At 42.4% G+C, this 144,179-nt stretch overlaps 3 protein-coding genes and 2 pseudogenes across 4 annotated transcripts; 3 read left to right on the top strand and 2 right to left on the bottom strand.

The window, feature by feature from the left end:
* Positions 1-60,961: 60,961 nt before the first annotated feature.
* LOC100615064 (A-kinase anchor protein 17B) lies at positions 60,962-88,090 on the top strand. Of its 2 annotated transcripts, XM_054676294.2 has the most exons (5): positions 61,210-61,371; positions 67,838-67,930; positions 79,767-79,892; positions 81,792-81,977; positions 83,677-88,090. In XM_054676294.2, the coding sequence occupies exon 5, from the start codon at positions 83,851-83,853 to the stop codon at positions 85,318-85,320; it is 1,470 nt and encodes a 489-aa protein (XP_054532269.1). In that variant the 5' UTR covers positions 61,210-61,371; positions 67,838-67,930; positions 79,767-79,892; positions 81,792-81,977; positions 83,677-83,850; the 3' UTR covers positions 85,321-88,090. The 2 variants fall into 2 exon arrangements, with proteins under 2 accessions (XP_024208910.1, XP_054532269.1); XM_024353142.3 differs by lacking the exon at positions 67,838-67,930 and having other exon boundaries at positions 60,962-61,371.
* On the top strand, positions 76,925-77,716 carry LOC112206851 (A-kinase anchor protein 17B-like). The gene has a single exon (XM_024353143.3). It carries the CDS (start codon positions 76,986-76,988, stop codon positions 77,631-77,633), a length of 648 nt encoding a protein of 215 aa, XP_024208911.1. The 5' UTR covers positions 76,925-76,985; the 3' UTR covers positions 77,634-77,716.
* A 2,065-nt stretch (positions 88,091-90,155) lies between the features above and the next one.
* PGRMC1 (progesterone receptor membrane component 1) lies at positions 90,156-98,453 on the bottom strand. Its single transcript, XM_016943859.3, has 3 exons — positions 97,934-98,453; positions 94,158-94,313; positions 90,156-91,474 (listed from the first exon to the last, which is right to left on the bottom strand). The coding sequence occupies exons 1-3, from the start codon at positions 98,259-98,261 to the stop codon at positions 91,371-91,373; spliced, it is 588 nt and encodes a 195-aa protein (XP_016799348.1). The 5' UTR covers positions 98,262-98,453; the 3' UTR covers positions 90,156-91,370.
* Positions 98,454-111,217: 12,764 nt separating this feature from the next.
* Positions 111,218-112,128, top strand: LOC107971001 (acyl-coenzyme A diphosphatase NUDT19-like; annotated as a pseudogene).
* Positions 112,129-112,663: 535 nt separating this feature from the next.
* Positions 112,664-113,828, bottom strand: LOC101058127 (heterogeneous nuclear ribonucleoprotein A1-like; annotated as a pseudogene).
* Positions 113,829-144,179: the final 30,351 nt, after the last annotated feature.

Raw genomic sequence — 144,179 nt, 5'->3', positions numbered from 1 at the left:
GTACAAATGTCAATGTGTCAATGTAGTGAAGAAGGCAAATATCCTTTAGTGTTATGAAAATGATTTTGACCTTGAGGACCCCTTGTAAAGGTTTTGGGGACTCCTCAGAGATCCACAGATCACATTTTTGAGAAAAGGTGCTATGCAGCATTATATTGTCAGAATATACTACAATCTATTGATTTTTACTATTGTCAGACATTTGGAATATTCTGTTTTGAGCTATTACAAATAGAAGTGATAAGAATATCTTTGGACACTTCTCTGAGTTATACATGTGCATGTATTTGTGTTGGATATGCTTAGAAGTAAATTTGCTGGCTCACAGTGTATATGTATGCTCAAGTTTAGTAAATCATGCCAAATGGTTTTCCAAAGTGGATGCATTATTTCACACTCCCACCAGCAGTGTCTGAGTTTTAGAGGATTTGAATTCAGATGCATCTGATTGCAAACTCAAGCTCTATACAGTGATAGATTTTGCTTTTTAAAATAAAATAGTTGCTCATGATAAAAATTCACAATATAGACGAATTTAAGTTGAAAAGTACCACAGAAATGAGAACACTACTATAAAAGGATATGTGTACAAGGATGTTAGTGATAGCTCAGTTTGCAGTGGCAAAAAAGGAAAACAGTTAATGCCCATCAGTATTTAATAATACATCAATAATATTGACTATTAGCCATTAAAAAAGGAAGAATTAGGGCTGGGTGTGGGCTCATGCCTATAATCCCAGTACTTTGGGAGGCCGAGGTGGGAGGATCTCTTAAGGCCAGGAATTCAAGACCAGTCTGGGCAATACAGTAAGACCCCATCTCTACAAATAAAAAGTAAAAAAAAAAATTATCTAGGTGTGGTGGCATACACCTTTAGTCCCAGCTACTTAGGAGGCTGAAATAGGAGAATTGCTTGAACCCAGGACTTCAAAGCTACAGTAGGCTATGATTGCACTACTGCACTCCAGCCTGTTCAACAGAGCAAGATCCTGTCTCTAAAAAACAACAACAAAAACAAAAAAGGAGGAATTAAGTCTATACCAGCAGACTTAGAGGAATTCCTCAAAATTTCATTAAGCAGCAAAGATACAATGCTGAGAAGCATATACAGTATGAACCCGTTTTGTTATTTGTAAAGCAAACAACAAGAACAGCCTATGCATGTATGAATAGGTTTGTATATGAATAACTGGACATGACTAAAGGTGCTAAAGGTCACATAACAGGCTGTTAATTATGTTTAGGGATGGGGCAAAAAAAAAAGTGTGAATAAACATGCCTGTGATAAAAACAGCATGTATGAGATCCCATCTTTGTAAAAGTGTGTGTGTGTGTGTGTGTGTGTGTGCACGCACGCGTATGAATAGGGAAAGGTAGGGAAGTATGGTCATTGTCTTAATCTGTTTCCTGTTGCTATAACTGAGTACCCGAGACTGGATAATTTACAAAGAAAAGAAATTTATTTCTTACAGTTCTGGAGGCTGGTTGTCCAAGGTTGAGGGACCACTTCTGGTAAGGGACTTCTTACCGCATCATAATATGGCAGAGGTCATCACATGGTGAGAGGACAAGAACTTGCCAAACTGGCTTTTATAACAGACCCAGTCCCATGATTACCCATGAATCCATGAATGGATTAATCCATTAATGAGGGCACAGCCCTCATGACCCAATCACCTCTTAAAAGCCTCACCTCTTAATACTGTTACATTGGGGAGTACGTTTCAATATGAGTTTCAGAGGGGTCAAATATTTAAACCAGAGAAGTCTACCAAAACATAATTTGCAGTTATCTCTGGGTAGGATTTGTTTGTGATTTTTTTCTTCCTTAAACTTGTATTTATCACCAGAATTTTTAAAGAATAAATATATGTTACTGGGACAAAGATTTGTAGAAGGTGCTGGGTATACTGACTAGTTACCTGGTAAAATATAAAATGAGGTCCAATCTGTACACCATACACAGGAATCAACTCTAAATGGATCAAGGATCCAAGTGTAATACATGAAACTATACAGATATTAAAAGAGGCTGGGCGCAGTGGCTCACTCCTGTAATCCCAACACTTTGGGAGGCTGAGATGGGTGGATTGCTTGAGCCAGGAGTTCAAGACCAACCTGGGCAGCATGGCAAAACCCTGCCTCTACTAAAAATACCCACACACAAAAATAGCCGGGAGTGGTGGTGTGTCCGGAATTGGTGGGTTCTTGGTCTCACTGACTTCAAGAATGAAGCCGCGGACCCTCGCGGTGACTATTACAGCTCTTAAGGTGGTGCGTCTGGAGTTTGTTCCTTCTGATGTTCGGATGTGTTCGGAGTTTCTTCCTTCTGGTGGGTTCGTGGTCTTGCTGGCTCAGGCAGGAGTGAAGCTGCAGACCTTCGTGGTGAGTGTTACAGCTCATAAAGTCAGTGTGGACCCAAAGAGTGAGCAGCAGCAGGATTTATTGCAAAGAGCGAAAGAACAAAGCTTTCACAGTGTGGAAGGGGACCTGAGCGGGTTGCCCTTGCTGGCTCGGGCAGCCTGCTTTTATTCTCTTATCTGGCCCCACCCACATCCTGCTGATTGGTAGAGCCGAGTGGTCTGTTTTGACAGGGCATTGATTGGTGCGTTTACAATCCCTGAGCTAGACACAAAGGTTCTCAACGTCCCCACCAGATTAGCTAGATACAAAGTGTGGACACAGAGATTCTCCAAGTCCCCACCAGAGTAGCTAGATACAGAGTGTTGATTGGTGCATTCACAAACCCTGAGCTAGACACAGGGTGCTGATTGGTGTGTTTACAAACCTTGAGCTAGACATAAAGGTTCTCCAAGGCCCCACCAGAGTAGCTAGATACAGAGTGTCAATGGGTGCAGTCACAAACCTGGAGCTAGACACAGGGTGCTGATTGGTGTTTACAAACCTTAAGCTGGATACAGAGTGCCGATTGGTGTATTTACAATCCCTGAGCTAGACATAAAGACTCTCCACGTCCCCACCAGACTCAGAAGCCCAGCTGGCTTCACCCAGTGGATCCCGCACCGGGACTGCAGGTGGAGCTGCATGCCAGTCCTGCGCCATGCGCCCACACTCCTCAGCCCTTGGGTGGTCAATGGGACTGGCCGCTGTGGAGCAGGGGACAGCACTCATCGGGGAGGCTTGGGCTGCACAGGAGCCCACGGAGGGGGTGGGAGGCTCAGGCATGGCGTGCTGCAGGTCCCAAGCCCTGCCCCCCGGGAAGGCAGCTAAGGCCCGGTGAGAAATTGAGCGCAGCGCCAGTGGGCTGGCACTGCTGGGGGACCCAGTACACCCTCCCCAGCCGCTGGCCCAGGTGCTAAGCCCCTCATTGCCCGGGGCCGGCAGGGCCGGCCGGCTGCTCCGAGTGCGGGACCCACCAAGCCCATGCCCACCCGGAACTCCAGCTGGCCTGCAAGCGCTGCGTGCAGCCCCGGTTCCCACTGGCGCCTCTCCCTCCACACCTCCTTGCAAGTTGGGGAGATGGCTCTGGCCTTGGCCAGCCCAGAAAGGGGATCCCACAGTGCAGTGGTGGGCTGAAGGGCTCCTCAAGTGCCGCCAAAGTGGGAGCCCAGGCAGAGGAGGCACCGAGAGCAAACGAGGGCTGTGAAGACTGCCAGCTCGCTGTCACCTCTCAGTGGTGCACACCTGTGGTCCCAGCTACTTGGGAGACTGAAGTGGGAAGATCATAATTGGTGGGTTTTTGGTCTCACTGACTTCAAGAATGAAGCCACAGACCCTCGTGGTGAGTGTTACAGCTCTTAAGGTGGCACCTCTGGAGTCTGTCCCTTCTGATGTTCAGATGTGTTGGGAGTTTCTTCCTTCTGGTGGGTTCGTGGTCTCGCTGGCTCAGAAGTGAAGCTGCAGACCTTCACAGTGAGTGTTACAGCTCTTAAGGTAGTGCGTCTGGAGTTGTTCATTTCTCCCGGTGGGCTCGTGGTCTTGCTGGGCTCAGAAGTGAAGCTGCAGATCTTCGCGGTGAGTGTTACAGCTCATAAAAGCAGCATGGACCCAAAAAGTGAGCAGTAGCAAGATTTATTGCAAAGAGCGAAAGAACAAAGCTCCCATAGTGTGGAAGGGGACCAGAGTGGGTTGCCACTGCTGGCTCAGGCAGCCTGCTTTTATTCTCTTATCTGGCCCCACCCACATCCTGCTGATTGGTAGAGCCGAGTGGCCTGTTTGGTCAGGGCGCTGATTGGTGCGTTTACAATCCCTGAGCTAGATACAAAGGTTCTCCACGTCCCCATCACATTAGTTAGATACAGAGTTTCGACACACAGGTTCTCCAAGGCCCCACCAGAGCAGCTAGATACAGAGTGTCGATTGGTGCGTTCACAAACCTTGAGCTAAACACAGGGTGCTGATTGGTGTGTTTACAAACCTTGAGCTAAATACAGAGTGCCGATTGGTGTATTTACAATCCCTGAGCTAGACATAAAGGTTCTCCACATCCCCACCAGAGCAGCTAGCTGCAGAGTGTCGATTGGTGCACTCACAAACCTTGAGCTAAACACAGGGTGCTGATTGGTGTATTTACAATCCCTCAGCTAGACATAAAGGTTCTCCAAGGCCCCACCAGAGCAGCTACATACAGTGTCGACTGGTGCACTCACAAACCTTGAGCTAGAGACAGGGTGCTGCTTGGTGTGTTTACAATCCCTGAGCTAGATAGACTCTCCACATCCCCACCAGACTCAGGAGCCCAGCTGGCTTCACCTAGTGGGTCCCACACCAGGGCTGCAGGTAGAGCTGCCCACGCCGTACGCTCGCATTCCTCAGCCCTTGAGTGGTCGATGGGACTGGGCGCTGTGGAGTAGGGGGTGGTGCTCCTTGGGGAGGCTCGGGCCACACAGGAGCCCATGGAGTGGGTGGGAGGCTCAGGCATGGTGGGCTGCAGGTTCCGAGCCCTGCCCTACGGGAAGGCAGTTAAGGCTCGATGAGCGCTGGTGGGCTGGCACTGCTGGGAGAACCAGTATACCCTCTACAGCCACTGGCCTGGGTGCTAAGTCCCTGATTGCCCAGGGCCAGCAGGACTGGCAGGCTGCTCCAAGTGCAGGGCCCACCAAGCCCACGCCCACCCGGAACTCCAGCTGGCCTGCAAGCGCCGGGTGCAGCCCTGGTTCCCGCTGGCGCCTCTCCCTCCATACCTCCTTGCAAGCTGAGGGAGCCGGTTCCGGCCTTGGTCAGCCCAGAAAGGGGCTCCCACAGTGCAGTGGTGGGCTGAAGGGCTCCTCAAGTGCTGCCAAAGTGGGAGGCCAGGCAGAGGAGGCACCAAGAGTGAACGAGGGCTGTGAGAACTGCCAGCACGCTGTCACCTCTCAGTGGCACACAGCAGGTAGCACCTACTGGGGAGGCTGAGGTGAGAAGATCATTTTGTGTCCGGAATTGGTGGGTTTTTGGTCTCACTGACTCCAACAATGAAGCCGCAGACCCTCGCGGTGAGTGTTACAGCTCTTAAGGTGGTGCGTCTGGAGTCTGTCCCTTCTGACTTTCAGATGTGTTCGGAGTTTCTTCCTTCTGGTGGGTTCGTGGTCTCGTTGGCTCAGGACTGAAGCTGCAGACCTTCGCGGTGAGTGTTACAGCTCTTAAAGTAGTGCATCTGGAGTTGTTCATTCCTCCCAGTGGGATCGTGGTCTTGCCAGGCTCAGGAGTGAAGCTGCAGATCTTTATGGTGAATGTTACAGCTCATAAAAGCAGCGTGGACCCAAAGAGTGAGGAGTAGCAAGATTTATTGCAAACAGCGAGAAAACAAAGCTTCCACAGTGTGGAAGAGGACCGGAGGGGCTCGCCACTGCTGGCTCGCCACTGCTGGCTCGCCACTGCTGGCTCGCCACTGCTGGCTCGCCACTGCTGGCTCGCCACTGCTGGCTCGCCACTGCTGGCTCGCCACTGCTGGCTCAGGCAGCCTGCTTTTATTCTCTTATCTGGCCCCACCCACATCCTGCTGATTGGTAGAGCCGAGTGGCCTGTTTTGTCAGGGCGCTGATTGGTGCGTTTACAATCCCTGAGCTAGATACAAAGGTTCTCCACGTCCCCATCACGTTAGTTAGATACAGAGTTTCGACACACAGGTTCTCCAAGGCCCCACCAGAGCAGCTAGATACAGAGTGTCGATTGGTGCACCCACAAACCTTGAGCTAGACACAGGGTGCTGATTGGTGTGTTTACAATCCCTAAGCTAGATATAAAGACTCCCCACGTCCCCACCAGACTCAGGAGCCCAGCTGGCTTCACCTAGTGGATCCCGCACCAGGGCTGCAGGTGGAGCTGCCTGCCAGTCCCGTGCCGTGCGCTCGCATTTCTCAGCCCTTGGGTGGTCGATGGGACTGGGCGCTGTGGAGCAGTGGGTGGGGCTTGTCGGGGAGGCTCGGGCCACACAGGAGCCCATGGAGTGGGTGGGAGGCTCAGGTATGGTGGGCTGCAGGTCCCGAGCCCTGCCCTGTGGGAAGGCAGCTAAGGCTCGGTGAGAAATCGAGCGCAGCACTGGTGGGCTGGCACTGCTGGGGGACTCAGTACACCCTCCACAGCCACTGGCCCGGGTGCTAAGTCCCTCATTGCCCGGGGCCAGCAGGGCTGGCCGGCTGCTCCGAGTGCAGGGCCCGCCAAGCCCACGCCCACCCGGAACTCCAGCTGGCCCGCAAGCGCCTCACGCAGCCCCCGTTCCTGCTCGCGCCTCCCCCTCCACACCTCCCTGCAAGCTGAGGGAGTTGGCTCCAGCCTTGGCCAGCCCAGAAAGGGGCTCCCACAGTGCAGCGGCAGGCCGAAGGTCTCCTCAAGTGCCGCCAAAGTGGGAGCCCAGGCAGAGGAGGCGCTGAAAGCAAGCGAGGGCTGTGAGCACTGCTAGCACGCTGTCACCTCTCAATTGGAGCCTAGGGGGGTGGAGGTTGCAGTGAACTGAGATCACGCCACTGCACTCGAGCCAGAGTGAGATCCTGTCTCAAAAAAAGAAAAAAGAAAAAGAAAATATGAACAAATTCCCTTTTACTCTTGGTGTAGGGAAAGGCTCTTTAATCATGACTCAAAATCTAGAAGCAATAATAGAAAAAAATGGATAAACTTGACTACATTTTAAAATTCCATGGCAAAAAGCCTCATCATAATCAACATCGAAAAACAACTGAGAAACTGGAAGCAAATATGTGCAATATGCATCACAGATAAAGGGGCTAAAATTGTGACTATACAAATAATGCTTCAAAATTGATGGGCATAGGTCCCCAAAACTGAATAGGAAAATGGAGAAATACGTGAACAGACAATTATCTATCATCAGTAAATAGCTCCTTAACCTTGTAACCTTACATATAATTAGGTAAATGCAATTAAACTAACACCAGGATATCATTTCCCCCTATCAGATCAGCAAAAATAAAAAGTACGGCAATACATTCTGTTGGCAAGTCCATAGTTACATAAATAAATAATTGAATTCATACATAGGGAGAAGGGAAAGCACTTTCTCACAGTAGAATGCCAATTAATAAATGTAGAAGGAATGACGGAAATAGAAAATCACCATTTGACAAATATCACAGTAATAATTATGTTAGGCAAGAATCATCAAAGGATTAGTGGGCAAAGTATGATGAGAAACAGGATATTCATATAGGCTCAAGCTATCTCTCCACAAGCTATAAACTAATTTGGAAAAGAAAAGGAGTAAATTTACAGTGAAGCAACCCAACAGACACCCCTTAACCAAGTGGTCAAAGTTAACATAACCAGTAATTAGACATATACATTGTGTGTCTCTTAATAGGAAGCAGCGAAAAGGGCCTTGCATTAATTCTGTGATTTTCTTTTCCCAAATGCATAACCTGTACTTAGTCATAAGAAAACATGAGACAAACCTAAATTGAGAGACATTCTGCAGAATAACTAGCCGTTACTTTTCAAAAGTGTCCAGGTCATGAGAAACAAAGACAGACCGAGAAGCTGTACCAGACTGCAGGAGACCGAGGAAATATAACAAGTAAATACAATGTGGGATCCTGGATTGGATCTTAGACCAGAAAAAGAGCAGCAGTGAGCCAAATGACAACTTCTGCATAAAGCCTCTAGATTAGTCAATAGTATCATATTGATGTTAATTTCCTGGGTTTGATTTATATAAGATGTTAACATTTGGGAAGCTGGTAGGGGGCAGATATTTGAATTCTTTGTACTGTTTTTCAAGTTTTTTATAAGTCTGAAATTATTTCCAAATCAAAAGTTAAAATATGAAAAAAAGAATAAACATATATTGCTTATATAATCAGAAAAAAAACCACAAAAAACTAGTTTTATTGTGAAAATAAGCCAAAATAAAAATAAACTCCCAAAATTCACGTGAAATCTCCTTTCCCTTTACCCTCATCCGCAGCTCCATTCCGCAGGGGTAACCACTGTTACCATTTTCTTGTTTATCGACCCAGGAGTTTTTGCTGGGTGGATAAACACCCTGTGTGTGTGTGTGTGTGTGTGTGTGTGTGTGTGTCTGTGTGTGTGTGTGTGTGTCTGTGTGTGTGTGTCTGAAAGGGATACACACACACACACAGACACACACACACACACACACCCCACAGATGAGATTGAGGCAGGAGAATAATGTCTGGAGGCAGGGAACCTAAGGCTGTTTCACGCTGACTTCCTAGAACTAAATTGAAAGGAAAACCCTAACTTTCCACGCCTAGGTAACAAAAGGACCAGAGGCTACTGCCTTTGCAAACCCCCACCTTTTCTGCACCACAGATGGGAAATTGAAAGTACCTCTGATTGGTTGCTTTTTGCATAGGAGGGCAACTTTGCAACTTCACTTCAGCCCCTAATTGGTTGCTGCAACCAATACTAATTGGGTGTAACTTTGTAACTTCACTTCAGCCTCTGATTGGAATCACACTGATTGCGGGCCACCACTTTATTTACATGAGGTGAGCACAAAGTGGCCAATGGGAAACTCTAGGGGGTACTTGGACCCCAGAAGATTCTGTATCCAGGGCTCTTGAGCCTCTACTCAGCCTGCTCCCACACTGTGGAGTGTACTTCCGTTTTCAATAAATCTCTGCTTTTGTTGCTTCATTCTTTCCTTGCTTTGTTTATGCGTTTTGTCCAATTCTTTGTTCAAAATGCCAAGAACCTGGATACCCTCCACTGGTAACAAGATGACATTTATTCATACTATTCTGCTTCTATTTTCTTCATGAAACAGTATATTTTGGCTACTTATCAGTGCACATCCACATACATGCACCTCTTTTTTTTTTTTTTTGGTTTAATCTTTATCAGTCGGCCAGTCCTTGTTAGTTGTAATTTCGATTGGCTCCTGTTTTTCACTATTACAAGAATTGCTGCAGTGAACACCCTTGTTGATGTATGTTTGTGCATATGTGCAAGGGTATTTCAAGAAGGAAATTCTTCTTCACTTGGGGTTGGAATCACCTTTCTGCTTTGTATTCTGGCTGGACGGGAAACAAATGTGCATTAGACCATGGTGGAGTCTGGTCCTCTGTGGGAAAATAAGCTTAACATGGAAAGCAGTGGAGCCCTGGCCCCCTGCTCCACATTGGAGTACACATTCTCGTGGCCAGAATACTTGTGTCTTTCCCCTGAAGAGGAAGATAAATTTTTACTGCCCAGCTCTGCATTTTCAATATATCATTTATCAGTCACTCCACACTTCTGTCAGTTGAACTTTAATTTTATTTAACAAACACTTCTAATATGGTTAACGTGTGCTGGTCACTGAAATATTTTGCAAATGTTAACTCATTTTATCCTCATAACAGTCTTATGTGCTAGGTACTATCATTATCCTCATTTTTCAGATGAGGAAACTGAGGCACCAGGATGTTAAGTAACACACCCAAAGATACACAATAGCTCCAATGTCATCTCGCTGTTCCTCCTTTACCAGTCATTTTCTTCTAGTATACATATCACAAAGTACAGGGTTAGGCCCACATCCCTCCCTGAGCCATTCATCTGGCGGCTACTCTTCTCTGCTGTTCCATGGACCAACACTCAATTTTCCGCTGATCTCCTCCAGAAATCCAGCACTCAAGTCCCCTTCTAAGAAGGATAAACAGACACTGGTGAGTGAATGAGGGGACACTGTACATTCCTATACTGTCCTCTCATTTATACTTCCCAACATCACCACCAGGGTTGTACAGATTTTGCAGAAGGCCTGTGAATAACTGAAAGGAATTTCAAGTATGGGGACTTTAAAAAAATAATCTACTGCCCATGTCCATGTCTGTAGACCAAGAGAAAATCACCAGAGAGGCCCATCACAGAGAGAACCCTCATGCCCTTCTTCCTTGAATTCAGCTTCACTTTTTTCCTCTTCTTTCAACCCATCAAATGAAGCTCCACCCACTACCTACTCACAGGGCTTGGTCTTGCCCCAGGTCCCACCTCTATCTTCCCTAGAAGCCCACTGGCCCACATCTTAGTTATTCAGCCTGGCATATGGCTCTGAGCCTTCCAAATGGACAGGTTAGGGTAGGCTCTGGCATTCCAGGTGTCATCGCTTTCCAAAGGTCCCCATCAGTAGGGGTCACAGAGAGATAAATGCTTTTTTGTTTTTCCTGATATCCCGTGGGTGATGGTTGGATGAAACACATACGCACGTCTATCTCTTCAGGCTAAACAACAGATTCTCAGAGAGAATGCCGTCTAAATCCAAATGGAAGAAAAGAAACCTTCTCCCAACTTTCCCAGCTCACAGGGGCGATGGTGCCTCACATGATTATGCAGAGCAGTGCCCCTTTCTCTTCTCATTTTCAAGGAATGAGAAATAGACTCAGAATGGAATAATAATCACTAAGATTTAGTAAACATTTACTGTAGGTGAGGTTGTGGATGGTCCCATGTAAGCCTCATAACAGTCCCGTGATGTTACAGGGAGTATAACTATCATCTCAGAGATGAGGAAACTGAGGCACTGTATATCATAAAGGCCACACAGCTGGTAAGTGGGGCAGCAGGGATTTACACTTGGCAGCCAAGTGTCCAGAGCCTGTGTACTTTCTGTAACACCATACAGCTTCCTTATAGTTCAAACTGTAAGTGGTAGAGGTGAGATTTGAAGCCAGATCATTTGACTCAGGACCCTGAGCTCCCAGCACCTTAAGCCTTCTGCAAGGGCAGCTACTTACATACACAAAGAACTAGCTTTGGGATGATTGAATGGTATTGCTTTAAGTTGCCAGATGAGGCCCTTCCCTCTCACTGTTCTGTCAGCAGAAAAAAGGCAATGTAAATGTTTATGCTCTTCTAGTACAAGCAAACCCCTAGGGATCTTTTCATGATGGACACACTTTTGAAATCATCTAGATTTAGAGCAGATGAAAGACTGCTGGGGTTTCTGTTGTTTGGCTTGGTTTGGTTTCAGCATTTCTTCCTGCAGCTCTAAGCAGAGGATCTGGAATTTGTCTTGGGTCAAACCTGCCCTTTCTCTGGGACAGACCACTTCATTGAGGCCTCTTAGTAAGTTACCTATCTGCCAGTGTTCCTCGATGGTGGTGGAAAAGGGGAAGGCAGATGCTGTAGACTGGGGTTTTATGTATTCTATTAAAAAACGGTAAAGGTGGTCTTCACTGGGTTTTGCTTCAGCTGGCTCAATCTGGGAATGAGGTACAAAGAACACAGTGTTTGGCCAAGGCAGAGGGATGTGAAGGCCCCTCTCAATAGAGGTTGGCCATCTATTTGGGGGTGACTTGATCAGCCTAAGAAAAAGCAGGATTGGACATGTCCCCTCCTGCCTTTCACTTCCTCCCTGCTAAATGGGGTGAGGTAAGATCAGTACTGGAGGTAGTGTCTTGCTCCAAAATTTCCCGTATTGTGTCTTTTGGGTTTCTTATTGTGCAACATTGGATCCTATGGGTATAAAGTACACAGTGAGGTGCTGGGTGGAGTTGAGGCCAGCTGAGTCTAGTGAGAAATGGTGAAAGATGAGGTGGGTATACATGAAAAAGGGGAAGCTGGAGGCAAAGGTGACAGGGTTCATAATCTCCAGATATGTAACTGGGCCCTGGGAGTGGTCCTTGGGTATGTAATAGCAGCAGGTGGAGCAGACACTGTAGTAGGAGAGCTTGATGAAATATTTGGAAAATGCAGATGTCCCTTTGGCCTTCCTGGGGGAATCTAGAATGCTTCCAGTTAGCGACAAGACTCTTATTGTTCAATCCCCATATGCCTGCTGGGTACAATTGTTCACTGTACAAGGGAATCTGGTTGAGAGGGTCAGTAAGGATTGAAATCCAGCCTTCGCTGTACTCACCAATTCATGCAACCTGGTGCAGAGGTGTGCATCTGGAGAGCCTTTTTCAAATTTTCACGCAGTCACCTCATGGCCTATGGGCAGCCATGACCCTCACATCCAGTACAGTGTCTGGTGCATAATAGATAATTGACATCTGTTGACCGAAAGCAAAAGATGGTGATGCAGCTGGTTGGTATGAGAAAGAAAGCTGCAATGACTATGAAAAAGGGTGCTTTAATAGATGGGTGCAGAGTATGGTAAGCAAATTTAGCATTTGGGAGGTGTGTGTCCCAGTTATCTTATTTGTTGAAGGTGAATGACAACCAGAAGTCTCCTCCAAAATCTATCTGGCTGTTGTTCAGTTTGATTGTTGTGGGCAATGGACAAGTGGATTTGGACATGGTGGATCAGAAGTGTGCTCTATAGAAACTTTGCACAAATTGGGCTCCCCAGTCAGATGTTACAGGGTAGGCTGTCTTAGAGGTAGAACAATTATGTCTCTGAAGAATAAGGTAGAGATAACTGGGGCAGAAAGTGGTCCAGCTGAAGAGAGAAAGTGGGTTGTTCTCATGAAGGTGTTGACTTCAATGATTATTGTGCTATGACCACAGTTGGCAGAGAGTTGGTGAGGAATGTAAGGAACGTCTCCTAGGAATGCTTGGTGATTGAGGGAGGATGGGGTAGCTCTGTTGAGCTTCTTTAGCCTTTTTTGTTTTCCTGTGGCCAAAAACATGCCTCAGTGTAGTACAGGATGTTGAGTAAGTCAAGGTGCTTCATGCTGTGTGTTTCAAAAGAGCATTGGTAACGAGCTACAATAGCATCGTAGCACAGACTTAGGACCTACATATAGGGCTTTGCTGTCAGGTATGAACAGGCAGTTCTGCCTATGTAGTGGGTCTCCCTTCACTATGCTTCTCTGGAGACCCCACCTTGAGATGAGCCTGGATCTCTTCCTGGTGCTGCTGGACACAGGTTAGGGAATCATAGGGAAAGAAAGTGGTACTTGAACATTTTCCAACAAGTCACTTTGCAGCACGTCTTCCTTGTGCTGGGAACAATCACTTGGAAATGCTCTCTGGGTAAATCTGAGGCAGGTAGGTAATTATTGCTTTGGGCTAAGGGTGTAACAAGATCTTTTGTGGTTTGACAAAGACTGCCTCTCCGCAAATTCCTTGGTTTGTTGAGCTGGTTGCTGGGGAGGAAGTATGTAAATTTGCATAGGGACCAGGGAGCCTCCTTGGAAGAAAGGGATTATGAAACCCTGTCTCTACTAAAAATACAAAAAAAATCAGCCAGGTGTGGTGGTGCATGCCTGTAATCCCAGCTACTCGGGAGGCTGAGGCAGGAGAATCGCTTGAACCCAGGAGGCGGAGGTTGTGGTGAGCCAAGACCGTGCCATTGCACTCTAGCCTGGGCAACAAGAGCGAAACTCTGTCTCAAAAAAAAAAAAAAAAGAAAAGAAATCCTATACGTTTCTCATATAAAAAAGTATTTTAGCTCAAATTTTACTTCTTCAGAGAGGCCTTCCCTGATCACCCAAGTTATTATCACTTTATTTTGTTTTATAATTTTCATTGCACTTAATATTTGTACCTATCTTTTTGGGGAAACAATTTACTTGTCTATTGTATACCTTTGCCCACTAGAATATGAGTTCCTTGAGGGCAGGAATATTCTCCGCCTTGTCTATCCTGTATCCCTGTGCTTCGAATCATGCCTGGTACAATAATAATGTTCTATAAGTATTTGCTGAAGGAATGAATGACTGAATGGAATAGCTATGTGGGAGGTTACAAAATTAAAAGTACAAAGATTCTTCCTGCTCTTACCCTCAGTCTTACTAATCAGAGTATCATTTGATACCTTTGAGCTTCTTTTGACCATTTCTGGGATTTTTTTTTTTCTGTTGGTTATTTCCATAATTCTTAATAAGATGCTTTTACTTTGAAATCTTGATTTATTTCCTTTAAGCAGTATTGACTTTCCTCTTTTTTGTTAGCTCCTCAATTGTTTACCATTAACACTTTGCATAATGTACTTAAGCTTCCATTTATACTTACTTCTTGAGGCTTACTGTGTCAAATGAAGAAATTACTCCCCACTTCTCCTGGTTATTTGAGTACTTTAACATTGTTAAAGTTTAAACCATTTTCATATTTACATTCCATTCTATAACTATATTTGTCTTTCATACTTTTTCTATAGGTTGATTCTGAAAGCCAATAAACATCACTTACAAAATTATAATTTTGTAAATGTTATTAGTTGCAGAAAACAGAATGTGTGATTTGATCACTGGAGGAGATGTAATCCTGTATCCCTATACCTAGGCCACTTGAAGGGAAATAGTACAAATTTCCAGTTCAAATGGTTTCTCTTTTCTTACACTCCAATTGCTGAGTTATGCCACATTTTAGATTGTTTGATATATGGATCATGACTTTTTGGGAAAGTTTTCCTTTCTTAAAATTTCTAATTATTTTTTGGCAGAAGATATAGGTGCCTTTGTCACCATATTACTGATACCTTCCAATTGTTCACATAGACGACTTGTTAAATGCTCTAACATATACCCACTCTTTCTATGCCTCACTCCTTCACAGCTACCATTTTAGGATTTTTTTTTTCATTGCATTCCTGGGTTATCATCTCTGTTTCTTACATCCTAGGTCTTTCTCTTTCTTGGCTCTCTTTTTTTTTTATTGTTAGAATACATCCTCAAGTAATTTTTTTCAGAGAAGAGGGCTGGGGGTAAAATTTCTGAGTTCTCTCATGCCTAAACATGTCTTTTTATTTTTATTCTCATATTTGACTAATATAGAATTCTAGGTTCAAGGTCATTTTCCCTCAAAATTCACAGGTATTATTGTCAGGCCTCTGAGCCCAAGCCAAGCCATTGCATCCCCTGTGACTTGCACGTATACGCCCAGATGGCCTGAAGTAACTGAAGAATCACAAAAGAAGTGAAAAGGCCCTGCCCCGCCTTAACTGATTACATTCCACCATTGTGATTTGTTCCTGCCCCATCTTAACTGATTAACCCTGTGAATTTCCTTCTCCTGGCTCAGAAGCTCCCCCACTGAGCACCTTGTGAACCCTGCCCCTGCCCACCAGAGAACAACCCCCTTTGACTGTAATTTTCCATTACCTTCCCAAATCCTATAAAACGGCCCCACCCCTATCTCCCTTTGCTGACTCTCTTTTCGGACTCAGCCTGCCTGCACCCAGGTGAAATAAACAGCCATGTTGCTCACACAAAGCCTGTTTGGTGGTCTCTTCACACGGACACGAGTGAAAATTATTTTGTTTGTTTTGCTTTGCTTTGTTTACATCTATTGCTGCTAATGAAGATTTCCATTTCTTTGTACATAATTTTTTCCCTTTTTCTAGAAGCCTTAAGTATCATCCCTTTATTCTTGATATTTTAGAGTTTCATGAGGCTGTGTTTAGGTGTGAGGCTTTTTCTTTCATCCTAATTCCCACTCAGTGATCTTTCAAACTGAGATCTTTCTTCAGTTATGAGACATTTTTTTCTGTTTTTAAAATTACCTCTTTCCCTCTCTTGTTTTTGCTTCCTTTCTGGAATTTCATATAAATGGATGTTAGGCCTCCTACATGGATATTTTATATATTTTGAAGCTTTTCTCTCAAATTTTGCTGTTATTGAGGCTGGATCCAGACACACTAGCATGGAAGGCATGCTTTGGAAAGGAAGACTCAAGGTGTGATTTTAAACACTGGAAGCTAAAGCCTGAGTTATGTGAACCCCAAATATCTGAGACAGGTCTCGGTTAATTTAGAAATTTTATTTTGCCAAGGTTGAGGACATGTGCCCATGACACAGCCTCAGGAGGTCCTGATGACATGTGCCCAAGGTGGTCAGAGCACAGTTTGGTTTTATACATTTTAGGGAGGCATGAGACATCAATCAACATATGTAGGATGAACATTGGTTTGGTCCAGAAAGGGGGGACGACAACTCGAAGCAAAAGTGGGACAACTTGAAGTGGTGAGGGGGCTTCCAGAACCTAGGTAGATAAGAGACAAATGGTTGCATTCTTTTGAGTTTCTGATGAGCCTCTCCAAAGGAGGCAATCAGATATGCATTCGTCTCAGTGAGCAGAAGGGTGACTTTGAATAGAATGGGAGGTAGGTTTGCCCTAAGCAGTTCCCAGCTTGACTTCTCCCTTTAGCTTAGTGATTTTGGGGTCCCAAGATTTATTTCCTTTCACATTCCCCCCCTTTTCTTTTTAAAAATCTTTTGGAGAAAGCATTTCAGAAGAAAATGAGTCTCTGGTCTCAGGTTTCGTCTGATCTCTTATGGCTCGGTTGGTTTATTTCTAGATGGTTAGGTCCTGAATGATTAGGAAAGTTCATTTTTAGCAGGTTGTGAAGTTTCACATCCTATGAAGTGAAAATAGGGAGAAAAACAACAACAGGCTGGGTGTGGTAGCTCACGCCTGTAATACCAGCACTTTGGGAGGCCGAGGCAGGCAGATCATCTGAGGTCAGGAGTTCAACACCAGCCTGGACAACATGGTGAAACCCTGTCTCTATTAAAAACACAAAAAATTAGCCGGGCATTAGTAGTTAGGACAACTAACTAGTAACTAGTAGTCCTAGTTACTCAGGAGGCTGAGGCAGGAGAATTGCTTGAACCCAGGAGCAGAGGCAGCAGTGAGCTGAGATTGCGCCACTGCACTCCAGTCTGGGCGGCAGAGTGAAACTCCGTCTCAAAAAAACAAAAAACAAACAAACAACAACAACAAACAAAAGAACAATCCTGGAAAATTGGTATAAGCCATATTACTCTGAAGTCCATAATCAGTAGGCAGGTTTGAAAGTGGTTTATATATGTAAATGGGTTGCTGTTATTTTCTTCTAAAGTTTAAGTTGTCTGACTTCAGTTCACAGGGCTTTATGAAAGCACGCTTAGTTTTCAATGACTCCTAATTAGGAAAAATGGGGGAAAAAAGAAGGAAAAAAATTGAAAACATTATCTTGAAGACTTGTAACCAAGAAAAAATAGAATTTGGTCCAGACTGTAGAAAATAATAAAAACTGAAAAGGCCAGGCGCAGTGGCTCATGCCTGTAATCCCAGCATTTTGGGAAGCCGAGGCGGGCAGATCACGAGGTCAGGAGATCGAGACCATCCTGTCTAACACGGTGAAACCCCGTCTCTACTAAAAATACAAAAAATTAGCTGGGCGTGGTGGTGGGTGCCTGTAGTCCCAGGTACTCAGGAGGCTAAGGCAGGAGAATGGCGTGAATCCAGGAGGCAGAGCTTGCAGTGAGCCGAGATCGCACCACTGCACTCCAGCCTGAGCGACAGAGCAAGACTCCATCTAAAAAAAAAACAAAAAAAAAAAAACTGAAAAACATTAGGCAAGACTGGAATCTAACAACAGGTGTATTATAGTTTTTGAAACATAATTTTTCTCTCTCCAGTTTTCCATCTTTACTAAAGACAAATCATGGTAGGACTGATTTGCTTTATTATACTTGGCCTGATTATTTGTATACAGTGCAGCAAGAATTATTATTTTTTACATAGGCTTTTAAATTGGCGTTGATGGAACTTTGTTCCATAGAAAGAATCTCAGATAAGACTTTTTTAAAGCCAAGCCCAGCCATAGATTTGTACCATCAAATATCTATGAGTTGGGTCCAGGCACAGTGGCTGATGCCTGTAATCCCAGCCATTTGGGGGGGCCAATGCAGGTGGATCACTTGAGGTCAGGAGTTCGAGACCAGCCTGGCCAACGTGGTGAAATCCTGTCTCTACAAAATACAAAAAAAATTAGCAGGGTGTTGTGGCACATGCCTGTAATTCCAGCTACTTGGGAAGCTGAGACAGGTGAATCACTTGGACCTGGGAAGCGGAGGTTGCAGTGAGCTGAGATCATACCACTGTACTCCAGCCTGGGCAACAGATCGAGACTATGCCAAAAAACAAACAAACAAAAAAACCACCCTATGAATTGGGTGAATTCCTCCCCTCTTGAGGTTCCAAGATAAACTTAGGGCTCCTGCACCTGTCAGAAAGTGGCATTCTTTACTTACCACAGGTCAGGAACCCTGTACAGGGACTGTGTAGACAAGGTATAAGGCCAGTTTTCCCATGGGGCTTTTATTGGCTCCATAAGTCAAGTTTGATTCCTTAAAGGAAAGCACACCATTCCAGTCAAAGCTTTGGTAAAATAACCAGTTTCTCAAATTGTGTCCTGTTATAAATGAAAACAGATTCTTATTGTACTTATGCATGTCAGTCCATGTAGTTAATTCCTGTTCTGCTTGATATTCATGAACATTTCAGTTCTCCATGAGTCCTGAAAAGTTTTCTTTTATTCTGATGTCACAATCTCAAAAATTTTCAGAAACTTGTATTCAAGAGCACCTGTTAGAATTTTATAGCTGATTATAAAACTACCTTCTAAAGAGGACGAAAACAAGACAAAAATTGTCCATGGATGAAAAAAGTTTTAGGGCAGCCATAGTCAAAGACACAATGGACAAGGAAATTTGTTGCCTCTGTGGCACACAATAATTTAAGAAAACAATTATGATTATTTCTGATTATGTACAGTAAGTCATATCAGAATTATAGGACTTTCCCATAATTTTGGAACACATACCAATAACATATTTATATAGATACAGCTCAAAGAAAACCAAACACCATTTCACACTTGACAATGTTTCCTGTATGATGTTTATATGAAATAGGCCAAATTATGTCATTTTTGGACTTTAGGGAACCTAATATCTTAAAGGATTAATTAGATCAGAAAAAGACATAATTTATAATTTGATTTTGGAAGGTGTCAAATATCAAAGGTTTAAAACACTTGATATCACAGATCATTGTAAAATAAGCCATTCATTTCACCAAACTGATAACTCAAGGATTTCAAAAAAAAGACCAAAACCTTCATTCTTTGAGAGAGGAGACATTATTTTCCAAACAATAAGCCCTAATAAAAACAGCATGACGCCAATTAAATTTGTTTTTCAAAATTTTATAAACAATCTATAAAATTTTAATCTTGAGCATAAGATATAACTTCAATAAGCCTTTTATAATCTTTATAACCTTTATTAAGGAGTTGGTTAATGCTTCAAGAAAAACTTATTAATCTGACACAGGGGCCCATATGCTGGTCTTGCATCAGTGTGCCTTCGACATTAATGATTAATTTATAGAGAAACTGAACTTATTTTATCTCTCAACATTGGCCCTTACAATCTCATGCCCACCTCTTCTGCAATAGTTCCTGGGCCTTGAGGAGTTAGATAGCTTTAATTTCTGGCCTGTGTCTCAGGAATGCAGTTTATTTTGATTGGCATCTCTACTGGGCCTGAAGATGAGGCTTTAATTGCTGTCAGTGTTTAAGATTTCGGAGGACTTGGTGTCCTTTTTAGATCCAGGCGCCAAAGCCCTGTAACTCTATGTCACAATGACTTTACAAGCCCATACAGAAAGATACATGAATATAATAACCTTAATTTAAAAATTTTTTTTGATTTCATTTTTTTTCCTAAGTAAACCAAAACTTAATAATAATAGCATAGGAATTGTTTCAATAAACCATAAAATCTGTTAGGCCAGTTACCAAAAGGCAAAAGAAAAGACCTTCGGCACTGCACGGAATATTATGTTGGAAGAAAGAATTTCCTTTAGACTTTTAAGTAAACATTGTTAGCATCCGGCCACAACAAACAAAACTCAAGGAGAAAAACTTATATGAGTTGAAAAATGAGTTGGAGAGCATTACTATTTCTTGCCCTTTAAAAGGGGAGAGAAAACCAAAAACGGCAAGATGCAATACAAATTGAACTTTGGGTTAAAAAACTAAAATCTCTCATAATTTATTAAGAGTAAATCAATCCCTTAAGAAAATTTCATTATTCTAACCAATTATTTAGTGTGTAAGTGGTTTTTTTTACATCAAGCCGAATCTCTAGAAAGACCATTATAATTTCCCTTTAATTAATAGACAACTTGATCATATGAAAGTTTTTTTTTTTTAATAAATCCTCTTTTCTTTTTTTTTTTTTTTTTTTGAGATAGGGTCTTGCTTTGTCGTCCAGGCTGGAGTGCAGTGATGCAATCTTGGCTTACTGCAACCTCTGCCTCCCAGGTTCGAGCAATTCTCCCACCTCGGCCTCCCAAGTAGCTGGGATTACAGGTGCATGAGTCCACACCTGGCTAATTTTTGTACTTTTAGTATTTTAAATATCTATTATTTAATTTAACTTTAGAGTCTAAATTATGATGAGTTTGTCTACAAGTATTCATCCCATTACGTTTACCTAATTATTTCATTTTAATTGTTTACCTAGATTATTTATGAAAACTGCGGTAGTCATCATTTAAAGTTATGGAACCGCCATTGCAAAATTATAACTGAGACAGTTGAAAAGATCTGACCTAACTGACTCCATCTTGCTTCTAACCTCCAAGCTGTCCTTGTTCATTCCTGAGTGCAGGCCAAACTAACTTTGGGAGGAATTCAATTTACAGTTTGACTTTGAGACAAAGATGGTAACAGTCCCTTCCGAAAACAAACCTTACTGCCTGTGGACTGGACTGCATAAAGCCAGAAGATTAGAAGTTATGGCAATCTTACTAAATTCAAGATGTTGCTATTTTCATTAAACTAATATCAATGTCTTATTTATTAAAGATTACATGACAAAGATCATTCTGTTTTGGGCTAGGTTTATGGTTTTGTAACCCCTATGCCAAATTTTCAGCGAGGCTGGGGGAGGGGCGCCCGCCATTGCCCAGGCTTGATTAGGTAAACAAAGCAGCCGGGAAGCTCGAACTGGGTGGAGCCCACCACAGCTCAAGGAGGCCTGCCTGCCTCTGTAGGCTCCACCTCTGGGGGCAGGGCACAGACAAACAAAAAGACAGCAGTAACCTCTGCAGACTTAAATGTCCCCGTCTGACAGCTTTGAAGAGAGCAGTGGTTCTCCCAGCACGCAGCTGGAGATCTGAGAACGGGCAGACTGCCTCCTCAAGTGGGTCCCTGACCCCTGACCCCCGAGCAGCCTAACTGGGAGGCACCCCCCAGCAGGGGCACACTGACACCTCACACGGCAGGGTATTCCAACAGACCTGCAGCTGAGGGTCCTGTCTGTTAGAAGGAAAACTAACAAACAGAAAGGACATCCACACCGAAAACCCATCTGTACATCACCATCATCAAAGACCAAAAGTAGATAAAACCACAAAGATGGGGAAAAAACAGAACAGAAAAACGGGAAACTCTAAAATGCAGAGCGCCTCTCCTCCTCCAAAGGAACGCAGTTCCTCACCAGCAACGGAACAAAGCTGGATGGAGAATGATTTTGACGAGCTGAGAGAAGAAGGCTTCAGACGATCAAATTACTCTGAGCTACGGGAGGACATTCAAACCAAAGGCAAAGAAGTTGAAAACTTTGAAAAAAATTTGGAAGAATGTATAACTAGAATAACCAATACAGAGAAGTGCTTAAAGGAGCTGATGGAGCTGAAAACCAAGGCTCGAGAACTACGTGAAGAATGCAGAAGCCTCAGGAGCCGATGCGATCAACTGGAAGAAAGGGTATCAGCAATGGAAGATGAAATGAATGAAACGAAGCGAGAAGGGAAGTCTAGAGAAAAAAGAATAAAAAGAAATGAGCAAAGCCTCCAAGAAATATGGGACTATGTGAAAAGACCAAATCTACGTCTGATTGGTGTACCTGAAAGTGATGCGGAGAATGAAACCAAGTTGGAAAACACTCTGCAGGATATTATCTAGGAGAACTTCCCCAACCTAGCAAGGCAGGCCAACGTTCAGATTCAGGAAATACAGAGAACGCCACAAAGATACTCCTCGAGAAGAGCAACTCCAAGACACATAATTGTCAGATTCACCAAAGTTGAAATGAAGGAAAAAATGTTAAGGGCAGCCAGACAGAAAGGTCGGGTTACCCTCAAAGGGAAGCCTATCAGACTAACAGCGGATCTCTCAGCAGAAACCCTACAAGCCAGAAGAGAGTGGGGGCCAATATTCAACATTCTTAAAGAAAAGAATTTTCAACCCAGAATTTCATATCCAGCCAAACTAAGCTTCATAAGTGAAGGAGAAATAAAATACTTTACAGACAAGCAAATGCTGACCGATTTTGTCCCCTATGCCAAATTTTGACACCTTGTAGTATTTGGCAGGGATAAGTATGAAATTGCTTGATTAATAAATGCAAACAAAAATGTATGCTGGCAATTCTTAAGACATTTTTAATATTACTTTACCAATAATTTTAAAGCTAGCTTATTTATTAAAGATTTTACTTAAGTTATGTAAACTTGAAAAAGCATTTGACTAGTCTTTTGTTTTTTCCTGATAAAGTATTTGATTCAAGTGCTTTTATTTTCTTAAGCCAATTAATTAGAGCTCTTGCACAAATTTTCAGTAGTGAAACATTGGGTACATAAATACGTAGACGTATTAGGCATGCTGATAGAATGTACATCTTATAGAGTCATAAAAACCTTTTATTTTTCCCTATCTTGGGCTTTCAAATTCTTCATAACCTTTTTCACTACCCTAGGCAGTTGTCAGCTAAATAGGCTTAAATTTGCATATTAAAGGAAACAAGTCAGGTGAAAATCAAATAGCAAGATATACATCATAAGGTATGGAGATAAATACTTTGGTGTGCTAGAGGGAAATTAAAACGGATTTAATTGCCAATTAAACATAAAATTATAAAAATTATAAAGGCCTTTAAAATACACACACACACACACACACACACACACACAGATCCTATCGCTTTTACTTCAGAACCTTAGCCATGAGGTAAATACAAATTCACCAGCTTGCAAAAAAAACCGTGTTGGATCCAAACAGTGGTTTTTATCTTAATAGAAAAATAACAGCTGATTTGACTGGGGGCCATGTGGGAATGTCTGGGGGATTGACCCCTCGAAACGTTCAGTGGCCCTACAGGGAAATCCCCAACAAAAATTAATTTTAAAAAAAGGCTTATCCAGGAAATACACCCTGGAGTGCCTTTTGGCTGGGAGGATCAAAATGCCCTTTCTCTTCAGAGCTGAGAAAACTCAGTCCCTCATTTATCTATGAAAACAACAGTTCAGTTCCTCACGCAAATGCGCACAGACAAGCTGAATCGAGATTAATTTTGGGAGAAAAAGCAATAGAGAAGACCCTTTAGAATACATCTCTGAACTAGAATTAAGATCCTTAAATAACAGTTTCCTAGGAGGGAAACAACAACAACAACAGTGAAGACCACTTCCTGTAAACTGTGCTCAGCCACCCCTAATTTTGTAGCTCTCATCTGCCATTACACATGCCGAGGTCAAGTTCTCTCATAGTACAAGGTTATTTCTGGTACTCCCAAAGCCAAAAAGGTCAGGTCATGCAATACAGGAAAATACAGCTTTAGACCTAAGAAAAATCTGTCCATGACTCTTGGAACTCCACAAGGAAAACAGAACACTCCAAAAGGGGTGAGTGGTATCTTTGTTCTGATTTCTTGAAAGGGGCTCAAGTCATTGGAAGCCTTCTCTAGATTTTTTGTACTGCAGATGGCATAGGGGGAAGGAGGTATAGAGTGGAAGAAAAGTAAACGAAAGAACATTTGTTTTTTAAGACAGGAAGCAAACACAAAATCCAAGCGCATGGCTTTTTTTGTTTTTTCCTCTTTTGCAGCTGCGAGGAATTTTTGCCAAATTAGAGAGGCTTTGTTATCCATAATTTGGAATTCTCACTCGGATTTGACCAAGTCAGGTGGAGTTGGTCAAATCTGATGGGAGAAAGACCAGGACAAACAACAATAAAAAACCCCAACAATATGATCACTGAGCACTCCAATGGTAAGGAGAAATTAAAACCAGCTGGTTGTTAACTTACCTAGGAATGGGTCTCAGGTTGAAGACTGCTTTCTACTATCCTTGAAGCAGGAAAAAAACTCAAACTCGTCTTTCTTGTTGGGAGTGAGCTCAAACTCCATAAAGGAGGTTCTTGCTTTCCATCGTCATGGAAGCAGGGAATCTTGCCTTCCGTGTTAGAAGCAAGTAAAACTCCAAAAAAAGGGAGTTGTACAGCAAAATAAACTTTAGATCTCTACCAAATTTAGGGATATCAGGGATTCTCTGGAGGGGGTGCTCCCAGACCTCAGCAAATTGTCCTATTGGTTTGAGCCACAAAGTTGCTCATGCTGGTACCAAGCACCAATATGAGATTTGTCAAAGTTCAGGGGTACCTCCACTCAGAATCCCTTTGTGGTTACCGAAATTTGAACACTGAATATCTGAGATAGGTCTCAGATAATTTAGAAAGTTTACTTTGGCAAGGTTGGGGTCATGTGCCCGTGACACAGCCTCAGGAGGACCTGATGACATGTGCACAAGGTAGTCAGAGCACAGTTTGATTTTATACATTTAGGGAGACATGAGACATCAATCAACATATGTAAGATGAACATTAGTTTGTGGTTTGGTCCAGAAAGGCGGGACAACTTGAAGTGGGGAGAGAGCTTCCAGGTCATAGGTAAATAAGAGACAAATGGTTGCATTCTTGTGAGTTTCTCATTAGCCTCTCCAAAGGAGACAATCAGATATGCATCTCTCTCAGTGAGCAGAGGGGTGACTTTGAATAGAATGGCAGGCAGATTTGCCCTAAGCAGTTCCCAGCTTGACTTTTTCCTTTAGCTTAGTGATTTTGGGGTCCCAAGATTTATTTTCCTTTCACAGGTGCATATGGAGATCTATCAGCAAAGTTGTCACTGAAGTCTTTTCTATACAATTGTACCACGGGGTAGTAAAAAATTTGTTGATGGGGAGTTTCTTTTCATAGGAGTATTCCAGTTAATGAGTGAAGAAAGAATGATAGAATATTGCCATTTTGAGAGACAGGACTAGCTGGATTTCCTAGGCCGACTAAGAATCCCTAAGCCTAGCTGGGAATGTGACTGCATCCACCTTTAAACATGGGGCTTGCAACTTAGCTCACACCCGACCAATCAGATAGTAAAGACAGCTCGCTAAAATGCTAATTAGGCAAAAACAGGAGGTAAAGAAATAGCCAATCATCTGTTGCCTGAGAGCACAGCGGGAAGGACAAGGATCAGGATATAATCCCAGGCATTTGAGCCGGCAACGGCTACCCTCTTTGGGTCCCCTCCCTTTGTATGGGAGCTCTGTCTTCACTCTATTAAATCTTGCAACTGCACTCTCTTTTGGTCCATGTTTGTTATGGCTACAGCTGAGCTTTCGCTCGCCATCCACCACTGGTGTTTGCCGCCGTTGCAGACCCGCCACTGACTTCCATCCCTCCGGATCCAGCAGGGTGTCCACTGTGCTCCTGATCCAGCAAGGTGCCCATTGCCGCTCCGAATCAGGCTAAAGGCTTGCCATTGTTCCTGCACGGCTAAGTGCCCGGGTTTCATCCTAATCGAGCTGAACACTAGTCACTGGGTTCCATGGTTCTCTTCCATGACCCACGGCTTCTAATAGAGCTATAACACTCACTGCATGGCCCAAGATTCCATTCCTTGGAATCCATGAGGTCAAGAACCCCAGGTCAGAGAACGCGAGGCTTGCCACCATCTTGAGAGCTCTGGGAGCAAGGACCCCCCGGTAACAATTTGACAATTCCTAATGAAATAGTGGACTAGGCAATGGTCATCAATGGCTGCCAGCATCATAAGAAGAGAGACAACCAGATATTATGTACCTCTGATGAAAGTACACAGCACCACTTATGAAACTGTCTTGCTAAAAAATCAAACCTGAATCTGAACAAGCCCCTAGATCTAACTACCAGTTTACTTGAAATATATTACTAGGATGCAATCAGCAAAATCCATAGACAGTGGGAAACTCTATAGGAAAAATTAACTAGTATCTTTACTAATCAATTCTAATGGAAAAAAAAAGAAATAGTGGAGGAACCTATAGATGAAAAGAGACTTAAAAGACGTATCAACCAATTGTAATATGTGGATCTTATTTGCATGCTGATATCACCAAAAAATGTATGAAACTCTCAGGAACTTTTTTTGTTTTTGTTTTTGTTTTTGAGACAGGGTCTCACTTGGTCACCCAGGCTGGCACTGGCAATGCTGTGAGCAATATGGGCTCAGATAGCCAACCATTCTGGTTTCCCAGGACTGATGGGGTTCCTGAAACAAGGCTTTTTCTGGAACGTTCCACTCAAAGCAGAATGAGTTGGTAGCTCTAAATGGTAAATGTAGGACCTAAGTACAATAGAACAATTTGAGGGTATGGTGTACAATACCCAAAGAAATTTTCCTTGGCTCCTCAGCCTGAAGACATCTCCGTAAGTATTTTCTGGGGAAGACTCAGAGAGGAACAGGGTTAGGACCAGTGGGGTAGGGGTTGAAGTAAGATAAACATTGACATTTCACATATGACAACTTGCCTTCCAACTGAAACTTAAAGTCCTTCGGAATAAGAGCTGGGTTTTGCCTTCTCTTTTATTTCTCATAACCCCTAGCACAGTGTTGAAAAGTCGTTCTTTATACAATGACCACATTTTGCATAGGTAACTCTGTACTCCTTTTCATCTACATACGCACAACAGCTATTGGGAGATGAGTGACTACTTCATTTATGCCTTTCCTTCTGTATTAGTCAGGCAGGGTTCTCTAGAGGGACAGGACTAATAGGATAGATGTATATATGAAGGGGAGCTTATTAGGAGAATTGACTCGCACGATCACGAGGTGAAGTCCCACGATAGGCCGTCTGCAAGCTGAAGAGCAAGGAAGCCAGTCGGAGTCTCAAAATCTTAAAAGTAGTGAAGCCTTCAGTCTGTGGCCAAAGGCCCAAGAGCCCCTGGCAAATCACTGGTATAAGTCCAAGAGCCCAAAAGCTGAAGTCCAAGAGCCCAAAAGCTGAGTCTGATGTTCGAGGGCAGAAAGCATCCAACACGGGAGAAAGATGAAGCCCAGAAGACTCAGCAAGTCTACTCTTCTGCCTTCTCCTGCCTGCTTTATTCTAGCCATGCTGGCAGCTGATTAGAAGGCGCCCACCCAGATTAAGAGTGGGTCTGCCTCTCCCTGTTCACTGACTCAAATATTCATCTCCTTTGGCAACACCCTCACAAACACACTCAGGAACAATATTTTGCATGCTTCAATCCAATCAAGTTGACGCTCAGTATTAACCATCACACCCTCCAAATGCAGGGATGATTTAACCATGATGGAGAAATGAGCATCAGATTTACCTTCTTGCTGTAAATAAATATAAATAAAATATATAGAACAAATATTTTTAGACATTAGATAAGTAATAGCCTGCCAGAAAAAAATTCAATGTCCCCCAAAAGCTCAACACTCTTTAAAGGAAGACAAAACATTCTAGAAAGATAAGACATAGTCAATTGTTATTATTCAAATTATTTATTTGCAAATTCACCTACTTGCTACAATTTATTTGTAACCCCAAATCAATTCTCATGGTACTTTCACCAGCTTTCAGGGACACATGGAGAGCAGCAAAAAATCTGAATTGCCTAAAGTGCATGTTCCCAGCTGAGGCCAAACAACGCAATGTTCTGCCTTCTTGCTTCAGTTCTCATACTGTAAAAAAGTGTCATTTCCATGGTCTATTTAGTGTCACATTTTCCACATTTTTATTAGTAATTTCACTATCTTAAACGGTCCCAAAATGTAGTACTGAAGTGATGTTTAGCATTCCTAAGTGCAACAAGGCTGTGATATGCCTAATGGAAAAAAAAAATGTGTTATTTAAGTTTTGTTCAAGCATAAATTAAAATACCATTGGCCATGAGTTAAATGTTAATGAATCAACAGTATCTAATATAGAAGATATCTTCAAACAGAAACACATATAACACACGGCTACATATTGATCAGTTGATGAAACTGTTGTGACCAGAGGCTTGTATGAACCTACTGTATTTCCCCTAGGATCAGTGGTTCAGTATTTCTTAACTCAGTGTGTGTGATGACTTTATAGATCCCCAAATAATGAGAATCAATTATAATTCATCCCAAGCTGACTTGCTCTATGAGAAACGTTAAAGGAAATTCTGCAGGCTTGAGGGAAATTATGCCAGCTGGAAATTCAAAGCTACATGTAGAAATGAAAATGGTAAACACTTGAGTAAATATTTAAAAACTTGTTTTTTGAATTTCTTAATGTACTAGAAAAGACAATGGACTATGTAAAGCAAAAAGACTAACAATGTATTATGGGATCTATAAACTATATAGAAGTAAATATGCATAAAAACTATAGTACACTGGAAAAGGGAGGAGTAAAAGGAAATATACTGTTATAAGGTTTTTACATTATATGTGTGAATTGGTACAACATTAATTCAAAGTACACTGCAATAAGTTATTGGCCAAGTGCAGTGGCTCATGCCTGTAATCTCAGAACTTTGGGAGGCCGAGATGCGTGGAGTGCTTGAGCCAGGAGTTAGAGACCAGCCTGGGGAACATGGCAAAACCTCGCATTTACCAATAATGCAAAAATTAGTCTGGCATGGTGGTTCAAACCTGAAGTCCCAGCTACTTGGGAGGCTGAGATGGGAGAATTGCTTGAGCCTAGGAGGCAGAGGTTGCAGTGAGCTGAGATAGCGCTGCTACACTCCAGCCTGCGTGACAGACAGAGACCCTATCTCAAAAAAAAAAGTACGCTGTAGTAAGTTATGGATGCATATTGTAATCCCCAGATTAGGACAAGTTGATTGATGGTGTCTTAATGACTATCAACTTGTATTGATTACTGAGAAAGGAGCGTTACTGTCTCCAAATATAATTGTGGATTTGTCTATTCCTCCTTTAAATGCTACCAGTTTTTGCTTCAAATGTTTTGCAGCTTTGTTATCAGGTACATACACTTTAAGAATTCTGTTTTCATATGAATTAACCCTTTAATTCATAAAATACTACTACTAAAAATAAAAAAATCAAATAAGAAATATGGCTAAAAAGCCAAAATAGACTACTAAAAATATTCAAGTAATGTCAAGGAAGGGAGAAGAGGAGGAAAAAAAGAACAAAGAAAATATGGGAAAAATGGAAAAAAAATACCAAGATGGAAGACTTAGAAACAGCCATATCAATGATTACATTAAACATAGGAAACACCCCAAATGAAGGCATAAGTTGTTCAGGCTGCCCATAAGAAACCTGCTGTAAATATAAAGACAGGTTAAAGTAAAAAGAAGGAAAAATATACTATGCACATACTAATCATAAGAAATCTACTGACAATATTATCATGAGATAAAGTAGACTTTAAGACATGAGGACTACCAGAGATACAGAGGGATATTTCATACTGATAAAATGGTTCATTCATAAGAAGACAAAATTCTAAGTGTGTGTACCTGGTAACAGAGCTGCAAAACTTTTGAAGCAAAGTCTGGTATAATTTAAAGGAGAAATAGACAAATTCACAATTATATTTGGAGACTTTAACACTCCTTGCTCAGTAATCAGTTGAACAAGTTAACAGTCATTAAGACACCATCAATCAACTTGTCCTAATTGACATTTATAGTTCACTCCTCCCCACTCTCCCAAAACAACAGAAGACATTCTTTTCAAGTGCATGAAAAACACTCACCATGAGAAACCATATGCTGGGCTGTAAAGGAAGTATCAAAAAATATAAAATGATAAAAATAATAAAAGATATGCTTACTAACCATAAAGGAATTAAAGTAGAAATTAATACTTAGAAAGATATCTGGGAAAAACAAAAATGAAACCAAAAAACCACAACAAAAAAGAAAGATATCTGGGAAAATCCCTAAATGTTTAAAAATTAATCAAATGCAGTGATAACTGTGCACATTTGATGGACTGAACTGGAATCCAGTCACTACTAAAGTATATAGTCTCTTCTTTCCTCCTGTTTCCTAAACACACATCAGTGTCTATTTGCATTCACTTATATATGTGGGGTCATTTGCTTTGTAACCATGAGATAAGACAAGAGCTTTTGGTGATGAGAAGGGCTAGAAGAGGATAAGAAGAGCTCCAAGGGGATAATATGGCATCAATTCCCTTTCCGGACCTTTAACTTCCATGATTAAATGAATGAACATAATAAATTGCTGGCCCTGCCTAAGGGAGATTTTAAGAGACTGAGCAAAAGCTGAGTTGTTTCAAAGCCTCAGTGACAGAGTATGGCACAGAGCTGGGGAGGACACCCTTCTAATCCAAAACCATTTGGGGATCTGAAAGATTGAAAGCTTTGGGAGAAGTGATAGAAAGCACTGTTAGCATGTACATTGGCATTTCATGACGGACACGAAGCAGTTAGATTTCTACAGGTAACCTTGCAGGTAGAAGACATGGAGAAGTTGAAACTGGAACAGCATAGGAGAAACATGGTGGGACTCCCAGAAATATGGTATGGGCCGGGTGCAGTGGCCCACACCTGTAATCCCAGCACTTTGGGAGGCCGAGGCGGGTGGATCACCTGAGGTCAGGAGTTCAAGACCAGCCTGACCAACATGGTGAAACTCCGTCTCTACTAAAAATACAAAATTAGTCGGGCGTGGTGGCTCATGCCCGTAATCCCAGCTACTCAGGAGGCTGAGGCAGGAGAATCGCTTGAACCCGGGAGGTGGAAGTTGCAGTGGGCCAAGATCACACTGTTGCACTCCAGCCTGGGCAACTCTGTCTCAAAAAAAAAAAAAAAAAAAAAAAAGAAAAGAGAAAAAGAAACTTTTAGTTCTTAGCGGGTTAAATTTGGAAAGGACCCCCACAAAACCAATAATAAATGCAGGAGACTGGTGTAGACCTGCATAAACAGTGTCCAGAAGGCTAAACACCAGATGTAGACCTGAGGCTTAAAAGAAATGATAAGAGCAACATAAAGAATTTTTACAAAGTTACATAAATAATTATTACAAAGTTGTGTTAAGAGCCAGAAGACAATTGAGAAAGGGGTCCAATTGATATTGACATACTGATGGATGATAAAGATAGAGCAGAACTCCTCTGTTCTCACTTTGCACCTATATTTTTTGTCAAGGAGAAATTTACATACTGAACAGTCTAGCCCAATGCTTTTCAAACTTTAACACACTTATACATCACTTAGGAATTTTGTTAAAATGAGATTGTGGTTTGGTAGGTCTGGGTGGGGCCCAATAATTTGCACTTCTAACAGGCTCCCAGGTAATGCTACTGTTGGTCCTCGAACCATACTTTGAATAACAATAGTTTAGACCAAATATTGATAAAAGAAGAAAAGTCCAGGGTATGTAAAATGGTTGTCAAAGAGTATTTCATTGCTTTAACCAAGTTCAGTTGTCTGGACAAATTATATCTCTCAGAATATTGGAAGAACTAGCTAGTGAGACCTCTAAACCACCCTTGGGGATAATTTTATTTTCATCAATTTGGAGCATATGCAGGGGGGTTGCTAGAAGCCTAAAGACAGGCAAATGTGATCATGGATTTCAAAAAGGAAATAATAGAGGAAGTGTAAATGGACAGAACAAGCTTGTTGTTGATTCCAGGAGACAATCTAAAGTGGATTATTTTAAAAGGATGGTTTATGTTCACTGGACCCAGTGTAATTTCACTGGGAATGAAACCTGTCAGACTAGTTTCATTATTATTTTTTATTATTTATTATTTATTTTTTTTTTGAGATGGAGTCTCGCTCTGTCACCCAGGTTGGAGTGCAATGGCTCGATCTCGGCTCACTGCAACCTCCGCCTCCCGGGTTCAAGCCATTCTCCTGCCTCAGCCTCCTGAGTAGCTGGGACTACAGGCACCTGCCACCACACCTGGCTAATTTTTTGTATTTTTAGTAGAGACGGAGTTTCACTGTGTTAGCCAGGATGGTCTCGATCTCCTGATCTCGTGATCCACCCTCCTTGGCCTCCCAAAGTGCTGGGATTACAGGCGTGAGCCACTGTGCCCGGCCTAGTTTCATGATCTTTAATAGGTTTACTAGAATGATCGGTCAGGGCAATGCAGCAGATAAAACAAGTGAAATTTGGCAAAGCACTACCTGAGGATTTTCATGATATTTGCAAAGCAGCACAATAAGGACTCGCTGTGAGAATAATAAGGGGGTTTAGTAGCTGGTTGACCAAGTCTGCCCCAAGGGTCCTGATAAATGATTAATAGCTTCTCAAGGACAGTCTCCAGGCCTGTTACAAGTCTTTATTATTGGCCTGATCTCCTTCAGAAATTTTATCAATGGCTTAAATCAGAGGTTCTCATACCTTGGGGGCAGGAGATGATTGTTAAAGTATAGGTTCCTAATCTCCAATCCTGGGCTCTAATTCAGCAGGTCTAGATCAGGACATGGTATTCTATGTCTTAAATTATTTCAAGATAATGCTGAGGAAGGTACTCTGCGGAGCTCACTTTGAAAAAAAAAAAACACTTGATGAATAAGAATGAACACAAGCAGCTCAAAACACAAGGGGCTCTTTTAAAAGTGCATAGTTTCCCTATTGCTTAAAGGATAGTAAAGCCAAGGGTAATATTTCCTTAGAGACAGAGCCCCATACCTTGAGGCTACCCATTTTCTTGAATTGAATGAGACTAAGAGTGTGAAAATATTTTTACCTTTGATCTCTATCCTTTGAATTAATTATTTTTTAAAGTCTAGGACTTCTGCTTTTGGGAAAGTGGAGTACACATAACTTTTGCTATTTTTTCACTAAGTATAACTAAAAACTCGTCATTGTATATAAAACAAACATAAGAAGACTCTGAAAGGTGAAGAGAAGGCAGACCGCCTAAGGATCTTGGGACCTAAGAAATGATAGGGTGGTGAGTTTCTTGGGTGGTTATTTTTATTTTTTTTGCCTCATATATCCTAGACTTGGGCTAAAGAAGGCAGCGACCCAGAACTGCAGAGGCTGGCAATTCAGAACTGCCAATGAGTAGAGATAAAAAAAGGCCCCAAGGAAAATGTTTTCTCTAGCCCAATAGACCATTGCAGCAACACCCTTATCCATGCCAGCAAAGGCCTAGACTTCCACCCACACGAGGTTATGTAAGAAGGCCTCCTAACCCTCCTGCCTGGTGCTCTCAGAGGAGGCTTGGAAGAGAGTCAGGACTTTAGCCATTTCCTGGGAGTAACAGAGCCTCCTTCACTTACGTCAGTAGAACCCACATGGAGAACACTAAGAAGCCTTCCTGTACCTCTCGGCCAGGAATCAGTGGACCCTGACTGGGGAGCTGGAACTCCTACCCCCACTCAACAGCCCCCTTCAGGTATGAAAGGAGGCCAAGGGTGTAACCTGGACTTTCACTACTGTGTCCAGAATTGGTGGGTTCTTGGTCTCACTGACTTCAAGAATGAAGCCGCGGACCCTGGCGGTGAGTGTTACAGCTCTTAAGGTGGTGCGTCTGGAGTCTGTCCCTTCTGATGTTCAGATGTGTTCGGAGTTTCTTCCTTTTGGTGGGTTCGTGGTCTCACTGGCTCAGGAGTGAAGCTGCAGACCTTTGCAGTGAGTGTTACAGCTCTTAAGGCAGAGCGTCTGGAGTTGTTCCTTCCTCCCGGTGGGCTCGTGATATCGCTGGGCTCAGGAGTGAAGCTGCAAACCTTCGCAGTGAGTGTTACAGCTCTTAAGGCAGAGCGTCTGCAGTCGTTCCTTCCTCCCGGTGGGCTCGTGATCTCGCTGGGCTCAGGAGTGAAGCTGCTGCAGATCTTCGAGGTGACTGTTATAGCTCATAAAAGCAGCGTGGACCCAAAACGTGAGCAGTAGCAAGATTTATTGAAAAGAGCAAAAGAACAAAGCTTCCACAGTGTGGAAGAGGACCCGAGTGGGTTGCCAATGCTGGCTAGGGCAGCCTGCTTTTATTCTCTTATCTGGCCCCACCCACATCCTGCTGATTGGTAGAGCCGAGTGGCCTGTTTGGTCAGGGCGCTGATTGGTGCGTTTACAATCCCTGAGCTAGATACAAAGGTTCTCCACGTCCCCATCACATTAGTTAGATACAGAGTTTCGACACACAGGTTCTCCAAGGCCCCACCAGAACAGCTAGATACAGAGTGTCGATTGGTGCATTCACAAACCTTGAGCTAAACACAGGGTGCTGATTGGTGTGTTTACAAACCTTGAGCTAGATACAGAGTGCCGATTGGTGTATTTACAATCCCTGAGCTAGACATAAAGGTTCTCCAAGGCCCCACCAGAGCAGCTACATACAGAGTGTCGATTGGTGCACTCACAAACCTTGAGCTAAACACAGGGTGCTGATTGGTGTATTTACAATCCCTGAGCTAGATATAAAGACTCTCCACGTCCCCACCAGACTCAGGAGCCCAGCTGGCTTCACCTAGTGGATCCCGCACCAGGGCTGCAGGTGGAGCTGCCTGCCAGTCCCGCGCCGTGTGCTCGCACTCCTCAGCCCTTGGGTGGTCGATGGGACTGGGCGCCCTGGAGCAGGGGGCGGTGCTCGTTGGGGAGGCTCGGGCCGCACAGGAGCCCATGGAGGGGGTGGGAGGCTCAGGCATGGCGGGCTGCAGGTCCGGAGCCCTGCCCCACGGGAAGGTAGCTAAGGCTCGATGAGAAATCGACCATTACCATGATCAGTGGGATTTATTCCAGGGATGCAAGGATAGTTCAACATACACAAACCTATAAATGTGGTACACTAAATTAACAGAATGAAGCGCAAAAACCATATGATATCTCAATAGATTCAGAAAAGCATTTAACAAAATTGCTTGAAAACATCCTTTCATGATAAAAAAAACTCTCGAAAAATTAGATATAGAAGAAATGTACTTCAACATAATAAAAGCCATGAATGACAAACCCACAGGTAACATCATACTCAATAGTGGCAAGTTAAAAGCTCTTCCACTAAGATTAGAAACAAGACAAGAATGACTACTTTTATCACTTCTATTCAGCATAGCACTGGACACCCTAGTTAGAGCAATTAGGCAAGAGAAAGAAAGACATCCAAATTAGAAAGGAAGAAGTTAAATGAAATTGTCCCTGTTTGTAGATGACATGATCTTATGTGTAGAAAACCCTAAAGATTCTGCCAAAAAATCCTGTTAGAACAAATAAGTTCAGCAAAGTTGTAGGATGCAAAATCAACATACAAAAATTCAGTAGTATTTCTATATACTAACAGCAAACTATCCAATAAAGAAATCAAGAAAATAATTCCAATTACAATAGCTACAAAAAATACTTAGGAATAAATCTAACTAAGGACATGAAAAACCTGTATACCAAAAACTATAAAATTTTAATAAAAGAAATGGAAAAAGACACAAATAAATGGAAAGATATTCCATGTTCACAGGTTGGAAAATTAATATTGTTAAAATATCTATACTACCCAAAGCAATCTATTGATTCAGTGAAATGTCTATCAAAATTTCGGACATTTTTCACTAAAATAGAAAAAGCAATCCTAAAATTTGTATGAAACCACAAGACCCCGAACTGCCAAAACAATCTTGAAAAAGAACAAACCTGGAGGCATCACACTACCTCACTTCAAAATCTACTATATAGCGATAGTAATCAAAACAGCATGATACTGGCATAGAAACAGACACATAGACCAATAGAACAGAATACGGAGCCCCAAAATAAATCCACCCATTTATGGTCAATTGATTTTGACAAAGGTGCTAAGAACATACAATGGGGGAAATGGGGAAAAGCATAATGGGGAAAGCAGGAAAGGAGAGTCTCTTTAATAATTGGTGTTTGAACAATTATGTATGTACAAAAGAATGAAATTAGATCCTTGTCTCACACTATATACAAAATCAACTCAGAATGGAGTAAAGTGTTAAATGTAAGAACTGATACTATGAAACTACTAGAAGAAAACAGGGGAAATATCCATGACATTGGTCTAGGCAATTATTTTTGCATATGACCTGAAAAACATAGGCAATAAAAGTGAAGATAGGCAAATGGGATTACATCAAACCGAAAAGCTCCTGTACAGCAAAGGAAACAATAAACAGAGTGAAAAGATAATGTATGTAATGAGAGAAAACATTTGCAAAGGGTATGTCCTATAAGGGGTTAATAGCCAAAATATATGAGAAACTAAAATAACTCAGCAGCAAGAATACAAATAACCTGATTAAAGAATACAAAAATACAGGAATACAAAAAACCTGGGCAAAGGACCTCAATAGATGTTTCTCAAAAGAAAACATGCAAATGATGAACAGGTATATGAAAAATGCTAAGCATCACTAATTGTCAGAGAAATGCAAATTAAAACCACAATGTGCTATTACCTCACACCTGTTAGAATGGCTATTATCAAAAAGACAAAACAAAAAACAAGTGTTTGTGAGGATGTGGAGAAAGGGAACCCGTGTACATTGTTAATGGGAATGTAAATTAGTACAGCTATTATTGAAAACAGTATGGAGATTTTTCGAAGAATTAAAAGTAAAATTTTTACCATATGATCTAGCCATCCCACTACTGGGTATATACCCAAAGAAAATACAATTAGTGTGTTGAAGAGATATCTGCACTCCTATGTTCATTGCAGCATTATTTACAATAGCCAAGATATGGAAATAATCTAAGAGTTCAACAACCGATGAATGGATAAAGAAAATGTGGTATACATACACAACGAAATACTATTCCGCCTTAAAAAGGAAGGAAATCGTGTCATTTGTGACAACATGGGTAAAACTGGAAAATATGTTAAGTGAAATAAGCCAGGCACAGAAAGACAAATACCATGTGATCTCACTTATATGTGGAATCTTAAACATTTGAACACATGGAAGTAGAGAATAAAATGGTGGTTACCAGGGACTGGGGGCAGTGAAGGGGTTGAGGAAGATGTTGGTCAAAGGATACAAAATTTCAGTTAGATAAGAGGAATAAATTCAAGAGATCTATTGCACAATGTGATGACTATAGTTAATAATGATATATTCTGTTTTTAACTTTTATTTTAGGTTTAGGGGTACATGTGAAGGTTTTTTACATAGGTAAACTTGTGTCATAGGGGTTTGTTGTAGAGATTATTTAATCACACAGGTATTAAATCCAGTACCCAATAGTTATCTCTTCTGTTCCTCTCCATCCTCCCAACCTCCACTCTCAAGGAGCCCCCAGTGTCTGTTGTTCCCTTCTTTGTTTTCATGAGTTCTCATCATTTAGCTCCCACTAATAAGTGGGAACATGTAGTATTTGGTTTTCTGTTCCTACGTTCGTTCGCTGAGAATAATAGCTTCCAGCTCCATCCATGTTCCCACAAAAGACATGATACTGTTCTTTTTTTATGGCTGCATAGTATTCCACGGTGTATATGTACCACATTTTCTTAATCCAGTCTGTCAATGATGGGCCTTTAGGTTGATTCCATGTCTTTGCTATTGTGAATAGTGCTGCAATGAACATTTGTGTGCATGTGTCTTTATGGTAGAATGATTTATATTCCTCTGGGTATATACCAGTAATGTGATTGCTGGATCAAATGGTAGTTCTGTTTTAGTTCTTTGAGAAGTCTCCAGGATACTTTTCACAATGGTTGAACTAGTTTACACTCCCACCAACAAATGTATGAGTGTTCCCTTTTCTCCACAACCTTGCCAGCACCTGTTATTTTTTGACTTTTTAGTAATAGCCATTTTGACTGGCATGAGATGGTATCTCATTGTGATTTTGATTTGCATTTCTCTAATGATCAGTGATATTGAGATTTTTTCATATTCTTGTTGGCCGCATGTATGTCTTCTTTTGTAAAGCATCTGTTCATGTCCTTTGCCCACTTTTCAATGAGGTTGTTTTTCTCTTGAAAATTTGTTTAACCCAGAAACAAATCCACACATCTACACTGAACTCATTTTTTACAAAGTTGCCAAGAACATACGCTAGGGAAAGGGCAGTCTCTTCAATAAATTGTGCTGAGAACACTGGATATCCATATGCAGAAGAATGAAACTAGAGTCCTATCTCTCACCATATGAAAAAACAAAAGGGATTAAAGGCTTAAATATAAGACCTCAAACTATGAAACTACTACAAGAAAACATCGGGGAAACTCTCCAGGACATTGGACTAGGCAAAGATTTCTTGAGTAATACCCCGCAAGCACAGGCAACCAAAGCAAAAATGGACAAATGGGATCACACCAAGTTAAAAGCTTCTGCCTGGCAAAGGAAACAACAAAGTGAAGAAATAACCCACAGAATGAGAATATATTTGCAAACTATTTATCTAAAAGGGATTAATAACCAGAATATACAAGGGGCTCAAACAACTCTATAGGAAAAAAAATCTAATAATCTGATTTTAAAACGGGCAAAAGATCTGAATAAACATCAAAAGAAGACATACAAATGGCAAGCAGGTACATGAAACAGTGCTGAACATCACTGATCATCAGAGAAATGCAAATCAAAACTGGGGTGAGATGATATACCATTCCAGTTAAAATGGCTTTTATTCAAAAGACAGGCAATAACAAATATTGGCAATGATGCGGAGAAAAGGGAACCATTGTACACTGTTGGTGGGAATGTGAATTAGCACGATCACTGTGGAGGTTCCTCGAAAAACTAAAAATAGAACTTCTATGTGATTCAACAGTCCCACTACTAGGTATATACCCAGAAGAAAGGAAATCAGTATATCAAAGAGATATCTGCACTCTCATGTTTATTGCAGCACTATTCACAATAAGCCAAGATTTGGAAACAACCTAGGTATCCATCAGTAGATGAATGGATACAGAAAATGTGGTGCTTATACACAATGGAGTAATATTCAGTCATAAGAAAGGATGAGATCCTGTCATTTGCAACAACAAGGATGGAACTGGAGGACATTATGTTAAGTGCAATAAGCCAGGTACACAGAGACAAACCTCACATGTTCTCACTTATGTGTGGGAGCTAAAAATTAAACCAATTGAACTCATGGAGATAGAGAGTAGAAGGATGATCACCAGAGGCTGGGAAGGGTAATGTTGGAGGGGAAGAGGGAATGGTTAATGGGTACAAAAAGATAATTAGATAGAATGAATGAGATCTAGTATTTGATAGCACAACAGGGTGACTACAGTCAACAATAATTGTATATTTTAAAATAACTAAAAGAGAATAATTGGGTTGTTTGTAAGACAAAGAAAGGATAAATGCTTGAGGGGATGGATGCTCCTTTTACCCTGGTGTGATTATTACACATGGCATGCCTGTATCACAATATCTCATGTACCCCATAAATATATAAACCTATTATATAACCACAAAATTAAAAATAATTTTTTTTAAAAAAGATATTAGCAAATAGAATTCAGAATGTATAAAAGGTATTATGCATAATGACAAAATAGTGCTTATTTCAGAGATGCAAAGCTAGTTCAATATTCAAAAATCAATCAATGTAATCTGTGATACTAAAAGGCCACTGAAGAAAACTTACATGATCACATAAATTGATGCAGAAAAGTGACTTGAGAAAATACAACACCCATTCAGAATAAAAAAATACTCAGTTTTCTAGGAATAGAGGGAACTTCCTCAACTTGATAAAAGGCAAGTACAAAAACCTATAGCTGACGACAAGAATGCCCTCTCTTGCCACTCTTTTATTTTATTTTATTTTTAAGACAAGGTCTCACTATGTTGCCCAGGATGGTCTCCAACTTCTGGCCTCAAGTGATCCTCATGCCTTGGCCTCCCAAAGTGTTGGGATTACAGGCATGAGCCACCACACCCAGCTGCCACTCTTATTCAACAAAGTGCTGGAAGTTTTAGTCAGTGCAATAAGATGAGAAAAGGAAATAAAAGGCATACAAAATAGAAAGGCATAAATAAAACTGCCTCTATTTGCAAATGACATAATTGTCTACATAGTAAATCTCAGGAATAATTTAAAAACCTTCTAGAACTAATAAATGCATTCAGCAAGGTTGTCAGATACTAGATCAACAATGAATGTGTGCACACTGAAATGAAAAATAGAATACATTTACAATAGCTAAAAAATTTAATACTTCAGTGCAAATCTAACAAAACATGTAAAGCACTTGTATGCTGAAGACTACAAAATTCTGATGAAGGAAATCAAAGATCTATATAAATGGAGAGACATACCATGGATGGAAAACTGAACACAGTAAAGACATCAATTCTCCCCAAATTGATATACAAGTTTAATGCAACAATTATCAGAATCATAGCAAGAACTTTTGTAGACAAAGACACGTTTATTTTAAAATTTATATGTAAAGCAACAGGCCCTAGAATAGTTAAATTGTAGTGAAAATAAGTTAATAAGATTAAAGTATATGGAATCACTTGTGTTATGACTTCATACGATGCTACGGTAGTCAAGATAGTGTGGTATTGGTGGAGGGATAAACACAGATTGGAGGGACAGGAGAGAGAATCCAGGACAGACTCTTAAAAACAAATATGGCAAACTGATTTTTGACAAATGCACAAAAGAATGTCAATGGAGGAAATATAGCTTTTTCAACAAATGATGCTAAAACAATTGGATATCCACAGGCAAAAAACAAACAAACCAACAAACACCTTGACCTATATATCACATCTTACACAAAAATTAACTCAAAATGGATTATGAACTTAAGTGTAAAACACAAAACTATAAAGGTTTTAGAAAAAAAAAACATAGGAGAAAATCTTTGGGATCTAGGGCTATGTGAATAGTTCTCATACCTGACACCAAAAGCATTAGCCATGAAAGGAAAAATTTATAAATTGGACTTAATCAAAATGAAAAACTTCTGCTTTGCGAAAGAGGATGAAAAGGCAAGCTATAAGCTTGGAGAAAATATTTGCAAACCACATATCCAACAAAGGACCTGTATACAGAATATTTAAAGAACTCCCCAAAACTTAACAGTTAAAAAATAAAACCAATCAATTCAATCAGAAAATGAACAAAAGTCATGAAGAGGCATTCCATGAATGAGGAGATATAGATAGCAAATAAGCATAGTTAATGATGTTCATTGTAAGGGAAATGCAAATTAAAACCACATTGAAGTATCACTATGTATTTGTCAGAATAAATAAAATTAATATTAGAGACAACATCAAATGCTAGTAAGGGTGTGGAGAGATGGAATCACTTATGTACATTGTTGTTTGGAATGTAAAATGATACAATCATACTGGAAGGGAGTATGGCAGTTTCTTTCCTCTTTCTTTCTCTTTCTTTCTTTCTTTCTTTCTTTCTTTCTTTCTTTCTTTCTTTCCTTCTTTCTTTCTTTTGGGGTCTCCCTCTGTCACCCAGGCTGGAGTGAAGTGGTATGATCATGGCTCACTGCGGCCTCAAACTCCTGGGCTCAATCGATTCTCCCACCTCAGCCTCCCAAGTAGCTGGGACCACAGGCATGGGCCACCATGCTGGCTAATGTTTTGTATTTTTTGTAGAGATGGGGTTTTGCCATATTGCCCAGGCTGGTTTCGAACTCCTGTCCTCAAGTGATCCACCTGCCTCGGTCTCCCGAAGTGCTGGGATTACAGGCATGAGCCACTGCACCTGACTGTGGTTTCTTAAAAAACTAAACATGCAACTACTATATGACCCAGCAATTTCACAGAATAGTTCCTCTTCCCAGAGTTGTTTTACAAGGCATAATTGACTGAAAAATACTGCCCATAAGACATTAAGTCACATGAGTGGACTATACATGGACATTGAGAATTACTAGGCCTGAAAATTATGGGTCCCCTATCTTCTTGGGCTTCTCTATTTCCATGGTGGCCAAGCTCTGTCTCTCCCCTTGGCTGGTCTTTGAAATTCAGGAGCTGATAGCTCCTCTGCTGCCATCTGTCTAGCTTGCCTGGCATTGTGCTGAAGAAGTTGACTTTGGCTCCCTCTGAAACCCCAAGTGGGTTATGTAGCTTTCTCCTCCAGATCTAACCAGCTACCTAATGCAAGAGTTACCAAACTCTTGAGGCAGGCAGGAAACATCCCTTTTGCATTCCTGCCAGTCAGACTGGCTAGGATAGGAGTGGGGGTCAGGATGCTGGATGGGACCCTCAGCTGGGATCCAACCTGCTCTACTTCCACGGGCCATGTAGTGATTTGTGGCTTCTCTCACTCCTGCATAGGCCTCCTGTCTTGCTTTCAAGATAAGAGTCAAAGGTTGTGAGCCTTCACCAATTTTTCCCGGGTAAGGAAAACTCATTTCCTTTCCTTGGCATTTGTCCCCTTTCCTCTCTTTCTCACTCAAAGTGTCTCTTTTACAGTCTCCTCTGGGAACTTCCTCTCTCCAATCTGTGACACCTTCTATAATTCCTGCCCTTCTATTTTCAGTTTATGTTGATGCCTGTAGGGTCATATGTGAAAGCCTTTTAGAAACTCCAGCTAAAATTATGCAATTGCAAAGCATCATTGCTGCTTGCCTGTTAGATGGGCAAGGTCCTGTGCTATATGCTAACTGAATCTGCCCACAAGTAGCGTACATCTAATGGGAAGATAACTAATATTAATACAGAGAAACATATGCCAAGAGCCACAAGAACAATAAAGAAAATATGCTATGAATTCGGATCTGTTTCACTCCCATCTTCCAGGAATCAACAGGCCAGACAGGAGGCTTTGCCAGAAAGCCTTTTCAAACCTCGCATTCTAAGTTTCCATCATGTCTGTATTAATTTCCTATTGCCACTCTAATAAACTAACACAAATTTAGTGGCTTAAAATAATGCAGACTTACTATCTGACAGTTCTAGAGGCCAAAAGTTTTACAATCAAGGTGTCAGTATGTATTAGTCCATTCTCACATTGCTATAAAAAAACTACCTGAGACTTTATAAAGAAAAGAGATTTAATTGACTCACAGTTCTGCAGGCTATACAGGAGCCATGGCTGGGTAGGCCTCAGGAAACTTATAATCATGGCAAAATATGAAGGGGAAGCAAGCACACCTTCACATGGTGACAGGAGAGAGAGTGAAGGGGGAGGTGCTACACAGTTTTAAACAACCAGATCTCATGAGAACTCACTACCATGAGAACAGCAAGGGGGGAATCCACCCCCATGATCCAATCACCTCCCACCAGGTCCCTCCCCCAACACTGGGGATTACAATTCAACATGAGATTTGAGTAGAGACACAGAGCCAAACCATATCACAGCAGGACTGTGTTCCTTCTAGAAGCCCTAAGGGAGAATTTGTTTTCTTGCCATTTCCAGAGGCCGTCTGAATTTCTTGCTTGTGACTGTATTCTCCATCTACAGAGCACATCACTGCAACCTTTGCTTCTGTCATCACATCTTCCCTGACTTTGATCCTCCTGCCTCCCTCTTACAGGGACCCCTGTGATTACGCTGGGCCCATCTGGATAATCCAGGATAATCTTCCCATCTCAGGATCCTTAACTAATCCCATCTGCAAAGTCCTTTTTGCCATGTAAGGTAACATATTCACAGCTTCCAGGGGTTTAAGACATAGACATCTTCGAGGATTCATTATTCTGTCTACCACAATTTCCTATCTCTCTACCTGGAGAAACCCTTTTTCTCAATCATCTACAGACTCCTTTCCCTGTGGCATCTCCCATAATGCATGGCTCTAGGCTTTCTGTTTATATTCACTGTGTGGTTATATAAGAAATTTTGGCTTTTCAATTTGTTGTATTTTTGTTTTGCTTTTAGTCAGAGGCCCCTCAGGATGAAAGAAACTGTCTCAGTCTTCAGTGGTATAGAGTTCTTTATCCTTGAATGTAAACTAGCAGACCCTGGGGGATTCCTTTCAGTCCTGATATGTCTCAGTTTCATTCACAGTAGAATTTCAGGAATGAAGCTGACTAAATGTGTTATCTCAGAGATGTCTGCTCTTAAAGAGGGACTCCAGCAGATCCAGTGCCTTAAGACATTCTCTCAAGGGTCAGTTATTCACAACTGACTAAAAGTTTTGCTATATCCCTTCAACCTCTTCTGTACTTTAGCTAACACTTTTCTTTTGTTTACATTTTAAAATTGCAATTATATCTGAAAAATCATGCATTAGGTGTACTAGTTACCTTCTTCTAATAAATGTTAAACACAAAGCTACTAAAATCCCCTCTTAAGTGGTACAAGTGGTACATAAAATGTGCCTGTTTTGCGGGAACACCTGAAAGTAATCTCATGCTGACACTCCAGGCAGTGTGGGAGAATGCAGGAGACACTTTCGGTTTGCCCTAAAAATCAGAGTATCAGAGGACAATTGCCACAGACCCTCAAAACACATCTACCCATCTGCCTGCATTTTTGCCTATATTCTGCCTTCCATCACATTTCTGTGGATGACCTATCTGTACAACCCTTCCACCTGTACTCTGGATCTCATTCTTTCTTACTACTTCAAGGTCATTGCTCCAGCAAGCCCTCTCCTCCATACACATAATCGAACTTTCCTTCTTATTGGGCAATTCCCATCGGCATATAGGCATGTTTTTCTTCCATAATAAAAAATTCTCTTGACCCCACTTTTTTTTTTTTGAGATGGAGTTTTGCTCTCGTTGCCCAGGCTGGAGTGCAGTGGCATGATCTCGGCTCACCACAACCTCCACCTCCCGGGATCAAGCGATTCTCCTGCCTCAGCCTCCCAAGTAGCTGGGATTACAGGCGTGCACCACCATGCCCAACTAATTTTGTATTTTTAGTAGAGACGGGGTTTCTCCATGTTGGTCAGGCTGGTCTTCAACTCCCGACCTCAGGTGATCTGCCCACCTCGGCCTCCCAAAATACTGGGATTACAGGTGTGAGCCACCACACCCGGCCTTGACCCCACTTTCTGTTCTAGCTAATGCACCCATTTCTCCACTCCTGTCTACAGCTAAGTTCTTTGAAAGAATTGTCTACACTTGCCAACTCCAATTTCTCTCTCCTCTTTCTCTCTTGAACAAATTCAAATGAGGCTATCACCCCAACCACTCCACGTAAGCTGCTTTTGTCAGGACCACCGTCATGTTACTAAATTCAATGGACTATCCTGTCATCATCTTACATGACCAAGCAGGAGCACTTGACATAGTTGATCACTCCCTCCTCCTTGAAACACCTTCTTCACCTGGCTTCCAGGACAAGATACTCTCCTGGTTTGCCTCCTACCTCACTAGCTCCTTCTTGTCTGTCTCCACTGTTGTTTCCTTTTCATCTTCCCAACCTCTAAACATTCGTGTTCTCCAGGGCTCATACCTCAGATCTCTTATCTATCAATATTACTTTTTTTGGAGGCTTTAAATCTCATACAATCTCATAGCTTTAAATACCATCTATGTGTTGATGACATCATAACGTACATCTCCAATTCAGACCTCAGCCCTGAGCTCCAGACTCATATATCCAACTGCCCAATTGACATCTGCTCCCGTGATTCCTGCCCCCTGGTGTACATGCCATGAATAATCCCCTTCCTTTGAGTGAGGGTGAAACCTGTGAATATGACGGATGTCACTCTGGTGATTAGATTGTTATGTGGTAAAGGTAAAGAAATTTTTGTAGATGTAATTAAGGTCCTTAGTTAGAAGTTAACTTTGAGTTAATCAAATGGAAAATTACCCAGGGCAAGCCTGACCTAATCAGGTGAGCTCTTTAAAACGAAGTCTAGAGATCACAGATCTACTCTCTCTTGTTAGCCTGAAAGAAGCAAATTTTCATGAATTCTACAGCTGCAAGGAAGCAAATTCCGTTAACAACTATGTGAACTTGAAAGGATATCCCTTTATAACACTATTCGCCATCTCATATATTATTTTCATATGTAATTTGTTTATTGTCTGCTTCAGCCCCCTCCCCCCATGTAAATTTCCAAGGGAAGGGATTTTTCTGTTTTATTCATTGATAAATCCTTCAATGCTTTAAACAGTACCTGTTACATAGTAAATGCTAATAAATATTTGTTAGATAAATGAATAAATGAATTTTAATTATTGAGTTTTTCATGTTCCCCACAACCCTTTTCCACTACTAACTATTCTCTCACCAAATTCCAGCATTACAAACTTCTATCCCTTTCATTGAGACGTGAATTCACTTTGCACTCTTAAAAATGACATCCTGAAAGATTAGTCCCACCTCTACTGAGGGAGTTTCAGGTACTCTAACCAGAAAGTTATCATCCTTGGCAGATATCTTGGTTTGGGGGACCAGATGGACCTGGATTGGAATGCTAGCTCTGCCATTTGGTAACTGTGTAAGACCTAAAGTACATTGCTTCATTTCTCTGAGCCCCAGTTTCCCCTCTGGAGAGTAAGAATATTGTCTGCAGTCATAGGGTTTCTGGGAGGACTGAAAGCAGGCATGCATTTTTTTATGTGAAGAACAGTTACTGGCATAAAGATGCTATCATACTACACACATGGCTCTGTAACTCGCTATTCCTATGGTTTTGTACATCTATTTTTACATTCTGGTATTTTAATTTCTATAGGATAAATTCCCAAAGTGGGGTTCCTGGCCCCAATTGTATGTGCTTTAAAAAAGTTAAATGGTGCTGGGTTATTTTCCAAAAAGGTTTTAACAATTCATAGTCTTTTTGTGTGTGTGTAGCAGGGTCTTACTCTGTTGCCCAGGCTGGAGTGCAGTTGTGCGATCTCAGCTCACTGCAACCTCCGCCTCCCAGGTTCAAGAGATTCTCCTGCCTCAGCCTTCCAAGTAGCCGGGATTATGGGCGTGTGCCACCATGCCTGGCTAATTTTTGTATTGTTGGTAGAGATGCGGTTTCACCATGTTGGCCAGGCTGGTCTCAAACTCCTGGCCTCAACTGATCTGTTCGCCTCGGCCTCCCAAAGTGCTGGGATTACAGGAATGAACCACTGTACCCGGCCAATACTCTTAACAACTATGTATGAGAACGCCTGTTTCCCTGATGCTTACCAGTAGTGGATGTTTCCAGTGTTTCTCATTTTTGCTGATGAAAATAGTAAATGGAAAAATGGTATCTCACTGTGTTTATTTCCATTTCCTTTATCACTTGTAAATATAAATATATTTTAATATTTATATTCATTTGCATGTCTCCTTCTGTGACTTACTTTCCTTTGTCCAATCTTCTTTTGGATCATTTGCATTTTTCTTATCAATTTATAGGTTGAGAGTGTGAGGAGTGACTGCTAAGGGGTACGAACACTCTTTTGGGGCGATAAAAATGTTCTGAAATTAGATTGTGGTGATAGTTTAATAACTCTGTAAATGTACTGAAAACCTTTGAATTTTACACTTTAAATTAGTGAATTTTATGGTATACAAATTATTATCTCAGAAAACTGTTACAAATGATAACAATTTTTGAAAAGATTTTTTTGAGATGGTGATTTTTCATGGCTGCATACAATTCCCTTTTATGGAGTTATTGTATTTTATTTAAGCACCCTCAATTGTTTTAAATTATTTCCAATGTTTTACTCTTATAAAAATTGTGATGGGGGCCAGGTGTGGTGGCTCATGCCTGTAATCCCAACACTTTGGGAGGCTGAGGTGGGAGGATTACTTAAGGCTTGGAGTTTGAGACCAGTGTGGGTAACATAGCAAGACCCTGTTGCTACCCCAAATTTTTTTTTAACTGGCTAGGCATGGTGACGTGTGCCTGTAGTTCCAGCTACTCAGGAGGCTGAGGCAGGAGGATCTGAGCCCAGGAGTTTGAGATCACAGCGATCACTCCACTGCACCACAGCCTGGGCGACAGAGTGGGACTTTGTCTCTAAAAAAAAAAAAAAAAAAGGAAAAAACAGTGATGAATTTCTTTGTACATGAATCTCTGCTTTTTCTTAGGATATATTCTTAGAATAGGAATTACTGGGGGTGGGGGAAGATGGTTTTTAAGGGGGAGATATGATTTCTTTCTTTCTTTCTCTCTTTTTTTTTTCTGGTGTTGTTCTCAAAAGGGAGGTAAGTTTTCTAATAAAAAATTTAAAAGTAGTTGATGGTGATTCCATGTCAATCTGAGTATTTTGGAGTTTTCTCATTAAGTTCAGAATGCCATATTCAGCATCTCAAAATTGTTGGCCTGGTCCCTCCTACTATGGTGACACCAAGTAACACTATAGTTGGTGACAAAGAGCATTTTTAGTTCTCATCACACAAATATATACAATTTATTTCTCTCTTTATCATCAGTTGTTTAACTTACAACTGTCTAGCAACTTACTGATTGCTAGAAAAACAAGATGAGAAGCTACATTGCTTTCCCTGGCTCAAATCCGTGGGGATTAGGGGCTAATTTTAGCACAGTTTTAGGCAAAAGCAGGAAGCGGTGCCTATGTGGTTTCTTGGCTACAGTTTCATACCACCTTCACATCTTGCTAACATACGCTGGAGAAAATACAATAATAATAAGAGTAATAATAATGATAGGTACTATTGACAGATAATCGTAAGATCCTTCTTTAGACAGAAAGGAACCTATCTTCTCCGTTAGTTGTCCTAAACACTAAGAAAGAAATTCATCCAGAAGGAACGTAAAGGAAAAGAGTTTATATCTCCTACCTGTTCTCTAGACCCACCCTCAAGCCAAGCCCTTTTTCCATCATCAAATCTTCAGATTTAGCCAGGCAAATTGATTAATGATGGTTGATTCACTGATTTCCAGGACATTAGCAATGCTTGAGAGAAGAGGCTCGGTGTTGTCATAGGGAGTTGATTGGGTTTGTAATAAGAATCCTGGGTTTGGCCGGTCTTGGTGGCTCACGCCTGTAATCCTGGCATTTTGGGAGGCCGGGGCAGGCAGATCGCTTGGGGTCAGGAGTTTGAGATGAGCCTGGCCAACATGGTGAAACCCCATCTCTACTAAAATTACAAAAATTAGCCGAGTGTGGTGGTGCGCGCCTATAATCCCAGCTACTCTGGAGGCTGAGGCAGGAGAATCGCTTGAACCCAGGAGGCAGAGGTTGCAGTGAGCAGAGATTGTACCACTGCACTCCATCCTGGGCGACAAAAAAAAAAATTCCTGGGTTTTAGTTCTGACTCTGCCATTAACCTGTTATATGTCTCTGGGCAAATCATATGTCCTATCTGGATCTAAGTTTCCTATCTGTAGTTGATTTCTAAGGGCCCTTCCAAGTCTCACATGCTATAGTTTTAAGGAAACAATATAATTAGGTGTCTTCCATTGAAAAGTAAGGCAGGGAACACACTTGAGAGATGAAGTCAGAGGAAAGAAACTGAGTATGTCAGAAACCTATTATAATCTAGGTTATTTTAAGTTAGATTCTTAAGATTATCATGAAAAAATATGCCTTTGAGGTTGCACAACTCTTTATATTTACTAAAAATCATAGAACTGTACATGTACAATGGTGGATTTTGTGGTATGTAAATTACACCTCAATAAAGCCATTAAAATATAAATTTGATTGTCATTTTATCACCAAATAATCATCGGCAGGGTATATGAAATTGTGGATTGAGAATCTGCTGATTTATACACATGCATGAAGATGAGTGAGAGCAAAGGGATATGTTAATAATCTTGGGGGGTTTGTTGGCTCAGAGAAGCTACTGGGCTCCAAGGAGATTGATGAAGCTAAAATGTCATTGTCACATGGGAGGTAACTATTGATTTCACTGACAAGCCCTGTAATTATAGAACACACTGCCTAGTTACATTAATTAGAAGCGAGTAAGAGAGTGGAGCTGGAGCCATGCTGGCAAGGAGAGAGGGAAAGTGGAGATCAATCTTCTCTAAGATGTGGCTGGAGCATGCAGCGAGTGAAGAGAGGGAAAGCTGAAAAGTAGGGTGGAGATTGGAACCAGTTTGAAGATCTCTATGAGAAAGGCATAATACTTACTACTTTGGATTGCATATATATTCAATAAAATTATATATTAAATAATATTTTAAAATTGTAAAGCACTATACAACTAAAATTATTTTTAATAGGCAATACAGGCCTTTGGCAAAAATGCAAATGGTACGAAAAAAATGATGTAAAGAGACAGTGAAAAGTATATTTCTTCCCCACCTTTGTCACCCATTTACTCTCTACAGAAGTATCCACTATTTCATTTTTTGTGTGTATTCCTCTGGAGAAATTCTATTATTCTATCCACATACAAATTCATGTATATATATATGTGTATATATGAATGTATTTTACAAATGACAGGATACTGTTCACACTGTTTTTTATTTGTATTTGTATTTACTTAACAATGTAGCTAGGAGAGCACTCCTTATCAACACATATCAATCTGTCTCATTCTTTTTTTTTTTTTTGAGACAGAGTCTCTCTCTGTCGCCCAGGCTGGAGTGCAGTGGCACAATCTCGGCTCACTGCAACCTCCGCCTCCCAGGTTCAAGCAATTCTCCTGCCTCAGCCTCCCAAGTAGCTGGGATTACAGGTGTGCACCACCACACTCGGCAAATTTTTTATATTTTTGGTAGAGATGAGGTTTCACCATGTTGGCCAGGCTGGTCTCAAACTCCTGACCTCAAGTGATCTGCCCGCCTCAGCTTCCTAAAGTGCTGGGATTACAGGAGTGAGCCACTGCGCCCGGCCTGATCTGCCTCATTCTTTTCAAACACCTATAGAGTATTTCCTTGTACTGCTATTTATTTAACCAATCTTCTTTGGAGGACATTTAATTTATTTCAGTGGCATCTGTTTTATCTTCTTAAATTAATCCTAACCACTTAACAGCAAAACCAGTTCTCAACATAGTGATGAAGGTGTTGGATTTTTTTGCTTAATATATCAGTTTATTGCTATGTTAATTTTTTTCAGTAAGAGTAATAATCTTAATATCCCCAAGACTTTAAAAACATTTTTGATGATGCAATAAAGAGCTGCAGGGAAATTCAAGCACAATTCACCTCTAAAGAGCTGATTTGGCCTGGCTAAATATAGTCTACCAGGCAGCTTGGGCAAGGGTTTCAACATATTCAGGCTCCAACTTGGAAGGGGAACTTAAGCTTTCAAGAATACTTCTTTGAAAGAGAAGAACCCAGAGAGGCAGTAGAATAAAGTGGAAAGATTTCTGGACTGGGTTTGGTTGCTCACACCTGTAATCGCAGCACTTTGGGAGGCCGAGGCGGGCGGATCACTTGAGGTAAGAAGTTCGAGACCAGCCTGGCCAAGATGGTGAAACCCTGTCTCTACTAAAAATATAAAAATTAACTGGGCGTGGTGGCAGGTACCACCTGTAATCCCAGCTACTTGGAGGCTGAGGCAGGAGAATCTCTTGAACCTGGGAGGTGGAGGTTGCAGTGAGCTGAGATCGTGCCACTGTACTCCAGCCTAAATGACAGAGAGATTCTGTCTCCAAAAAAAAAAAAAAAAAAAAAAAAAGATTCTTGGGGCTGGAGTCAGAAGACTTGAGTTTCAGCCCCAGTTTTGTTACTAACTGGCTATGTGACCTTGGGTAAATCGCCCCCTTTTAGGGGTTCAGTTTTCCCTCATATGTTAAACAGGGGCAGAAATAGCAAATTCCTAATGCTATTATATGGACTGGATGAATTAAGAGAGTCACATAAAGTACCTTATAAACGTTAAGTATAAATATTACCCTAAGGGACAGAGAGACATAAAGCCAGACTAGCTTGAGCTCCAGGTAGAATAAATACACGTATGACCACATACTGTAACCTGAAAGCTAAAAAATGGGCTAAGAAAGAAATGACCCCTTCTCAGTTAGATTTTTATGCATCTGGAACTTAACAAAGAGCAAAGGAACCCTTTTTGGAAAAGTTCCTGTATGTCTACAGTTTAAATGCCCATCCTTGTCACAAGCTGTTGGAAAGCATATTCCTATAAATACTTCCTTTTTTTCCTCTTTATAGTTCTCTATATTACAACTCACTGACCAAGGATATAAGTCCCTAACTGTCAGTGAGAGTGAAAGAGAAGATTTGCATTTTGAAGGTGGAAATGCTCCCTATTTAGATATGCCAGTTCAGATAAACCCAACTGTTTGTTTGTTTATTTATTTATTTATTTGAGATGGAGTTTTGCTCTTGTCACCTAGGCTGGAGTGCAATGGCGCAATCTCAGCTCACTGCAACCTCTGCCTCCCGGCTTCAAGTAATTCTCCAGCCTCAGCCTCCTGAGGAGCTGGGATTACAGGTGCCCGCCACCACAGCCGGGTTTTTTTTTTTTTTTTTTTTTTGTATTTTTAGTAGAGATGAGGTTTCACCATGTTGGCCAGGCTGGTCTCGAACTCCTGACCTCAGGTAATCCACCCACCTCGGCCTCCCGAAGTGCTGAGATTACAGGCGTGAGCCACTGCCCCGGGCCGATTTTTTTTTTAAGAAGAATTGGACCATTTGACATTTCACTGGGAGGAAACCTAGAAACAGTGAAGGAAAAGCCAACCAGCACCCTGTGAGAGAAGAAAGAAAATGGAGAGGGAGGCCGGGCACGGTGGCTCATGCCTGTAATCCCAGCACTTTGGGAGGCTGAGGCGGGCGGATCACCTGAGGTCAGGAGTTCGAAAGCAGCTTGGCCAATATGGTGAAACCCCGTCTCTACTAAAAATACAAAAATTAGCCAGGCGTGCTGGTGCATGCCTGTAATCCCACCTACTTGGGAGGCTGAGGCGGGAGAATTGCTTGAACCCGTGAGGCGGAGGTTGTAGTGAGCCGAGATTGTGCCACTGCACTCCAGCCTGGGAGACAGAGCAAGACTCCGTCTCAAAAAAAAAAAAAAAAGAAAGAAAAGAAAAAGAAAAAGAAGGAGAGGCAGACAGAGATAAACTAAGTGTAAATTGATACAAGATTTTTGGAGGGCAATTTGGCAAGGGGTTTGTGTGTAGAAGACAGCCTGCTATGAGGGATCAGAGTCAAGCAAGTTGGTGAAGGCATCCCTGTGGAGGGGCAGCCTGGTGTGGGAAGTCAGAGCCTCAGAGGGCTAACAAGGACATCCGCATGATGGAGTGGCATGGCATGGGCTGTTGGAGCCTGAGTGGAACGAGGAGGTCATACACATGGGGGAGAGGTGATGTAGGGAGCCAGAGCCTGAGCAGGCTGCAGAGGGAATCCATGAGGCAGGGAGGCTGGTTATGGAGAATCAGAGGCACCCAGGCAGGGAGAACAGAGCTGTCAGGGAGGGGTGGCAATGGACATGGGAGATTGATTACGTTTTCAGTATTTATTTCTTTGCTTTTTTTTTTCTTTTTTTTCTGAGATGGAGTCTCTGTCACCCAGGCTGGAGTGCAGTGGTATGATGATCTCGGCTCAGTGCATCTTCTGCCTCCCAGACTCAAGCGATCCTCCCACCTCACCCTCCTGAGTAGCTGGGACCACAGGCACACACCACCATGCCCGGCTAATTATTGTATTTTTGGTAGAGACAGGGTTTCACCATGTTACCCAGGCTGGTCTCAAACTCCTGAGCTCAAGTGATCCACCTGCCTCGGCCTCCCAAAGTGTTAGGATTACAGGCATGAGCCACCGCGCCCAGCCAAGTGTTAGTATCTTTTTCTGTGTGACAATTTACCCCCAAAACTCAGCAGCTTAACACAATACACATCTATTATCTCAGTTTTTATGTGGCAGGAATCTGGGCATGGCTTAGCTGGGTGTCTCTGGCTCAGAGTCTCTCACAAAGCTAAAATCTGAAGCTTCAACTGAGGGAGGCTCTGCTTCCAAGCACACTCATGTGGTTGTTGGTAGGATTTATTTCTTCAAGGGGCGTTGACTGAAGACCTCAGTTGCTCAATGGCTGTGGCCAGAAGGCTCTCTCAGCTCCTTGCCATGTGGGTCTCTCCATAAGGGCATCTAGCTTCCCTCAGCTACTGAGAGGGAGGATGGGAGGGGGAGAGAGAGAGAGAAAGGGAGGAGTGGGTAGGGCAAGGGGAGGGAGGAAGAGAGAGACTAGAAGCCAGAGTCATCTTATAACCTAATCTCGGAAGTAACATCCCATAACTTTTGCTGTATTCTGTCATTAGAAGTGATTCACTAAATCCAACTCACACTCCAGGGGAGGTGATTCCACAAGTGGTTGAATACCAGGAGGCAGGGATCACCGAGGGCTATCTTAGAAACCTCCCGGCACAGTTACATAGAGGAGTATTGATAAAAATGAGTAAATATATTAAGAATGACGTAAGCTATCTTCTCATTGTCATAAATTATTACTAATGCAGAAAGAAAGAAAATTAGAATGAACCCTGTGGTGTTGGATTGGATATATCAGAGTAAACTCATGGTTAGATAAATGACAGATGGATAGATAGATAGATAAAAATGTGTGTGTGTGTGTGTGTAAGTGTATATAAGTGAGGACTCTGAGAGGCTCAGGGAGCAGCAACACACCAACAACAATATATACACCTGCTGCTCAGATTTGGCTTCTAGATACCATTTCCACTAAAAGGAATCAGGGCTTCTCCAGGCTGATTTTGGGACTACAGAAGGCAAAGTACAAGATGAGCCTGGAATATTTTGTGCCAGAAACTAAGGAGGTGCTCGAAAAATGATGGGGTCATGTCAAAGGGACATGGAAACCAGCTTAAAGGGGCTCCCAGTGGCCAAATCTAGGACAATTTGAGCATCAAAGTAAACAATGATAATAATGGACTATAATCCATTGAATAAAATAGGAAACCGTAAGTCTATACTGGTATAAACAAATAAATGAATAAATTGAAAGTTTGATGAGGAATGGAATATTTACACAGTTTCAACGTACTTCCCCCAGAAGGTATGTACTAATTACAAAGAATAACTTCACAGTGGAGAAGCCTAGCACTTACCACCTTAGTCAAGAGATCAAAATGACCATCATGAGTAGTAATAGGACACGTTGAAATTATGCTCCACTTGACAGAATGCAATTAGAGCCTAGCGTCACTTCTATGATAGCCCTGCCAAAAATAAGTAACCTAAATTTAATCACTGGGAAACATCAGATAAACTCAAATTGAGGGATATTTCCCAAATTAACTGGCCCGTAGTCTCCAAAAGTGCCTGAGTCTTAAAAGTCAACAGAAGACCAAGGAACTCTTCCAGACTGAAGGAGATGAAGGACACATGACAATTAAAAGCACTGCACGATTCTGAACTGGATCCTTTTGCTGTAATAGACCATTTTGAGACATCTGATGAAACTTAAATAGTACCTGGGGATTCAATGTTAGTAATCTATTAATGTTAATTTCCTGATTTTTGATGGTTGTTTCATTCATGGTTAGACAGGAAAGTATCCTTGTCATTAAAAAAATAAAAAGGTACACACTAAATTATTCAGGGGAAATGGGACATCAGGGTGGCAAATCACTTTCAAAGGGTTCAGGAAAAAAAAACCAGAACAGCCTGTATTACACTTCCAACTTTTTTATAAGTTTAGGATTGGTTTAAAATGATAATAATAGTAGTAGTAGTAATTTAAAAATAATGAAAAGAATGCCATAATCATGAAAGTCAAAGACAGTCTGAAGAACAGTTTCAAGATGAAAGAAGGCTAGATATAAATGAAAAATGCAATATATGATGCTGAATTACATCTCAGACCCCCTCCCCCCAATTTTTTTGCTACAAAGAACATTATCTGCACAATTGGAGTATTATGAGTAAGGCCTGTAGGGTAGATAATAGAACTTTATGATATTAACTTCCTGATGTTAATATTTGCACTGTGCTTATGTAAGGAGATTTTTTCGGCCGGACACAGTGGCTCACGCCTATAATCCTAACACTTTGGGAGGCCGAGGTGGGAGGATCACCTGAGGTCGGGAGTTCGAGACCAGCTTGACCAACATGGAGAAACCCCGCCTGTACTAAAAATACAAAATTAGCTGGTCATGGTGGCACATCCCTGTAATCCCAGCTACTCGGGAGATTGAGGCAAGAGAATCACTTGAACCTGGGAGGCAGAGGTTGTGGTGAGCTGAGATTGCGCCCTTGAACTCCAGCCTGGGCAACAAGAGTGAAACTCTGTCTCAAAGGAAAAAAAAAAGAGATTTTTTTCTTTTTTCATAAATGCTTCTAGGACAGAAAGAGAAATATTTTGTTCTAAGAAATACATACTGAAGTATTTAAAGTTAAATGGACCTCATAGCTAAAATTTACTCCCACATGGTTCAGAAAAAAGGTAATATGCGTATATAGAGAAAATATGATAAAACAAACCGACAAACTGTTAACAATTGGGGAAATACGTGTGTTCCTGCAACTTCTCTGTAAGTCTGAAATTATATCACAATAAAAAGTTACAAAAATATACATATCCTTTGTCCTCACAATTATCTTTCAAAAGGTATCCAACATATATATAAAGATATTCATACATGGATGTTCACTGCAGTATTGTTTGAAATAACTGAAGATCAGGCTCAAACAAATTGTTTATTGATAGTGGATTTTTCATACTATGAAACACTATGTAAGATAATTGGGTATATACCTGGGCTAAAAATAAGGAACAAATCACCTTATGTTGATTAGAATGGCTGCTATAAAAATAAACAGAAAATAAGCATTGGCAGGGATGTGGAGAAATTAGAACTTTTGTGTACTGTTAGGGGAATGTAAAAATAGTACAACTGCCATAGAAAACAGTATGGAGGTTTCCAACAAACAAACAAACAACAACAACAACAACAACAACAAAACACACACACAAAAACCCCCAGAGCTATCATATGATCCAGCAATTTCACTTGTGGGTATATATCCAAAAGAATCGAAAGCTCAAATAAATGAGCTGCCTTGTTTCAAAATAATACATTTTCTACTAGTTTCTGCTATATTCATTGATTCAACCAATTTTTAAATATAAAGGTAACAGAGTTACATTCCACAGTGACATAAATATATTAAAGTAAACTAAAATTTCCACAAAAGTCTTTTCTTTTGTTTTGTTTTTTTCTGAGACGGAATCTTGCTCTGTCGCCCAGGCTGTAGTGCAGTCGCGCGATCTGGGTTCACTGCAACCCCCACCTCCTGGGTTCAAGTGATTCTCCTGCCTCAGCCTCCTGAGTAGCTGGAATTACAGGCGCGTGCCACCATGCCTGACTAATTTTTGTGTTTTTTAGCAGAGACGGAGTTTCACCATGTTGGCCAGGCTGGTGTCCAACTCCTGACCTCAAGTGATCTACCCCCCTCGGCCTCCCAAAGTGCTGGTATTACAGGTGTGAACCACCGCGCCTGGCCTTTTTTTTTTTTTTTTTTTTTTAATGAGATAGATTCTCACTCTGTCATCCAGAGTGAGGCAGGGGCGTGAACTCAGTTCACTGCAACCTCTGCCTCCTGGGTTCAAGTGATTCTCCTGCCTCAGCCTCCTGAGTAGCTGAGACCACCCGAGTAGCTGGGACCACAAGCATGTGCCACAATGCCTGGCTAATTTTTGTATTTTTTGGTAGAGACAGGGTTTCGCCATGGTGGCCAGGCTGGTCTTGAACTCCTGACCTCAAGCGATCCGCCCACTTCGGTCTCCCAAAGTGCTGGGAGTGAGCCACCACGCTGGGCAGAAATTTCCACAAATAGTTTTAACAGGCAAGAGAGTCAAATGAATTGAGTGGGCTTCATGGCTGCCTTTCAATACAACTCCGTGCTTTCAGGTTGTACCCACGGCTAATGATTTTATCCAAAAGACAACAGGCCAGGCACAGTGTCTCATGCCTGTAACCCCAGCACTTTGGGAGGCCAAGGCAGGCGAATCACTTGAGACCAGGAGTTTGAGACCAGCCTGGCCAACATGGTGAAGCCCTGTCTCTACTAAAAAAAAAAAAAAAAGAAAGAAAGAAATTAGCTGGGCATGGTGGCCTGTAATCCCAGCTACTCAGGAGGCTGAGACAGGAGAATTGCTTGGGAGGCGGAGGTTGCAGTGAGCTGAGATCGCACCACTACACTCCAGCCTGGGTGACTAAGCTATACTGTGTCTCAAAAATGAACAAACAAACAAACAAACAAACAAAAAACCAAAGTACAACATTTGGAGACTGCACTTTTTGCTGTTTCTCGGGTAAGGTAAGTTGATTTTTTTTTTCAGTGCTATCAGTAACATAGTAAATCAATGCTACATGACACTTTTCCAATGCTACATAACATAACTCTTGTTTTGTCCAGACTCAGAAGGAAGCTTACAGTAGGTGAATCCCTTGCAACCTGATTCATTTCTCATGTTGATTTCCAAAGGTCTAGAATAGAATGGCAGCATTTCAAATTATTGAACACTTGAATAATCTGCTTGGATTTTTTTTATTCACCTTAAAACTCGATAGTAAACAGGCATTACTGATTGGGGGTTATAAAGGATTTATGGCAGCAAAAGTTAAAAATTTGTTTTCTTTCTAATATTTTGATTCTGTTGTCACTTCGGTTGAAAATTAATGATAATTTTCTGCCCTGTGTATGGATATGGACCTTAATAATATAATTGGGTATCTGCTATCAAATTTATATTCTTCAAGAGAAAGCCACATCAAATAAAAGAAACTGTTTAAGCCCCTTTTATTTTTATTTTGCAATACTAGAGGGAATTCTAAGCCATATTGCTTACTGCTCTTTAGGTTTTATTTTTCTAAATTTTAATGGTGTCTTACACTTATGATGTATTTAACTTACATTAAAATGTAGATGTTTTAAGGATTTTAGTTTTGTTAAGGCTTTTCTAATTATAATTTAAGTAATAAAGGATTATTATAAGAGTAACAACTAGGATTAGGAATTTTTTTAGGTTTATCTGTGCTATGTTTACTTATTATGTCACTTAGAGTGACATTATATTTTGAAAATATATATCAAATGATAGCATAACAGGGTAGTTCTGTTGCTAAATATTTTGTGCAAATCTTTAAAAAAAGACTAATTTTTCTGATAATCTCTTCTTGTAACTGGTATATTCAAGGGTTTTGTCTCACTCCAGGAAAGCCTTTTCATTAAAAGATGAGATTGAAGCATTATGTCACTGACATTTATTAAATGCTCACAATGTGCCAGTCTCTGGGTTAGGTGTTCCAAATACCAATGTTCAAAACAACATTGCAAAGAATTATTCTCACTGTGCAAATGAAAAAATAGTGGCCTAGAAAATTAAGTCACTTGCCCAAGCTGTGTTATAAAGCTAATAAGTGGGAATAACTAGATTTTGAACCATGATTTTTTTTCCCAGACATTGGTAGTAATACGTTTTCAAGTCAGTTTTCTTGGTATTATTTCTATTTTTGTTTTTATTTTTAATAGTTGTTGCTTATGCCCCAAAATGAAATGAATGACATGCATTCTTCATGTATATTGTTTGAAACAAAAGTCCCGGAAATACACTAACAGGAATATCATTTATTGATAAGCTGAATTCTGTTTTACTTTTTCCCAATAGTCTATGCATTAGAAAAGAAAATATTTCACTAAAGTAATTAAAGCACAAAATCATTAAGATTCAACAACAACAACAAAAAGCTTTAGATGACAAGAGAAGCAATTTTCCCATTGTTATTACTTTAATATATCCCATTTGGAGCATTGGATAACCTAAAATACAAATCAACGTAATGATTAGCAGCATAGCATCTAGAACTAAATTGCTCAGATTAGAATCTCAGCTCTCGTTATTTAATCGCTCATGTAGGGCTGTAGCTTAAACTTTCTATGCCTCGGTTTCTTCATTTAAAAAATGGGGACAAAAAATGGAATTTCGGTCACAGTTTTTTAATTAGTACTAAATACCTTTATACAGTTTGTATATGTAAAACCCTTTTTCATGGTACCTAACACAATAAGGAATAGCTATTAAATTTTCAGGTCAATTTATTTAACTGAAATGATTATGTATACTGCATCAGTGTACACAGATTTGTTTTATATTGGATGGAATATAACTTAAGAGATTAAATGATACAAAATATGGTTATATTTGATTTTATTTTAAAGCATAAAAATATTCAAAATATTATAACTATATTAAGCTATATTCTGTAGTTTTAATTATATATTAAAACTATATTCTATAGAATGGGCCTTGTGATATGGAAGTCAAGAAAGTGAATGCTACCTGAGGGAGCTCCACCAGAGAAGTCTATATAAGGGACTTGGCCATCCTGGTCTCCTCTGTGCTGAAGGGTCTATACTCTGGGGTGGGGTGGGGTGTAAAGGATAGACTCAGTTCCTGCCTTCCACTTTCAAAAGATATAAAGGAATTAAATTCAGAGACGAGCCTTGAACCCAGGTCTTTAGAGCAACAGAGCCTGGAGGAACGTGGCTGGAATTGTGTTCAAATTGTTGGACCACCATGGGCAGGAGGAACAAGACTGACTTTGCATGTCCTCAAAAGTGCAGAAGTTACCAGGGGACCGGTTTCGCTCACTCTCAAGCCAGGAAGTCGGAGACCCGAACGGTGGTACACGGAGCCAGTGAGTCCTGGTCGCTGGAAGTTGGCCAGCCTCCGAAAGCAGGCCCCAGAAACAGAAAAAAACAATGCGAGGATAGTCAGTCGATGGCCTTTGTGGTTCGTCCTCACTCCCTGATGTGTAAATTTGGCCGAGCGCGTGGCCACTTCTCAGCAGTCCCACTTCAGGGATGAGGTGAACAACATCACCTCTCTCGTTAGTTGTATACTCGTTTTTTCAAAGGAAATAGGTCGCGTGGGGGTTGGTAGGCCAAGTGAGTTTCAGCCTCTAAATCACTGTAACTTCGTGGGGGTTGAGGGGGGAGTAGCATGATCAAAGCCTCGAAATCTTCGGGAGTAGCAGCGCCTTGGGGTAAACTTTGGCTCGGCCTTTGCAGCAGGAGAGGGGCGGGGTTACTTGAAGGGCTCCTCAGGAGAAGGCGATTGGCCCTGGGGGAATCCAGGGGCGGGAAGAGTCCATCATTGCCGCTGGTCTTGCCTGCGTTCAGGGCGAGCCGCCAGCGCGGCAGAGCTCTGAGGGCAGCCCGCGCGCGGGCAGACGAACCCGCAGTCGCGAGCTACTAGGCAGCCGCGGTGAGCTCGCCAGAGCCTCAGGGGATCGAGGAGGTCACGGGGCATTGGCACCGGGTCGCGCGCCAGCGTTGCCCTCTTAGCGAGGACACTTCTGCGCGCGGTGAGCTCGACGCGAGCCATTCAACAGCTGGCCTCGCGAGCGACAGTCGCACGGGGTGACTGGAACCGCTGACGGTTGCGACTGCGGCGGTGAGAGGGAGGCGACGACGGCGGCATAGACATTGGCGGCGGCGGCAGCGGCGGCGGCGGCAGTCCCGTTATCCTACCGGATCCTGGAGTAGAGACGAACGGTTCCTGAAGCTCCCGGTAAATGCCCTGGGCTCTGTCCTCAGAGAAGGCAGCCACGCTGGGCCTTCGGTGGGGACTGGGGAGGGGCTGCGCAAGAGACCCGAGTTCCCCGCTTGCCCCAGCAGAGTCACGTTTTCCAGAGTAACGCCTAGGCTCTTCCAGGTCCACTCTCCCCTCACTCGAGACCCCGCCGAGCCAGGGAGCGCACCGGAACCCACTCGAGGGCTCACCCAGGCCGCTGTCGGGCGAAGGTCGAGGCATTCCCCTGAGGCACGTTGGCAGTGACATCCCGCTAATGGGAACTGAAGGTGCCCTCTCCTGCTCGACCGGTACGCCAAGTGCCCATCATTAGCAGGGCTCTGCCGCTGCCGCCCCCTGATGACCCTCGTCCTTGGCTTTAGGGACTTCTCAAGAGATTCTGAGTCTCGGCTTGAGGTTTCCGGCGGGGTGGATTAAGACCGTTTTAATCTGACTGTGGCTTGCTCACCCACAACGCTTTCGGGATGCAAGATCCTGAGCTTGGGTTGGTGGGCCGAGAGGCGAGGGGAAGAATCAAGTTGGGGAGGCCCATGCTGTAGGATATGCATGCCATACCCGCGCTCAGGGGGAAATCATAGTCGTGGTCCTTGGGACCCGTGCCGCCTTTTGGTCTCCTGCTTTTTGTGTTTTTATTTAAAGTCGACCATTACAGGAGGCAGAACTTTCTAGTGCTGCTAACTCCGAGGGGGTAACAAACGTGTATTGGAACGCTGGGTTCCAGTATGGGAAACTGGTTACCCTTTGGGCCTCTTCTTGGTGTCTTTTCTAGATTGAGAATATGATCTCAAAGATCATGCCCATTTCGCCCTGTTTTCCGGCCTGTCTCTGATCTAACCTTGGAACTTCATGCTGTTGAGAGTGTAAACTTGTGCAGTGCAATCGGTAGGGCTCGTTCTTCATGCTGAGAAAACCATTTTTTGGAAAAATATGTTGGGACCTCTCAAATTCTGGTTTTTTGTTTGTTTGCCTTTTGAAGCATGTGACATTCCAGCAGTTACATTTTTCTGTGCTCTGGTTTTTTGGGAGGAGGGGAGAGAGGCGGGGGGAGGGGAGAGAGGCTGGGGGAGGCCTTCAAAGAATGGAGTAACTTGAAGCATGGAGTAACTTCCATGAAGGCATTTTTCCTTCAACCCTTGTGGAGCACAGAGGAAAGTGACTAGTGGAATAGGCCTGCTGGCAAAGGTGCCCGGGGGATCCCAGCTGCCACACACATCAGGATGGATGGGGCTGACTTGAGGTGGAGTAACATTGGGCAGGAGGGGGACAGGGCCTGCAGAGTCCACCTTGGCTTTTGTAGTGGCTTTCCATTTTGTTCCAGACAAAGAGTATACCTGCAGTGCAGCCTGTTTGTCCAAGTTCCCATCATACACTTACGTGAAGAGAGTGGCCTTTGCTGGCTTTATGTGTCATCTCTATACCCACAGTAAGAAAGGCGAGGTACAGAGGTTAGAGAACATGGAGATGATAATGGTGGTGGTGGTGGTGGTGGTGGTGGTGATGCGTGTGTGAGAGAGAGACTTATTCCAAACAGTGAAGCAGTTTATCTTCCCAGCATGCATTCCTACCTTTGCTAGAGAGAGAGAGACTTTTGCTGAGTTATTTCAGAGCCAGGGCGCTGGTAGTTGTCCAACTCTCTGATTCAGTGTACACTTGGGTCTGTGGGTTCTATGTTGTATCCAACATGCTTCTGGCACTTTAAGAAGCTATAAAACCAAGCTGTGGGCTGAGGCAGGCTAATGCCTGGGGCACAGAGCAAATGTGGACATCATGGAATCTAGTTGCCCTTTGCTCAGAAGAGACAGCGCAAGGGCTGGAGCACTTGCAGAAGAAGAGGAAGGTCAGTGAAAATTTGGTAGTCATAATAATAATGAAAATTTACTGAACACTTACTGGAAGTTAAGTACTTTACTTGGATCATTTTAATTAATTAATTTATTTTGAGACAGAGTTTCACTCTTGTTACCCAGGCTGGAGTGCAGTGCATGATCTCGGCTTACTGCAGCCTCCATCTCCTGGGTTCAAATGATTCTCCTGCCTCAGCCTCCCGAGTAGCTGGGATTAAAGGTGCAGGCCACTACACCCTGCTAATTTTTGTGTTTTTGGTAGAGATGGGGTTTCACCATGTTGGCCAGGGTGGTCTCGAACTCCTGACCTCAAATGATTCACCTGCCTCAGCCTCCCAAAGTGCTGGGATTACAGGCGTGAGCCACTGCACCTGGCCACATCATTTTATTTAATCCCACCTGTAAGGTAGGCACTATTATCATCTTCTGAAGCTCAAAGAGGTTAGGTAGCATGCCCAAGGATGTCACCAAGCTGGTCAGTGGCAGAGGCGGGATTTGAACCCAGATCTGCTTGACACCAGACCTTGAGCTCAAAAGCATTTTGGTTTTTACTGTCACAGAGAAGGTTGCATAAAAGAGGTGAAATGGAGCAAGGTTTTGAAGGGTGAGTAGGCTTTAGATGAGGAGAGGGGATATTTGGCTGAGGGGATCAACATCTTTAAAGGAACTCAAGGAAGACTGGCCCAACTAGAATGGAGGATGGACACACGGGTGTGGTGAAAATAGGGCTGGCAAGGTGGGTAGGATCATGTTTTGGAGACCTTTGAAGGGAAACTGTTACCTGAAGCAGTAAGAAGTGGGGGATGTTGAGAATTTGGGGGCAAGGAAGAGCATGGCAAAGGCAGTATCAGTCACCTGGTGTGACCAGCATGTGCCTCTCTCATCCTCATTCTCATTTCTCATTCTTGAGAACCTTACCCAATGGTAGCACATTTAGACATTGTTTTTGGATTTCCTGAACCCCTACAGAGTAGCAGACATGTGCAACCAAATAGATTCCTGGGTGCAGTGTGCAGAAGGAACACGCTAGGGGCCCTGGGTCAAACTCAGCCTTAGATGAGTGTGCTGCGGCCTGCACAGGATTTGAAAAAGCAATTGAATTAGTGGTCAATGTTGAAAAAGCAAAAGAACTCAGTAAGGATCAGGATTTCCAGCTTATCTTGAAATGCTGGAAGGTCTGGTCTGCATTTCACTTGTGGAGGGCAAAGCTGTGCAGAACTGACTTCTTTAGCAAGGGGCAGGTGCTCTGCTTTCCCATGGTCCTACCCAGTCCCCAGCCCCCGTGCTCAGTACCTGCCTAATCCTGTAGGCCCTGGGCCACTGCTCAAGGGAAACAAGCCCCCACTTGGGAAGTTTCACACTCAGGATTAGCTTCTTGTCTTATTGTGTAATTAGGAAATTGTCAGACATGCAGTGAAACTGTCTCTGTGAAGGGTGAATAATCTTAACACACAGGAATGCTGTGGACCTCATTGTGGAGCATTATCCATAGATAGTAGCTTTCTTTGGGCCTGGGGCTGAAAGCCCGCTGTGCTAGGGCCCCAAAGAGACATTCTGGTGGGCCTTGCTGTTCTTCATCCTTTGCTTGCACTCAGATTTTCTGTTTGCTGAATAGTTGATGTGTATAGCATCTGGGCCAAAAAGATTTAAAAAAAAATCGGGGGGGGGGGAAACCCCGAAGTGACTACCTAAAAGATAGCATGTTAAAAATATTAATCTGGAGTCCCAGAAAGTGGTCCATATGTTTTAGATGGGCAGGTATAAGCCACTCTGTGTTGGCATTTGAGGTAGGGAGTTCTTTGTTGTGCAGGTCTGTTTAGGAACTTCAGGGCAGTTAGCATCGCTGGCCCCTTGCTCACAAAATGGCAGTGGTGTCCTCCCTATGCTAGTTATTGTGACAGGTACAACTATTTTTATGCATGTCCCAACACTCTTGAAGGGAGCAATACTGACACACTTAAACATGACTGTAGCCTATTCTCAGGAATTTTAACACTCATGTGAAAGAATGTTAAAACCATTATTGCTTGTCTGTAGCCCAAACTACCAAATGTCTCTCCTGACATTCACCATTTTCTTCCTTAGATTCCAGTTAATTGTCTCAGTTTCTTTCCCTTTCTAGACTCAGTTGTTTGAGGGTGACTCTTCACTGTGGTCCCCAAACTGTCTTAAAGGTGCTTGGTAGGTACACTTAAATTAATCTCAATGTTCACTGATTAATGTTAATAGGTCTAGGAGTCCAAAAGAACAAGCAAGTCTGCATTATCATTTCACTGTGGGTCTTTAGGTGCTGTTATTAGTATTTTAAGTAGGGAAGTAATACTTTTTTTTTTTGAGACAGAGTCTCAGTCTGTCACCCATGCTGGAGTGCAGTGGTGCGATCTCGGCTCACTGCAACCTCTGCCTCCTGGGTTCAAGCAATTCTCCTGCCTCAGCCTCCTGAGTAGCTGGAATTACAGGCGTGCACCACCACGCCCGGCTAATTTTTGTATTTTTAGTAGAGACGGGGTTTCACCATGTTGGCCAGGCTGGTCTCGAACTCCTGACCTTGTGATCCACCCACCTCGGCCTCCCAAAGTGCTGGGATTACAGGCATGAACCACTGTGCCCAGCCGGAAGTAACATCTTTTAAATGTAGTTATTGCGCAAAGTCTCTGTTTTACATAAGATTTAGCATTATTAAGTTCCTACTATATGTTAGGTACTGTTCTAGGCTCTAAAGATATAATGGTGAACCAGACAGATGCAGATTAAAAATAAAATGTTAACAATGACACAGGATGATCAGATGGTTTCTGTGTTACAGTGAAAATAAAATGGTATGATAGGCTACCAAGTCACAGGGGTGGTAGCAGTGCTATTTCAGAGAGTGTTTAGGGCAGGCTTCTCTGAGGAGGTGACATTCAAGTCAAATGAGAGCAAAGTGAAGGAGCCAGCCATGAGAAAATCTTGAAGGAGAACCCTTCAGGTAGAGGGAACCACAAGAGCAAAGGCCTGAGGAGTGAACCTGATGCATTTGAGGGGCAGTAAAAAGGCCAGTGGGGTGAGATGGAGAGAACAAGGGTAATAAGGGAGAAGGGTAAAAAGCTGAGTTGAAAGAGGTGGGCGGGGGCCATGTTTTGAAGGTAAGTAGTTTGGATTTCATTCAAAACATGATGAGATGCTGCTGGAGGGTTTTGAACAGAGAAGTGACATGATCTGATTTAGGTTTTTAAAAATATGACATTGGCTGTTGTGTAGAGTAGACTCTGTAGGGGCAAGGATGGAAGAAGAAGGACCAGTTAGGAGGCTGTTGCAGTAATCCAGGTGAGAGATCACAGTGGCCTGGACTGGGGGGTAGCAGCGAAGATGGAGATGAATTTGGGATTTGTGGTAAAGGTGGAGTCAAAAAGACTTTTGGAAGGATTAACTCCTAGGTTTTGAGCCTAAGCGCCTGGGTGCAGGGTGGCTCTACTTAGGGAGCTGGGAATCACTGGGAATCAGGGGAGCAAGTGTGATGTGGAGGACAGGTTTAGGAGATGCAAATTAAGGGCTCTGATGCACTTGTTAGGTTGAGATGCCAATGATACATTCAACTGGAGACATTGAATAGGCAGTTGAATATCAATATAAAAGTTGGCTGGAACTACAGCCTACATAAAATTAAATGCAAATTAAAGCTGCTTTAAGTTGTCATTTTATACTAATAAAGGTAACAGAAATAAAAATGATAATGATCCAATGTGATCAGGACTGCAGGGGAATCAAGTATGTTAATAATGCTGATGGCCTAATAAATTGGCTTTTAAAAAATATTTACATAAGACCTGGAACGGTGGTTCACACCTGTAATCCCAGCACTTTGGGAGGCCAAGGCGGGCGAATCACTTGAAGTCAAGAGCTCGAGACAAGCCTGGCCAACATGGCGAAACCTCATCTCCACCAAAAAAATACAAAAATTACCCGAGCGTGGTGGCATGTGCCTGTAATCCCAGCTACTCTGGAGACTGAGGCATGAGAATCACCTGAACCCGGGAGGCAGAGGCTGCAGTGAGCTGAGATCATGCCCCTGCACTCCAGCCTGTGAAACAGAGTGAGACTCTGTCACAAAATAAATAAATAAATAAATAAATTAATTAATTAATTAATTAATTTACACAAAGATTTCCATGGTAGCACTCGTTCTCATAATAGTAGTGTAGAGTAGTGGCAGTACTCTTTTGGAAAGAGTTATGCTCTTTCAAAAATAATTGAAGACACAAATCCCCAGGGAGAATATCCAACTAAATATATAGTAAGTATAGAGTTTCTATAGAATTTTTCTCTATATAGAATTTCTTTTTTAACAACATTTAATTTTTATTGACACATTGTAATTGTACAGAATTTCAAGAGAAACTCTCTATAGGCATGAAAAATGAGGAATTGTGTTGACCATATCAATATCTGGAATTGCTAATAAAACAGGTGCAAAAATCAGATCATGATGGTATATACAATGGTGTAAATCTTACATGCTGTTCATGCTGAATATTGTTAATATACAGTTGTCTTAATTTTAAAATAATTTCATTCGCTTTTGACTTTGTACCTTTTTCTCTCTGGCACTATTCCCTGGTTAGGATGCCATAACTTCATTTTGGTCCACTGTGAAGAGTTCAAGTGAATTGTGGCTTCTCCAGTCTTTCTTCCCTTGATCACATTTTCAGCACGAGGTATTGGATAATATCCTATTCTGTGGGACTTGTATTCAAACAAGTTTACCTTGGGATTTTTAAAAGGTTGGGAAGTACTGTTACTCTCAAAAACTGTGTAATAGTGCAAAGCAGGGTCCCGTGTGAAGGTTGCTTTTGACCTGTAGGTGGCGACTGGTGGGCAGGAATTTTGCTGGTAATTTTCAGATTGTGGAAATACAACTGAGAAGCAAAACACTGGCAACCTCATGATACGCATTTCCCACAAATAATACTCTGATTATTCAATGATTGAGGCAAAAGTATGGAAGATACTCAGCCACATTCCTTTAATTCCCTGATAGCTTTTTTTTTTTTTTCATGAGAAGAGAAAGCAGTGAGTCTTCTTCAGTAGCATTGTTTATTAATCCAAGGTATAAAGCAGCATTCCTGGCTGGAGGTGTCTGGAGAGAGGTGTTCTTCAACAAAAATGTTCCTGGTGCAGAAGAAGGGGCAAAAGACCAAAGGACTGGTCAGATAGGTCTGCTGACTGCTCTGTGCAGGTTTTTAAAAATAGCTTCTTCCCTTGTTATCTTGGAATGACTCCTATACACACTAGCTTAGAGTTAGTTATGTGAATGCATTTGCACAGAAAGGCCAACACAAGACTTTTCTTCAGGCTAATTTATTTTCTATTAGCCTCAGAAACACTCAGAACACTTTGCTTCCACAAACATTACCACATATGGAAACTTTAGGATGATGTTTTAACACAAGGAAAAGAAAACAGGAAATTAAGTTGCTCAGAGTTAAATTAATGTGAATCCAGCTTTCTTCATTTCAGGATCAAAATTCCACATACTAAATTCTGCCTTCGAGCTGATTTTCTTTGAATGGTGGTAGAAGAGATTCTCTCTCAGTAGGACTCTAATATTTCATTGTTGCAAATTTATCATTGCCAAATGGCTGTGCATCTCCAAAAATCCCTTCCATTCTGCCCAGAAAGCCCCCAGTGCCCCCATAAGCCCAGACCATTTTAATTTTGGAATTCGGTCATTTGTCGGGCCATATATTGGCTATATTCTTATTATTGCAAAACTGAGTGCCACTCATTTTAATGATGTGATTTTTAAATTATTCAAGATCAGAGCATATGGTCAGCCTCAGTTTTAAAATGTTGTTGGGCTAATGGCGTGTCAGAATACTTGAACGTCCATGCGTGGCATCTTGACTGAAGAACCATGGAATGTTTTTATTTGGTCAAGATATACTGGGATTCTGTAGTAGCCAGAAAATTGAAAATTGGCTAGGTTAATTTGACCCAAATAAATTCTGGCTTCCCTGCTATTTCCATAAATATGTTGTATAATTGCATACATCTTAAATGTTTTCAAAATGACTAACCTTAAAATTCAAAAGCCTGGAGAAAAAAGAAAGGCAGCAAAGAGCTACTTTGAAAGAGGATATTGATTGCATAGATGGTCCTATTTTTTCCACTTTTTTTTTAAGTACCTCATTCAAATGGCCTTTCTAACACTATGACAGCAAATATTTATGAGAGAACAAGCAAGAGAGAATGAATAGGTGGCTACTTTGCTGATTACTCAAGTGCTTTTAAAGTTTCAAGTTATATTTCTGATCTAAAAATCCTGAGATATATTAGGCGAATCTCTCCAGTATCTCCTGAAACGGGAGAAGATATTGGAATGTCTTAGGATGCAGACTGTGCAGAATTTACTGAGGTTTCACTGCTGGTTAAAATAAACATTTTAGGCTTGTGACAACATCTCCAGTCTATTTCCTTTTCTCTATTCCCTTATCCTACTGTTATTCAATCAGCTTTGCTACGAGATATAGAGGCAAGGAAGATGAGGTGACCGTGTTCTCTGAGAATCTCCCAGAAATGTTTTGGCATTGGGAACATGTTGAGTGAAATGTTTTAGTGAAGCTACGTACACAAGATACTGCTAGAATGCACACTGTGTAAACATTATTAAATAACTATAATTTTTTAAGGTTAGAGGAGCTCCCATTTTCCTATGCAAAGATACTAAAGAATAAGTCATCTCAGTAGTGTTGCTTTTAATCATAAGGCTAAAGGAAAGATATGTGCATGTGGGTGGGGAGGATTGGGGAGGTTATGGTGAACACAATAGAATATGGGAATACTAGAAATATTTATTAAAATTTGACTTTTTGATAATTTGTGAAGGTCATGATTATGGCATTTCTTGCCATTAAGGCTTGGTTTATCTAGGCTCCTAAAACTTTGTTTAATAAATTAATCTATGCATATAATAGTGATTGGTGAAAATGATGGGAAAGTTATTAATGAATTCTACCTTTACTGTCAATTGAAGCACAGGCTAATTAAAAGGGAAATTAGAGACAAATTAAGTTGTTTTAAAGAGTCAGTTTTAAGTCAAAGCCTAATAATTTGATCTTAGTGATTCCACACATTTTGGTATGTATATTTTGATGAATATATAAATATGCATAAAATACATAACTATATCTACAGTATAATAACTAAGCATAGATTATGTTTTTGTGTATTTGGCTTAAACAGGGTTAAAAACAAGGATTGTGTAGGGGAGAAAATGACAATCCTTTTTTTGTTTTTTTGAGACAGAGTCTCGCTCTGACTCCCAAGCTGGAGTGCAGTGGCACAATCTCGGCTCACTGAAACCTCCGCCTCCCAGGTTCAAGTGATTCTCCTGCCTCAGCCTCCCGAGTAGCTGGCATTACAGGCGCCCGCCACCACGCCCAGCTAATTTTTGTATTTTTAGTAGAGACGGGGTTTCACCACGTTGGCCAGGCTGATCTCAAACTCCTGACCTCAGGTGATCCATCTGCCTCAGCCTCCCAAAGTGCCAGGATTACAGGCGTGAGCCACCATGCCTGGACTAGTTGAGTATTTTCCAAAAACATCTGTTTGCTTTTGCTGTGTTATAAATTATCATTTATGAGTTAAACGCTGCAGCTAAGCCAGGAGTGGTGGTTCACGCCTGTAATTCCAGCACTTTGGGAAGCTGAGGAGAGAGAGGTGAGAGGATTGCTTCAACCCAGGAGTTTGAGACCAGCCTCAGCAACATAGAGAGACCCATCTCTACAAAAAATAAAAAATTAGCTAGACGTGGTGGCACGTGCCTGTAGTTCCAGCTACTCAGAAGGCTGAGGTGGGAGGATGGCTTAACGCCCAGGAAGTCGAGGCTGCAGTGAGCCTTGATTGCACAACTACAGTCTAGCCTGGGGGACAGAACAAACCCCTGTCTCAAAACAAAATATTTTGCAGCTAGATCAGTGATTGATGAGGGTAGGGAGGAAATGTGGAGGGACAATGGGTATTTTGACTACCTTGATTGCAGTGATAGTTTCATAGGTGTGTATACATATGTCAAAATTTATCAAAACATACAGTTTTGATACATGTGTAGTTTATGTTATGAAATCTGTAGTTTATTATATATTAATTTTGCCTCAATAAAGCAGTTCTAAAAGATAAGTTCTGCAGCCCATTGTGTAGCTAGTATTGCAATTGCCAAGTGAGCCTGTGATATTCAAAGTCCTGTTCTGATCTCCCGGGCTTCTATCGTGACTCACACAAACTTTGACTATGGGTTCAAATGCCTATAGGCATTTACAGAGATGGCAGACAGAGGGGTGCTTTTGGTGGGTGAAGGGAGTTGCTATTGTATTAATCTGTTTTTTTTACCCTTTTCTGGACAAGTTGGTGTCAGCGGTTATAAATTGCTTCCTTTTAGTAGCTTGTTATTATCATCTGAAGTTCCTCTTTTTAACTAAACAAAGTACAAAATTAATACATTCTTATTGTAAACATTAAAAAACTGAAGCATTAAGAAATGTACAACATGGGCATATAGAGTAAAATAATAGATTGGAGACTCCAAAAGCTGGGAGGGTGGGAGGGAGGTGAGGATTGAAAAATTACCCACTGGGTACAATGTACACTATTCAGGTGATGGGTGCACTAAAAGCCCAGATTTCACCACTGCACAATACATGCATGTAAGAAATTGCACTTGTACTCTCTAAATATATAAAAATAAATTTTTAAAAAGGAAATGTACAAAGTATTTAGTAAAAAGGGAAAGTTTATTCTTCTCCTATAGTCCCAATCCATTTTCTAGGGGAAATATTGTTAACAATTTGATGTATATTCTTCCAGACATTATATATTATGTCTGTGTGCATGGCCATGTGTGTTTATATTACTTTTATAAGAGCAATATCATATGTTACTTTATTATTCTGTCACTTGCTTTTATTTTTTCCCTAAAAACTATCACAGGCATCCTTTTTTGTCAGTAAATACAGATCCACTGTCTGGCTCCCTACCTCCCTCGCTACCTCCAAAAGGTGGAAGGGTGGGAGGGAGGTGAGGATTGAAAAATTACCCTTTGGGTACAATGTGCACTATTCAGGTGATGGGTGCACTAAAAGCCCAGATTTCACCACTGCACAATATATGCATGTAAGAAATCTGCACTTGTACTCATTAAATATCCAAAAATAAAATTACTCCCTCCCTCTGTTCCCTTCCTTCTCCTCCTCCTCTTCCTCCTCCTTCTTCTCCTATATTTTTTATTAGCTTTCGACTTGAGGTCTCCTTAAGGAAGAAGCATCACAATGGGAGTTGGTTGTTGTGCACCTATGTACCAGTCACTATGCTAGTTAATTTTTAATGACTTAGAAGAAGTTGCCAATGACACTTCTATAGCAATGAAGCCATGCCGTATATAAAAAGCTTACTTCTTGGTCATACTAGGTCCTCAATATTTTTTAAAAGTAAAATTAGAGAATTAGCCCTCTATTTTGGGAGAGTAATTTAAGATGAAATATTTATTGACATTCAATTTTAAGATCTAAAGCCTGTGAACCACTGTGAAAGATATGAGAAGAACAAATGCCTCAGTTTGTTGTCATTTTTATCCTTGGGAAACAGGAATTTAAGTTGTGAGGATTTTAAAGGAGGTCAGTTTTTTATTTTTTTTATTTTTCAAAAACAATTGGGTCTTCTTGGGAAAATCAGTTTGTTCTTATAGTCATCCATTTTATCCAACATTCTTGATTATACATAATTTGTGATAATTTCTAAATATCAAATCCATGATAAAGGAATTTAGAAATTGGCCTCCATGAAGCTACTTAAAATAATGTAACCCAGGCTTTGAAATCAATCCAAGAGAAGCATTCTACAGTGTTTTAAACAAAGGCAGTATTGCTGGAGCAAGTGGAGAGCTTGACAAACCTGATTACTTTGAAGAGAGTAATTCTGTTTTGGGTGAATATTTTCTGGAATTTTTTTTAAAAAAAAACTATTGCTTTATATTAGGTTGTATAAATAAATACCTAATGGTTATAAATAAATTTTAGAGTTCAGTATATCTTAATTGAATATCACATTAATTTTTCTCCTAGAGGGGGCTTAGTGTTGACTCTTATTGCAAATTGCAGCAAACTAACTGGATTTTTTCCATTTTGCTACATAGATAATGCTTTTGGAGAAAGAAAACATGTTTCTTCTCATATCATCCCATTTCAGTGTTGCTGTCATAAGGGTTTCTAGAACATAGTATCTTAGATACTGCTTTTGATGACCTTTTATAAAATCAGTCTCTACAAACCTTGCCTTCTAAAGGAAGTTAACTTGGATTGTCCTTTAAGGGTAGTTATTAAATAATTCTGTACCTATAAAGTTAGCCAAGATTTCGCAGTAAATTTTGTGTTAGAATTTCTGTCATCTGGCCATATATGTTTGGGTCTAAATTTCCCTAAAGTTGACGTTAATGAGAAACTCTGGTGACATAGAGTCTGAATATATCTGCTCAGAAAAAAACTCCTTTATTAGGAAGTGCCATTTAAAGTAAGCAAATAGAAGCTTAAATCTCTAATTCCCAGCATTAGTGATCTTGTTCACCTTAGTACTGCTTCAAAGAGTTTGTTAATATGAAGTAAACAGGAAGCACTCATGTTTTGGGGTTTTTCCAGTCCCCAAGTAGAGGGCAAATTCACTTTGTCACTCATTAGAAAAGGCTGTTTCTTCTTAACTTTAACTTAGAGATCAATTTAGTTAAAGTCAACAGACTGGAGGAACAAGAGTAGATATGTCCATTTTAGACTTGGAAACCAATGTGGACAAGGGATGCTAAGTCAGGTGCATGGATTAGAACTATAAGTTCTATGTATGTTCGGTGCATGTTCATTAATGTGCCACCCTTGCCCTGTTTGTGTACCATCCCCAGCAGATTTTTAATGGAACTTTACATTTAAGATCAATTGTACAATAGATTAGAGATTTAGAAAATCTTGGCTTCTCAATGTATGGGCAAGTCATTTAATTTTTCCTGAAACTGTCTGAATTTCCCCATCTGTAAAACAGGCAGGCTACTCACGGGTTGCTTCATAAATCAAATGAGATAAAGTAAGACTACTACCACTAATAGATAATATTATAACTTATGTTTATTGAGAACTTCCTGTGTGCCAGGCACATTCTAAGGATTTCACCTGTACGCACTCATTTAATTCTCCCCCAAATCTTATTATCTCTATTTTATGGTTAAGGAAACTGAGACATAGTATATACTCTTTGAAAACTCTAAAAAACATTAAATATTATTAAATAAATATTACATATTATTATTATTTTTCCCTTATAGAACAGATATTATTATTTTTAATAGGCTTTATTTTTTAGAGAAGTTTTAGGTTCACAAGAAAATTGAGCAGAAGGGACCTGGCATGGTGGCTCACGCCTGTAATCCCAGCACTTTGGGAGGCTGAGGTGGGTAGATCACCTGAGGTCAGGAGTTCGAGACCAGCCTGGCCAACATGGTGAAACCCTGTCTCTACTAAAAACACAAAATTAGCCGGCCGTGGTGGTGCACACCTGTAATCCAAGCTACTCAGGAGGCTGAGGCAGGAGAATCACTGGAACCTGGGAGGCGGAGGTTGCAGTGAGCTAAGATCACGCCACTGCACTCCATCCTAGGCGACAGAGCGACACTCCCTCTCAGAACAAAAAAAAAAAAAAAAAAAAAAAAAAGAAAAAAGAAAAAAATTGAGCAGAAGGTAGAGAGGTCCCATATACTCCTGCTCCTACACATGCCCAGCTTTCCCCATGATTAACGTCTCCCACCAGAGTGGTTATAGGTGTGACAATCAGTGAACCTACATTGACACATTATCATAACCCAAAGTCCATAGTTTACATTAGGGTTCAATCTTGGTGTTGAACATTCTGTGGTTTTGGACAAATGTATAATGACATGTATCCATCATTACAGTATCATGCAGCATAGCTCCAACTGCCCTAAAAATCCTCTGTGCTCAGCCTATTCATCCTTCCCTCCCCTCTAGTTCATGGCAGCCACTGATCTTTTTACTGTTTCCATAGTTTTGCCTTTTCCAAAATGTTATATAATAGGAATCATATAGTATGTCACCTTTTCAGATTGGCTTCTTTCACTTAGGAATATGCACTTAAGTTTCTTCCACGTATTTTCATGGCTTGATAGCTTATTTCTTTTTGGGGCTGAATAATAATCCATTGTCTGGATGTACCACGGTTTATTTATCCATTCACCTACTGAAGAACATCTTGGTTCCTTCCAGGTTTTGACAATTATGAATAAAGCTGCTATAAACATTATATGCAAGTTTTTGTTTGGACATAAATTTTCAGTTCCTTTGGAGAAATAACAAGGAGTGCGCATTGCTAGATCATATGGCAAAAGTATGTTTAGTTTTGTGAGAAACTGCCAAATTGTCTTCTGTAATGACTGTACCATTTTGCATTCCCACCAGCAATGAATGAGAGTTTCTGTTGTACCACATGCTCATTGTGATGCTTCTTCCTTAAGGAGACCTCATTTGGTGTGGTCAGGGTTCTGGATTTTGGCCATTCTAATAGGTGTGTGGTGGTATCTCACTGTTGTTTTAATTTGCATTTTCCTGATGACGTATGATGTGAAGCATCTTTTCATATGCTTTTTTGCTGATATTTCTTCTTTGGGGAAGGTGTCTGTTAGGGCTTTGGCCCATTTTAAAATCAGACTGTACTCTTATTGTTGAGTTTTAAGAGTTCTTTGTATATTTTGGATAACCGTTCTTTATCTGACATATCTTTTGCAAATATTTTCTGCCGGTCTGTGGCTTATCTTTTTATTCTCTTGACAGTGTGTTTTGCAGAGAAGAAATTTTAAATTTTAATGAAATCCAGCTTATCAATTATTTCTTTTCTAGAATGTGCCTTTGGTGTTACATCTAAAAAGTCATTGCAATACGCAAGGTCTTGTGGATGTCTAAATGTTCCAGCACCATTTTTTGAAAAGACTATCTTTGCTCTGTTAAATTGTCTTTGCTCCTCTTTTTTAAAGATCAGTTGACTGTATTTATGTGGGCCTATCTGGGCTTTTTATTCTGTTCTATGGATGTATACGTCTTTTCTTTTACCAAACCATTATCTTGATTACTATAGCTTTATAGTAAGTCTTGATTTTGGATAGTGTCAGTTCTCCAACTTTGTTCTTCTTCAATATTGAGTTAGCTATTCTGGATCTTTTGCCTCTCCATATAAACTTTAGAATCAGTTTGCCAATATCTACAAAATAACTCACTGGGATTTTGATTGGGATTGCATTGAATCTATTGATCAAGTTGGCAAGAAATGACATCTTGAGTCTTCTTATTCGTGGACCACATATTTAGTTTTTCTTTTCCTTGTATAGATCTTGTACATATTTTGTTAGATTTCTAACTAAGTATCTCATTGTTTTGTGTGCTAATGTAAATGGTATTGAGTTTTAAATTTCAAGTTCTACTTGTTCGTTGCTGCTATATAGGAAGGCTATTGACTTTTTTGTATTAACCTTGTATTCTGAAGCCCTGCTGAAATAACTTATTAGTTCCAGGAATCAGAAGATATTATTTTAATTCTGCTTGTAGTATAGCTTTCCTTATCAATTTGTTCTAAGTCCAGCAATGCCAGCACCATTTCACAATCCAAATCTGTGTATTACTCCATCTGTATCAAAATTTTCTCTTTCGCTCTCTAAGGTGGTCTGAGGACACCATGACAGTCACAGTGGTGTATGATAACTCTGAGGCAACAGAGCTCTGTGCAGCTCAGCACCTCTACCTCAAGCCCATAGCAAAATTGTTGATCAACATATTGCTTCCAGGGAGTCTAGAACCTGTAAGGCCCTTCTCTAACTGGGAAGTTCTTGACCAGCTGAAGAGCCTGATTTGCCCTGACCAGTTCACCACAGTTCAGCTCTCCAAGAGTACAAAGGACTTCATTCAATTGGAGGGTGAGGCTGAAACCCGAAGTTTGGTTCAGATCCTGAAGGCAAAGTTACATGGGAAGATTATCAAGCTAAATGGTTTGAAAAAACACTTAAAAGTAGTGGCTACAGATGCCCAGGGAGAATGGGAGCACTTCCCCAAGGAAAAAGAGCCCTCGTTGAGTGATGGGGCTGAAGAGCAGGAGAAGAGCCCAGATTCCATATGTTTTGAAGAGTTGCCCTGTAAATGGTTTGCACCTAAATGTTCTAGCAAAGAGAAGCCATGTGAAGAGATCCTTTGGGTAGTCTTTGAAAGTTTTGGGAAGATCAAGAATGTGGATATCCTTATGCTTGGCCCCTACAGAGAAGTGATGACTGACAGGAGCTTTGGGGGTTTTAGCTTTGGCTTACAGACATTTGAGGCATTCATACAGTAACAAGAGGCAACTGACTTTGTAAAAGCCATGGAGTCCCTTTGAAGAATGAAACTGATGCTTAAAGGAAATGATGGGAAAGCTCTGGCATGTAACATTAAGGTAAGAAGTAGCCAGAGTTTCTTTTATTTTCCACTGTTCAGGTGATCCTGAATAAAAGCTGGAAGGAAGCATCTAGAATAAATTTTCTTAGACCCTACCAGGCTCTGATCAATAACTAATATATAAAGACTTTTATTATTTTTAATAAATGGATGTTTAGGAAGAAAAAAATCCTGATTTGAACACTCATTCTTGTGCTATCAGGCATGCTGCCAGCTATGACTTTAAAGTGATGGTTCTTATAATCTGAGGTTCTGTCTCAACTACTTGAGGGCATTAAAGAATTCTTCATGGCCCCTATGGAATTATCTCATATGCTTATTATATTTGACAAGTTGCTGAGAGAGAGGAAGAGAGGAATACATGCAGTTTGAAACCACATGGAGGCCAGGTGTGGTGGCTCACGCCTGTAATCCCAGCATTTTGGGAGGCTGAGGCGGGTGGATTGCTTGAGGTCAGGAGTTCGAGACTGGCCTGGCCAACACGGCAAAACCCTGTCTCTACTAAAAATAGAAAAATTAGCCAGGCCTGGTGGCACACATCTTTAATCACAGCTACTTGGGAGGCTGAGGCATGAGAATCGCTTGAACCTGGGAGGTGGAGGTTGCAGTGAGCCGAGATTACACCACTGCACGCAGGCCTGGATGAAAGAGTGAGACTCAGATAAACTGCTAAACATAATCCTAACAAACTTGGATTCTTTACTTTCAAAATCAGCCTGTCTACTCCATCATGTCATCTCATTGATGTCTACATACTTTCGTCATCTCCTTCTTGAAGTTTTAACCCAGCAGTGGAAAAGATGCAACTAAACTCTCCTTTTTCTGTAAATCAGTCTTTAGCATGAATTTGGACTTTCTGCTTCCAGTGTATGAGTGTGTGTGTGTGTGTGTGCATGTGTGTATGTGCATGTGTGTATATGTAGCTAGCTAAGTTAAAATGTATATTTTTAAATTATGAGCTATTCAGTCAGGCAAATGATATAGCAAATACTGTCATGACCACCCATGTACCACTGCTCAGCTTAAAAAATAAAAAATTAGGCTGGGTGCGGTAGCTTGCACCTGTAATCCTGGCACTTTGGGAGGCCGAGGCAGACGGATCATTTTGAGCTCTGAGACAACATAGCAAAACCTCATCTCTACAAAAAGTACAAAATGAGCCAGGTGTGGTGGCTCTTGCCTGTGGTCCCAGCTACTTGGGAGGCTGAGGCTGGAAGATCGCTTGAGCCGGGAAGCAGAGGTAGCAGTGAGCCAAGATCGTGCCACTGCACTCCAGCCTGGGAGATAGAGCAAGAACCTATCTCAAAATACAAACAAATAAATAAATAATAAATAAATAAATAAATAAAACATTACCACAAGATGAGAGACCACTTCCCGCTGTCCAGTGTCTGGTTATAATTTTCTTGTGATTTGGTTAACCAAAAATTTTAACCTATTTTATACTATTCTGTAGTATCTCAATCTAATTTTCACTTTATTTCAAAGATTTGAAAAGTTGTTTACTAATCATGATAGATCTTCTCTCTCATCAGGTTAGTTTTTGTGCATCTTTGCTCCCCCTGCACCACACACACTTCTGATTATTTTTGTTTCTGATGATTAAAAAAATACATTAGCTCATTTGATCTTTTTAACGAACCAGAAGTAATATATTGACATTTCTCAGCCTGTGCCTATGATGGCACTGTGATGGTGTCTATGACCATATGTAAAGTAAGCTCCTCAGGGTTTTTTTTTTTTAAACAGCTTTATTGAGGTACGACTGACAAGTAAAATTGTGTAAAGTTAAGGTGATGATTTGATATACTTATTCAAGGGTTCTGCCAAAGAAAATCCTCAAGCCTACGAGTACTGTTTGGCTGGTGGCTGAGAAGCAGTAGGAATATGAGTACTGGGATGCAGTGAGGACGTTTTGAATTCAATTGATTTTGAATTACCATGTACCATCTTAGTTTTATCTCTCTGACCTGGGACGTACCCAGCCAGCTGGCAAACTTTTCTAATGAAACTTTGAATTGTTTTGGAGCAGGTTACGTCTGATACGACCAAGCACTTCAGCGAAGGAGCTATAAGGAGGAGAAATCAGGAAAGGCTAAAATTACAAGAACTAGAAGAAGAAAGGAAAAAAGAAAAGAGAAGAGGAAGTAGCTGAAAGGTGTGTGGACCAACTTTAACAAAGATTTTTTTTCTTTGATTTATGGATTAATCCTTTTGGATGAACAGCCAGACTTGGTAGATAACATTGAGATGGGGGGCAAGAATTGGAGCAGATTGGAAAACGCCACTGAAAGCTACAGTCTTTCAACTGTGCTGTTACAAAACCAAAATGGCAAAACTGTTGAAAACAAGAGACTTCAAAAAAAAATGTTTGTCAGGGAGGACAAATAATGAGGAATGATGGAACTAGCTAGATTAAGATGTCTGGAAAGAAATGATTTTTTTAAAAAGGGACAAGAAACTTTTATAGTAAAAATCCTAGCCTGCCAAGTTAAGAATTTTACCAGTTTACCAAATATTATCAAAATTACCTAGCCTACTAATTTAAAATTTTTAAGAATTTAGTGCTGGGATGGAATTTCTTCTTAAAATGTTCAATAACCAAGCTAACTTGTATGCAAGAAGGCATGGATTGATTGGGAGTATTTTTCTCGTTCGCCATGTTGGCCAGGCTGGTCTCGAACTCCTGACCTCAGGTGATCCGCCCACCATGGCCTCCCAAAATACTGGGATTACAGGTGTGAGCCACCGCACCCGGCCTCTTTGTATTTATTTCTTTGAGCTTATCGTTGACGTCCAGTTCAGGAGTTTGAGTCTAGAAGGGGCTATTGGATTGCCAAAGGTTGCCAGTCGAGTACAGTTGAGCCAAAACTACAGAGCTTTGAAAATTAATTTTACTTCCTGGCCCTTCCTCATGCATGTTTATTCTTTTATTCTTTCATATAAATTGTAGCCATTCAGAAAAGGAGATAAGCAGGCTCACGCCTGTAATCCCAGCACTTTGGGAGGGTGAGGTGGGAGGATCACTTGAGGCCAGGAGTTCAAGACCAGCCTGGGCAACACGGGGAAACCCTGTCTCTACAAAAATAAAAAAAAAAAAAAATTAGCCAGGCGTGGTGGCACACGCCTGTAGTCCCAGCTACTCGAGAGGGTGAGGCGGGAGAATCACTTAAGCCCAGGAGTCTGAGGCTACAGTGAGCTATGATCGTGCCACTGCACTCTAACCTGGGTGACAGAGCAAGACTCTGTCTCAAAAAAAAAGGAGATAAAGAATACCCTTCCATGTGTCCCTTACTTTTTTGGCTAGTGGAGTGATAGGAATTACTTGAGGTCATGTCTGTGAAACTTGGCCAGAGCTTGAGCCTAGTAAATAGAACTAGTCCCCCCCAAATCCAGGCTAAACATCCAATTTAGATAATCCTCTGAGTTTTGGCTAAGTTCTGACTTAGGTAATTGTCCCTTCTTTCCCTTTCCCCACGTTCCCATAAGGGCCTAACCAAGACAGTTTTAATTTTCAGAAAACAGCAGAAAAAAAGCCCATATTCTTCTAAGCCAGTATGTTTTTCTGATAGTGTGCTGTGTTAAGTAATATGTACCAAGGACCAGTTCTTACCCTGAAGATTTTCTGAGTATTTTGACTCACCTTTATTTGTCTGTTTGAAACCAACTCATAGGTTTTATTCACAAGAAAAATGAAATAGTCTCCATGAAAGCTGGATTCTGTGATCCCTGCTTGTGGTTTGAGAATGTGGGGGCTAAAGGCCCCTCCTTTGAATTCTGTAGCCTTCTTTATTTGATACTCTATCTCTGCAGAAGGCCTCCTTTACAGCTTCTATTTGACTAAGAAAATGATGTGTCTTTCCCCTTGACTGGTGCTTAACAGTGTTTTGTTTTGTTTTCTTTTTTTATTATAATTGTCTATGTTAGGCACTGGGGTTAACAGTGGTGGATTCCTGGAAGCTGAGATGATCTGTTCTTCCTTGGCAGTGGGAGGGAGGGAGGAGATCAAATGCCTAATAAATACCTTCTGAGTGGTTTAATCTTAATCATTGTCCAGAAAAAGAAAAGATGATGAGCAAAAAGTCCGAGTAAAGAGGAAGAAGGCCAGGGTAAGGAGACAAGCCCTGAAGGAAAGAGACAGACACCGGCACAGGAAACAGAAGCCCAAAGCCAAAGCTGAGGCACCTCAAGAGCCAGACTCTTCAGAAGAGTGGGAGGAGAGGAAGTACCTAGTGGCTCAGAGGTGAGTTGAGGCACTTCGGTTCCTAAGGGTACTCCTGAGGAAAATTTCAGGAAGGCTATTGCCGAATTGTTCTTCAAGTTTGGTAGGTACTCACCTTTCTGAGACATTACCTTTGCATTTGAGCAGTGGCCTATTGAAAATTCACTCCATGGAAGACTCATTGCATCCACTGGGGCTTATTTTAAATAGGCTCACCTCTAACAATCTGATAGATTTACAAAAGGGATATCCACATTCTCTAAAGGAGTTGCGTCCCAACCTTCCATTTGACTCTCTCTCTCTTTCTCTCTCTCATTCTCTCTCTCTTTGTGTCTCTAAACTTCAGGACAGTATTACCCAGAGCATTTAGCTAATGTGTCTACTTTTCTAAGTTCCTAATGGATGTAACAGAAAAATGCCAGAGGGAAGAAACGGATGGGGGGTGGGTGTCAGGTGTTATTAACTTTACTTTTCCACTCATCTGCAGTAGGTTTGGTAGAGTCTTGAGCCTTGTAACAAGCTCGTGATAGTCTAGTCTTAAACTATTTGATAAGAAATTTCTCACCTCACAGAGCAATTGTTATGTTTGGAGAGTTTCATTTTTGGAAGGTGTTTCTCCCCCTTCCTGACCTCCTAAAGATAGCCAGATTCTGCAGATGTCCTGGATTAAAAGCCAGAAAAGCTACCAAAGTGTTCATTTAAAAATCCATATTCAGTGTTTTAAAATATGAATAGTAAATGCCATTAGGATTACACAGAGTTACTTTTATGTATATTTGCAATCTTGACCTCTTTCTCATTAGTGTGGACAATCAAACTTAGTGAAATTAGGATCAGAAAAATGTCACATTTTTATTGATAATAAGGCTAGCTGGATCTCTTTTCATTTTCCTTAATGACCTCTGAGGGTGACTCCTAAAGAATCTATCTTTTTCGATGTGTGTGGTGTCTGATTCTTGGCCTCGTAAATACTAATACCCATTATCCAGTCCCAGGTTCTAATCCCAGGTAGTGTGTAGGCACTGTGCTCTGATGTGTGTCAGGTGTCAGTGAGAGCACAGTACAAAGCCTCCAGCAGGGTGGGGCCTGTGGGCAGCACCTTTCACCTGCTGTGCAGTTATGGAGAGCAGATAGCACTGCAGACATGATTGCAGATAGAACCACGATCACGGCCACATTTGCTACTTGCTACCTTGCTTCTTACTGAGCACAGGGGAATGGGGAGGGAACTCGGAGACAGCCTTACCTGCAGTCCACAGTAAGAGGCTGGTATGAAAAGAAAGACTGTTTATCTTTTAAGCTAGTGGACCCTTTTAGATATACCATTCACCTGTCAGTCTTTTCTTGTACTGGGATTTTTCTGGGAGGGCTATAGATAATTTCTTATTCCTCTTTGTATCTCCAGCTCCTAGCACAATACCTGGAACATCAGGCTTATTGATTTTCAAACAAGTGAAAAAAGAGTCATGTGCTTTGAAGGCTATGTAAAGTGTGGTGCCTTCTCACATAAGCATGGGCATAGACCTACTCAAAACAGTTCATATTAGACTAAGACATTTAATTTTGCCTTCTATTTCCTCAGTGCAATATTGTTCCTAATTTGGATCTATCCCAGGTATTGGAAGTCTCTTCAGAACAATGTCAGAAAGCACAATTTTTCTTTGGAATTTTTTAATCTGTTTAGTTTTTCATGAGAGATTTTTAATCTTTTTCTTTGAAGGGATCCACACAGTTTAACCCACAGGAAGTCGACATTATTGGCACCAAAGCTAATGACTCTCCAGGGAACACATTGAAAACTCTGGAAGAACAGCTAAACACTCTGTACCTTCAAAATCAAGAGGAAATGTCAAAATATCAGGTTGCCAAGTCAGACAATAAATAAAAACAAAAAATGAAGAAAACAACTAGGGATCACTTACAGAAATCTTCCCACTGCCTTGGGGAAGAAAATTTAAGGTATTCCCCTAGAAAACAGAGAGCTGGAATATTATTAGATGATGAGGAATATGAATACAGTTTGTTTTTTAAGCATAACTCCTTGGAGATTACGATAATTGAAGGCCAGTCTCTTGAAAATCAAGACCACCACGGTTCTAGTGAATCCCGTTCCAGATTATCTGGGAGAGGCCAAGGCAGGAAACCTAAGATCCATGAAACAGATGCATTTTTTGACTATCTTTTCAATTATTATGAACCTCCACAATATACTCGTATCTGCCTAGAAACAAGTCAGGTAGCAGGCACATGTCAGTGGCAGAGGGATGTCCAAGCTAAGGGAGATGGATTTCAGATTAATTTGAGAAAGTGTAGGCGTCACTCAATCAATTCGAGCCAAGTAGAAAACCTGGAAAGGAAAGAACAGGTTCAAGAAAATAATTACTCATCAAAGATTTGTACTCAGGATCCTGAGCATAAACGAGGAAAAGTAGATTATGCCAAAGAATGTACTAATGGGTTTGAAACTCATTGCCAGGAGACAGCCCATAAAGCTGGTGGTCAGCTGTCCCCAACTGATGGAAACAGCTGTCTGTTGGAAAAGACTCATAGTTATCATATTGAAGATTCCAAATCCACAAGGAAAAGCCAAGTGTCCCCACCCCATGAGTCAATAGGCTTAGGTTTACAGTTGACAGATTTCTTAGAGGAAATTAGTAGTGATTCTGAATGCTTCAGTGAAACCCTTAGTATAAACAAAGAGGAGAAAGAGAAATCTGTGGCCACATTTAATAGTTTCTCAGAAAAAGAACCTCTTGACACTGACAAAATGATCACTCGCAAACGAAATACAAGGTCGAGTCAGCCGACCTTTTTTTCAAAGTGGAAGCGTGATGGTGAGGAAAAATACTCTAATTACAAGTTTAGGACACCAGGTAGGAAGTCTGAGTATGAACCGAGATGGATATGTTCATGGCATAGGGGTGAAAGTCATTTCATTAGACATGAAAACAACAATGGCCAAATGAAGGGACAACTAGCCCCCAAATACTTGTTTGATGAAGGCTACTACCAGGAACCAAGTTCCAGTTATCTAAAGAGGTTTAGTGATAGTACATTGGACCAGAAAGTGAACTATGGGCCCTCTCGGGTGCCCGTAATGTCATCAAGAAGTGCTAGGTCTTTCTATTTTGGTAATTTTCACAGAAGAAGAGGGACTCCTTGGAAGTCAGAATATAACCAGAATTCAAGATTTAGAGGATGTAATTATAACTATTTGAAGTTCAATTCTGATTATTACTATAATAGACATAATGGTCAGGAGTATATTGACTATGGAAGCTATTCAGGAAAAAACTGCACTGGTTCTTTAAATTTTAAATGTTTTGATGACCACTTAGATCAGGAGTATCCTTTTTCACAATAAACGTGTTACAAGAAGAAAATTTAAAACCAAATGTAGCCATGTAATTAACAACTACACAGCAAGACAGCAGCATTAAAAACTTCAGAACCTGTGTGTTTTATATTTCCCAAAGCTTGTCAATACACCTGGAGTCATTTTGACCTATGCTTTCAACTTTGGCAAGAGAAATAATAATTTGTATTTGACCCTGCTCAAGCTTTTAAATGCTGCTTGATCCAAGGATAGACATTTCTATGGTTCAGCTAAAACTTTACTTCTACGCCAGTGAAGGAGCAGATTAACATTGAGAGGGGTTGAGATGGCCCTCTATGGCTCCTTAGGTGTCATAACATCATCATTTAGTGTCATTTATCTCCAAAGACGACAGCAGTGAATGAATAATGATCCTTTTACATGTTCTTTGATTTGGTCAGAAACACCACGTGCAGCAACAAACTTTCCTGACTTTTATTTAGAAATAATTGTAGATAAAAGAGACGACAGTTAGAACATAGACTTCTTCATGACATTAAAGAGTTGCATGAGCACCCACCAGGATAAAATTAATCTTATTACTACGTTTAAATACTCAAAGAGTTGTCTTTTTCAAGACAAAGTCTTGGAAGAAGAATCTAAAAGTGGTCCAGATTGTCCTTTGAGGTTTAAATGGATAGTATTTAAACCCATTAGCAGAGTTGTTGTTTTTTTTTTTTTAAGAACCCCATGTCTTTCCACTTTAGAAAAACAGCAAGATTGAAGTAATGTAACCAGTGGAATTTGCAAAAGGAAATATTGAAAAATTGTGGGGCACCAATAATGTCACTTGAAAAAAGATGCTGTGACTATTCCACTTCAGGTTATGTAACCCTTTCACTCAGGGCTGGATTACATCAGTTTGTAAAGTCACTGAATATCCCCCAAACTGAACTTTTTTAAACAGTAACAAGTGCCTCTCTTCTCAATCCTCAGTGATGCCATCAAGTTTTCAAAAAGAGTAAAGAGAAAAGCCTATAGTTTTGTAGCTAGGGAAAAATGTATATGTGTAGGATTTGTAAACTCTCAACATAAGCAATTGATCTTTTTACCTACTAGTTTTTGACTTCATAAATGTTTTTAAATTGAAATATTTTATGGATTCTTGAAGACTTACATCTTAGTGCAGTGCATGTTTTATAGAAAGCTCTGCTGATTAATTCTGCCTTACCTTGCATTTAGGACCTCAGGGGCAATCGATTACCTTTTTTTTCTCCAACAAAACTATGCCTGACCTGGTAATTGAAGACATTAAGGAGATTAGAGACTGTCAGCAACAGGAAAAAGTCATTTTTAATCCACAGAAGCAGTAAAGGGCAACACTTTGATGTGACATGATTCATTCAAACACTCTTAATTTGACATTCTGTAGAAAAGTACCAGCTGGTAGAGCCAGGTAGAATGCCAGTCATTGTGGTTGCCCAGAATATCACAATGTGTGCATATAACCAGCCTTTTGAGCAACCGGGTATGTGAAAGGGCTACAAAATCTTATTTATCTGAAGGAAGAGCCACAAGTTGTTTCATCGATCTCTTCTAATCATAGAGCTATGTTAGTACATGCAAGAAGTCAGAAATGAATGTACCATAGCAGATGATGTTTATTATTAATAAGATAATAACCAGTGGATGATTTGTTGGCTCCCTTGTGTTCAATTCCACTTTCAAGCCAGTGACTCTTCCATCAAAACTAGATTTGGCTTGTCAAATCTGAAAAACATTGCTTATGGGGCAAGTGCCTTCACTGTTAATGTTCAAAGTACTGTTGTCCAGAGTAGCCTTTTGAACTGCTAACAGCTTGTATTTTGTCAGGCAACTTTCAGTAACCAGGTATTATTTTTCTTTGACGAAAACCTGCCTCTTAATTTTTCATGTGTCATGCCATTAAAACAAAGATTGAGTTTGTAATGAGAAGCAGCTATGCTTTTTGAAAAAAATCTCACTGTGTTCTGTCACTTGATTTTTCTTTGCAGAGTTTTTAGACATGAAAACAGTTTGCTGCTCAGTAGTGAGACATAAAAATAAATTGCAGAATACAGCATGTGCAATTTTTATGTGTAATAGAACCGGTGCTATTTCTATGTAACATTTTTGTCTTTTTTTTTTTTTTTTTTTTTTTTTGCTAAATACCATCCTGGGACTTAGAAGAAAGTAAAAATACTGGTTTTATGTTTACATTTTGTATAACCGTAGACTTGTATATGTCTTATAAAGAGTCAACCTTTTTGGTGGGTAGGCCCTAAATGAGGAAGATAACTTATCCTGTACTTTTTAATTGAATGGCTTAGTAAGGAGTAAAATACAACTAAAATATTGTAACCACCTTCTTAATTAACACTGCTATTGTTTGTTGTGCTAAGTGGTGCAAAAGTGTTTTCTCATATCTTTTTCTATGTCCTATTAGGGGCCTGAGCTTTAAACTTTGTCTTAAGGTATTTTCATGTTTTTCTTATGAGTTGTTGGTAGTTATGCAAAAAAACTAAAAATATGTCAATGTGCTTTCAATTTGTTTAAATTTCTCAGGTAGAAAGCCATGTAACCTGGTAATTTTGAAAATAAGAATCAAATAAACTTATTTTTACTTGTTGCAAAATTGTTTAAAATAGTCATTTTTAAATAAATGCTGATAAGTCCACCTTTGGGGGAAAGTTCCTACTTACAGTATGCTGCTTTGCACTAATGTTGCTGATCTCTTTTCTCATTTGCATTGTTAGAGAATACATATTTGTCAGATATATTAAAAATAAAATTATCATAGTGAATATTCTTTGTTCATTTATCACATGTATTGGCTAGCATGTTGCACATCCACAATAACATTTTCTGTGGAAATATAGATGCCTAATTTTAATATCATTTCTATGCAACTTTTCCCATTTTGTGGAAACTGACATTGTCAGAGTTCATGGGACTAAAGACCATAGTTTTATTTTCATTTTGGACAAACCGAAATAATGTTTAGATTTAAGATGATCCTCCCTTTAGCACATTTTATCAGTGCTAATAAGAGGTAGCAAAATTGACTCCATGGAATTTCACCTAATTCCTTCAGCCCTGGGTGGAAGTGTTCAAGTTATACAATGTGCAAAAACAATTATGGGTTTGGGATGGACAGTCTAGTCAGAGAAGGTAGGGGCCTCAATAATCAGTCTTTGATCATTCAAGAGTTAACTGTATTTTCATGTGAAATATACAGCAAACTGCCTCTAAGTATCATAACTACCTTGGAGTAAAATCTGGGAACTTTAGAGCTGAAAGCGTCTGTCAGGTTCAAAGAGCTCTTTCTGAAACAGCAAGAAATGTATGGATGCTTGTTCTTGATCTAGGATTTGCATAAATTTGGCCCTCTGAAGTAAGGTGAATGTTACATTATGCAGGGAAGCCAGATATGCAGATACTGAAAACACGTAGTAAATGCTGCTTATGAACCACAGATGCTAGTACTGAGAACAAACTGTCTCTGCAGCTGGTAGGATGACAGCAGGTGGGGAGCAAGCCAGATGTTAACCTAACACCTCCCTCCTTCACTGGACATGTGGTGGTTGTAACAACTACCCCCCCTCCCCCCCGACACCACCATCTTCTTGAATGGTGCCTTTTACATGAATATGGCTTATGTATATGCTAGCTGGATTTGAGAAGTTTTTAGATCAAAGTCCTGCCTTACAGCAATATTCCTTTCCAAGTAACCAACACAATGTTGATTCAGCTCTGAATGGAAGAGAATCAGGTTATTGGGAGTGAAACTTTAATGAGGCTCTAAATCAGGGGTGCCTAATCTCTTCGCTTCCCTGGGCCACATTGGAAGAACTGTCTTAGGCCACACATAAAATACACTAACACTAACGAGAGCTTATGAGCTAAAAAAAAAAAAAAAAATTGCAAAAAAAATCTCATGTTTTAAGAAAGTTTACAAATTTGTGTTGGGCTACATTCAAAGCTTTCCTGGGCCGCATGCAGCCCGTGGGCCATGGGTTGGACAAGCTTGCTCTGGATATTTTCCTCTTGGCAGCAGACAAGCCTGTTTAACTTTGCAAAATGAGTAGCCTAATCTTCACATGCACATGAGATTTCAGGCTGCAAAGGTGGGCCCAACTTCTCTCCCCCACTCCTTCTCCAAAGCATAAGGCATAACAGGTTACATGGCACAAAACAGGCACTCAAACATTTGGTGAATGAAACCAAGTGGGAAAAAAAAACAGCACATTAAAAAAAACTCACAAGTACCTGCAATGTGGTTTGATAACATGAAAAATGGAAATTTCTTTGGTTCAGGAAGTATATCTCTTGTAAGAAAACTCTGCCAATGTTAACATTAAAATGACAAAACACTAATAGGTTGTCTTTGTTTATACAACTGACTGCATATGCAAATCTGTTATCCTTCTTTTGACACGAGGTGAATTAACTTTGCTACTGTAAGGATTCCTGATACTTTCCTGATCAGACAATACATTAACACAAAAAAACCCAAACCCTTCCTTAGCACTTGGCAATGACAATGCCTTCAGTAACCTTACTTCTTAAGAACCTTGCTATAGCCTTCAAGGTGGAGGTCTGCCATTTACAGTTTAGAAAGTTCTGATTTAGGCAAAACTTTGACAAGTCACAAAAAAAGCAATTCAATTCACTATTTCTTAAACAGGACAAGCTGGTATTTGGTTTTTGGTGTGGGGTCTCCGTGAAATTTTGCCCCTTGTTTCTTTTGGAATACAAAAACTCTGCACTCAAAAATTAAACTGAATTTTAAGCCGAAGTAAAATGTCTGAATCAGATTCCCTAGAATAAGGTTTTTAAAAAAATTTAAATAAGTCACCACACTATAGTGGGTAAAACCATTTTTATTAACTGACCAAAGCACATCATTTTGTTTTCTGATTTGAGGTAAAATCATAAAACACAGTTCACAAGAAAATACAATGACTATTTAACCACAATTACAAGTTTGAAATCTCACTAGGTGTTCATATAATACTTTTACAAATTCATACAACTGTATAGTCTACTTAAGCTTAGTGTTAACCAAAAGAGCAATATCAAAGACCTAGACACTTGACTACTACTTTTGCAGTGGGTATAGTTTTATAACAACAGAATAACTGTTACCTTATGAATATACTTTACTTTAAAAACCACTTGACTAGTGACTGTACTGTTTCCTCGTGGTTCAGGGGTGTGCATGAAGGCTCTTAGGAGAGCAAACACCTGTTCCTATTCTGTATGTCCCTCCCTCATTTCAAATGAGAGTAACCAATTGAGTAAAATAACCAAATAACCATTGCCCCACCATGAACATGGGGCTTGGGAAGACAGTCCTACAATCTTCATCATATATTTAGGTTTTTAGGCCAGCCAGCTCTTTTTTTCCAAAGCTTTCTTTTGAATGTTCAGATCCTATTTTAATCCTAACTATAGACTACTGTGTTTGTGAGGGTGTCTGAGTGTCTATGTGAGGGCAAGGACAACAGTGCAGTCCAGAAACACAGAAAATATGCTTTTTTGCAGCTGAGCTCTGTTTTGAGATTTCATTTTGTTACTGGACAGCGCTTAATCCATACCAAAGTCTTTGGAACACTGCAGATTTGCTTTAGAGGTAGATAAAACAGAAATCATGCAGTTAAGTCAATTGAGAAAAAAAAAGGGATTTGTTGTCTTTACAGAACATCATGACTAAAAGTTGATCCTTTGCTCTTGGTGCACATTTAAGATTTTTACCTGTTTTGGGAAATACCCAAGTCTTCCTTGTCTCTCAGGAAAAACACATTTAAATTCATCCTGTACTAACTACAGATAGAAGAAAAACAGTATTAACATGTGTATTACAGCACTGCAGTTCACTTTCTGGATTTGTGACACACAAACACATCATGCATTCTAAGAAGTTAATTTTATTAGTGTCACTAGTGATGTTAATTAAAAAACTTACAGCAAGTGCTCAAAACTTTCTAAATATTGTAATCACTATGTTTTAAAGACAGAGTGGACTGTTACAAATGATTTTGCAAAATACAAAAATAGATATACTTCCACTGAATGCTTTAATCATTTTTCCGGGCACTCTCATCTTTTGGTTCTTCCTCATCTGAGTACACAGTGGGCTCCTCCCCCTCCTTCAGCAGTTTGCCCACGTGATGATACTTGACTGGAGGTAGAGAAGAAAACACAAATGGTCATTCTCATTCTTTCTAAAACATCATTACCACGTTTCAATTTAAAGCATTTATCAGAGGCCTGCAATATACTCAGCAATGTGTTGGGCTTCTTGAAGGATACAAAGGTGGTTTATACCACCGTCCTTGCCAACAGGGAATTTGTTTTGTTCAGAAGACAGACATATAAAACAGGTGGCAACGTCTGGCAATGAGTGTGCAAGGTAACATCAAAATGAATTGTGTGTAGGGAATGTTTAGAAGAACAGGGGCAAGTGATGAGTTCATCAGAAGGGTTACAGAATACTTCATGGAAGGAGGATATATTTTGGAAAAATGTATAGAAGGATTTAGGGAGGGAGTTCCAGAAAATGCAAACGCCATGTACAAATGCATACAGGTAAGACAACGTATCTGGGAAGCAATGAAGAGACCAAGTTGGCAGGAGTAGAGTTAACATTTAGAAGTTAGTAGGAGATAAGATTGGCTAAGTAGTGTGGGGAAATATTATGAAAGATCTGAAAAGCCAGCCTGAGTTTGGACTTATAGGTGGCAAAGGGCACTGAAGGTTTATAAGCGAAGGAATGACACAGTAAAATAGTGCTTTAACAACGATATTATCAATGTGGTATATAGGGCAGATTTCAGTAAGGAGAGACTGGGAACAGGGCGATCCAGAGGCCAGCGTGCAGATCCAGATGCAAAGGAACCAGCGCCAGGAGCAGGGTGGTGTCCAGGGGAATGGAAAGGGACAGATGAGAAGTACTTTGAAAGAAAACTGGAAGCATGAATTAATTAAGTGAAAATTGGAGCTCCCATGGACCAAAATGGGAACTCTGTGGAGGGAGCCATTCTGGAGGCTCACATGACAGGAGATCTAAAACATGGAATGGACAAGTGAAGTCAGGATTGGCAAGAAAAAAAAAAAAAAGGTTTCCCTGAAAATCTTTCAGAAAGAGAGTTCAATCCAACTGTGGGGATAGAAGCCATATTGTAGGGAGGAAAAAGGTATAGAGAGGAAATGAAGTAGTGGTTAGGAATAAAAACTTGTAAGAAGTTTGTTTGACAGTGAAAGGAAGGAATAATAGTCTCATAGATGAAGAGGAGAGCAAGAGACAGAACGTTTTTCCCAGCACAGAGAAAAACCTATGGGTGGTTAAAGGAAGTGGTAAAGGAGCCAGGAGATGACTGGAGGTGTTGGAGAAAACAGATGTAAGGGTGCAAACCAGAATGCAAAAGACTTGAGAAGAGATGGCATCAGCAAACCACCTCATCACTGTAGCCAAACTAATGCAGGGTTGATCATCTGAATGTCCAAAGCCAAGAGTCTCCTCTTCCTGAATATGAGTAGGAATTAGAGGGGTAACCAACCTGTCTAACCAGGTAACTAAAGCTGCTTTTGTGTGAAATAACCGTTGGGAACAATTGGAACTGTGTGAGACAAATAAAAGCCAGGTGGCGCCTGGGAAACCTGCCTTAAGGGGAATCCACACCAACTTTAAGTGTAGCTGAGGAGTCACAACAGCATCTGGGGCTAGCCTTAAAGTGGAAAAAAAAAATCACACTTTTTCTCCCACTGATGAAGGCAAGCCCTAGAAAATAGAGCTTTGTAAGTTAGACACTACAATTCATTGGTTTCATATAGAAAACTAATTACAAAGGCATCCTTATGATGCCAAAAATTAGGGACTCTATTAGGTAACTGAACTGTTTTCCAAAGTATAAAAACTTGCCTCTAGACTTGGAAGTTATATGTAGCCTGCTTGAGACCAAAACTCAAAGGCAGAGACACATCTGGCTAATTATTAATCCAGAACTCTCTCTGAAGTCAGCATTATTTTCAAAGAAAATGGTTGGATATAGCCAAGAGAACATGTAATATTTAACTGATTATAGAGAACACACATAGAAAACTACATTTTAAATGAAAAATCTTCAAATAATGCTCATGGTCTTTATATACTGTTTCATAAAAGCTGGGAAAGACTCTTATTCAAATTCTTGGCAGTGAAATATTGCTAGAGTGACAATTAAACAGTTAGATTTGACAGAAACCAATTCCTGAATTCTCAAAATCTGAACTTAACCCCTCATTCCTATTTCTCCCCAAAGACCTCAGCCCATAGCATAAGCCAGAAACAAGCATCTCCTTTTTACTTTCTTTTTAAAAATGCAGACACCATTGTTGCTGGGCACATTATAAGCATCATTTGTAGATGAGGCCTATAGTTAGGTTCAATTAGATTCAAAGAGAAGCTGTTTCACAGAATACAAGTCTCCCATTCTTCAACAGAGATGTGGGCTGCTTTTAAACGGCAAGCTCTACAAGAGACGGCTTATGAAAATCCCTTTCTGTAGCCAAGATGGACACTGTCCTTTCCCTGACACACCAAGCACCAAATCCTCATTTGGAATCTAGCAAATCTCTCAAAAATTTAAAAATCAAAACCAGAAACCCAAGTTTCCATAGAGAACTGGCTAAAAATTGGTATGCAATCATAGCAAGTGACTCAGCACTGCTACAATTACTTCAAGCCATGAACTTGATCCGTCCAAGATTAAGGAGCCTATCAAAATGCACCCAAGTTTCAGGCTGCTTAGTAATAACTATTGTCCTGCCACGAATCCCCATTACTGGTAGAAATTTGACCCAGACACAATTTTAAAAATGCTTACAAGTGAACTGAGACTCCCAGTCACTCAGAGTCTCCTGCTGGGCAGCAGTGAGGTCAGAAAGGTCATCATACTCATCCTTCAGTGCTTCCTTATCCAGGCAAAATGTGGCAAGGCCCCTGGATGCATCTCTTCCAGCAAAGACCCCATACGGCCCCTCTTCAAAAACAAAACCAAAGATCAATTCTTTATTAGACAGTCAATTTCTCTGTGATTTATACACAGAAAATGGCTTCCCTATTCATCAACATAGCCCCATTTTTGAATATCAAATTCCATTAGGAAACCATAGTAATGTTGATATTCTGAACATTATGTAGGAGACATAGAAAGACCTGTTGTCATTTAACTTTTAAATAACTAAAAGTAAATCAAACTGCTATACATTTGCGTCAGTCTCCTGTGGTTTCCAAATAGCTAGTAAAAAAGTCATACGTGGTTAGTGATCTCTTGGGGTAGTGGTAGTAGGGAATCATACAAGAACATTGAACTGGGAGCCTGACAGTTCTAGGCACTTGGGGCTACACCAGTGAGAGTTATGGTTTCTTAAGATAATAAGCACTGATGTGTACATGAAAACACATTTCCTTATGAATATATTCTGATATGTTTTAATGAAACAAAGGTATCTTATAGAGATCTTTGGTTCCAAGGCTCAATTAAACATTAACTCATGGCATCTGCAGAAGAACCATTTTATAACAGTATCGGTGGTTTAAAAATCTATCCACATTACATAACCTTCACTGTCAATAAATAAGAGATAACACAGAGATCAGTCTTCATTATCTGTTTTTTGGTGGGCTTGAGAAGACTGTGAAAATACTAAAATTTTCATGGAAAAGAGGCTGAATCAATACTGCAAAACAACTCTATAAAACAACTCTATAAAATGTGATTATTTGTGATATTATACTGAACTTTTGTCTAAGAGAGCAGAGAATCATTCTGTGGGTACACAAAGTGGATATTTAGACTTATTTAAATATTGCACAACTAAATGAAGAGAATCCAGTGTACTTTAAACAATGTGTTGTTTCCCCCAAGGCAGATTGAATAGCAGCCCTGACATTAAAATGTTTGTAGGGAACCATTATGCCAAGTATGAGAATAGATCAAGTTTCAATATGGCCGGGTCACCTGAAACCTCAATACACTCAGAAATTTTTTACAAATTTTACAACTTTTAAATGCAAGTAAAATTCCAAAGAAAAATGCTTATTTTTAATCATCATTACATGCTGCCACATTCACTAAAGAAGGTAAAAAAAAGCCCACATTTTTCATAAATGTACACCCTAGTGGAAATGGCAGCACCTAGTGCTTGAGAATAGGCAAATGCAATGGTTTGAACCTCACCATTTCAGAAATTATGGTCATTGGCTTGGTAGAGTGAGTCTTTACCAAGCAAACCTCATAGAATATTTAAACATAGAATATTTAAACCTCATAGAATATTTAAACATTTAAACAATTAAATGTTCTCTAGTGGGAACATTAAAAGTCTTTTAAAAATACATATTATTCAGTGCAACATATATTCACTAGAACGTAAGCTCCATAGGCAGAGATTTGTGTCTGTTTTGCTCACTGCTATATTCCCACATCTACAACAGTGCCTTGCACAGAATTAACAGGCACTAGAATGACTAATTTTTAGGAATCCTTTACAACATGAAGCATCACTTTCTACCATGATGTCACGTAGTCATGGGCTCACTGAATGACAGTGCAAGATAGAGACAGAGATCTCACAATAGGCCATCTTTATCACTTTTCAGAGGGAAAACTAAGGCTCTGAGAGAACAATGCTTTGCACAAGGTCACACAGCTAGTCATGACCCAATCAGGACTAGAACGCAGGTTGCCTGACTCCTAGTTTTGTGCTCTGTGCACAGGCTGGCATCCTCTCAATGACTCTGCAAACTACAGTCATGATGATGCCTCATGCACATGTTTTCACTCCTTTAATATTGAGCTCAATATTAACAGGTATTTACATGATTATGTTTATTGATAAAGCAACTATGTGTGCTACTCTAAGTGACAAATAATGTATGTGGTTTTCAAATGATTTTGACAGTTACATGCCTATAGAAAGCAGGTATTCTAAAATATCCACAGGCTTGGTGCAGTGGCTCATGCCTGTAATCTCAGCACTTTGGGAAATGGAGGTGGAAGGACTGCTTGAGCCCAGGAGTTCGAGACCAGCCTGGGCAACACAGGAGGGAGACCCTGTCTCTAAAAAATAAATAAAATTTATTTTTTATAATAAATAAATATCTGCAAGAAAAAACTGAGCTCCTTAACCTTAACACATCTGATTTTGATCAGTTGGACTGGGAGACTAAAATGAATGCCTGAGTTTGTGTACTGCCTTCTGTACTCTTCCCTCTCTCAGGCCAGTGTGGAATGAGCACCGTCCATGTGGACATCCTCTAAGCTCCTTGTGTTTAGAGGAGTCCATATTGGAGGAGCCAAAACCTCTTCTTCCTCATCTCCAAGTATTCTATAAAGCAGGACTTTGCAAGCCTGGCTGCTTTTCAAATTCGCCTGGGAAGCATATTAAAATACAGACTCCCGGACCACCCGAGACTCATTTGCAGCTCTGGCGGTTAGACTGGGAATCTGTATTTTTCCTCAGATGCATCAGGTGATTCTGATACGCAACCAGGTTTGCAAAAACCTCGCCTCTAAGGAACCCATCAGGCCTGCCTTCTCCAACAGCTCAGCAGTGCAGCAGTCATCCATTCTTCATTTCCCTCTGGTTGGCTTTTCCTGATATCCCCCCACCCAGCAGTCTTCATAGCTCTACTCCTTTTGTTTCTTGGTATCCTCCCACTTCTCCCTCCCTCCATTTTAATTTTTCTTGGCTTCTAATCCTTTCTCTCCTGCTATAGACTAAATACCATATTACCTTAAAAGCTTGCCACGTTACCATTGTCCACCATATTCAGCCTTTATTCCTCCCTCAAACAGCCCCCTTCCTCCTTGTTCACCTTCCAGCCTTTCCCCATCTGCCACACACAGCACAAGCGCACACAGACCAAACACATGCCACACACATACCTGACGCATGACCCATTTCAAGCGCGCATGCACACACCACACACACACACCCCTGATAAATCACATACACTAAACACGCACACACCGCGCATGCACACACCACGAGTGCACACACACATCACTATCCACCGGGCACAAAGCTTTTACCTGCTGCTAATCCCGTCTCGGCGTTTTCTCCCACACCCTCATATTTCAAACCTACTCCCGGTGTCATTGGCCTTCCCGTCTTCTCTAGGTCCTGGACCTTTTCTCACTCTCGCCCTCCCCCATGCCTCCCTCGGAACACCCTCATTTCCTTCCTAGAACCCGACACTACCCCCTCCTCCTTCCAGGAATCCCCAAGCCCAGGACCTTCGAAAACTACCCCAACAGCCTGGGCTTTGATGTGTCCCCCCTCAACGCCTTCGAGCTTCGTGGTCCCACCCACCCCCGGCTTAAGCGCCTCAGCCTTCTTTCTCTAACCCCCTCCCAGCGCTGTCAGCGCGGGCCGGGGATCCGCGTCCCTGACTGGCCCGCAGCCCCTCTAGAGCGCCTCTTGTTCCCTGCCCGCCCCGGGAGCCTCCCGGCTCTCCGCCTGCCCGCCTACCCTAGCTCGCCGCCATTCCTCCCTCCACTCAGGGGCGCCCCGCTCCCGCCTCGCCTCTCTCCCGCCCAGCCCCGTGCCGGGGCCCCCTTCTTTTGTCTCCAAGCCCCCCTCGCCGGCCGCGTACCGGGCCCGTAGAATTTGCGGCCTTTGGTCACATCGAACACCTTGCCGTTGATGGCCATGAGTATGCGCGGGTCCTGGACGCCGTCGAAGCGCCGCAGCTCGGCGGGGGTGAAGTCGCGCCGCTTGAGGCGGGGCAGAGGGGGCGGCTCGTCGTCGTCGCTGTCGCCGCTGGCCGCCGGCTGGTCCCCGCGCACGATCTTGTAGAGCAGGAAGATGCAGAGGCCAAGCAGCAGCAGGTTGAGCGGCGACGTGAAAATCTCATGCAGCAGCCCGCCGCTCTCCAGATCGCTCGGGTCGGCGCCAGTCGCCACCACATCCTCGGCAGCCATGATCTCTGGAGTAAAGGTTGGGCCGCGCTAGGCAGGGCTCCGGAACTCGCCGCTTTCTCCTCCCTCTGAGCGAGCGAGTGGCGCGCGGGGTTCGGCGGCGGCCAGAGACTAGCCGGGGAGGAGGCGGGGCCTGAGGGGCGGAGCCTCCAAGCCCCGCCTCCCCCGAGGCCACCTAAGCGCCCCGCCCTGCTCGGCCCCGCCCTGCTCGGTCCCGCCCCGCAGCCCTCAGGGCCCCCTACAAAGCCTCTAGAGTCCGGCGCCGCTCCCCCGCGGCCGCGCGGTGCCCCCCTCAGTTCTACCTGGGAGGCCCCAGCCCAGCCTCACGCCATCCTCGCGCCATCCTATAGCTGAGCGCGACGCACGCGCTGCCCTCCTCTGAACCCCTTTTTTGCTCCTCGCAGACCGACCCGCTGGGAGGGCCTCGGCATTGCCGGGCTCTGTGCGAGCGCCCCTCCGCCACCTGATGCGCGCCAGACACCGACTCCCTTTCTCTTGCTGCAGGCTTTTCCCTGCCTCCCATTCTGAAGCCCCTCATCTTCCCCCTGCCGTTCCCGGGCCCTCCAAGCTGTCTTAGGAGACAGGAAACTCATTCTTCGAACTCCATTTTCTATGTTAGAGCCCTACACGACTCATTTTCACCTTGGGAACCCCCATTCGCTCTCCTTGATGGCCCTTCCCCAATTCTCCCCCAGATGCTGTGGGACCGACACCCCCGGGATTGCTAAAGTCAGTGCACAACTCTCCCTATTATCTGGGGAAACGAATCTGATCGCCCAGTTAACTTTGGGTTTGTTCTCCGAAAAACCCTTTTGCAATTACTGATTTGCTCAGTCACCAGGCATTAACAAGCAACGTTCTCTTGTTGCTCTTTTTTCCCCCTCAGAATAATGTGAAAGTTTCTTTGTTTGGCAGCGTTCTTCTATTTGGAGTCTGTCAGGCTACCCTTGGCAGTCACAATAACCCTGAGCTGGAGCCCAGACAAAGGCGGGAGTTTGGAAGGATCCTAGGCCTGGTCCCTTCCTTTCCTAGGTATTTCATCCGGCCTTTGATGTGCTAACAGGCTGCACAGAAGCAGGCCTCCACGGAGGAAGGGGTTGCCTCGTCCTAATCTGGCCCTTTTTCTGGTGGCGGGGGGAGAGGAGGGAGAAGAAAGGATAGAGAGGGAAACAAATAATTAAAACCAAGCCGTGCACACATCTGCAGCCCAGAGCAGTACTTTTCCACCAAGTGTTCTGTTGGCTTGCACATAACTTACTCCTCCTCCCAACACGCAAGAGACTTGAGTAAAGATTGGCTTCCTACCTCAGAATTCTAAAAATTTCTGGCAAAAACTGCTTCCATCCCTGCCCCCCACATCTTCTTAAATCATTATAAAGTGTAATGAGCCAAACAATCTTTGTATCGGGCCCAGGCATTTTTCTCAGAGCTAAATTTGGGATTAGCTGAAACAGCCCCTCCAAATCTTTTGTCAAAACTCTTCAATTTAATCATGGAGAAACAGGCTCAAACTGAGGGCACTTGTCTATAGTTAGAATCTATCTCTTTTAACATGTATGGCCAAGAAAATTTAGAAAGCTAATAAACTTATATTTTCATTTGCAACTAATATGACAAAGGGTTAATATTTATTTGAGAGATCATTTGGATTGATAAGAAAATGTATAAGATTCTAGTCAATAAATGGGAAAAAATAGGAACAGGTAGTTCACAAAAGAGAGCATGCCAGTGGTGAATAAGCATATGAAAAATGTTCAGTCTCATTAGTAACAAAAAGAAAAGCATGGAGATGCCACTGTCACCTACTACTTTTCTACAGGAAAGATAAAAGGGAAAAAAAAAGGATAACACACTATTGGCGAGAGAGTGGTGAGACTCACATACGCTGTTGGGTATAGCCTTTTATTATCCATAAAAATATTTTCTATCCATTAATCCCACTTCTAGAAATCTGCTCTTTGACCTAGTAATTCCATTTTCAGGAATCCATCCCAAGGAGACAGAAACGCAGACAAATATTTCATTACTAAGATGCTCAGCAGAGATTCATTTTTAATACAGAAAAACTGGAAACAACCTAAATGTCCGACTTCAAATAAAATGGCTAATTAATTCACTTGAATTGTGACAAAACCATTAAAAGGCCATTCAAATATCATCATTCTGGAGTCCTAATTAGGGAAAGGGAATCAGGCTGGTGGGAGCATGAAATAGCAAAAAGAAAAAGCAAATAAGCTACAAATCTCCCTTTCTTCATGACCAAGATGCAGCCTTCCTGCGCAAATAATTCACAATCTTCCCATGCCCAGCTATCACCAGACACCTGTAAGTTAGCTCATTGCGACCTTGGCATTATCAATATTACACAAAGACCTCTTCAACAGACAGCATAAACGCCATCCTATAAAATTTCCAGCAAGCCTTTGTCTCCTGGCAGTTGGCTTCTCTCTTGCAGGCTGCCCTTTGTCTCTCTGGCAACATATTTTCCTACTTTATCTAATAAATCTACCTTCTTTTAACTAAAACTGTTTTGGTAAATTCTTTTACCAAAAATCATGACATGGCAAAACGCTTGTGTTTTAATCTTGAGGGAAAAACAGGATACAAAACTATACACAGTATGAACTCAACTATGTCAAAAAATTCATAAAACAAAGCGTGGAAAGAAATATGCTAAAATGTTAACTGTTGTGATTGTTAGTTTCTTCTTTATACCTTTCTACATTTTCCACAATGGGCACTTGTCACTTTTAACCTCGGGGGGAAAATGGTTTATTATTTATTTTCTGAAAAAAAAATGTAGAATGATAATACATGTTCACTATAACAAACTTAAACAATACGTGAGTGTATAAAGTAAAAAATGAAACTCCTTTCTCCCTCTCCAAGTTCCCCAAACAGTACTTAAATCAGGCCCATACATTAGCAGTTTGGCTTATATTCTTGCAGACATGCAACATACACACACACACACACACACACACACACACACACACACACACATTTTGTTTTATAAAACTGGGGGAAATTTTATATAATAAAAGTTTTATCATTTTTTTCCAATAAAGAGAGACACAGAGTAAAAAAACAAAACAAAAACCAAGCCATTAGCTCCCCACCCAGATAACCCCTGCTGGAATGTTTTTTCAAAGTAATATTTGTCTAAAGTTAGAAAATTCAAACTATGGGAAGATATAGAAGACAACTGAAGTCCCTCTCCTCACTCTTGATTCTCTTTCCTCAAAGGTAACCGCTATTAAATCTGGGGAAAGTGTTTTCATGGAGGGATGGGGAGGATTAATAATTCTCATTTATCGTAGTCCAGTGTCTCTTCTGCTACACCTCTGTGTCCCCTTGGAGGATAATGGATTAAAGGAAGTCCTGCTTCACAAGGAGGGTAGAAAACTTGTACAACTTAAGACCTCAAGAAGTGATACAGTTTAAAAATATAAATGCTTGCAAACCAGATTTGATGTTCAATAAAGTGGGCTATTAGCTAACACTGGGATGTAGAGATTGTTGAAGAAAAGCATCCCATCATTCAGGCTCATGTCAGAATCAATGCTGAGTGGAATGGTCTCCTCCAGGGTGGCAGTTCTCAAGTTATCTGGAAATAAGCAAGAGTGCTCCTGAATAAAAAGCCCCCTTCAGAACATGAGAGTTGCCTTAATATGCTATTTGGCTCCAAGTCAATTCCTAAAGCCGATGTACTTGACCCAAGGACTACTTATTTCCCAAGATACATGTTAAGTCTTTTAGTGTTTTCAAACTTTCTGTCTCCTTTTAATTATTTTCAAAGGTTTTAAAGAGCTTTCAGAGAAAAATAGAACAATTGGCTGATTAGCTAGAAAATGTTTGGGAAATAATTCAGCCTAGTAAGGAAGCAAATAAATCCAAAGGAACATAAAAACAATGCACCATTTCTCATCATTCAAATGACTGGAGTGTTCTTTTTTCTCTTTTGTTTCTTGGAGCTTTTTAAGAATGGTAATACTTGGTGTTGGCAAGCACAGAGTAAAACAAGCACTCTGACACAATTGGCAAGAGTGAAATTGCTAGAATGCAAGATTCATTTTGTTCACCAATGTATTTCAAGCCCCTAGACCATGTCTGGCACATAGTAGGCATGCAATAAACATTTGTTGAACTTAATTATATTGTAAAAGGGTCTAGGCTTTCTAGAAAGTCCTTTGGCAATATGCAATAAAAGCCTCAAACTATTCCTAGCCTGTGGCCAAGAAATTTAACTTCCAGGAATTTCCCCTAGGGAAGTGTTCAGAGATGTGAACAGAGATTTGAGTAGAAGAATCACAAAGCATGATACATGATAGCAAAAAACTGGAAACAGCCTAAGTATCCAAAGATGCTCCCCATCTCACTCAGAGTAAAAGCTCAAGTCCTTATAGCACCTACAAGGCCCTACCGGATCTGCGGTACTCTACCCAACCTTACCTTTAAGACATTAGGATCTCACCACTTTCTTCCCTGGTCACTCTACTACAGCTACAGTGGCCTCCTTGCTGCCCTTTGAACAAGCAGCCATATTTCCAATTCAGGGCCTCTGTACTTGTCATTCCATTTGTCTGGAATGCCCTTCCCCAGACATTCTCATGGGTCATTCCCTCGCTACTTTCAAATCTCACACCACCTTCTTCCTACTCCTCATCCTCCTTCCCTGCTTCATTTTCCCCCATTGCATTTACTGCTTCCTTATATACAGTATCACTTCTCATTTTTTTTATCTCTTCCAACTTGAACATAAGGTGCACAAGAACAGAGGCTTTTGTCTATATTCTTCACTGTTGTATTCCTTGTGCTTAGAATAGTGCCTGGCATGTAGTAGGTGCTCAATAAATATTTGTGGAATTGAGTTTGAATATGGAAGCCCATTATGTTAAATACCCATGCACAGAAAAAAAAATCTGAAGGAAATGCACCTAAAAGTTAAGAGTTATCTCTGGGTTGTGAGATTATAGGTAATTTTTGCTATCTTCTTTATCCAGTGAATATAAACTCTTTTTATTATTGTAACAAGCAATAAAAAGTTTAAAAATTTAAAGACTAGAAAACAAAATTCTACAGTTGCCAACTATGTCTTGAGTGATAGTATATGGATCCACATTCCCAATTTCAGAGACTGGAGACTTCATGCTGAGATTTTAAAGAGACCCCAAAGGAACCTGCCCATCTACATCCACTCAACCAACCTTGATTGAGCTCCAGCTCCATGCTAAACTCTGTGGTGAGCCTACGGATGCAAAGTCCTTTCCCTCAAAGAAGGAGCTCACAGTCTAGCAAGGGGAGACAGACAGTCAAAAGGTTACAGATGCTGCGGTTGAGGTCTCCACATGGTAAGGGGGAGGTTGGCAAGGGATGGTGGGAGGTGTAATCTAGGAAGGTTTCATACAGGAAATGACATTGAGCTGAGTCTTAAAATTTTTCATGGCACCAGTTAAGCCTATCAGTAAAAAAAAAAAGAGAAAAAGAAAAAAAATTCGCCAAGTGGACAAGGAAGGGGATAAATTTTCTGGGGAACCAGTAGTTGTCAAACTTTAGTGAGGATCAGAATAATCTGGAGAGGGGGAGGGCACTTATTGAAATGTCCATTCCTAGGACCAGCCCTCAAAGATTCTAATCCAATAGGTCTAAGGGAAAGCCTGAGAATCTTTAGAAATAGCTGACATTGTTTGAGCACTTATTACTTGCTAGGCAATGTTCTAAGCCCTTTTGTGGATTAACTCGAGTACTCTTCCTAAAAGGCAGTTGGTTATATTATCCCATTTCACGGCTGAGGAAACAGGTACAGAAAAGTTAAGAACTTGTCCACTGTCTCACAGCTAGTAAGTGGAATGTCAGAATTCAAATATAGTCAGTCTGCTTCCAACCTTGGCTGTTTACCATTAAGCTATTTGACCTGCATTCTAACATGTGAACAAGCACCCCAAGTGATTCCAATCCAGGTCAGAAACACTGAGATAGAAGAAGCAATCTGGGGCCGGGTGCAGTGGCTCACGCCTGTAATCCCAGTGCTTTGGGAGGCTGAGGTTGGTGGACTGCTTGAGCCCAGGAGTTTGAGACCAGCCTGGGCAACATTGCGAGACCCTGTCTCTACAAAAAATGCAAAAATTTAGCCGGGTGTGGTAGTACATGCCTGTAGTCCCAGCTACCTGGGAGGATCACCTGAGCCCAGGAGGTCAAAGCTGCAGTGAGCCATGATCATGCCACTGCACTCCAGCCTGGGCAACAGAGCGAGACCCTGTCTCAAAAAAAAAAAAAAAAAGCATTCTGAACAAAGGTACAGAGGTGCAAAACAGCATGTCCCATTCTAGGAAAACCTTCTAATGACTCCCCATTGTCAGTGAAATCAAGTCCAGAGTCCTTGGCATGATTTACCCAACTGTGGTGTGATACCTACCCAGATTTCACTTCCCACCCCCACTTCAGGACTCACGCACTCATTCTCCCAGATCCCCAACTGCTGAAAGTGTTGGTGACTGACAGCTTGCAATGAAATCCTCTTCCTGAGATTGCGCTGGGCTAAAGAGAGCTTTCTAGCCCAAAGTCACAGATCCTTCTTAGTGCAGCCTGCAGGTAATGAATGGCCGATACAGGGATATAAAGGCCTGTCTCCCTTTCCCCATCTAAGGACAACTCCGAGGAGTCATACCAGGCTCAGAGCTCCCTGTGGGATTGATGCAAGCTGCATTGTGACTGCACTGAAGCTCAGCTTCTCCCTCCACCCGATCCTACTCCCTTGTCTTACATTTCAGGTGTAGATCCCAAGAGCACTATTGAGTCAATTTTCTACATAGTAAACTCCATCGCAGAGTCTCTTTCCCAGGCAACTCAACCTTCCATGATCTGGCCTCAGATTACTTGTCCAGCTTTATCTCTTTCTACTTTCTCCTTACCCTCAACACTCCAACCATAATGAAGCTAGGAATGATGTGGCCAGTGTCACAGCTAATGTGTATTTACTGAGTGCTATGAACACTTTACATGTGATTCCATTTGTCTGGAATGCTCTTCCCCAGATATTCTAATGGGTCATTCCCCTTCCTGCTTTCAAATCTTATTTATCTCACAAGTGAGGGTCTATTATCATCCTCTTTTCATAGATGAAAAAAACCAATACATAGATAGATTAAGCTACTTGTCCAAAGTCACACAATTAGTAAGAGGCAGTGCTGGGATTTACACTCAGCACTCCGGCCCCAGAGCCCATGCTTTACATGAGATCATTTTGCTTTTTCAAAGTGTCATGCTCGTAGGAGCATGGAGGTTGCAATTGGAGGGGTGGAGACTAGAGCAGGGACACCAGCCTTACCGCAGGAGAAAATGAAGGCATAAATCAATGTTGGGATAGTGAGGACATAAATGCAAGGGTAGATATGATAAATATTAAGGAGGTGGATGAGACAGGGCTTTGGATTCCTCCTCTATTTCTCCCATTCCTTCTACATCTGACTTATGCCCCCAATTTTTGCATGGGTGGATGGCTTATCATTCATCAAGAGAAGATAAGTAGCAGGAGGAGCAAACTTGCAAAAAGGAAATTGTATGCAAATGGGGGTTGTGTTTTAAAGTGTGGTTCATAAACCAGCAGCTTTGGCATCCACTGGGAGCTTGTTGGGAATGCACGATCTTGGGCAGTATGCCAGACATACTGAATCAGAACCTCCATTTTAACAAGTCTTCCAGATGAATTCACATGCACATTAATGTTTGAAAAGCACGGGCATAAGGAGCATTCTGGTGGGGATATCCAGTAATATGTCCAGTTGCATATTTGGGTTTGGGGCTCAGGATGGAGGTCTAGACTGGAGGGGTAAAGACAGGAGGTAACAGCCTATGGGTGGTAGCTGAAACCACTGGCATTGAATTAGATCCCAAGGAGAATATAGGGCAGAGGTCTCTCTCTTTTCAAGGCTCATTGCACAATGTTCTAAGCCAAGGTTGAAAATTATTAGCCTTGGTGACTACAGCTGGCTCAAGCACATGTTTATTTGACCCTCACATTATTTTAATTTTTAAAATATTAGATGTAAGCAGTTAACCAACAGATTTTTACATAAAACCTGTATTTCTGACATAAAAATGTTCTCGTAAAAAATGAGAAGATCACTTTGGGAGGCCAAGGTGGGCAGATCACTTGGGGCCAGGAGTTCGAAACCAGCCTGGCCAACATCATGAAACCCTGTCTTTACTAAAAATACAAAAATTAGCTGGGTGTGGCACGAGAATCACTTAAACCCCAGCCTAGCCAACAGAGCAAGACTTTGTCTCAAAAAAAAAAAAAAGAGAGAGAGAGAAGATCTGGCATTATATCTCTGATTAGCAGCTGCCTCCTTTAGCAGGTACACCTAAAGAAGCCCCACTTCTCCCTGCTGTATCCCCAATGCTGAGAATAAGTATCAGCTGTCTTTTATCACATTTGCTCTGTTTTTGTTAAAGCAGAATTAAGTGGATAATCAAAATTTTTTTGTACCTATGACTCTATCAAAAGTGGAAAATGAAAGAGAACAGGGTTACTATTTCAAAATAAAAACAGGGCAAGATCACATTTCTTTGTGATTTCTGGCATATACTACATTGTCACACATCAACCAGACTCGCATTACTTACTCATATGACTGGCCTGGCATTTATAGGCAGGTTGCAGAGAGAAAAAGAGGGCCAAGATAGAGTCTTGGGGAAGATTAACATTGTAGGAATAAGTAGAGGAAGAGAAACTCACCAAGGAGATTGAGAATAAAAACCACAAGTGGTAGGAAAATGGCAGAATAATGTGGTCCGATAGAAGCAAAGGGAGGAGAGAGGGTTTCCAGGAGGGAGAGGTTTACAATGCCAAGGGCTGTAAACGGATCAAGAAAGATGAAAACTAAGGTGTAAGTTGGACTAGGCAGTTAGGAAGTCCTGGGTTACCTATGCCAGACTCTTTTTATTGTGGCATGAGAAGGGTGGAAGTCTGGTTCCAGTGGCCTAGGGAGTGAGTGGAACATGAGGATTGAGATCTATCTCTCAAAAAAGAAGTTTGAGAAGCTTGACTAAGGCAGAGGAGGTAGGGAAAAGAGGGAATTGGATTCCCTGGTTTGATTTTCATTCTTCTGAAAACTGTCATAGACTTCAGTTGCAGCAAGATAGGTAGTAAGGCTTAGAGGCTGAAAATACAGGACAGAGTGGGTACTTTTTTTTTTTTTTTGAGATGGAGTTTTGCTCTTGTTGCCCAGGCTGGAGTGCAGTGGTGGGTTCTCGGTTCACTGCAACCTCCGTCTCCCGGGTTCAAGTGATTCTCATGCCTCAGCCTCCGGAGTAGCTGGGATTACAGGCACCCGCCACCACGCCTGGCTAATTTTTGCAAATTTTTTAATAGAGAAGGAATTTCGCTATGTTGGCCAGGCTGGTCTTGAACTGTTGACCTCAAGCGATCCACCCACCTCAGCCTCCCAAAGTTCAGGGATTACAGGTGTGAGCCACCTCACCCCGCCCAGAGTGGATATTAATCAAACCTGTGGCATGGAATGAGACAAGAGAGGATGAAATCGAAAGAACAGGTGGAAGGATCATAGCTTCTCCTTTAAGAGGAGAGGGAGAGGGAATTCAAACCTGACAGCTTCAATGCTTTCCATGAAGTAGGAGGCAAGGTCAACTGTGAGGGGAGCAGAATGGGGAGAGAGAGGGAAACAGCAAGGGCTTGAGTGTTGGCCAAGGCTAATATTTTTACCATTCCCTCCATAGGGGCTTTTGGAAACAGGAAGAAACAGGAGAAATACAGGCATTATGTTGCCTAGGAAACACAGTGGTTTGCTAAAGCAATAGTACGTTCTTTCGAATCTTATTAACCCTTTCATATCCATTGTCACCTCAAAGAGAGCTAACTGGTGAATAGGGATGGAAGTAGAGAGAATTTTGCTCCATAGAACACACAGTGGATATCCTCTTTAGCCTGAGGAAAATATGAGGGTAGGGACAGAAGACTTAAATAAAATAGGAGAGACCAACAAAGAAGTGGCAGGCAGTAAGGTGTCAAAGATATTCCCCTATTCCCTTGTGCTTGTATGTGCCCCAAACCACACACACACACACACACACACACACACTCACACTCTCTCTCTCTCTCTCCATCCCTTTGCATGTATACAGGGGCGATCCCACTTTCCCACCAAGCAGAAATATCTAGGGTTAATATCTAGGGTTAATATGTGGGAATTATCCTTTCCTTGATTTTTCTTTTTTTGGTATGGTAAGATAATCTAATTGAAAATGAATTGTCTTCTGTTTTTTTCTGCTGTAAGTTCATCGCTAAACAAAATTTATCTTTCTCTCTCTTACTCTTGCCACAGAGGATGGCCAGGGCTTTGTGACAAGGAGATCTGAACTTTACTTATGCCAGGAAGAAAGTAGAGAGGACTTTGTTTCTAAAAAGTCTCTAGGTTATTGAGAGCTTTGAGCTGAACTGAGAGTGAAGGTCTCTGAGGGTGGGGAGGAGGGGAGTGTGGATCAGCTATATGCCCAAGCCTAGGCACATATTGTGGTTGGGAGGCAGTGTCCCAGAGTGTCCAGGATCCATGTCCTGGTCTGCACACCCGCACCCATGACTCCCCAGAATCCCATAATAGAGGGTGTGTAAATTCTACTGAGGAAGCCTTTCCCTCCAGACTCAGTTGTCCTCCCCAAGCTGATGCTGGTCCATCATTTTTAGTGACTTTAACATCAATGTGGATGACCCATCCCACACCATGACCTTCCACTTCCTTGACTTTCTTCACCTCCAACCACCTTTTCCTCTACCCCACATTAGCCACTCTCTCTTGGTCATACACTAGACCTTTTCAAAAGCCCAGCTGTGATTAAACCCAACTGTTCCCCCATTCCCTAGCTGCACATAAACAACTGAATATTGTAGTAGAAAGCACAGTACTTTACTTGCTGGTCTCACTTGAAAAAAAAAACTATGGAAAAGAATCAAAATTGTTTTATTCACAGATGACATGATCATCTATGTAGAAAATCCAACGAATTCTACAAAGAAGCTACTAGAACTAATGAGTAAGTTAGCAAGGCTAAAGGATACAAGATTGATATATAAATATCAATTTTATTTCTGTATTCTAAATATTCAATAGCAATGAACAATCAGAAATCAAAATGAAGAAAGAGACAATAACATCCCAACAACATTAAAACATCCACAACAACATATTAAACATGAAATAATTTGGGACAAAAAGTATATGATTCCATCTATGTAAATGTCCAGAAAATGCAATCTAACATATAGTGACAGAAAGCAGGTCAGTGGCTACCTGGGGATAATGAATGAGGAAGAGCTCACCTGAAAAAATTTCACTAAAATTTACAAGTGAATTATGCTGTACAAGAATTATACTACACGGTTGTGCTCGATTTTCTCTCCCACTGTCATTCCCTGTGAGGACTCTATGACACCATTTTCACTGTCTACAAACCTTCAGTGTCCCCTCTCTATTCTTACTTTCAGCTGATGATATTGCATTTCATTTCTTTAAGAAAATAGAAACAATTAGATGTAAACTATCATCTCCCTGCCATCAAACCCAACAAACCCTACCTGCAGCTGTATTCTCTGTTTTCCTTCTTGGTACTGTGCAGAGAATGTCTTTACTCCTATCAAGGGCCTTCCCCTTGAACTCTGCATTTATTTGCCTAATTCTCAAAACCCTGGCTCTCACAGTTTATCTTCTTCTCTCCTTGATCATACTTATGAGCAGATAAACATGCTTTAGTGTTTCTTCTCTTTTAAAACACCTTCCCTGGGGCCAGGCCCCATGGCTCACGCCTGTAATCCCAGCACTTTGGGAGGCCAAGGCGGGCAGATCACTTGAGGTCAGGAATTTGAGACCAGCCTGACCAACGTGGTGAAAGCCTGTTCTCAACTAAAAATATAAAAATTAGCTGGGTGTGGTGGCACGTGCCTGTAATCCCAGCTACTTGGGAGGCTGAGGCAGGAGGATCGCTTGAGCCCGGTAGGTGGAGGTTGTAGTGAAGCGAGAGTGTGCCACTGCGCTACAGCCTGGGCAATGGGAGAGAAACTCTGTCTCAAAAAAAAAAACCAAAACGAAACAAAATAAAACAACAACAAAAAACCAAAACCAAAACCAAAAACCTTCCCCTAACCCCAAATCTTCCTAGTAGCTACTCCTCTGCATTTTCTGTTCCCTGTGTATCCAAACTTCTACAAAGGGTTGTCTATATGTATCATCTCCACATCCTTGCCTCCCATTCTCTCTTCTACTCATTCTACTGGGCTTTTGCCTGCATCACTCCTTCAATGCCATTCTTGTTTATGTTCTGATTCCATGGACACTTTTGTAACTTTGTCTTTGGACTCTGTCTCTCAGAGTACAAAGTACACTCAGAGCACTTTGTACACACAGTACAACATTTGACGGAGTTGATCACTACACCCTGAAATACTTTCCTTACTTAGTTTCTGGGATACATCCCACATCCTTTGATGGTTTTTCTCCTTTCTTATTCACTACTCCTTCTCAGCTGCCCATACCATTTTCACCTCCTTTGCCAAACTTTTAAATGTTGGAGTGTGCCCCAGATACGTCCTGGGCCAGCATCTGGTCTCGTTCTCTGCTCAGGTGATTTCATTCAGTCCTAATGTTTTTCATATACTTAAGACTCACATATTTAAACTTTGTATGGAAGACAAAAGGAAGGAGAAAAAAGCATAAAATAAACTTTTTACCCTGGTCTTACCCCTGTACTCCAGATTCTGTATACATTAGGCATACTTGACATCAATAGGTATCAGAATATTTACATGTCCTAAACAGAACTTTTAATTTCATCCTTGTATTAGTCGCTGTTCAGTGGTGAGAAACAGAAACTGCTTAGTTATTTAGAGGAGAAAAGGATGGGACACAGGGAATTAAGAGCTTACAAAAATCAGTGGAAGGGCTGGAAGAACAGGCTATAGCCTCGGGCTGTAGGAATGACTACCAGGACTCTATCACTAAATAGGCCCATTACGGGTACTGTGACCTCTGCCCTCAGACAGAAAAGTGGGTCATCAGGAAGCCTCCGCTAGGATGATTGGCTTCAAGAATAGAACAACGCCCAGGACCTCCCCGCCCGGCCCCGTGCCAGAGCCCCGCCTCGCCCTCCAGCCGCCTGGCCGCCTGCTGCGCCCGCTTGCGCCCGGGACCCGCGCCATTTCCTGCGGCTGTGCGCGCACCTCGACTGCACGCCCGATATCTGGGCGCTGCACCACTGGAGCGTCTGGCTCACCCCTTTCTCGCGCCGCGCAACTCGCCTCTTGGACGCGGCCTTCTTCCTATGCTGCCTGCGCGAGCCGCCGCCAGTCTACTCCGACTTGGCGGAGGTGGTGGGCTGCCAGTGGTCATCTCCATCAAAGGCAACTGAAAGTTTCTTATCAAAATAAATTTGGCTGGCACCCCCACAGTTCTACGAAATGAGAAGACTTGAAAATTTTGCCTCTCTCTGATTTGCACAAATTTTGTTTGGATCGTGCATTAGAAGGACTGGAAAGATGGCTGCCGATCACCTTGTTAACTGCTGATGGGATGCTCTAGCTTTTACCAGGTGATGAGCTATACTTAGAATATTCAGACTTTTTAGAAAATCTTTTGTCTGCTGAAAAAAAGACTGAATAAATCATAAAGGAAGGCAAGCAATTTCACTGGAAAGTGATATACAATCGCCATCTTTATGATACTCACGTGACTGTTCAAAGTATAAACACGTTTATCCTAAGAACTCCGTAGTAAGAGCCGTTTGTAGGGTGCTCATGCTTGTTTGTAAACTGGTCTATTTGAAGTCCTTGTGGATAATAAGGGTTGAATTTCAACTTGCTTGAAACTTAAGGAAGTGTGTGCCTATAAAAGTTATACGGCTGGGTGCGGTGGCTCACGCCTGTAATCCTAGTACTTTGGGAGGCCGAGGCGGGTGGATCACTTGAGATCAAGAGTTCGAGACCACCCTGGCCAACATGGTGAAACCCCGTCTCTACTAAAAATACAGAAATTAGCCGGGCGTCATGGCGCACGCCTGTAATCCCAGCTACTAGGGAGGCTGAGGCGGGAGAATCGCTTGAATCCGCGAGACGCAGGTTGCAATAAGCAGAAATTGCACCACTGCACTCCAGCCTGGGCGACAGAGGGAGATTCCATCTCAAAAAAAAAGGGGGGGGGGGTTATTATAATGCAGTGTTTCTAATTTCAGGGAGCTCTCTTGTTTATTTTATTTATTTATTTTTTTTAGAAAAAGACCTTTATTCAGCATCACGATCAGACTGTTATATTTAGCAATCAACAGCATGGGTGCAAAAAAAAAATCTACATTTAAAACCCTTTGTTAGAATGCTTTATACTTTCCGCAGAACAGAAACTAAAATAACCTGTTATACAATTAGTCACAAATACAGTTCTCGAGTTTTTTGCCCATATACATGAGTATTTGTCTAAAACATGTCTTCATTGTAGCAGCTAGGCCCTGCCACCACTGTGCTTGGCTGAGTTCACAAATCTGTTGTAACCTGTAGCTTCCCTGGCACTTCTCTGGCTCTCCTCTCCTGCTAAGCTTTGTTTCCTAATTTAAATCTTCTGCCACTGCCACAGCTACTGCTGCTACTGGAACCGCCATAGCCACCTTGGTTTCATGGTTTGGCAAAGTATTGGCCTCCACCATCATAGGGGCCAGAGCTTCTGCCTCCAAAATTTCCTCCCTTCATGGGTCCAAAATTTGAAGACTGATTGTTGTAATTGCCAAAATCATTGTAGCTTCCACCACCTGCAAAATTGCTTCCATCATTACCAAATCCATTATAGCCATCCCCACGCCACCATATCCGCCACCACCACCACAGCTGCCACCAAAGCCACCACGATCACTGAAGTTTCTTCTATGACCAAAGTTGTCATTCCCACTGAAACCACGTCCAAGACCACCACCAAAGTTTCCAGAACCACTTTGTCCTCTTTGGCTGGATGAAGCCAGTCGCCATCTCTTGCTTTGACAGGGCTTTCCTAACCTCACAGTTGTGGCCATTCACAGTATGGTATTTCTGAATGACAAGCTTATCCACAGACTCATGGTCGTCAAAGGTTACAAAGGCAAAGCCCCTTTTCTTGCCACTGCCTCGGTCAGTCATGATTTCAGTCACTTCAATTTTTCATACTGTTCAAAATAATCTCTTAAGTGATGTTCTTCAGTATCTTCTTTAATGCCACCAACAAATATCTTTTTCACAGTCAAGTGGGCACCTGGTCTTTGAGAATCTTCTCTTGAGACAGCTCTCTTTGGTTCCACAACTCTTCCATCCACCTTGTGTGGCCTTGCATTCATGGCTGCATCCACCTCCTCCACAGTGGCATATGTGACAAACCCACAACCCCTGGAGTGCTTGAAGTTTGGATCTCTCATTACCACACAGTCCGTGAGCATTCCCCATTGCTCACAATGGCTCCTCAGGCTCTCATCGGTTGTTTCAAAGCTCAACCCTCCGATGAAGAGCTTCCTCTGCTATTCAGGCTCTTTAGGAGACTTTGACTTAGACATGACGGAAGGGAGAAGAGAGACTTTAACGATGCTTCTTCGGCGGCGTCCATGGGCAGAAAGGCCCTTATTTTATTCTTTAAACCTTACAGTGTGCCACATGTATGAAGTTTGTAAAGTATTAATGATCTTGTTAACCAAAACAAGAAAAAAAATTTCACAAGGGTTCCCACTTCTGTATCGTTTTATTATCTCAAAAGTTTAAATAAGATGTTCTGCTGCTGTTGTTCTTGATGTCCACTGTTTTAGCACCTTCCCTGATGTGCTTAGGAAGTTGATCGATGAATTTCTTAGACTTTCTGTTGGAATTACTTTAAGGGTGTCTTATTAGATGTTGAAAATTAGACTGAGACACCCTTCAAGTGACCATGTCATTGTTTTCTTGCTATGTCTTTAGCTTGATGATTAAGATACAATTCTTTTAAAAACCAAATAGCATTAGTTATGTTTCCCAAATTAGAAATCTATTTTAGTTAATGTTTTAAAGAAACACGAAGCCATAGCAAAAATCATTATTGTTTTTACTCCTGAGTGTTAATGAATGTAAAGAGGTTACAGATGTAGTGTTTAATTAATGATGTTTATTTTTTCCATATTTAACATAAGTAATTTTTCATTGTCTTTAAAGAGGAATGTTTATTGATTAAAGGTGAGAAATGATAGTTAAGACACCAATTCTGTGTCAAGATCTTTGACTGTATTGTGCATTGTACAATTGACTTCATTTTTCATGAAATGCCTTAGTTTTCCTACTATAAAATAAAGACAATGATGAATTAAAACAAAACAAAACAAAAGAATAGAACACCATACCTGCAGCCCAGGGAAGCTGAGCCACTACCACTGCCACCATAAACTGACTCTCAACAACCATGAAACTAGAGACTGAGACATGGAAACACTGACTTAGGTTGCTGCAATTATTGCAAAAGTCCCTTGACTGCCATCTCTGTCTCCTCTGCCCCCTCCTCAAACTTGCATATACACACACACACTCCAGCCAACACATAACACTTGGTATGTGCAAAGCACTATTCCAAGTTCCATTCTTATTACTATTATTATGCCATTTTGCAGAGGAGTAAACTGAGGTAGAGAGAGGTTAAGTAGCCTAAGATTACAGTTAGTGAGTTGTATATGCTATTATCTGCCCTGCTCTTATCTCTGAACATTTCTTTGTCAGTTTTCCACGTATCTAGAATTCTTCATGAACATATTTTTAATGACTGTATAAGATGCTATCATATGTATTTGCCACAATTTATTTGGCCATTCTCTTATCTTGCATATTTAGATTTATTTCCAATTTTTCTTTATGAACAGTAACTGCAATGAGCACTCTGCATACAAATTATTTTGCCTATTTCTGATCATTTTCTTAGGATACACTCCTTAAAATTCAGCTCTTGGGTCATAGGCTATGAAGATTCCTAAAAACAGTATTTGAGGGTCAGCAGTTGTGAATATTTTTAATCCACTTGAGTATATTAATGGGCATACCAACCAGTAATATGCAAGAGTACTCGTCTCACTGTACCCTCCACACTTAAACCGGGCATTTTCATCTTTTCAAGTTTTTGCTATAGTATGCTGCATGTAATATTGGCATGCTCATACTAAAAATGTGTTCATTGTTTTTCTGAAATTCCAACTTAACTGTGTCTCCTGTATTTTATCCAGCAACCCTACTTGATGTGGATGTCCAAACTCTCTTCTTTTTTGAGGTATTCCTCCATTGTGAGCCTGGAAAACAAGGCTGAGGCCTCTTACTGTGGAAACTAAGGGAAGCACATATTCCCTCTCCACAAGCCCTGAGTGCTCAGGGAGTCCATAGGGGACCCAGGCTCTTACTGAAGACTTTGGATCTTGAGAGGTTTATACAAAAAGTGGCCATTTTGAATTCATTCATAGAAACTGCATCTAGCAGACCAGAATGTCAGATCAGTAGAGTCCAGATGTAGCAGTGTTTTGTGGTGGTGGTGTGTAGAGGCAGTGAAGGTGGTTGTTGCCAGTAGTGACATACCAACCAAGCTGGTCCTATGGCAAATCTTGACTGGGGTCCTCCCCTGATTCCTGATCATTTCTTTATCCTGGTTTACCTGCCTTTCTGTTGATTCTGTGAAATGCCCAATAATTTGCTAAATTCAGCCAGAGTCAGTTTCTGTCTTTTGCAACCAAGATCCCTGACATTTATAAATACAAGCCCAGATAGGCTGGAGAAAATTTGAAATCATGATATTTCCAAACTCCTTTTGTATTCCTAAAACTGGAATTTTAAAAATTCTCCTCACCAAATGACTGTTGTTCAAGGGAAAGGGATTTGGCATTTTCCAAAATAAGCACTAGATGGTGCTATGAGGTAATATGTTCTTGATTGTGTCGTTGCCCAAATAATAAGGATTAAGATCGCCAATAACACTATCACCAAGGATACTGTCAACAAGAATAGCTAAAATTAATTGAGTGCCTCATATATGCCAGAAACTGTTCTACATGTTTGATAGAGTTGTAAACCAAAAATAAAATTCTAACCCCCCAACGAACTGATGGACTCTCCCCTTGGCTAAGTGAATTCCAAAGCCAACTTGAAAAACTAGTTCAGGCCATGATGGGAAGTGGATGTCAGACATGCTTCATTATAACCTTCTCCATTTTGGAATTCAGGCACAGCTGACCAGCATTAATATCAATACAGAGACATTAAGACTGATAGAGGCCAGGCGTAGTGGCTCACGCCTGTAATCCCAGCACTTTGGGAGGCCAAGGCAGGTGGATCACCTGAGGTCAGGAGTTCGAGACCAGCCTGACCAACATGGTGAAATCTCATCTCTACTAAATACAAAAAATTAGCTGGGTATGGTGGAGCATGCCTGTAATCCCAGCTACTTGGGAGGCTGAGGCAGGAGAATCACTTGAACCCGGGAGGCGGAGGTTTCAGTGAGCCAAAAGATTGTGCCACTGCACTCCAGCCTGGGAGACAAGAGCGAAACTCTGTCAAAAAAAAAAAAGAAGAAGACTGATAGAACAGACTCTTTAAGTTTGATAAGAAACATTTACAATCTATTCTCTCTGAAGCCTGCTACCTGGAGGCTCCATCTACATGACAAAACCTTGGTCTCCACAATCCCTTATAGTAACCTAGACATTCCTTTCCATTGAGTTCAAGTCTTTAGATAATAACTCTTTCAACCAATTGGCAATCAGAAAATCTTTGAATCCGTCTATGACTTAGAAGCAACCCCCTCACCTCTGCCCCTGCTTCCAGATGTCTCCACTTTTCCAGATAGAACCAATGTACATCTTACCTGTATTAATTGATATGTCTCCTTAAAATGTATAAAACCAAGCTGTAGCCCAACCACCTTGGGCACATGTTCTCAGGATCTCCTGGGGCTTGTGTCATGGGCCATTGGCCACTCATATTTGGCTCAGAATACATCTCTTCAAATATTTTACAGTTTGACTCTTCATTGACAGAGTGAACTCATTTCTTACAACCAATAAAGCAAGTAATTTTATTAACACATTTTACAGAAGAAGAAATCAAGGCACATTCAGTTTAGCTAACTTATCCAAGATCAGAAAATCATTTACTGATGAAGATAAGATTTGAACCAAAGAAGCCTGGCTCCAGGGGCTGTACTCTGAACCAAAATGCTCTACTACCTGTCATAGTTATATAATATAGCCAACATTTACTGATGGTCAACAGTGAGCCAGGCATTTTGCACAATGGAGTCATTATTGTCATTTTCCATATGAGCGAACTGAGGCTCCAAAAGGCTAAGTAATTCATGTTTCCATAGACACAGAGACAAAGCTGAGAGCATTTGTAAATGTAATTCCATGATGTTAGTAATGAAACAAAAATAAATACATAGGTAAAATACTAATGTTTGTCACTTTAGAGAGTAATTCCACTTCGGGCAGAGGGAAAGATATACTTTGAAAATGATTGATTTACATTCCAATTGTTCTGTGATAAAATTTAAAAAATACGATTGGCATGGTAAATGATTCCTTTTCATTTCAGCTCTTCAGTGTGGACAAAATATTTTCCCTCTTTTGATATTTCCCTTTAGGAGCCAAAGACGGTATGAAAGCCAAAGGTAGAATTAGAGCCTGGCTTATTTGGGCTTTTGCATTTCTCATTATGAGGATGAGTATGTCTCATGATCAAAGTAGATGAATTAGGCAGCACCCAAAACATGTAACTTAGGTAGGCTCTGGGCAGGAACCGGCCCTCCTAACAAAATGATTGTAATATTTGTCTGGAAATGTGAACTAAGTTAAATAGCTAAGAAAAGTTTGAGGCAGAGGAGTAATGCTATCAAAATGTATTATAAAACTGCAACATTTAAAGCAGTGATAGTGCTGCAAGAAGAGGCAGATCAATGGGTCAGATAGAGAGCCTACAAACAAAATAAAGCAAAAATATGTGTGTATATGTACAAGTGTATACATACATATATATGAATTTATAAGGTAAAGGAAAGATCACAGTTCAATGGGAAAGGGAAGGATTATTCAATAAGTGGTACAGGGATGATTTGCAATCTGGGAAAAAACAATCACATCATTTACTGAAATAAGTTACCATTTATTTCTCCCAACTGAAACCTCCTTTGCAAAAAATATATCAGTGAGAAAATTATGGCAACGTGGTGGGGGACTGGAGATCTGATCTGGCCAACCTCCCTTTTGCCTTTAGCCTTCAAGCTGCTTTTAATTAATCCCAGGCTTAAGCCAAGCTAACTTTGGGAGGCATTTAGTTTATAGCTTAAATGATAATAGTTTTTCACCATAACTCAACCGCCTTTGTAAAGCTAAGGACAGACCACCAGGCTAAGAGGATAAGAGGAGCCTGAATTCTGCTAAGGTGCAGACGTAAACAATTACCCACCATTATTCCCGGGGTCACAAGATATGCAACTTTCCCAATTACTGCTGCAGATGACATCCCTATTGCAGAACTTAAGATTGGCCTTTTGAAATACCTTTTCAGGTTCGTTGCATGTCTGACACCGATAGTTCCACCTGGACCTGTCAACCACTCCTGTGGTCCTACCCAGAAGCAACTCAGGGCAAGAAGACAGCTTCGACTCCCTATGATTTAATCTCTGATCCAACTAAACTGCACTCCCCATCCCTAGCCCCCTGCCCACGAAATTATCTTTGAAAAACCCCTAACCTCCAACACTTCCGCCTCTGGTCAATTAAACTCTTTCTTTACTGTAATGTCTTGAATTTATTTTGTTTTTGCACTGGGCAGGAAGAAGCCTTAGGTCAGTTACATAACTGCAACTTTGTATCTTTTGACAAACATCTCCCCATTCTCAACCCCCACCGCCACCCCCAGCCTCTGGTAACCACCATTCTATTCTTGCCTCTTATGAGTTAGATTGTTTTAGATTCCACACATAAGTGAGAACATGTGGTATTTGTCTTTCTGTGCCTGGCAGCAAAGATGTTTTAAAAATCATGACCCTCAACATTATAAAGCTCTTTCATGTACTGGTGAGGAGGAAAAATTGCTCTGGCCTTTCTGGGTGGCAGTTTGGCAAGATGAAAGAACCTTAAGAAATTTTGGGTCTTTTGTCCTAAAAATGTCATGTCTAGCAATTTTTCTTAAGGAAATAGTGGTAGTACAGATAAAGATTGTGGTACAAAGATATTATTCATGTCAGCCTTGTGAATAACTAGAGGAGAACCATTAAGAGAATAGTTACATTATGGGACAACCATATGATAGAATGTCATGCAGCCATGAGAAATGATGTTTACAAAGATTTTTTTAATGACACAGGAAACCATAGATAATAAATTAGATAATCAAGATAAACAAATTTCAAACACTCATCAGACCTATAAACAGGTAACAGATTTATTCAGTGATTAAAAACCTCCTTAACACCCGTAGTCCTTGCCTGCACCTTTAATAAAGAAGAGTCATTTTGTGATGAAACAAACTATAGAAAGTTTGAGGTTCAGGTTCTGGACCATCACAACCCTGGAGATAAGTAAGGTTTGTCTTCCCCTTCCCCTTTATATGCTTTTGATTATCTCGGGGCACTATTTTCTCTTTCCAGTGGCCTCCTGCTATCGCTTTCCCCTCTGGCAAATTTTTTTCTAAGGCAAAGAGCAAGTAAACTAATTTATACACACTTATACTTGGCTGAGAATATATACTTTTTTCCCAGGAATATTTGCATGCTAATAGAGGCCAAAGCCTAAGCTAATAGAATGAATCCCTGATAGCCTGGCATTCAAAGCCATTCACTACAACCCCCTACCAGTCTTCTCACTACTCCCCTATGTAAACTACGCTACAGAAACAGTCTCTTGTTCTTCCAGACCAAGGGATCTACTTATTGCACCCTGTTTGCTGCATCTTCCACCACCAAGTGCTGGAGTTTCCCAGGATTCCCTTCCATTTAGAAGCTTTCTTGCCTACCAACTCTTACTTATCCTTCAGGCCCACCTACATCCACCACATCAGTTCAGGCCATTTTGAAAAACACAAGGTATTTCAAAAGGATCCACCACACCTACATCCACCACATCACTCCTGAATTCTTCTTTCATTTATTCTTTAACTCAGTTTCATTTATTTTTTAATTCTTTAATTGAGCACCTACCATCTTCCTGGCACTGTTCTAGGTACAGGAGACATGGTGGTGGTTAAAACATACATGGACCCTGGCGTCATGAAACTTAGTTTATTGGGAAACATCAACATCAAATAAGTAATCAAACACATGTAATAATTGTACATTGTGATAAATGCAGTGAAGGAAAAAACAGGGTGCAGTGAGAGAGTAATGAGGTCAGGAGAAAACAGCTTCCTTGAGTAGCCCAACTGTCCCTGACCTCTCCCTAAGTTAATCCCCTAAAGACTTACTGTGTTGAGATACCCACTCAAATATGTATTTGCCATCCTCTATGCACCAAGCTCTGTGCAATAATAATACTGGGTACCACTGATGGAGCAGTTGCTATATGTCAGACACTGTGCTGTGCACTTCATATATTTCATCTCATTTAGTCCTTAAAATGACTCTTTGAGAGGAGTATTATTATTATCTCCATTTTACAGTTGAGATGACTGAGTCACAGAGTGGTTCAGGCACTTTCCCAAGGGTCATTCATTTAGTTAGTGACAAAGCTTGGACTTAAATCTAGGTTGTCCGGATCTCGAGTTTACTCACTTAACTGCAATACTCTATTGTACTCTGTAAGATGTGTACATGTGGTATATGTGTGTGTTGGAGAGGATACACAGTTGAAGAAAGTAGCCTAATTGCTGGTTTGCCCTGCATGTACTGACCGTATCATGCCATACCCGAATGCTCTCCTTGGTGCCCGAGGAAAGGCAAAGAAATCCACTCTTCTGGAAGTCGGGGGATGGGGTGCGTGGGCAGTGGGGTTCACAAGATGGATCTTGGCTGAATTCGTATTTGTTTGACAGAGAAGGGAAGAGATTGAGAGGCTTTGAGAACAGCCTGTCCAAAGGCACAGAGATGGAAAGAACATGATACGTTTGAAGAATGAGCAATCTGCTGTGACCATGCTTGGGGCTAGGGCTAGGGCAGTGGAGGCGGGAGGCCGGGGGGTGCAGAGTTAGATTCTTCCTTCCATTTTTGGAAATAGATGTCCTCTTCCCCCAGGGAAGGTGTCCATTTTTTTCATGTTGAAGGCAAAGCCGGGCATTTGAGGAAGGTACGGAGACAGAAGGTCACATACCACCCCTCTGCTTTCCAGAGAGTGAAAGATGGTAATCGTAGGAAACACGATAAAACTGTTAAAGGCACACTACATAAATTGTGAGATAAGTCATGGCTGTGTTTTTTAGGGGACAGTCTAAAAACTGAAAATTTGTCCTTAAGCTAGAAAATTAAAACTTTCCACTAGCAAGCAATCTGTGCTCTCCCTTGGCTCCTGCAAATCCTTTCAATGACTTTATCCTGGGTAACTGACATGATTTTTGTTAATAGAACTATTCCAGATTTTAGGGAATGTACTGTCCGATGCCTCTACTTTCTGGTATCCCCCTTAGTTTCCACAAACGCTCTGAGCACAGACTGGTGCCTCAATTTCCTCAACTGCAGAAAAAGGGCAGTAATAGTCCCTATCTCAGAGTTGTTGGGAGGTTTAAATGAGATATTGGAAGGAAATAAAGTTCTTAGCACAGAGCCTGGCCCATAGTAAGCATACCCTATCAATGTTAATATAATTACTGAGATTTGTTGGTTGAGTGTGGGTTGTTTTTTTTTTTTTTTTTTTTGGTTTGGTTTGTAAATAGTAAGCTGGGAAAAGAGGCATTTGATGAGGGACAAAGGAATCATTTCGTTCTTAATAGTCCTAAATGCAGACAACTTCTAAGGTCAGCCTCATTGGGGTTATTGTAATCGTTATGAACTTAAGAAAGGTTCTTAACCAGTCACTAAAATAATTCCCATCTCCACTGGCTTTCTTCTTTATCAAGGGCTAGCACAAAACCCAAGAGATCACCCGCTTGTTTCTCCATGGAAATCAGCCCATATAAACTTCAAACTGAACAGGCCATACCTTCTTGCTTCCTGCCTCTTTTTTCTTGGCCTCGGGAAGTATCCCACTGATTCTCAATCCTGGTCTCAGCATTAACCTCCTCCTATCTCTGCTCTTTTAAGTTGATACACTTCTTTACCTATGGTTACATAAACTATAAGACGGCCAAACTGGAAAGAGCCTTTGATAAAAATTAGTCACACTCCTTTCCCTCATTTTAGAAAGGAGAATGTACTAGAAATGGGGGATGGCTGATTTAGCCAAGGTCACACATTGAGTTTGTGGCAGAGCCCTGTTTAGGGCCTGGAGGCTTTGCAAATACAGCACTGCATTAGTTCTCTAGGTTCATGAGGCAGACAGCCCTCAGTGTTGACAGCAGTGTCAAAATGATTTGCCAGACACATCTCATGGGTATAAATTAATATCAATTCATGAGAGTGCCCAAGCACAGCTATGAACTATTATCCCACTATGACTATCCCACAGAAGTGCTTCAGGACTCCCAGCCTGACCCAGAAGCAGAGCTAACCTTGGACAGGAGTGAAGCCTGATTTTGGTGTGTGCTCATCACACCTTTCTCTTTCCCTGGAGTAATTTGGCACCCACTCTGGAGAGCAATTACACAGCCAGGAGGAGAAGAGAGCCTGAAGAGCTGTTTTGTTCTTTTATGGTGCCTTGTGCATGGTAGGCACTAGATAAACAATTGTTGAACTGAATTTCATTTAGCTCTGAGGGGACGTATTCACCACAGTGTACATGAAGATGTGTGCTGGATTGCACACTGAGAACACCCTTGATAGTGAGAGGTGACAGCGTGCTGGCAGTCCTCACAGCCCTCGCTCGCTCTCGGCACCTCCTCTGCCTGGGCTCCCACTTTGGTGGCACTTGAGGAGCCCTTCGGCCCGCTGCTGCATGTGGGAGCCCCTTTCTGGGTTGGCCAAGGCTGGAGCCCACTCCCTCAGCTTGCAGGAAGGTGTGGAGGGAGAGGCGCGAGCAGGAACCGGAGCTGCGTGCGGCGCTTGCGGGCCAGCTGGAGTTCCCCGTGGGCGTGGGCTTGGCGGGCCCTGCACTGAGAGCAGCCAGCCAGCCCTGCTGGCCGCGGGCAATGAGAGACTTAGCACCCGGGCCAGTGGCGGCGGAGGGTGTACTGGGTCCCCCACCAGTGCCAACCCACTGGCGCTGCGCTCGATTTCTCACCGAGCCTTAGCTGCCTTCCCGCGGGGCAGGGCTCCGGACCTGCAGCCCACCATGCCTCAGCCTCCCACCCACTCCATGGGCTCCTGTGCGGCCCGAGCCGCCCCAACGAGCACCACCCCCTGCTCCACGGCGCCCAGTCCCATCGATCACCCAAGGGCTGAGGAATGCGAGCGCACGGCGTGGGACTGGCAGGCAGCTCCACCTGCAGCCCTGGTGCGGGTTCCACTAGGTGAAGCCAGCTCGGCTCCTGAGTGTGGTGGGGACGTGGAGAGTCTTTATATCTAGCTCAGAGACTGTAAACACACCAATCAGCACCCTGTGTCTAGGTCAAGGTTTGTGAGTGCACCAGTCGACACTCTGTATCTAGCTGCTCTGGTGGGACCTTGGAGAACCTTTATGTCTAGCTCAAGGACTGTAAACACACCAATAAGCACCCTGTGCCTAGCTCAAGGTTTGTGAGTGCACCAATCGACACTCTGTAGCTAGCTGCCCTGGTGGGGATGTGGAGAACCTTTATGTCTAGCTCAGGGATTGTAAATACACCAATCAGCACCCTGTGTTTAGTGTAAGGTTTGTGAGTGCACCAATCGACACTCTGTAGCTAGCTGCTCTGGTGGGGACGTGGAGAACCTTTATGTCTAGCTCAGGGATTGTAAATACACCAATCGGCACTCTGTATCTAGCTCAAGGTTTGTAAACACACCAATCAGCACCCTGTGCTTAGCTCAAGGTTTGTGAGTGCACCAATCGACACTCTGCAGCTAGCTGCTCTGGTGGGGACGCGCAGAACCTTTATGTCTAGCTCAGGGATTGTAAATACACCAATCAGCACCCTGTGTTTAGCTCAAGGTTTGTGAGTGCACCAATCGACACTCAATAGCTAGCTGCTCTGGTGGGGACGTGGAGAACCTCTATGTCTAGCTCAGGGATTGTAAATACACCAGTCGGCACTCTGTATCTAGCTCAAGGTTTGTAAACACACCAATCAGAACCCCGTGCCTAGCTCAAAGATTGTGAATGCACCAATTGACACTCTGTATCTAGCTGCTCTGGTGGGGCCTTGCAGAACCTCTATGTCTAGCTCAGGGATTGTAAATACACCAATCAGCACCCTGTGTTTAGCTCAAGGTTTCTGAGTGCACCAATCGACACTCTGTAGCTAGCTGCTCTGGTGGGGACATGGAGAACCTTTATGTCTAGCTCAGGGATTGTAAATACACCAATCGGCACTATGTATCTAGCTCAAGGTTTGTAAACACACCAATCAGCACCCTGTGTTTAGCTCAAGGTTTGTGAGTGCACCAGTCCACACTCTATAGCTAGCTGCTCTGGTGGGGACGCGGAGAACCTTTAGGTCTAGCTCAGGGATCGTAAATACACCAATCAGCACCCTGTGTCTAGCTCAAGGTTTGTGAGTGCACCAATCGACAACCTGTAGCTAGCTGCTCTGGTGGGGAAGTGGAGAACCTTTATGTCTAGCTCAGGGATCGTAAATACAACAATCAGCAACCTGTGTTTAGCTCAAGGTTTGTGAGTGCACCAATCGACACTCTGTAGCTAGCTGCTCTGGTGGGGACGCGGAGAACCTTTATGTCTAGCTCAGGGATTGTAAATACACCAACCAGCAGCCTGTGTTTAGCTCAAGGTTTGTGAGTGCACCAATCGACACTCTGTAGCTAGCTGCTCTGGTGGGGACGTGGAGAACCTTTATGTCTACCTCAGGGATTGTAAATACACCAATCGGCACTCTGTATCTAGCTCAAGGTTTGTAAACACACCAATCAGCACCCTGGGTTTAGCTCAAGGTTTGTGAGTGCACCAATCGACACTCTGCAGCTAGCTGCTCTGGTGGGGACGCGGAGAACCTTTATGTCAAGCTCAGGTATCGTAAATACACCAATCAGCACCCTGTGTTTAGCTCAAGGTTTGTGAGTGCACCAATCGACACTCTGTAGCTAGCTGCTCTGGTGGGGACGTGCAGAACCTTTATGTCTAGCTCAGGGATTGTAAATATACCAGTCGGCACTCTGTATCTAGCTCAAGGTTTGTAAACACACCAATCAGCACTCTTTGCCTAGCTCAAAGTTTGTGAATGCACCAATCGACACTCTATATCTAGCTGCTCTGGTGGGGCCTTGGAGAACCTTTATGTCTAGCTCAGGGATTGTAAATACACCAATCAGCACCCCGTGTTTAGGTCAAGGTTTGTGAGTGCACCAATCGACACTCTGTAGCTAGCTGCTCTGGCGGGGACGTGGAGAACCTTTATCTCTAGCTCAGGGATTGTAAATACACCAATCAGCACCCTGTGTTTAGCTCAAGGTTTGTGAGTGCACCAATCGACACTCTGCAGCTAGCTGCTCTGGTGGGGACGTGGAGAACTTTTATGTCTAGCTCAGGGATTGTAAATACACCAATCGGCACTCTGTATCTAGCTCAAGGTTTGTAAACACACCAATCAGCACACTGTGTTTAGCTCAAGGTTTTTGAGTGCACCAGTCGACACTCTGTAGCTAGCTGCTCTGGTGGGGACGTGGAGAACCTTTATGTCTAGCTCAGGGATTGTAAATACACCAATCGGCACTCTGTATCTAGCTCAAGGTTTGTAAACACACCAATCAGCACCCTGTGTTTAGCTCAAGGTTTGTGAATGCACCAATCGACACTCTGTATCTAGCTGCTCTGGTGGGGCCTTGGAGAACCTTTAGGTCTAGCTCAGGGATCTTAAAGACACCAATCAGCACCCTGTGTCTAGCTCAAGGTTTGTGAGTGCACCAATCGAAACTCTGTATCTAGCTGCTCTGGTGGGGCCTTGGAGAACCTTTATGTCTAGCTCAGGGATCGTAAATGCACCAATCAGCACCCTGTGTTTAGCTCAAGGTTTGTGAGTGCACCAATCGACACTCTGTAGCTAGCTGCTCTGGTGGGGAAGTGGAGAACCTTTATGTCTAGCTCAGGGATCGTAAATACACCAATCAGCACCCTGTGTTTAGCTCAAGGTTTGTGAGTGCACCAATCGACACTCTGTAGCTAGCTGCCCTGGTGGGGCCTTGGAGAACTTTTAGGTCTAGCTCAGGGATCGTAAAATCACCAATCAGCACCCTGTGTCTAGCTCAAGGTTTGTGAGTGCACCAATCGACACTCTGTAGCTAGCTGCTCTGGTGGGGACGTGGAGAACCTTTATGTCTAGCTCAGGGATTGTAAATACACCAATCGGCACTCTGTATCTAGCTCAAGGTTTGTAAACACACCAATCAGCACCCTGTGTTTAGCTCAAGGTTTGTGAATACACCAATCGACACTCTGTATCTAGCTGCTCTGGTGGGGCCTTGGAGAACCTTTAGGTCTAGCTCAGGGATCTTAAAGACACCAATCAGCACCCTGTGTCTAGCTCAAGGTTTGTGAGTGCACCAATCGAAACTCTGTATCTAGCTGCTCTGGTGGGGCCTTGGAGAACCTTTATGTCTAGCTCAGGGATCGTAAATGCACCAATCAGCACCCTGTGTTTAGCTCAAGGTTTGTGAGTGCACCAATCGACACTCTGTAGCTAGCTGCTCTGGTGGGGAAGTGGAGAACCTTTATGTCTAGCTCAGGGATCGTAAATACACCAATCAGCACCCTGTGTTTAGCTCAAGGTTTGTGAGTGCACCAATCGACACTCTGTAGCTAGCTGCCCTGGTGGGGCCTTGGAGAACTTTTAGGTCTAGCTCAGGGATCGTAAAATCACCAATCAGCACCCTGTGTCTAGCTCAAGGTTTGTGAGTGCACCAATCGACACTCTGTAGCTAGCTGCTCTGGTGGGGACGTGGAGAACCTTTATGTCTAGCTCAGGGATTGTAAATACACCAATCGGCACTCTGTATCTAGCTCAAGGTTTGTAAACACACCAATCAGCACCCTGTGTTTAGCTCAAGGTTTGTGAATACACCAATCGACACTCTGTATCTAGCTGCTCTGGTGGGGCCTTGGAGAACCTTTAGGTCTAGCTCAGGGATCGTAAATACACCAATCAGCACACTGTGTCTAGCTCAAGGTTTGTGAGTGCACCAATCGAAACTCTGTATCTAGCTGCTCTGGTGGGGCCTTGGAGAACCTTTATGTCTAGCTCAGGGATTGTAAATGCACCAATCAGCACCCTGTGTTTAGCTCAAGGTTTGTGAGTGCACCAATCGACACTCTGCAGCTAGCTGCTCTGGTGGGGAAGTGGAGAACCTTTATGTCTAGCTCAGGGATTGTAAATACACCAATCAGCACCCTCTGTTTAGCGCAACGTTTGTGAGTGCACCAATCGATACTCTGTAGCTAGCTGCTCTGGTGGGGCCTTGGAGAACTTTTAGGTCTAGCTCAGGGATCGTAAAATCACCAATCAGCACCCTGTGTCTAGCTGAAGGTTTGTGAGTGCACCAATCGACACTCTGTAGCTAGCTGCTCTGGTGGGGACGTGGAGAACCTTTATGTCTAGCTCAGGGATTGTAAATACACCAATCGGCACTCTGTATCTAGCTCAAGGTTTGTAAACACACCAATCAGCACCCTGTGTTTAGCTCAAGGTTTGTGAATACACCAATCGACACTCTGTATCTAGCTGCTCTGGTGGGGCCTTGGAGAACCTTTAGGTCTAGCTCAGGGATCGTAAATACACCAATCAGCACACTGTGTCTAGCTCAAGGTTTGTGAGTGCACCAATCGAAACTCTGTATCTAGCTGCTCTGGTGGGGCCTTGGAGAACCTTTAGGTCTAGCTCAGGGATTGTAAATGCACCAATCAGCACCCTGTGTTTAGCTCAAGTTTTGTGAGTGCACCAAACGACACTCTGCAGCTAGCTGCTCTGGTGGGGAAGTGGAGAACCTTTATGTCTAGCTCAGGGATCATAAATACACCAATCAGCACCCTGTGTTTAGCTCAAGGTTTGTGAGTGCACCAATCGACACTATGTAGCTAGCTGCTCTGGTGGGGACGCGGAGAACCTTTAGGTCTAGCTCAGGGATTGTAAATACACCAATCAGCACCCTGTGTTTAGCTCAAGGTTTGTGAGTGCACCAATCGACACTCTGTAGCTAGCTGCTCTGGTGGGGACGTGGAGAACCTTTATGTCTAGCTCAGGGATTGTAAATACACCAATCGGCACTCTGTATCTAGCTCAAGGTTTGTAAACACACCAATCAGCACCCTGTGTTTAGCTCAAGGTTTGTGAATGCACCAATCGACACTGTGTATCTAGCTACTCTGGTGGGGCCTTGGAGAACTTTTAGGTCTGGCTCAGGGATTGTAAATACACCAATCAGCAACCTGTGTCTAGCTCAAGGTTTGTGAGTGCTCCAATCGACACTCTGTATCTACCTGCTCTGGTGGGGACGTGGAGAACCTTTATGTCTAGCTCAGGGATTGTAAATACACCAATCGGCACTCTGTACCTAGCTCAAGGTTTGTAAACACACCAATTAGCACCCTGTGTTTAGCTCAAGGTGTGTGAATGCACCAATCGACACTCTGTATCTAGCTGCTCTGGTGGGGCCTTGGAGAACCTTTAGGTCTAGCTCAGGGATCATAAATACACCAATCAGCACCCTGTGTCTAGCTCAAGGTTTGTAAGTGCACCAATCGACACTCTGTATCTAGCTGCTCTGGTGGGGCCTTGGAGAACCTTTATGTCTAGCTCAGTGATCGTAAATGCACCAATCAGCACCCTGTGTTTAGCTCAAGGTTTGTGAGTGCACCAATCGACACTCTGTAGCTAGCTGCTCTGGTGGGGATGTGGAGAACCTTTATGTCTAGCTCACGGATTGTAAATACACCAATCAGCACCCTGTGTTTAGCTCAAGGTTTGTGAGTGCACCAATTGACACTCTGTAGCTAGCTGCTCTGGTGGGGACGTGGAGAACCTTTATGTCTAGCTCAGGGATTGTAAATACACCAGTCGGCACTCTGTATCTAGCTCAAGGTTTGTAAACACACCAATCAGCACCCTGTGCCTAGCACAAAGTGTGTGAATGCACGAATCGACACTCTGTATCTAGCTCCTCTGGTGGGGCCTTGGAGAACCTTTATGTCTAGCTCAGGGATTGTAAATACACCAATTAGCACCCTGTGTTTAGGTCAAGGTTTGTGAGTGCACCAATCGACACTCTGTAGCTAGCTGCTCTGGTGGGGACGTAGAGAACCTTTATGTCTAGCTCAGGGATTGTAAATACACCAATCGGCACTCTGTATCTAGCTCAAGATCTGTAAACACACCAATCAGCACCCTGTGTTTAGCTCAAGGTTTGTGAATGCACCAATCAAAACTCTGTATCTAGCTGCTCTGGTGGGGCCTTGGAGAACCTTTATGTCTAGCTCAGGGATCTTAAATGCACCAATCAGCACCCTGTGTTTAGCTCAAGGTTTGTGAGTGCACCAATCGACACTCTGTAGCTAGCTGCTCTGGTGGGGAAGTGGAGAACCTTTATGTCTAGCTCAGAGATCATAAATACACCAATCAGCACCCTGTGTTTAGCTCAAGGTTTGTGAGTGCACCAATCGACACTCTGTAGCTAGCTGCTCTGGTGGGGACGTGGAGAACCTTTATGTTTAGCTCAGGGATGGTAAATACACCAATCGGCACTCTGTATGTAGCTCAAGGTTTGTAAACACACCAATCAGCACCCTGTGTTTAGCTCAAGGTTTGTGAGTGCAGCAGTCCACACTCTGTAGCTAGCAGCTCTGGTGGGGACGTGGAGAACCTTTAGGTCTAGCTCAGGGATTGTAAATACACCAATCAGCACCCTGTGTCTAGCTCAAGGTTTGTGAGTGCTCCTATCGACACTCTGTATCTACCTGCTCTGGTGGGGACGTGGAGAACCTTTATGTCTAGCTCAGGGATTGTAAATACACCAATCGGCACTCTGTATCTAGCTCAAGGTTTGTAAACACACCAATTAGAACCCTGTGTTTAGCTCAAGGTGTGTGAATGCAACAATCGACACTCTGTATCTAGCTGCTCTGGTGGGGCCTTGGAGAACCTTTAGGTCTAGCTCAGGGATCGTAAATACACCAATCAACACCCTCTGTCTAGCTCAAGGTTTGTAAGTGCACCAATCGACACTCTGTATCTAGCTGCTCTGGTGGGGCCTTGGAGAAACTTTATGTCTAGCTCAGGGATCGTAAATGCACCAATCAGCACCCTGTGTTTAGCTCAAGGTTTGTGAGTGCACCAGTCGACACTCTGTAGCTAGCTGCACTGGTGGGGACCCGGAGAACCTTAATGTCTAGCTCACGGATTGTAAATACACCAATCAGCACCCTGTGTTTAGCTCAAGGTTTGTGAGTGCACCAATTGACACTCTGTAGCTAGCTGCTCTGGTGGGGACGTGGAGAACCTTTATGTCTAGCTCAGGGATTGTAAATACACCAATCGGCACTCTGTATCTAGCTCAAGGTTTGTAAACACACCAATCAGCACACTGTGTTTAGCTCAAGGTTTGTGAGAGCACCAATCGACCCTCTGCAGCTAGCTGCTCTGGTGGGGATGCGGAGAACATTTATGTCTAGCTCAGGGATTGTAAATTCACCAATCAGCACCCTGTGTTTAGCTCAAGGTTTGTGAGTGCACCAATCGACACTCTGTAGCTAGCTCCTCTGGTGGGGACGTGGAGAACCTTTATATCTAGCTCAGGGATTGTAAATACACCAGTCGGCACTCTGTATCTAGCTCAAGGTTTGTAAACACACCAATCAGCACCCTGTGCCTAGCTCAAAGTTTGTGAATGCACGAATCGACACTCTGTATCTAGCTGCTCTGGTGGGGCCTTGGAGAACCTTTATGTCTAGCTCAGGGATTGTAAATACACCAATCAGCACCCTGTGTTTAGCTCAAGGTTTGTGAGTGCACCAATCGACACTCTGTAGCTAGCTGCTCTGGTGGGGACGTGGAGAACTTTTATGTCTAGCTCAGGGATTGTAAATACACCAATCGGCACTCTGTATCTAGCTCAAGGTTTGTAAACACACCAATCAGCACCCTGTGTTTAGCTCAAGGTTTGTGAATGCACCAGTCGACACTCTGTATCTAGCTGCTCTGGTGGGGCCTTGGAGAACCTTTAGCTCTAGCTCAGGGATCGTAAATACACCAATCAGCACCCTGTGTCTAGCTCAAGGTTTGTGAGTGCACCAATCGACACTGTGTATCTAGCTGCTCTGGTGGGGCCTTGGAGAACTTTTAGGTCTGGCTCAGGGAGTGTAAATACACCAATCAGCAACCTGTGTCTAGCTCAAGGTTTGTGAGTGCTCCAATCGACACTCTGTATCTACCTGCTCTGGTGGGGACGTGGAGAACCTTTATGTCTAGCTCAGGGATTGTAAATGCACCAATCGGCACTCTGTATCTAGCTCAAGGTTTGTAAACACACCAATTAGCACCCTGTGTTTAGCTCAAGGTGTGTGAATGCACCAATCGACACTCTGTATCTAGCTGCTCTGGTGGGGCCTTGGACAACCTTTAGGTCAAGCTCAGGGATCGTAAATACACCAATCAGCACCCTCTGTCTAGCTCAAGGTTTGTAAGTGCACCAATCGACACTCTGTATCTAGCTGCTCTGGTGGGGCCTTGGAGAACCTTTATGTCTAGGTCAGTGATCGTAAATGCACCAATCAGCACCCTGTGTTTAGCTCAAGGTTTGTGAGTGCACCAATCGACACTCTCTAGCTAGCTGCTCTGGTGGGGATGTGGAGAAACTTTATGTCTAGCTCACGGATTGTAAATACACCAATCAGCACCCTGTGTTTAGCTCAAGGTTTGTGAGTGCACCAATTGACACTCTGTAGCTAGCTGCTCTGGTGGGGATGTGGAGAACCTTTATGTCTAGCTCAGGGATTGTAAATACACCAGTCGGCACTCTGTATCTAGCTCAAGGTTTGTAAACACACCAATCAGCACCCTGTGCCTAGCACAAAGTGTGTGAATGCACGAATCGACACTCTGTATCTAGCTCCTCTGGTGGGGCCTTGGAGAACCTTTATGTCTAGCTCAGGGATTGTAAATACACCAAGTAGCACCCTGTGTTTAGCTCAAGGTTTGTGAGTGCACCAATCGACACTCTGTAGCTAGCTGCTCTGGTGGGGACGTGGAGAACCTTTATGTCTAGCTCAGGGATTGTAAATACACCAATCGGCACTCTGTATCTAGCTCAAGGTCTCTAAACACACCAATCAGCACCCTGTGTTTAGCTCAAGGTTTGTGAATGCACCAATCGACACCCTGTATCTAGCTGCTCTGGTGGGGCCTTGGAGAACCTTTAGGTCTAGCTCAGGGATCGTAAATACACCAATCAGCACCCTCTGTCTAGCTCAAGGTTTGTAAGTGCACCAATCGACACTCTGTATCTAGCTGCTCTGGTGGGGCCTTGGAGAACCTTTATGTCTAGCTCAGGGATCGTAAATGCACCAATCAGCACCCTCTGTCTAGCTCAAGGTTTGTAAGTGCACCAATCGACACTCTGTATCGAGCTGCTCTGGTGGGGCCTTGGAGAACCTTTGTATCTAGCTCAGGGATCGTAAATGCACGAATCAGCACCCTGTGTTTAGCTCAAGGTTTGTGAGTGTACCAATCGACACTCTGTAGCTAGCTGCTCTGGTGGGGACGTGGAGAACCTTTATGTCTAGCTCATGGATTGTAAATACACCAATCAGCACCCTGTGTTTAGGTCAAGGTTTGTGAGTGCACCAATTGACACTCTGTAGCTAGCTGCTCTGGCGGGGACGTGGAGAACCTTTATGTCTAGCTCAGGGATTGTAAATACACCAATCGGCACTCTGTATCTAGCTCAAGGTTTCTAAACACACCAATCAGCACCCTGTGTTTAGCTCAAGGTTTGTGAGTGCACCAATCGACACTCAATAGCTAGCTGCTCTGGTGGGGACGTGGAGAACCTTTATGTCTAGCTCAGGGATTGTAAATACCCCAGTCGGCACTCTGTATCTAGCTCAAGGTTTGTAAACACACCAATCAGAACCCCGTGCCTAGCTCAAAGATTGTGAATGCACCAATTGACACTCTGTATCTAGCTGCTCTGGTGGGGCCTTGCAGAACCTCTATGTCTAGCTCAGGGAGTGTAAATACACCAATCAGCACCCTGTGTTTAGCTCAAGGTTTGTGAGTGCACCAATCGACACTCTGTAGCTAGCTGCTCTGGTGGGGACATGGAGAACCTTTATGTCTAGCTCAGGGATTGTAAATACACCAATCGGCACTATGTATCTAGCTCAAGGTTTGTAAACACAGCAATCAGCACCCTGTGTTTAGCTCAAGGTTTGTGAGTGCACCAGTCCACACTCTGCAGCTAGCTGCTCTGGTGGGGACGCGGAGAACCTTTATGTCTAGCTCAGGGATTGTAAATACACCAATCAGCACCCTGTGTTTAGCTCAAGGTTTGTGAGTGCACCAATCGACACTCAATAGCTAGCTGCTCTGGTGGGGACGTGGAGAACCTTTATGTCTAGCTCAGGGATTGTAAATACACCAATCGGCACTCTGTATCTAGCTCAAGGTTTGTAAACACACCAATCAGCACCCTGTGTCTAGCTGAAGGTTTGTGAGTGCACCAATCGACACTCTGTAGCTAGCTGCTCTGGTGGGGACGTGGAGAACCTTTATGTCTAGCTCAGGGATTGTGAATACACCAATCGGCACTCTGTATCTAGCTCAAGGTTTGTAAACACACCAATCAGCACCCTGTGTTTAGCTCAAGGTTTGTGAATGCACCAACCGACACTCTGTATCTAGCTGCTCTGGTGGGGCCTTGGAGAACCTTTAGGTCTAGCTCAGGGATCGTAAATACAACAATCAGCAACCTGTGTTTAGCTCAAGGTTTGTGAGTGCACCAATCGACACTCTGTAGCTAGCTGCTCTGGTGGGGAGGCGGAGAACCTTTATGTCTAGCTCAGGGATTGTAAATACACCAACCAGCAGCCTGTGTTTAGCTCAAGGTTTGTGAGTGCACCAATCGACACTCTGTAGCTAGCTGCTCTGGTGGGGACGTGGAGAACCTTTATGTCTAGCTCACGGATTGTAAATACACCAATCAGCACCCTGTGTTTAGGTCAAGGTTTGTGAGTGCACCAATTGACACTCTGTAGCTAGCTGCTCTGGTGGGCACGTGGAGAACCTTTATGTCTAGCTCAGGGATTGTAAATACACCAATCGGCACTCTGTATCTAGCTCAAGGTTTGTAAACACACCAATCAGCACCCTGTGTTTAGCTCAAGGTTTGTGAGTGCACCAATCGACACTCTGCAGCTAGCTGCTCTGGTGGGGACGCGGAGAACCTTTATGTCAAGCTCAGGGAATGTAAATACACCAATCAGCACCCTGTGTTTAGCTCAAGGTTTGTGAGTGCACCAATCGACACTCTGTAGCTAGCTGCTCTGGTGGGGACGTGCAGAACCTTTATGTCTAGCTCAGGGATTGTAAATACAGCAGTCGGCACTCTGTATCTAGCTCAAGGTTTGTAAACACACCAATCAGCACTCTTTGCCTAACTCAAAGTTTGTGAATGCACCAATCGACACTCTATATCTAGCTGCTCTGGTGGGGCCTTGGAGAACCTTTATGTCTAGCTCAGGGATTGTAAATACACCAATCAGCACCCCGTGTTTAGGTCAAGGTTTGTGAGTGCACCAATCGACACTCTGTAGCTAGCTGCTCTGGCGGGGACGTGGAGAACCTTTATCTCTAGCTCAGGGATTGTAAATACACCAATCGGCACTCTGTATGTAGCTCAAGGTTTGTAAAAACACCAATCAGCACACCGTGTTTAGCTCAAGGTTTGTGAATGCACCAATCGACACTGTGTATCTAGCTGCTATGGTGGGGCCTTGGAGAACCTTTAGGTCTATCTCAGGGATTGTAAATACACCAATCAGCACCCTGTGTCTAGCTCAATGTTTGTGAGTGCACCAATCGACACTCTGTATCTTCCTGTTCTGGTGGGTACGTGGAGAACCTTTATGTCTAGCTCAGGGATTGTAAATACACCAATCGGCACTCTGTATCTAGCTCAAGGTTTGTAAACACACCAATTAGCACCCTGTGTTTAGCTCAACGTGTGTGAATGCACCAATCGACACTCTGTATCTATATGCTCTGGTGGGGCGTTGGAGAACCTTTAGGTCTAGCTCAGGGATCGTAAATACACCAATCAGCACCCTCTGTCTAGCTCAAGGTTTGTAAGTGCACCAATTGACCCTCTGTATCTAGCTGCTCTGGTGGGGCCTTGGAGAACCTTTATGTCTAACTCAGGGATCGTAAATGCACCAATCAGCACCCTGTGTTTAGCTCAAGGTTTGTGAGTGCACCAATCGACACTCTGCAGCTAGCTGCTCTGGTGGGGACGTGGAGAACCTTTATGTCTAGCTCAGGGATTGTAAATACACCAATCGGCACTCTGTATCTAGCTCAAGGTTTTTAAACACACCAATCAGCACACTGTGTTTAGCTCAAGGTTTTTGAGTACACCAGTCGACACTCTGTAGCTAGCTGCTCTGGTGGGGACGTGGAGAACCTTTATGTCTAGCTCAGGGATTGTAAATACACCAATCGGCACTCTGTATCTAGCTCAAGGTTTGTAAACACACCAATCAGCACCCTGTGTTTAGCTCAAGGTTTGTGAATGTACCAATCGACACTCTGTGTCTAGCTGCTCTGGTGGGGCCTTGGAGAACCTTTAGGTCTAGCTCAGGGATCTTAAAGACACCAATCAGCACCCTGTGTCTAGCTCAAGGTTTGTGAGTGCACCAATCGAAACTCTGTATCTAGCTGCTCTGGTGGGGCCTTGGAGAACGTTTATGTCTAGCTCAGGGATCGTAAATGCACCAATCAGCACCCTGTGTTTAGCTCAAGGTTTGTGAGTGCACCAATCGACACTCTGTAGCTAGCTGCTCTGGTGGGGAAGTGGAGAACCTTTATGTCTAGCTCAGGGATCGTAAATACACCAATCAGCACCCTGTGTTTAGCTCAAGGTTTGTGAGTGCACCAATCGACACTCTGTAGCTAGCTGCCCTGGTGGGGATGCGGAGAACCTTTATGTCTAGCTCACGGATTGTAAATACACCAATCAGCACCCTCTGTTTAGCGCAACGTTTGTGAGTGCACCAATCGACACTCTGTAGCTAGCTGCTCTGTTGGGGCCTTGGAGAACTTTTAGGTCTAGCTCAGGGATCGTAAAATCACCAATCAGCACCCTGTGTCTAGCTGAAGGTTTGTGAGTGCACCAATCGACACTCTGTAGCTAGCTGCTCTGGTGGGGACGTGGAGAACCTTTATGTCTAGCTCAGGGATTGTAAATACAACAATCGGCACTCTGTATCTAGCTCAAGGTTTGTAAACACACCAATCAGCACCCTGTGTTTAGCTCAAGGTTTGTGAATACACCAATCGACACTCTGTATCTAGCTGCTCTGGTGGGGCCTTGGAGAACCTTTAGGTCTAGCTCAGGGATCGTAAATACACCAATCAGCACCCTGTGTCTAGCTCAAGGTTTGTGAGTGCACCAATCGAAACTCTGCAGCTAGCTGCTCTGGTGGGGAAGTGGAGAACCTTTATGTCTAGCTCAGGGATCATAAATACACCAATCAGCACCCTGTGTTTAGCTCAAGGTTTGTGAGTGCACCAATCGACACTCTGCAGCTAGCTGCTCTGGTGGGGAAGTGGAGAACCTTTATGTCTAGCTCAGGGATCATAAATACACCAATCAGCACCCTGTGTTTAGCTCAAGGTTTGTGATTGCACCAATCGACACTATGTAGCTAGCTGCTCTGGTGGGGACGCGGAGAACCTTTAGGTCTAGCTCAGGGATTGCAAATACACCAATCAGCACCCTGTGTTTAGCTCAAGGTTTGTGAGTGCACCAATCGACACTCTGCAGCTAGCTGCTCTGGTGGGGACGTGGAGAACCTTTATGTCTAGCTCAGGGATTGTAAATACACCAATCGGCACTCTGTATCTAGCTCAAGGTTTGTAAACACACCAATCAGCACCCTGTGCGTAGCTCAAGGTTTGTGAATGCACCAATCGACACTGTGTATCTAGCTGCTCTGGTGGGGCCTTGGAGAACTTTTAGGTCTGGCTCAGGGATTGTAAATACACCAATCAGCAACCTGTGTCTAGCTCAAGGTTTGTGAGTGCTCCAATCGACACTCTGTATCTACCTGGTCTGGTGGGGACGTGGAGAACCTTTATGTCTAGCTCAGGGATCGTAAATACACCAATCAGCACCCTGTGTTTAGCTCAAGGTTTGTGAGTGCACCAATCGACACTCTGTAGCTAGCTGCCCTGGTGGGGATGCGGAGAACCTTTATGTCTTGCTCAGGGATTGTAAATACACCAATCAGCTCCCTGTGTTTAGCGCAACGTTTGTGAGTGCACCAATCGACACTCTGTAGCTAGTTGCTCTGGTGGGGACGTGGAGAACCTTTAGGTCTAACTCAGGGATCGTAAATACACCAATCAGCACCCTGTGTTTAGCTCAAGGTTTGTGAGTGCACCAATCGACACTATGTAGCTAGCTGCTCTGGTGGGGACACGGAGAACCTTTAGGTCTAGCTCAGGGATTGTAAATACACCAATCAGCACCCTGTGTTTAGCTCAAGGTTGTGAGTGCACCAATCGACACTCTGTAGCTAGCTGCTCTGGTGGGGACGTGGAGAACCTTTATGTCTAGCTCAGGGATTGTAAATACACCAATCGGCACTCTGTATCTAGCTCAAGGTTTGTAAACACACCAATCAGCACCCTGTGTTTAGCTCAAGGTTTGTGAATGCACCAATCCACACTGTGTATCTAGCTGCTCTGGTGTGGCCTTGTAGAACTTTTAGGTCTGGCTCAGGGATTGTAAATACACCAATCAGCAACCTGTGTCTAGCTCAAGGTTTGTGAGTGCTCCTATCGACACTCTGTATCTACCTGCTCTGGTGGGGACGTGGAGAACCTTTATGTCTAGCTCAGGGATTGTAAATACACCAATCGGCACTCTGTATCTAGCTCAAGGTTTGTAAACACACCAATTAGCACTCTGTGTTTAGCTCAAGGTGTGTGAATGCACCAATCGACACTCTGTATCTAGCTGCTGTGGTGGGGCCTTGGAAAACCTTTAGGTCTAGCTCAGGGATCGTAAATACACCAATCAGCACCCTCTGTCTAGCTCAAGGTTTGTAAGTGCACCAATCGACACTCTGTATCTAGCTGCTCTGGTGGGGCCTTGGAGAACCTTTATGTCTAGCTCAGGGATTGTAAATACACCAATCGGCACTCTGTATCTAGCTCAAGGTTTGTAAACACACCAATCAGCACACTGTGTTTAGCTCAAGGTTTGTGAGTGCACCAGTCGACACTCTGTAGCTAGCTGCTCTGGTGGGGACGTGGAGAACCTTTATGTCTAGCTCAAGGATTGTAAATACACCAATCGGCACTCTGTATCTAGCTCAAGGTTTGTAAACACACCAATCAGCACCCTGTGTTTAGCTGAAGGTTTGTGAGTGCACCAATCGACACTCTGTAGCTAGCTGCTCTGGTGGGGAAGTGGAGAACCTTTATGTCTAGCTCAGGGATCGTAAATACACCAATCAGCACCCTGTGTTTAGCTCAAGGTTTGTGAGTGCACCAATCGACACTCTGTAGCTAGCTGCCCTGGTGGGGATGCGGAGAACCTTGATGTCTAGCTCACGGATTGTAAATACACCAATCAGCACCCTGTGTTTAGCGGAACGTTTGTGAGTGCACCAATTGACACTCTGTAGCTAGCTGCTCTGGTGGGGACGTGGAGAACCTTTATGTCTAGCTCAGGGATCGTAAATACCCCAATCAGCACCCTGTGTTTAGCTCAAGGTTTGTGACTGCACCAATCGACACTCTGTAGCTAGCTACTCTGGTTGGGCCTTGGAGAAACTTTTGGTCTAGCTCAGGGATCGTAAAATCACCAATCAGCACCCTGTGTCTAGCTGAAGGTTTGTGAGTGCACCAATCGACAATCTGTAGCTAGCTGCTCTGGTGGGGACGTGGAGAACCTTTATGTCTGGCTCAGGGATTGTAAACACACCAATCGGCACTCTGTATCTAGCTCAAGGTTTGTAAACACACCAATCAGCACCCTGTGTTTAGCTCAAGGGGTGTGAATGCACCAATCGACACTCTGTATCTAGCTGCTCTGGTGGGGCCTTGGAGAACCTTTAGGTCTAGCTCAGGGATCATAAATACACCAATCAGCACCCTGTGTCTAGCTCAAGGTTTGTGAGTGCACCAATCGAAACTCTGTATCTACCTGCTCTGGTGGGGCCTTGGAGAACCTTTAGGTCTAGCTCAGGAATCGTAAATGCACCAATCAGCACACTGTGCTTAGCTCAAGTTTTGTGAGTGCACCAATCGACACTCTGTAGCTAGCTGCTCCGGTGGCGAAGTGGAGAACATTTATGTCTAGCTTAGGGATTATAAATACACCAATCAGCACCCTGTGTTAAGCTCAAGGTTTGTGAGTGCACCAATCGACACTATGTAGCTAGCTGCTCTTGTGGGGACGCGGAGAACCTTTATGTCTAGCTCAGGGATTGTAAATACACCAATCAGCACCCTGCGTTTAGCTCAAGGTTTGTGAGTGCACCAATCGACACTCTGTAGCTAGCTGCTGTGGTGGGGACGTGGAGAACCTTTATGCCTAGTTCAGGGATTGTAAATACACCAATCGGCACTCTGTATCTTGCTCAAGGTTTGTAAACACACCAATCAGCACCCTGTGTTTAGCTCAAGTTTTGTGAATGCACCAATCGACACTGTGTATCTAGCTGCTCTGGTGGGGCCTTGGAGAACCTTTATGTCTAGCTCAGGGATCGTAAATGCACCAATCAGCACCCTGGGTTTAGCTCAAGGTTTGTAAGTGCACCAATCAAAATTCTGTATCTGGCTGCTCTGGTGGGGCCTTGGAGAACCTTTACGTCTAGCTCAGGGATCGTAAATGCACCAATCAGCACCCTTTGTTTAGCTCAAGTTTTGTGAGTGCACCAATCGACACTCTGTAGCTAGCTGCTCTGGTGGGGCCTTGGAGAACCTTTATGTCTAGCTCAGGAATTTTAAAGACACCAATCAGCACCCTGTGTTTAGCACAAGGTTTGTGAGTGCACCAATCGACACTCTGTATCTAGCTGCTCTGGTGGGGCCTTGGAGAACCTTTTGGTCTAGCTCAGGGATCGTAAAATCACCAATCAGCACCCTGTGTCTAGCTGAAGGTTTGTGAGTGCACCAATCGACACTCTGTAGCTAGCTGCTCTGGTGGGGACGTGGAGAACCTTTATGTCTAGCTCAGGGATTGTAAACACACCAATCGGCACTCTGTATCTAGCTCAACGTTTTTAAACAGACCAATCAGCACCCTGTGTTTAGTTCAAGGTTCGTGAATCCACCAATCGACACTCTGTATCTAGCTGCTCTGGTGGGGCCTTGGAGAACCTTTAGGTCTACCTCAGGGATCGTAAATACACCAATCAGCACCCTGTGTCTAGCTCAAGGTTTGTGAGTGCACCAATCAAAACTCTGTATCTAGCTGCTCTGGTGGGGTCTTGGAGAACCTTTATGTCTAGCTCAGGAATCGTAAATGCACCAATCAGCACCCTGTGTTTAGCTCAAGGTTTGTGAGTGCACCAATCGACACTCTGTAGCTAGCTGCTCTGGTGGGGAAGTGGAGAACCTTTTTGTCTAGCTCAGGGATCATAAATACACCAATCAGCACCCTGTGTTAAGCTCAAGATTTGTGAGTGCACCAATCGACACTATGTAGCTAGCTGCTCTGGTGGGGACGCGGAGAACCTTTATGTCTAGCTCAGGGATTGTAAATACACCAATCAGCACCCTGTGTTTAGCTGAAGGTTTGTGAGTGCACCAATCGACACTCTGTAGCTAGCTGCTCTGATGGGGACGTGGAGAAACTTTATGTCTAGCTCAGGGATGGTAAATACACCAATCGGCACTCTGTATGTAGCTCAAGGTTTGTAAACACACCAATCAGCACCCTGTGTTTAGCTCAAGGTTTGTGAGTGCACCAGTCCACACTCTGTAGCTAGCTGCTCTGATGGGGACGTGGAGAACCTTTATGTCTAGCTCATGGATTGTAAATACACCAATCGGCATTCTGTATCTAGCTCAAGGTTTGTAAAAACACCAATCAGCACACCGTGTTTAGCTCAAGGTTTGTGAATGCACCAATCGACATGGTGTATCTAGCTGCTATGGTGGTGCCTTGGAGAACCTTTAGGTGTAGCTCAGGGATTGTAAATACACCAATCAGCACCCTGTGTCTAGCTCAATGTTTGTGAGTGCACCAATCGACACTCTGTATCTTCCTGCTCTGGTGGGTACGTGGAGAACCTTTATGTCTAGCTCAGGGATTGTAAATACACCAATCGGCACTCTGTATCTAGCTCAAGGTTTGTAAACACACCAATTAGCACCCTGTGTTTAGCTCAACGTGTGTGAATGCACCAATCGACACTCTGTATCTAGATGCTCCGGTGGGGCCTTGGAGAACCTTTAGGTCTAGCTCAGGGATCGTAAATACACCAATCAGCACCCTCTGTCTAGCTCAAGGTTTGTAAGTGCACCAATCGACACTCTGTATCTAGCTGCTCTGGTGGGGCCTTGGAGAACCTTTAGGTCTAGCTCAGGGATCGTAAATACACCAATCAGCACCCTCTGTCTAGCTCAAGGTTTGTAAGTGCACCAATCGACACTCTGTATCTAGCTGCTCTGGTGGGGCCTTGGAGAACCTTTAGGTCTAGCTCAGGGATCGTAAATACACCAATCAGCACCCTCTGTCTAGCTCAAGGTTTGTAAGTGCACCAATCGACACTCTGTATCTAGCTGCTCTGGTGGGGCCTTGGAGAACCTTTATGTCTAACTCAGGGATCGTAAATGCACCAATCAGCAACCTGTGTTTAGCTCAAAGTTTGTGAGTGTACCAATCGACACTCTGTAGCTAGCTGCTCTGGTGGGGACGTGGAGAACCTTTATGTCTAGCTCACGGATTGTAAATACACCAATCAGCACCCTGTGTTTAGCTCAAGGTTTGTGAGTGCACCAATCGACACTCTGTAGCGAGCTGCTCTGGTGGGGACGTGGAGAACCTTTATGTCTAGCTCAGGGATTGTAAATACACCAATCGGCACTCTGTATCTAGCTCAAGGTTTCTAAACACACCAATCAGCACCCTGTGTTTAGCTCAAGGTTTGTGAATGCACCAATCGACACTCTGTATCTAGCTCTTCTGGTGGGGTCTGGGAGAACATTTAGGTCTAGCTCAGGGATCGTGAATACACCAATCAGCACCCTGTGTCTAGCCCAAGGTTTGTGAGTACACCAATCAAAACTCTGTATCTAGCTGCTCTGGTGGGGCCTTGGAGAACCTTTATGTCTAGCTCAGGGACCGTAAACGCACCAATCAGCACCCTGTGTTTAGCTCAAGGTTTGTGAGTGCACCAATCGACACTCTGTAGCTAGCTGCTCTGGTGGGGACGTGGAGAACCTTTATGTCTAGCTCAGGGATTGGAAATACACCGGTCGGCACTCTGTATCTATCTCAAGGTTTGTAAACACACCAATCAGCACCCTGTGCCTAGCTCAAAGTTTGTGAATGCACGAATCGACACTCTGTATCTAGCTGCTCTGGTGGGGCCTTGGAGAACCTTTATGTCTAGCTCAGGGATTGTAAATACACCAATCAGCACCCTGTGTTTAGCTCAAGGTTTGTGAGTGCACCAATCGACACTCTGTAGCTAGCTGCTCTGGTGGGGACGTGGAGAACCTTTATGTCTAGCTCACGGATTGTAAATACAGCAATCGGCACTGTGTATCTAGCTCAAGGTTTGTAAACACACCAATCAGCACCCTGTTTTTAGCTCAAGGTTTGTGAATGCACCAATCGACACTGTGTATCTAGCTGCTCTGGTGGGGCCTTGGAGAACCTTTAGGTCTAGCTCCGGGATCGTAAATACACCAATCAGCGCCCTGTGTCTAGCTCAAGGTTTGTGAGTGCACCAATGAAAACTCTGTATCTAGCTGCTCTGGTGGGGCCTTGGAGAACCTTTATGTCTAGCTCAGGGATCGTAAATACACCAATCAGCACCCTGTGTTTAGCTCAAGGTTTGTGAGTGCACCAATCGACACTATGTTGCTAGCTACTCTGGTGGGGACGTGGAGAACATTTATGTCTAGCTCAGGGATTGTAAATACACCAATCAGCACCCTGTGTTTAGCTCAAGGTTTGTGAGTGCACCAATCGACACTCTGTAGCTAGCTGCTCTGGTGGGGACGTGGAGAACATTTATGTCTAGCTCAGGGATTGTAAATACACCAATCGGCACTCTGTATCTAGCTTAAGGTTTGTAAACACACCAATCAGCACCCTGTGTTTAGCTCAAGGTTTGTGAATGCACCAATCGACACTGTGTATCTAGCTGCTCTGGTGGGGTCTTGGAGAACCTTTAGGTCTAGCTCAGGGATTGTAAATACACCAATCAGCACCCTGTGTCTAGCTCAAGGTTTGTGAGTGCACCAATCGACACTCTGTATCTACCTGCTGTGGTGGGGACGTGGAGAACCTT

This window comes from Pan troglodytes, chromosome X, assembly GCF_028858775.2.
Source record: "Pan troglodytes isolate AG18354 chromosome X, NHGRI_mPanTro3-v2.0_pri, whole genome shotgun sequence".
NCBI classification, from domain to species: Eukaryota; Metazoa; Chordata; class Mammalia; order Primates; family Hominidae; genus Pan; species Pan troglodytes.
The sequence above is the reverse complement of the archived record's forward strand: the minus strand, read 5'-3'. Positions and strand labels throughout refer to the sequence as shown.

Bases quoted from the DNA above. Each gene is read 5' to 3' on its own strand.
- LOC112206851 (XM_024353143.3), top strand. From the start codon at position 76,986: ATGACAGTCACAGTGGTGTATGATAACTCTGAGGCAACAGAGCTCTGT.
- LOC100615064 (XM_024353142.3), top strand. From the start codon at position 83,851: ATGAAGAAAACAACTAGGGATCACTTACAGAAATCTTCCCACTGCCTT.
- PGRMC1 (XM_016943859.3), bottom strand. From the start codon at position 98,261: ATGGCTGCCGAGGATGTGGTGGCGACTGGCGCCGACCCGAGCGATCTG. The intron at 94,314-97,933 runs GTACGCGGCCGG...TTGTTTTTGAAG, and splicing joins CCGCAAATTCTACGGGCCCG to AGGGGCCGTATGGGGTCTTT. The intron at 91,475-94,157 runs GTAAGCATTTTT...CTCTACCTCCAG, and splicing joins CTGGGAGTCTCAGTTCACTT to TCAAGTATCATCACGTGGGC.